The sequence below is a fragment of the Psammomys obesus genome, unplaced genomic scaffold (assembly GCF_907164565.1).
Source record: "Psammomys obesus unplaced genomic scaffold, mPsaObe1.curated_primary_1811, whole genome shotgun sequence".
NCBI lineage: Eukaryota > Metazoa > Chordata > Mammalia > Rodentia > Muridae > Psammomys > Psammomys obesus.
The window spans coordinates 1,531,955-1,647,788 of NW_026585691.1; the positions used below are offsets into that span (position 1 = coordinate 1,531,955).

Here is a 115,834-nt window from a genome sequence, read left to right on the forward strand (position 1 = left end):
GTAATGCCACTGAAGCCTCAATGTGTGCTGGTTCTGAGTGCCACCAGCACAAATTCCCGTCCCCTCACCGTTCCCAGGACTAGCCAAGTCCACCTCTACAGATGAGGGAACCAAACTAGATGCTAAGTCACTTGCCCCAAGGTCACTTAGCATAAGGCAGCTACAGCCAGAGGCAGCTGGAGTTTAGGCCCTTGCCATGTGTAGGAAGACTGTAGGGTGGAGGGGAGCTGGGTCAGGGACTAACAGGTTTATAGCCCTGGCAACTCTGTAGAGATGAATTAAGTGTGCACATGATGTGTGACCTCAGGCCCCTCATACTCCCTCTCTGAACCTCACACTGATTCACTTGAGACAAGGACACAAGGTACTAACAACTGCCACCGCTCCCCACACCCCTAGACCTCCTATATACCCAAAGATAGGGGCAGAGCAAGAGCAGAGATAGGGGCGATGTGCTCCATGAAAAGAACCCAATGGAGGTGCTAACCCTTCTTCAAAAACCTAGTCCATTTCAGGTGTCCCCTCAGGGCGCAGGCTGCCTGAGCTTCTGTTTGGGGACAGTAAATCCTACCTCATTTCCTAGGGCCAGCAGGGACCAGGTTCCCAGCCTTCTCCAAGGCTTTGTTTACAAGTGTCTCCCTAGAGCATGAGTCACCATACCGTGGGTGGTCTGGGGGCTAACCAGGCTGTCACTGCTGGACGCTGGGTTGGAGGCAGCTGCTGCCCAAGAAGGCCAACTCAGCAACTCAAGCAGTTCCAGGAAGCCAGCGTCCTCACTGGAACCTGAGGGGCTGGAGCAGAGCTCAGACCCTCAGGAAAACAGGCAGTCACAGGGCAGGTGAGATAACACAGCAGCCAACCTGATGACCCTGAGCCCACATGGTGAAAGGACCACATACACGGAATAAAGAAACAAGCAAAGAAATAATGCAATTTAAAAGAAAAAGGGAAAGGCAGCTGTAGGACTTCCTTAGCACGGAGAGCCACGAAGGACTTAGGCACAGTGCGCCTCAGTTTCCTCAGCCATTGTAGAGGGGTGACAGTTAGTGAGCCTTTTGCTTCCTGAGGATGGAGAACATTGGCCATCATGTCCATTTCTTGGCATTCGAAATGACCAACCTCTATTTTCTATGAAGGCCTGGATGGGCTAAAGGGGCTCAGTTCTGTCCTGCAGCTGGGTCCCTAACAGTGATCTTTAAGAAAGCCCGGCTCAGGGCCAACAAAATGGCTCAGTGGGTAAAGGCACTTGCTACCAGGCCTGGCGACTCAAGTTTGATCCCTGGGATCCACATGACGGAAGTTGTCCTCTGACCTCTACCTGCATGCCATGCTATCCAGAGACATACACACACAGGTAATACATAAACACACATAAGGAAGCCCAGTGCGGATCATCTCGTGGGTCTATTTGGAGCCCAGCCCACCTTCCAACTGCCTGTGGAGTAGCAGCCTGCTGCCTTATCCCAATGGTGAGGGTCCCACACTCCCTTTCCAGGTTGGCTGTTTTAGTTACACTGGCCTCTCTCCAGAGCACGAGCCTATGAAAATGTCCCTGCCCTGTTTCCTGATCTCACCCATCCTAAGACATTGGCTTCAGCCCCCATTGCTATCTCTGCATTTGTCCCATTATGGAGGGAGAGAGAGAATGTTGTCCAATTTTACCTTGACACCCCACAGAACTTATTCCTGCACTCACTAAAGGCCTACACTAAGAAATCAAGTCTTGGCAGCACATAAGAGGGAGGCTGGAGTCTTTAAGATGGGCCTCAGTGGGGAGTCCAGGAAGGATCAACTGTGGTCAGCCCAGGGACATCAGTGACCTTTGGCATGGAGACAGGATTACCAGAGATAAAACAAGTTTACCAGAGGTGGGGGCAGTCCATGGGCAAATATCTCCGTGGGAGACAAAATGGAACCATCTTTAAGAAAGCCCAGCTCTGTGCCACCACACTTGCCGACAGAAAGGGCGGGTGTCAACAGTAGACGGTAGCAGAGGCAATGTGGAAGCCAGCTCCGGCTTGGTCAGTACTGCCAATGACTTGCTCCAGGAAAGCCTTGACCTGAGAACTCTGAGGGGTGGACCCTGTGAGTGAGCAAAAATCAGAGCCTCGGTCCAGCTGGCCAGAGGCAGCCACAGCTGGAAGCCTAGCTTGACCATAAGCTCTGCAGAACCACCTGGCTCCAGCCACAGCGATAGGAGAACAGCAGCGACATAAAACTGCTGGGGGAGGGGCATTCTATAGAGTTCTCAGGGCCCTTTGTGTCCAGGGAAGTCTCCAAGAGAAATCCCAAAAGTCCTTCTGAGGCACCTTCCAGAAAACTGCTCTCACACACTTCAGGTCCTACACTGTGATGGACCATCTGACCACCATGTCTGTCAGGAGCTAGTCATTCATGCACCCGGAACTGCGACATGCTGGTGAATCAGAACTGGACCCTCTGCCTTTCCCATCCCCTTCACACAGCTCCGGGGGCAGATTCTGAGGGGGTGTGTTTGCATCCTGTCAAGCTAAGAGAAGCCTCACTCCGGGGTTCAAGACTGGGAGCAGGCCTCCATCTTTCTTCCTCAGACTGTGGCGAGAGATGGAAGTTTTTCAGTTTGCTCAGGGCTCTGAGATGAGAGGCAGGGACCCGAGCCTCTCCTATCAAACTAGGATGGGGCAGGAGCCTCCCTACTCAGACAGGCATGAACGCTCTCACCCCTCCCCCGTCCCGTGGACACACCCCAGCCATGGGCAAGGAAGAACAAACCCTGCATAAATATATTCTCCCCACCCCCACCCCACTTCTTTTCTTTGTTTTGTAGCCCAGAACTCCTGCATGGCTGGGGACAGCCTTGAACTACTACTGATCCTCCTGTCTCTACCACCCAAGTACAGAGACTCCCTTCAGTAAGTCCTGAAACGAAGTCCCCTAACGGCTCGAAAGCCCACTGAAGTCCTGAAGGATTCCCTTTGTAAGAAAGACAACTTAAAAAAAAAAAAAAAGCTACAATGCAAACACTTTATTATCAAGAGTGATGGTATTAGTTTTTTGTCTGGGCATTAATATTTAAAAAAAAAAAAAACCATACACCAAACCCAGGCCTTCCACCTAGTTCTGCTGTATAATTCTCTTTAAAAAAGGAGAGAGGGAAAGAAAGAAAAAAATATATCTGTATTGAAAGAATTACAAGCCAAAGTGCGTCTTTCTTGTTTCTCCATATACACACATTGCACCATATATAAATAATTACGTTGTAAAAATGACTCCATACAAGTATAATATATATTTCCATATAATATATAAAACTTTATATTAAATCTAGGTAGATGATATCTGGGGGAGGGCGAGGTTGTCCCTGGGGTGGCGTCCCTGGGAGCTGACCGCCGGAGGTTGGGGGACGCTGCGGCGCGGTGGCAGCCGCGATGCTATCTGTGGTTGTTGAGGAGGATCTCCAGCCAACAGGGGCAGGAAGTGATGAACTGTCGGGAGTAGCAGGGTCCCCAGCCCTTGGCGAAGCTGATGCGCACGCTGTGCGGGTCGTAGGGGCCGTGGGCAGCGTCCGCGTGCTGCAGCAGCCCTGAGCGCTCAAAGTCGAACACTTTGATGGAGTAGCCCGGTGGCACCTTGCGCACGACCAAGGCGCGGCCTCCGGGGGCATCCAGCGTCGGCGAGTTGACGAAGATGGGGTGCTCGCCCCGGTTGTAGGCCCACACGCCGTCCGGCTCCTTGCTGAGCAGGATGCCAAAGCCAATCTTGCTGCGCGTGCGCCGCACCGACTCGCTGCGCTGCTCCAGGTTGAGCTGGCCCAGGCAGAAGCCGCTGCCCTGAGGTAGGTCGTAGAAGATGCTGACAGCTTGGTCGTACACCGCATAGAGGCGGCCCACGCGCGTCCGGTGCTCCCAGTACGCCACGCTGCACCAGTGGCTTGGCTTGGTGGCATCCGGAGACATGCTGGCATCTGCAGGCGAGCACAGGAAATGGCAAAGTTACTGCAGGTGCGGAGGGGAGGCTGGGAACGCTTTCAAGGTCGACCAGTATTTGAGCACCCACTGTGTGCCAGGCCGTCCAATAACTTAGTACACAGTGGGGATTTATCTCTCTCAAAAAGAAATTGTGTGTGTGCGCGCGAGAGCTGAGGATCAAACTCAGGTCTTCAAGCCTGGCAGCAGGCATTTTTACCATCTCACTGTGCCCCAAATAAGGAGATGAACTACGGTATGCAAACCAGGATGCCCGCTATGTGCTAGACCCTGGGATACACAGAGATGAGCCACATCCAGCTCTGGCCCACCACAGTTTCACACCTGGGAAAGATAAACACCAACAAACAAAAAGAACCTACACTCGACCAAGCTAGTGTATAAGACCCTGTCTACAAGGTCTTATAAGACCCGGCTTCTGTGTGCCACGCCTTGCTCAAGGTGGCATTCACTTGCTGCCTAGGTACCCAGGAGGCAAAAGATGCAGGGTGGCTTAAAGCAGCCGGGCAGTCGAGAATGCTGCTGACACTCCCTGCCCCGGCCTTCCTGCGTTCCTTACCAGGATGACTTTCCGGTCCCCCGAGACCCACAACCACCACAGAGCAGTGTTATCTGGCAGCTGCTAAGCACTTTTTTTTTTTTTTTTTTTAGGAAGTGGGGTTTCTCCACAAAGGCTGTGGATGCCCTGTTCTGAAATGTGTGCCTGCTCCTCTCTGGGCCTCAGTTTCCCCACTGTATGGCCTTGAGACACTGACCCACTCACTTCGGGGGGTGGTCATGTGTGGGGCCTGACACAGGCAGGTCTGACTTAGAAGGCAGCCCCAGAGCTCTTGCTCTTGGGTCCACTTCTCACATGCTGAGGCCTCTGACATCCTGTCTTTGCTAGGCTCAGAGCTCTGAGAGACAGGTGGGCAGTGTGACTTCCCACTGAGGTTACACGACCTGTCATGCCCACTTCTGGCTGGAGCCTTCTGAACTGAACCAAACGCTCACCCAGTTCCTCCCAGGGAAACTGACCAATGACCAACCTAACTCCAGGTAACAGCCATTGCGGGGGCCATGAGGCCTAAGTCTCAGCCCTGGCCCTGAGACACCTTTCCACACAGAGATGGCTGCAAGAACCTTTCCAAGGACCCTATGAACAGGCTCTTTGTCATTTGTCATTCAGGAGCCAGACGTAGGGCCCTCAGTCTCCTGAGGATAGTCAAATCTTCACACCAGCCGCAAGCTAGCCAAAAGTGAGGAGGGCAGTCAGGGAGAGCCTGGCTATCCTCTGCTAACTGACCTTGGCCAGTGGACATAGATAGCTCAGGCACACAGCAGGAGACCAGGATCAGCGAGATCCTGAACTCCATCCTGCCAAGCCACTTTCCCTCTCTGTACCCATCCACCTGGCACAGGCCTCGGAAACTCGAGGGCCAGAAAAACGGCCCACTGGCCATGAGCTTCCGGTACTGCTCACAGCCAGCAGGACTTCCTCTAGCGAGCCGGGCCAAGTGAGGTCAGGAAGCTGAGGGCAGGAGCCTGAGTATTCCAGGAGCAGAGCCAAGGTACTAGGCATTGCTGGGTACCTCCTATGAGCTAGGCACTGCCTTCGTAGGTGAGGAAACTGAATCCCAGGTTGCACACCCCAGAATTCTGGAGCCAGCATCATGGAGAGGGCACGCCTTTGTGTGTGCTGTGCCAGTGATGAAAGGCAGGGCAGCCCTGCACTCGCCAAGCAGGACCTCTCCTGCTGAGCTACACCCAGGCCCCAAGCCAGCTACGCTAGAGGGCGCTCCTCTCCATCCACTGAGCGGTTCTCAACCTTCCTAATGCTGCGAGGCTACAATATAGATCCTCCTGTTGCGGCCACCCTCCGACAACACATCTTCATTGCTGAGCCAAGTGTGGTGCACGCCCTTAATCCCAGCACTGGGAAGGCAGAGGCAGGCAGATACAGAGTTCAACGCTGCACAGGGAAACACCGTCTCAAAGAAACAAAGCAAAACAAAAACCCCAAAACACCAACCCCCTTCCAAAATTTTTTTCATTGCTACTTCATAACTGTAACTTTGCTACTGTTAGGAAACGTAATGTAAACATTTTTGAAAATAGAGGTTTACCAAAGGGGTCGACCCAGAGGTGGAGAACTCTAGACAAAAAGTCAGGCAGGCTCTTCCTTAAAACTCCGTACTTTCCTTCTCCAAGCCTCAGTTTCCCTTTCTGTAATGACAACTGCTCTAAGGGCCTGTGAGCACTGTAGGTGCTTACCTCACTCTCTGATTGAGGAAAGGGATTATCGGCTATCAAGTAGCACCCTGTTCAGGTTACAGTAGCAGGGGGCATGCCAGGGGCCACAGGCAAGGAAGGGTAGTTCTTGACAGCTTCTAGAAAGTCTTGCAACTTAAGTCCAGCTGGGACTTACTGTTTCTCTCAGCATCTGATCCCCAGACAGGACATAGGGTTCTTCACAGAGATGGTACCTTATGACTGGGGTGAACAGCTCCAGCTGCCTGGCCCTGGGTGACCATCTCCACCTCCTATGGCAATTAAGCTGACTAGCTTCCATATTCCAGCAGGCAGCCAGCCTGCTGCCCCATAAGATCCTCTTTGACCATCGTCCTGGGCTGCAGCATCATCTCTGAGCCTGGACCAGGTGCCTGCTGTGGGTCAGTGACTCTGGGGTGGCCTGCTCCCCACATACGAACAAAGGACTCTCAGTCCTCTCTGCCCCCCCAAATATCCTTAGCACACTGTGAACACACTAAAGCAGAGAAAGGAAATAGGTAAAGCACATCTTAGGCATCCGTGGACCTCACACACAGGGAGGTGGGCAAGGACTTAACGACTCTGCGAGCAACCCTTTCCTCAGCTTCAGCACTCCCCAGGACCATCTCATCTATCGGGGAAACCACGGGAATGGATGGGTAGTGATGGCTCAGAGCTCTCTCTGTTTTAGTTTGTCCTATGGCTGATTATTTTCTAACCTTTTTTTTTCGACCATGAACTAAGAGAAACTTGGTCCAGGAACCTGTGTGTTCCATGAATGCAGTCAGATGGCCTTACACCTGGGAAGTGGCATCCCAGGTTGATGGGGTGGCATGGAGTGACTTGCCCGAGGACACCAGGCAGAGGGTGGCAAAGCTGGGGCCAGGACTTAGAACCTTGACTGAGTCAAACACTGTGAGTGACGTAGGGCAAAGATTTCAGCCACTTGGCTGGCAAGCTGCTCCATGTACGTCACTCCTCCCCCTTCGTGAGAGGCTTATCAGGCCAGCTCTGAGGCTCTGCTCACAGGAGGCCGCCGCGGATTTGCTAGAAACTCAGGCAGTGAACTAAGCAGGTGCAGAAAGCCAGTCATCTTGCTTATTGGCCCCAGGTCTGTTGGAACAGCCCAGGCAAGGGTTCTCACGCCCAGAGGCGCTTCAGGAGGGCAGCGGACGGGAGAGCCCTTTCCGCACTCCATGAAACACCTCAGTTAGTTCCTGGCCTGGCACCTGTGGGGGCCAACCTGTCCTGCTAGGAAAGGAATGGAAGGCGCACTGAAGGTCCAGAGTGAGCCCAGCTGTGGCTCCATGCTCACAGCCTCCAAGAGCTCAGTTTTGGGGAGACATGTTGGCCATAAGGCAAATCACTGATGTGCCTCAGTAATAGTGATCAGGGAGGCTGTACCCACAAGTCCACAAGGCCCTACTCTACTCATCAGGGATAGTGTCTTGTAGAAAGAGCCTTTTCTCTTTGGGGTTCCAAAGCTCTGGTCCTGTCATCTCCCACAGCCACCAGCCTAATTAGGAACCATCTCTTTAATTGCAAATAAATACCGGGGCAGTCAGACCAGAGCAACATCAAAGGTGACCGAGGTCTGACCGAAACTCCAGCTCACCCCCATTTCCCCCCTCTGAATCCCTGGCCTGCTCAGGGCCTGGCCTAGTTCCCAGCCAGCTATGGTCCCGCTGGGAGGGGTGGGTGGGAGGAGGAGAAATGCCAGGAGCCCTGCCTTCTAGCCAGGATCAGTTAACTGCCTCCTTTCTCCGCCTCGGCCCTGAACTTCTATTCCCAGCAAGCTCTAGCTGCTCTCTGCTCGGCCATGCTCTAACCCGGGGATGGGTCAGCCCTCTCAGAGACGCTGTTAGCAATGAGAGGAGCCAGCTCCGCGAACACACGGTAGTACGACCACCCTCAGTGCGCCTGCTTGGTGAAGGCGGTCACATAAGAAACCCCCTGGAGGCCAGGGGCAGGGAGTGCTGGCAGGTAGAACAGCTGATGGGAAGTGTAATGGCAAAGTTGGGCTTGTGGCACCCAGTGAGGAGCACTAGTCTACATGATCAGTTCCATCCCCCAACACTGCAATAAATAAATGAAAATAAAGGAGACAGAGAGAGAAATCAGGGCAAGAGACTGGGGTGAGCAGGAAGGGGCTGAACTTCCAAGGCAGGGACCACGGGAACTGGGGTACAGCCGGCCGAGCGTCCTTGTAACTCATGCACTAGGCTAAGCAGGATGTAGTTATGACACCCATGGTGGGCCTGGAAGGTCCCCAGGTGACCCATGGGATGGCCCCCTGTTGTCTCCTAGAGGCAGCCACATTCCTGCCACCAGAGGGCGGTGGTTGCCAGCTCAGAGCACCAGGCAGCAGCCCCAACAAAGGCAGGCTCCCTTGCGCAGAGGGGCCCAGCCACAGGCTGGCATGCCCTTCCTCCAGACTTCTCTGCCCAGCCAGGGTGCCTAGAGACCAACATGTAATTTGTGTGTGGGGGAGGTGAGGGGAGTGTGCTGGACCTCAGGGGGGCTGGCGGAGTCTGGAGGAGGCGGGAAGGCTGAAATCCCAAGAAATGCCTTTAGCTTCTTCAAATCAGCAATTTTCTGTCCAAACAAAGGGCAGGAGCACGTTCCTGTGTGCTCCCCCACAGGACCCAGCTAAAGCCTGAGCACAGTGAAGCTTCTTTTCCTGCCCACAATACTAGGGCGGGCCATCCCAAGAAGGAACCAAAATATGCCCCAGTTAGACGGGAAGACAGTACTCTCAGGATGCCGGTGGGGTGGTCTGTGCCCACCATACTCCTAATCTTTGCTGGGCATCCATCTGGGTCACAATCAAATAAACAGAGAAAGACTGTTCAGCAGCATGCTTCAGGCAAGAACCAACAAATTCAATTCTTGTGGAGTGCTGAGGAGACCAGCTCTCCAAAAACCAGAAAGGTGAAGCAACTAGCTCAGGGTCACACAGCAAGTTGGTGGCAGAACTGCAAATAAGCCCGGAGCTTCCTCTCAGCCCTTGCATGGGGGCTGAGTCCACCCTCCTGGAAAACTACTTTCTTCTGTCTCATGTCATGCCTGTGGCTTCAAGTTCCCTTCCTTCATCCACCCAGCAGCTTTTCATCTGTGGCTCCGGGGCCTGGGAGCAATTACCCAGGCCCTGCATCTGGTTAACCTAACACCCCTTTTAAAGCCTTGTTTGCCCATTAGATAAGTAGTTTGTTATCAAACTCAGAGGAAGAAAAGAGTTTCCAATGAACTCTCCTTTGTCCTTTGGAGCCACAGAAATGGCTTCAGGTTTTGTAGCCAGTTCAGCAAGCAGCATTCATTAATGGTCTGATTTCCTCGCAGGAGAGGGAGGGCGCGTCCTTGCGCCTGGCTGCTGCAGCAAAGCAGGGAAAGAATGCGCACAGGGCCATATTAATGGTCAGCAGCTCAGAGCCAGCCGGGCTTCTGCTGAACTCCGTCCAGAAGCTGGCCCGGCTGACAGGAGTTTCCTCCTCCCAGCTCCCACCCACCACCCCAGCCCCCAGCTCAGAGCCAGCACCTCTGGCTCCCAGAGGAAGCCCGGCTTCCAAGAGGAAGTTCCTAATCGGTCATTACATCACGAATGATCTGGCCACTGCTGCTGCCTGCACAGGGCCCACCGCAGGGGTTCTTTCCATTCTGGGTCTCCAGTCTGGGACTAGTGCAGTCCTCCCTCCCCAAGCTACGTGGTTGCTCTGCTGGCACGGGTGTGATGGGTGCAGGAAGGGAGGATGCCATCAAGAAGGAGGCCCAGAGACATACAGTCCACGTGACTGATGACTAAGGAGCTCACTCGAGGTCCAAAGAGGTGAAAAGAGTCTTGCCAAGGTAACAGTGGAGCGGAGACCAGTGTAGTATCTGCCCTGTGGGGCTGGGTTTTAAACCCCGGGTCAGGAGCAGGGCAGGCGGTGTGCAAACACCGGCTCAGCCACTCACCAGCAACTGGAACCATCCCTATGGAAAATATACTAGAGATACTTGTGCCCCTCCCTTTGACTATCAGACAACTGTCCCCAAGGAATTGGAATTTTCCCAGGAATCTTTACGCTGGGAGCAGGAAAAGGCTGAAGGCTGGTGTCAGCAAGAGGACGGACAGTTCCGACAAGTTGTCAGACCACCTTGCAGGAGGGACTGGATTCTACACAACGATGGATCAGTGATGGGCAAGATCACCAGGACAGTTTAGCTTTGTGCACCTCTTTCTATCCACTTAAACCTGAGCCACATGTCAGGACCCTAAAGATGGCCTTGGGGGCACTGGCACTGGACCTATTTATTTGTTCCTAGTGCCACTGTGGCCACCCGAAAGTAAATCGCCTTCCTCTACTTTTCGCTACTCCTCATCTCTTGAATTGGCTTATTGAGGATGGGTAGTGGAGCCCAGAGTGTACCCTATGCTCTCTGCTCCTCTGGGCCTCAGTTTCCTAAACTGTAAAATGGGGGTGCAATCAGTGGTTACTTCATAGGGCACTGGGATCGACTGTGATGGCACCAGTGGACAAACTGCTAATCCTCTCAGCGCCTCTTGTGTTTTGGGGTGTTGTGTGACGTCTGTGTGAACATATGTGAGGAGGCCAGAGGTCAACCTCAGGTGCTGTCTCTCGAGGGCCATCCACTTTTCTTTTCTTTTCTTTTTTTTTTTTTTTTTTTTTTGGCGGCAGGATCTGGGGCTTTCCAATTAGGCTAGACTAGCTGACCCCAGGGATCCTGTCTCTGCCTCCCTGGCACTGGGATTACAGGTGTGAGCCACCCAGGTCAGCTTTGATGCAGGTGCCGGTATAGGAACTCAGGTCCTAATGCCTGGGCGACAGGTTTTTATTTTCCCAACCCCTCCTACTTTATGATAAAGGAGCCGTGTCGATCTAGAAAGGCTGTGTCCAAAGTCAGCAGCCAGGAAGTTGCAAGATTACGATCTCCTCTCTTGTCTCTCTAGGCTTAGAGATGGGGGAGGGGGTCTTGCTATTACTCCCATGTGTGCAGCCAGGATAACATCACAGGCGCTATGCCCGAACTCCTAGCTCCACTGGTGCTAAGATGTTTTGCTGGGCCGAGCAAAGATGGGGTGTTAAACGGGGTCCTCCAGTCTGCGATGTGACTTCGTGGTGGACAGTACAGGTTGACCGCCTTCCTGGGAGCAGAGAAAGGCTTCTCCCGTGCAGCCTCTGCGCACCGTAGATGGAGGCCCGGCGCTGCTGCCAAAACACGCGTCCCATTTGTTTCTCCCTCATGTCCAAATGCCCCATTGTCACGGAGGGAGTGTTTGCTGGGGGGGGGGGGGGGCGCACAACAGTGGGTGTTGCCCAAGGGAGGACTGCATCCAGCCTACATTCCGCTGCCATGAGCAAGTTGTAAGTGCTCTATCTAGCACTCCATTCTCAGGGCAGGCCCCAGGCCAGAGAGAGGGGACCCTGCCCGAGTGACCTCCCTGCTGGGAGCTCCCTGCAGCTCCGCAGTACGGTGGTCTGGGTGATCCTTAGAGGTGACATCCAGGAAAGGTCCTGGATCTTTCCGGCATCTGGTGGCCAGCTCCTGAGAGGCCCAGCAGACCTGCAGAAAGGCCTTCACGCCAGCCTCTTTCTGGGCCACAACGTTGGCTGCTCAGCCTCTGGGCTCTGTGGAACAGCATGGTAGTCCAGGCTGTGCTGGGCAAGGTTCCATCTCCTGCAGTATTTAAACAGATTCTGAAAAGAGGCATTCCCCTAGCAGTCCTGATCCACAATAAGCTTCTCCAGGGTTTGACTTTTCGATTGCTTCTGGGAGGGCAGTCTCCCCAGGAACCCAGACTCAACCCCAGTGGGCAGAGGGACCAGTCAGAGGGCCCACATCCATCGGACCTTCTACTCCAACATCTCAGTCTTTCGCTGCCAGAGACCACGTCCTGCCCAGGGGGCTTGACAGCACACTGTCAGCCACCCCGAGGAGCGATAGGGACAGCAACCTGTGTAAGAGCAAGCTCTTCCACGTTGGCAAGAGAGGATGGGCAAATGGGGCCAGAGACAGAATGAATTCCAACAACTTCAGGGTAAGAAAAGACCACCAAGCCCCAGGGAGCAGGGGAAGGCCAGCTCCTGAGCAGGTGAAGGAGGCAGAGAGGGAAGGACTGAAAAAAAAAGTGTGTGAGATAGAGGGAGGGGCAGACAGGAAGGAGGGAGGAAGAGAGAGACAGAGACAGACAGAGAGAATGGAATCCACCACAGTTAGGAAAAGAACCAGCACAGAAGACACTGACCTTTGCTCCCATTCCAAGGCTTCTTTTGTTTTATCCCAAAGTCGGATGCTGAACCTCTAGGGACCATGTAGGGTGGGAAAACCTCACTTTTCCTATTGTCCTGGAGAGTCTAGTTAAGAATGGGAAGCTGAGGGCCTCCACCAAAAAAAGGGCAGTTGCTCTTCAGGGCATGTACTGTCCTTGAGGGATGGATCTGCCAGATGCTAGATTCCTATCCACCCAGGCCCATTTTATTTTATTTTATTTATTTTATTTTATTTTTTGAGACAGAGTCTCATGTAGCCCAGGCTCCTCTTCCTCTGTAGCCACGGATGGTCTTGAACTTCTGACCTTCCTGCCTCCACCTCCCAAGTGCAGAATCGCAGGTAGACGCAGTGCCGAGACTGACCTCAGGGCCTTGTGTGTGGCAGGCAAGCGCTCTACCAACTGGGCCATACCCCCAGCCCATCACCTCAGGTTTCCCATGGTTACCCTCTGACCCAAGCCCGACTTCCCTAGTGAACCTGAGACCACACCAGACACCATCTACCCTCTAGGGGCTCAGGTGGGGGCAGACGGGGCATGTGGCAGTTGGCCCTGTGCTCCAAGTCCCAGCTCTTCAGGTCCCTGCAGAGAGGGAACTGGGGTAATCTCCATTTTCTCTCATTTCCTAAAAGCAGCCTGAGGTCTCCTGGCACACTTCTTTCTAGCTCAGACTTATACTTAGACCCACAATAAAGTCCTCAGAACCAAGTACCGAAAGCTCGCCGCCCGTCCCCGACGGCAGCTCGCAGAGGCCCATCCCTCAGACCTCCGCTGTCGGCTTGATTCTCTGCATTTTGAACCCACCCCTCAGTGTACCTCTGCCATCCCACATCTTGATCCCTATGGCTCCAAGGCCACAGGCAGTGAAAAGTGAAGAGGTGCCAATCTGAATAGGTGTGTTTCCTTGAGCCAGTGACTGCACATCTGAGGGCCGAGGCCACCGATCTAACTGGGATGGGCAATGCAAAATAAAAATGCAAGGCTTTGTTTTGTTTTTTATTTGGTTTTTGGGGACAGGGTTTCTTGGTGTGTCCCTGGCTGTCCTAGAACTCACTCTGTAGACCAGGCTGTCCTCAAACTCACAGATCCACCTGCCTCAAAGCAAATATTTAAAATTAAGCATGGACACCTTTGGGGGGGGGGTTGCGGTGGAGGTGCCCTGTGATGGAGCACTTGGAACAGCCCTGGGGAGTGCTGGCTTATTCCCGGGGACGTCCCATTCTGAGGTGGAGTAGGGCATAGTGGTGCTTGCCTGAAATCCCAGCACTCCGAAGGCACAGGAGGGGCGCCACAAGCACACTCAAGCTCACAGGCACTCGAGCTGCCAGTGACAAGCTTTGACTTCTCTGCAGCGTCAAATGGACAGGTGTGGAGGGGTAACAGGGACACAGCTGTGGGTGGTGGAGCTGATTTCCTACTAGACGTGACACGTGACATTACAGGTGAGTTGCACCTACCTTGGTTGTCACTGAACGTTGAGAAAAGAGAAACGCCTCCAAACTTATGTACCAGACACAGAACAACTTTAAGATCCAACATGGCTCTGTGGGTAAAGTTGGCCTGAGTTTGATCCCCAGAGTCCAGAAGGTGCACCTCCACTTTGACGGAGCTAGACAACTCCATAAAGCTGTGGTGGTCACACCCACACCCACACCCACACCCACACACAACACATAAACAAGCCGCCCTGTTACCAGATCTGTCCCTTTCACCTTTCTTGAACGCATTCACCTACTCAGCCAGACTCCGAAAAGCTGCTCACAGCCACAGAGGGCATGTGTGCTAGGCTGGAGGAATGGGTTTTTTGAGGCAGGGTTTCTCTGTGTGGCCTTGGCTGTCCTAGACCAGGCTGGTCTCAAACTCAGAAACCAGCCTGCCTCTGCCTTCCTGAGTGCTGGGGTTACCCTGGCCATGAAAGCCCCCAACCCCAAGCCCGGCTAACACCGAGTGTGGACTCTGGTCATTCTTACAGCCTGGTCTTCAATTACTTCAGCTACGCGTCCGATGCTCACACAACCCATCTAATTTATTTTTTAACTTAGTACATTCCTATGTTTACTTGTGCACATGTGCGGGCATGCGTGTCCCATGGTACACAGTTAGGGGCCAGAGAACAACAACCTGGAGAGATTAGTTTTCTTCTTCTTCATTGTGGGTCCCAGACATTAAGCTCAGGTTGTCAGGCTTGACGCCAGGCACCCTTACTGCCGAGCCATCTTACTGGCTCCAACCCATCTAACTAACACCCAGTACAACCCCAGAGGGCAGGAGGAGAAGAAATGGAGGCTGGGGAAGTTACTGCCCCCACCCTACCCCAGGCCCCATCGTCCCAGCTGGAGGCCAGCACAGGCCCTCTCCCCGAGGTCCCCCATGGATCTGATCTGCACTCCCTCCACAAGAGGGTGCCTGCCAAGCCACCATCAGCCCTTCCTCCTCTCTCTGCAGACGCTAGTGGCCTGTGGGTTGCTGGCGTCCACATTCCTAGAACCTCAAGCCCAGCCAGCCACTGAGGAGGCTTCCACTTAATCCAGCCTATAAATCATTGCCATTGTGTTTTACCTTCTTAGCCACAGGCAAGAGGAACAGCTCCTTGCCCCTCTGCAGTTAGCTACCCCTGGACTCACCGGGTATTTCCAACTCTGCCTGGGTAGAGGCCAGCTCTCCATTATTAATTAATCTGTAGGTGTAAGGCTGCATTCCTGGTCACCTAGCCACTTCTTCCTTAGTTGGCAACTCACGGGCCTTTGAGTGACATCAAGCCTTTCATAACACCCCGGCCATGTCTTGTGGAAAGGGTGTTTGCAAAAAGCAAAGATGACAGTGGAACACCCAAACACCCTGACATCTCCCTTCAGCACCTGGGTGCTACTGCAAGGTGCTTCAGTTTCTAGGGCTGGAGAGATGGCTTAGTGGCTAAGAGCACATGCTGCTCTTCCAAAGGTCCTGAGTTCAATTCCCAGCAACATGGTGACTCACAACCATCTATCATAAGATTTGGTGCCCTCTTCTGGCATGCAGGCAGAATACTGTATACATACAAATAAATAAGTCTTAAAAAAAAAAAAAAGATGCTTCAGTTCTCTGTCTGTGAAATGGATCTGTGTTTTTGTAGAGGTGGGAGTTAACGCAAAGGCCTCACATTTAGTCATTCCTTTTTTTCTTTTCTTTTATAATATTTTATTTTTATTAATTAGTTTATTCCCTTTGTATCCCACTGTAGCTCCCTCCCTCTTCCCCTCCCAATCCCACCCTCCCTCCCTCTCCTCCACCCATGCCTCTCCCCCACTCCACTGATAGGGAAGGTCCTCCTCCCCTTCCATCTTGACCCTAGCCTATCAGGTCTCATCAGGACTGGCTGCATTGTCTTCCTCTGTGACCTGGTAAGGCTGCTACCCCCTCAGGGGGAGGTGATCAAAGAGCAGGCCAATCAGTTAATGCAGACACAGCCCCCTATTCCCATCACTAGGGAACCCAGTTGGACACTGAGCTGCTATGGGCTACATCTGTGCAGGGGTTCTAGGTTATCTCCATGAATGGTCCTTGGCTGGAGTATCAGTCTCAGAAAGCACCCCTGGGCCCAGATTTTTTGGTTCTGTGGCTCTCCTTGTGGAGCTCCTGACCCCTCCAGGTATTTCTATCTCCCCCTTCTTTCATAAGATTCCCTGCACTTTGCCCAAAGTTTGGCTATGTTGGTAGAGTGCTTGCCCAGCCATGGTGGCACACACCTTACTCCCAGCACTTCGGAGATAAAGGCAGAAGGCTAAGAAGTTCAAGGTGGCCTTAGCTACACAGCTAATTCCAGGGTAGCCCAGGCTGTGCAATGCTTCTCAGTTCATCTGATTACTTCACCTTTTACTAGATGATGGAGGGAGGGTCAGCAAGGTGGACATAGAGGCAAAAAACAAAACAAAACAAAACAAAACTGCACCTGTATGTGACCCAAACTTCCGTCCACATTAAAAGAAGCGAAGCCTGGGCCAGGAATGGTAGTGCATACTTTTAATCCCAGCCCTCAGGAGGCAAAGGCAGGTGGATCTCTGTGAGTTCAAGGCCATCCTGGTCTACGTAGTGATTTCCACCCATGTCAGGGCTACACAGTGAGACCCTGTTTCAAAAACAAAACAAAACAAAACAAAACAAAACAAAACAAAACAAGTGACCAGCCGTAGTATGAAATCCAAACTGATGAGGGTAAAATCCAGTTGGGAGATCAGAGTACCGCCGACCCAGTGCACAAACCTAGGGCCACACAGTGTCTTTAATTCCTAACCACGAGAAGGGTCTCCCTCTCCATTAAGCTGCAAGTTCAAATGGGAACTCCATGCCACCAGGAAAGTTGCTGCTAGTTGTGTGATGTGAAAATTAGGCCAGAATCCAGGTCCCAGATCCTCAGGAGACTGAGACAGGAGGACAGGAGGACTGCCAGTTTTTTTTTTGTTAGAAAACCTAACAAACAAAATACATGGGGTCACTGGTGAGGATAATTCGCTGCTGGTGTTAACTGAAAGAGTGGCTGTGGCCACCTTCCTCCTTTAGCCCCTACCCCATGGGGGTGCCTTGATCTCACTCCTAGCTGGTTAGTCTCTGGGTGCCAGAGACTTGGCACCTTGGGTGGAGGACAGTCTAGAGGAGGTTTCTATGTCCCCTGCTCTACCTACTGTGCCTCATGTTCTGGAGGGTGAGCCTAGGAACCCTGAAAGCTCTCTACCACTGCGCTATGTCCTGGGACCTCCTGTCTCAGACGTTGAGACAGGTCGTCACTGAAGTAGCCCAGGCTGACCTGAACTTGTGATCCTCCTGCCTCAACCTCCAGAGTGGCTGGGATTACAGGCGAATGTCCCCACACCCAGCTCATGACTGAGCTTCCTGTAACTTAGGCTTCTGGATAAAAAGCACTCACTTTGCCAAAATAAATTATTACGTATGTAAGATAAAGCATCAGTAATTAGGACCCATAAATCCAGGCTTTGTAATAATTTTGAAAGTAGCAGGGTCGAAGTTGAGAAGAAGTTTTGATAAACAAATGCAAAATATAAATACGATTTAGAACAACTGTTTATCTTACTATCACTGTATAAACAGTGCATTGAAGTTACACAATGTGCTCATCTGTCCATAACGCAGTTTGCAAGGGATCTCTCCCAGGAAACATTCCCAGCCAGCAGCAGTCTAGGAAGGCTGAAAAACCACAAAACCTGGGTTCTTAGTGTCTTTTCCCATCACCCCTCAACTCATCATCCTGAGCTGGTGAAGAGGTCCTGAGTTGTCAGAGGTCTATATTTGGAGGAGAAGCCGCTGGGTTGGTTAAACTTCCCTGGCCCTCCTCTGGTAGCCAGTGGCCACCAAGGAAACAGTGGGAACTCTTGGCTTAACATGCCATCCAGTTCTCTGTGCCCAGCTTCAAGAAGCAGCACTTCCTAGGGTCTTTGGCCAGGGGACCTTGCCAGCTCAGGCACTCCCACTGAGAGTGGGCAAAGAAACACTCAGGCATCTGCTGCAGCTAACAACTGAGCCGCCCTGTTGGTGGCCCCCTCCTGGGTAATTCACAAATTAGATCTGCCTTTCTAAGCCATGAGTGGACTAGGTGGTAAACAAGAAGGCAGAAGGGGGCTAGGGAGACAGCTCAGTCAGTAGGAGTGGCTGCTGTGCAAGCAGGAGGGCGTGAGTTCAATCCTCAGCACCCATGTGAAAAACCAGATTGGTAGTATGCACTTGTAGGCCCAGCACTGGGGAGGCAGAAACAGAAGGATCTCAGAGACTTTATTTCCAAGTCAGCCTAACCCCCTAACCAGCAAGCCTATGCCAGTGAAAGACTCTGCCTCAAAAAACAAAAACAATAAAACAGGGTGGGCATCTCCTGAGGAACAAGGCTGACCTCTAAGCCTACACATATTCCCCCTGCCACATCTGCAAATATGTCACACACACACACACACACACACACACACACACACACACACACACACTCGAGGAAGTCAGGGGAGCACAGGTGCCCAGGGGCAAACAGGGTGTGGGATGGCAGGAAGAGGCCCTGTGAGCCTGTGAAGCAGTCAGCTGATAGGGTGCCTTGGACCTGGCTCGAGAGGGACAGACTGCACGGCCCCAGAGATGTGGGCAAAGGGCCAAGCTGGAAATACCGAGGGCTGTTCCAGCTTGGAGAGGTGGCCTTGCCAAGTCGGGAAGGCAGTGCTGACAGGGATGGTGTGTGTGTGTGTGTGTGTGTGTGTTGTAGTGGCAGGTTCCGGACAAACAGGTCCCTAAGGGCACAGAGTCAGGAGCAACCTCTTGTGTCTCAGGCACACGGGGGCTGGAGCCCTGCCAGGGAGACCCAGAGCCGCCAGTCTTCCCAGGGCACCTCTGTCCTGGTGCTATCTCACACGGCACCCTGCTTAGAGACACTGGTCAGACTGTAGGACACAGAACCATCCTTTTCTCACTTTCTGGCTTCTGATTCCAGAGATGCTCGACAGAGCCCACCAAGACTACCTCCCATTGCGGGCTCTGTAGCTGGCTCCCTCGCAGGCATTTTGGAAACTCCCAGCTCTCTAATACCAGCATGCAGGGTGAAGGAGCCAGCCTTGCGGTGGATCACAGAGCTGGCCAGGGCCTCTCTGGGGAGGAGTAGTCCTTTGGGGCAGGAAGCCTGCCGTATTGAGGATGCCTGTTTTTCTGCTTACAACACCAACTCCTCTGCCCCTTTCTGGTGGGCTTTACACATTGCTATCAAGAGGCCTGTGCTGAGTGCTCCCTTAGCAGGCACAAGGTCCTGGCTTCCATCTCAGCACTGAAATATATATGTATCAGCCAGGCGTGGTGGCACACGCCTTTAATCCCAGCACAGCCAGAGGCAGGTGGATCTTTGTGATTTCGAGGCCAGCCTGGTCTACAAAGTGAGTCCAGGACAGCCAAGGGAGAAACCCTGTCTCAAAAAAAAAAAAAAAAAAAAAAAAAAAAAAAAGGAAAAAGAAAAAAATATATATATATATACATATATATATATATATATCAAATGTATCAATAAGATGGTGAAAGCCCAGCTTGTCATGTGCACATGCCCTGCCATTGATGAACACTGTCCACAGACACCATGGGGACTGTGACCTTCATTAGTTAAGCAGCCTGACTGCAATGCCTCTTCCTCCCCTTGACATTTATTCCAAAACTCTCAAACCAACTCACTTCATTGTAAACATGCCATTAGTGCATCATTCTTGCCAGAGTCCAGCCTCCTCCACCTTGCAAGGAGCCCGCCCCGCTGGCTCACAAAAAAGCCAGCAGAGAACCACCCTAACCAGGTCTTGAACATGTGGAGCCCTACTCGGAAACCATGGAAGCGCACTCCCGGAAGGGAAAGCGTGAGTACAGTGTTTTCAAGAACCACGAGCTGTGGTTTGGGTTCCGGCCAGCAGAATGGCCACTGAGGTGCAAGGGGAGAGATTTTGCTTAGGAGCTTGGGCTCCGATCACCCCAGACAAATGCCTATTGCGTGCAGGGGCAGGAGACTGAAGGGGGAAGGTGGCGGGGTTGTCAAAGGAAACTGGGGAGACTCTTGCTTATTCCTTCCTGTCAGCTCTGAGTTATTTAGGGGTTATACACATTTTGTTGTTTTCACCCAACCAAAACAATGCGAGCAATCCTAGCTCCTGCTCCAGAGCTGCCTGCAAGCCCACAGAAAGTCCCACTCAAAGGCACTGTGTCACCTTCGTACTTGTGCCTGGGACTGGGTTCTTTGCACTGGCCACCACTCGAGTGGGTCAGGAGATGTTCTCAGGGTAAGGGGGTCTGCCCATTAGATGGGTAGAGCTCTGAAACCTCTAGCGGAGCCTGGCAAGCTACTGTCAAAAAGCAATGTCACACTGTCTCGAGGAGGACCCTGGGAGGAGTTAGAGGTTCTCATCATGGATTTGTGGAGAGCTGCTGAACTTCAGGGCTGGAGGATACTGGGATCAACCTCCTCCATCTAGAGAAGAGGAAACTGAGGCGTGGAAGCAGAAATGTCTTGGCCTGACAGGTAGCACCCTGCCCTGGGTACCAATGAGCCTGAGAAACCGAGACAAGTACTACCAATGAGTCTGTTTGTCTGTTCTCTCGGGCTGCAGGGAGAACCTCGCTCCCCGGCGGGCCAGCGAGCAGCTCCCTGCCCGTGCCTGAGAAACGACCCGCCCCAGCACCGCCATGGACTCTCAGGCAGAGGATGTGCGTTGCAAAAATGGGGCAAAGTTTCCTATTCTGAAGATAACATTGTAAGACACAGGAAGTCGAGCAAGGCCTGTGTTTCCAGAAAGCCTCTCTCTGCTCACCCGTTCACAGCCGTTCACAGCTACCTCCACTGCACAAGACAATCTGAGGCTTGAGGGGATGCGTGCCGTGCAGGACAGGGACGGTGTCGTGAATGACAGTAGCCAGGGCCCAGAAAGAGACCAGACAGTGGCTTTACAGGCCACAGGCTCACCGGGCCTCCCAGCAGCAAAGCCAGAGCCTCCTCTCCAAGTCCTGACTTCCCCAACCACAAAAGAAAAGGGTTAAGAGAGCCCTCAAGTCAGGATTCCCAGGCCCCACCCCTGGAGACTCTGATTCATGGGTCCTGGGTGGAGTCGAGATTCTGTGTGTTTTGCACAAGATTAGGAGGCCCCTGTACTGGACCTGACAGGTCATGATGGGAGGAGTGTGAACGGTCAGCAGCCTGGTACAGAGGGGGGAGAGATGGCTTTCTCAACAGCCAACAAGGGCAAGGGGACCAAACCAAATCAACCTCCTTGCACGAGGCGGAGGCAGCTGCCCTGGCGCCGGGGCAAAGACTGGCTGGGAAAGCCACACTCTGGGGCCAGCACGAAGGCTCTGACTTGGGCCAGAGCGGATTTGAGGACAGGCCCCCGTGAGACTGTAGCCCTTTTTCTATGGGTCTCCGAATCCAGGATCAGGGTTCAAAATCCTGCCTCTACCAGTGTCCAGATGAATACCTGGGATGCATGGTCTTAGCGTCCCTGGGCCTCCATGTCCGAAGCTGGGTAACGGGTCAAGAATGCCTGCCACCAAGAACTGCTGGAGGGTGAGCGCATGTTCTGTGTGCTCACCACGTGCCAGGCACACCCGTTCTCAGAAGGACCCTGAGGGTCTGGAGGTGACTAACTGTCCTGCTTTCCTAGTGCCTCCTGATCTTTCAAGGTAACGACCAGAGGGCGGCTGGGGATTCACAGATCCAGTCTGAGGCTGTACCCTTGCAGGAAGGCTCCCCACTGAACTGCCTTCCTTCCTCCGCCCTGAAATACACAAGACTGGCCTAGCACGCCTCTGTCTATAAGGACATGACCTGAACATTATAAATGAGGGACAGCAAGACCAGGGTGAGCAGAGGTTTGGAGGTGTCAAGAGCGTGAAGTATGGGGAGCCACAGAGGGGAACGAGACAAAGCAGGGCACACAGGTGGAAGACAAGGCTACAATGGCTTTCTCTGACCCGATCCCAGAACCACAAAAGGCCCAGTAAGGATGTGGCTGCAGAGGCTGGCTGGGAGCCCAGCATAGGAGACCTGGAATCTCTGACTGGGGGAATCCTGTCGCCATGTGTGGGCACAGCAAGCCATGGCAGGGTGCTGAGCAGGGAGTGCGGGGGGAGGGGAGCTAGTCCCTCCTCCTGTGCCCACTGTCCACGTGTGCATATCCTGTGGACCACAAAAGGCAGGGACCCAGGCCCTTACTGCCACTGGATCCTAGAACTAACAACCGAATACTACAAGGTGGGGTCTCTGCCGGTGCTGAGAGGACAACAGCGGCCTGCACTGAAGAAACGTCTTCTTGGTTCCAGGCTCCACTCAGAGGTACGGCACACTACTTGAGTTTAGAAATCAAGGAGGGGCTGGGGAGATGGCTCAGTTGGTAAAGCCGGTACTGCACAACCCTGAGGACCTGGAGCCTCAGAGTCAGGATAAAAGCTAGGCACTGTAGCCAGGTGTGGTGGCACACACCTTTGATCCCAGCACTGGGGAGGCAGAGACAGGCGGATTTCTGAGTTCGAGGACACGGATACACAGAGAAACCCTGCCTTGAACAAACAAACAAATGAAGCTGGGTAACCGCAGTGCTCAGCAGTGGGAGGATTGGCAGGGAAATTGGCGGGGTGGAATGACAGCCAGATCCCTGGCTCTCCGGCCAACAGGCCTACCCAATTAGTGATTGCCTTCAATCCTACTTCTCTTCAGTCATAAGAGCCAAAGGTGTTTTTAGATGTTTACGTTTTTTTGTTGTTTTTGTCTTTTAAAAAACACATTTACCCTGTGGTGTGTGTGTCTGTATGTCTGTCTGTGTGTGTGTGTGTGTGTGTCTGTGTGTATATGTCTGTGTGTGTGTGTATGTGGCTGTGTGTCTGTATGTGTGTGTCTGTATGTGTGTGTGTGTCTCTGTGTATGTGTGTGTGTGTGTGTGTGTGTGTGTGTGTGTGTCTGTCTGTCTGTCTGTGTGTCTGTCTGTTGTAGAAGGCTTTGGATTCCCTGGCTGGTTGCGGTTGTGACCTATCAGACATGTTTTCTAGGAACTGAACTTGGGTCATTTGGAAGAACAAAGTGCTCTTAACCACTGAGCAAGGCTCCAGCCCCAGGAGTTAATTCTTAGGAGCGACATGAGAGAGACACCTGCTTAATCTGTTTGTTTTATATTTTTTCGAAGACCATGTGGTTATACTATTTGTGTGCTATCACATTGGTACAGATCTAATAACAAAGCAGGCATTCTGAGGAGCCAAGACAGTGGAGATGCAGTTCATTTGGTAGGGTGCTTGCCTGCCACACCCCTCGCACTACATTCAATCTCCAACACGACATTAACCAGCCATGGCAGCACACACCAACAATTTCAGCATTCCAGAGGTAGAGACAGAAGGATCAGCAGCCCAAGGTGGTCCTTGGCTGTATAGTGAGCCCTGAGCCAGTCAGGAACACAGGAGCGTGAGGAAGAAGAAAAAAAGGAGAAAAGAGGAGGAAGAGGCTGAGGCAGAGACAAGATACACACGGCAAGTCCAGGTGTGGTGGCGTACTCCTGTAAGTTCACCATTAGGGAGGCAGATTACTGGCCAGGGCTACCTATGAGACCCTGTGTCAAAAAAAAAAAAAAAAAAAAAAAAAAGGAAAAGGACCAGGCCTGATGTCATATCCCTTTAATTCTGGGACTTGGGAAACATAGGCAAGCAGATTTCTATGAGTTTGAGGCCAGTCAGGTATACACAGAAATTCAAGACCCGACAGGGTTATGGAGTAAGCTCCTGTCTTTTAAAACTTCTGATCAGCTGGGTGGTGGAGGTGCACGCCTTTAATCTCAGCACTTGGGAGGCAGAAGAAGGCAAATCTCTTGAGTTTGAGGCCAGCCCAGTCTACGAATGAGTTCCAGGATAGCCCGGGCTACACAGAGAAACCCTGTCTCGAAAAACCAACCAACCAACCAACCAACCAACCAACCAACCAACCAACCAACCAACCAACCAACCACAAAAACAAAAAACCTTTTGATTAGCAAAATTCCACGTGCTTTTCTACAAAGAGCCTCAGTTCTGGATAGTTTTATGACGTCGTGATACCAGCTAGAGTCATTTGGGAAGAAGGAATCTCAATTTAGAAGATGCCCTCAACCAGACTGGCCTGTGAGGCACATTTTCTTGACTAATGACTAGTGTGGGAGGGCCCAGCCAACTGTGGGTGGTGCCAGCCCTGGGCAGGTGGTTCTGGGTGCCACAGGAAAGCAGGCTGGCAGGTCAAGGAGAGCAAGCCAATAAGCAGCACTGCCCCATGACTTTGGCTTCTATCCCTGCCTCAGGTTCCTGCCTTGAGTTCCTGCCCTGACTTCCCACATTGCTTTTGATCCTGGGCTTTATCACAGCAATAGAAACTCTGACTAAGATGGCCTCATCCCTCAGACAAAGCAACTTGGTATAAAGGGAGTCGGGTGGAGTTTGCTTCATGGAGGGCCCCCAACCTGTCAGTCAAACCAGTCACACTAGTGTATCTGTCCCTGTCTAGTTCTACATTTGCAGAGAGTCTGAAGCCTACCATCCGGGCCCTGGACTGGGCCTCCTATTCTGTCACCCTGCCAGTACTTCCTTCCTGTCCTCTGGGCACCTAAGCATGCACGGCAGAATTCCTGCTCAGGGCAGAACAGGCCCTTCAGGGCCCCTAGCTACTACTGCCTGCTTGCTCTCCAGCCATGTGGGCACAGCCTCCTACAGTTGAGGGACAAGGCCAGGGCCCAGAGGCCAGAGACCCAGCCTTGGGGAAGAGAAGTCCCGATGGCATCCCCAGGAGCAACAGGAGGGAGACAGCAGCTCCAGGAAATCCCTCTGTCTCCAGGCCTCTGCCTGCTTCACAGGCCAGTCTGTCCACTCCCTTAGGGCCCAAGGCCTCTGCCCTTCTTGCAGCTTCTAACTAGACCAAGGGTAGCTAAAGGAGTCTCCAATCCCAAAGAAAAGGCATTTCCCACTGTGTGTACCAGGTATACCAGGGCTTTGGGGAACTCCCTGACCCAGATTTGCTCCTTCTGAGGCAGGTCTAGGGCACACACCTCACTTCCTCCTGGGCTCCAACACGCCATCAGGGACCAGTGGTTTATGTGTTTACAAAGGCATTCCACAGCCATCTGCTGGGGCTCAGCAGCCTCTCCATTGGATCTTTATGTTGCTGGAAGACAAGGCCTAAACCTCAAGACCAGTTAACAGCAGGGGCCCCAGGCTCTACCTACGAATTGGGCCTTTTTTTTTTCCACCACAGTACAGCTGCTTCAAAGACATGTGGGTGGATCTTTTCTTTCTTCTGATTTTTAATTTTTGGGGTTTGTTTGTTTTTGAGACAGGGTCTCTTTATGTAGCCTTGGCTCTCCCGGAACTCACTATGTAGACCAGGTTGGCCATAATAGGGACAGAGGAAGGTGCCTTCCTAGGGAGAAGAAACAGCCCTCTCCCCATGCCAACCACTCCTGATTTACTGTCTTACTCTAGACAAGCTACTTCCCTCATTTCTTCAAACCATAGGGGCTACAGACTAACAGTGACTCCTCTGCCCTCAATGGAACCACTGGGGCAGATGGCTTTTGAGTGGAAGGTTCTGCTATGTAGGGGGGACTCTCCCCTTTGTGGGTACGTGGGGAGGGAGGGAGGAGGGCAGGCAGGACAATGGAAACAGGCGTTTCAGAGCCGGGGTAAACAGCCCTGTTGGCATGGTGGAGCAGGCAGAGCCCATGAACCAGAATCCTGAAACCGTTAAAAATAGGAAAAGAAATGGCACAGTTCACATATTTTTGCAAAGCTAAGTCAAACCAACATCTGCAAAAAATATCCCTGTTAAACAGAATCGCAGGATTTCATTAAGTAAATTGCAAGTTGGCAAAAATTCTGAAAGAAAGGGGAAAAGCCACGGGCTGGCCTGTAATTTAAACCTTATTTTAACTGTGACAGTATGACTGCAAAAGGGTTCCTTTTCCAAACGAAAGGAAAAATAAAATAAAATAAAATCTAAGGGAAAAAAAATAAAAATGTTTTTTTTTTTCCAAGAGGGCCTCCCGCACACTGCCCCTCCCCCGAGCCTCCAAGCAGGCAGCATTTTCTGTAATTGCAGTGTTACCTAGTTTCCCAGTTTTCCCACGGATACAACAAATGGGGGGGGGGCGGAAGGGGGGATGTGGAGGAGAGGGAGGAAAAAGTGAACACACAGAGTCACCACTGTCACCTCTAATTAGTGTGTGTGTGTGTGTGTGTGTGTGTGTGTGTGTATGTATGTGTTTTCCCTTACCAAAATGGCCAGAAGCACAGACCCCTGGGACTCTCCTTCCCTCCCCAGGCCTTGAAGTGCAGCCCTCCTGTGGCTTCCCCTGGCTAGACTCCCTTGTGAAGTGGAGGCTGGGCTCAAAGTGGGGGTGGGGGTGGTCCCTGCTCCTCTCCAGCCTGGTCTATCATGCATCTTTAAAGAACAGTACAGACAGTAACTACTGCCCACAATCTGGGGGGCTGGGGGGTCAGTGAGTGGCAAAGAGGAAAGCGCCTTGTAATGTCTCAGGGGCCGGGGGGGGGGGGTGGGGGGCAGGGAGAGCGCTGCTGCCAGGCTTCTTCGGGGCTGGGATACAGCCTTGTGGTAAAGCCATGTCTTGAGACTTGGTTCTGCAGTGTGGGGCAGGGGGTGGAGAGCATAAGACTGGGGCTTGGTCCACACTGGGCACATGTTTTAGGAGAGCTACCCAAGGGCTCCTGGACCTCAGTCTGTGTGGGCATGTAACAGTGAAAGACATGCTGCCCTCCACCCCCATCCCATAGAAACCTCTGGAGGAATCTTCCAGTCACCAACCTAAAAGAGATAAATGACAGCTGCCCACCTCACCCCATCCTGCCTGAGAGAATCGGAACATCCTGGAACACAGGGGAAACTGAGGCCAGGCAATGGATAGTGAGCTGGTCTTGCCACGTATGGGGAATACAGTACGGTTCCCACACTAACAAAGCCTGGAAGCCCAGAAAGACCAACCTGGGGACTTCCCGTGTGCTAGCAGAGAACCTGCTGGGTGACTCTTTGAGCTGTAACCTGCCCTAAACACCTTTAGGAAGGAAGCCTTTGAAGGGTACAGAGAGCTCTGGAGCCAACAGGCAGCTCCTTTCTTCAACCACCTGACCCACTGTTGAAGTTCCAAACAAGATTTACTTTAGAAAGATGAACAAGGGCAGAAAGGGAAAGACACCCAAGGACACACAGCAAATGAACAAGACCAGACGGACTGCAAGCAAAGCAACCCGAGTGCCTGACCACCCTCATCTTCATCCCAGCCCATCTTGTAGCTGCCAAGACTCTCATCAGGACCCTTTCACTAGTGTCTGCAGTGAACTTCTGAGCACAGTTGCCTAGTTCAATGGTTCTCAATCTTCCTAATGCTGTGACCCTTTAGTATAGCGCCTCACAACTGGTGATCCCCAATCATAAAGTTATTTCATTGCTACTTCCTAACTGTAATTTTGCTACTGTTATGAATCATAATGTAAATATTGGGTCTTAGGTGACCTCTGTGAAAGGGTCACTCAACTCCCCCAAAGGGGTCACGACTCACAGGTTGAGAACCATTGATCTAGAGTAAAAATGTGCTTTTATTCTCTGAGCCTCAGAGAATCCATTTGTAAAATCAGGATGGTTACTAACTGGACTCCACTCTCGAGACAGGTATCAGGGCTCTGGGAGACAACTAAAAGGGCCTTGGGATCAGCTAGCAGGCTCTCATTCCACACGGCCCCAGCTGCCGGCACAGAGATGCCCTGTGGAATTCGTATCATGTACACACACCACGGAGGGTACATAGGCCCCTCCACCGGGCACGGAGAGCCTGAGGCTGGAGAAGGCGCTCAGCCCTGCTCTTACAGGATGAGAGTTCAACTCACAACCACCTGGAACTCCGGCTCTGGGGGATCCAACACCCTTCTGTGGCAACAGCTCTCCTGCACACACAACCCCACCCTTCCCCACGCCCCTCCCAAGCTCCTCCCGCCTAGGAGAGTTAACAGGGCTGCACATAGGGCTATGGATGAAGTGTGTGCCCATATACAAGCTGGCAAACATTATCTGGATAGAGGAATGTGTCTTGAGTGTGCCAAGCCAGAACAATCCTTCATCACAGAACAAGCCCGCCCCCTCCTAGGTAGCCACCTGGCTACAGATGTGGGAAGGTCCGAACCAGGCAAGGCAAAGAGAAAGGTGTGGATCTCAGGAACCATCCTACCATGGGTGGGGCCAGGGGAAGCCACACTAATCACTCTAAATCAGGGTCACCGTGCATCTGGCCCAGTCTCTGATCCACAGGACTGTGGCACAAGTCTCTGCCTATCTCAGCGCCCAGTTTGCCCAGGTGTGGGATGGAATCTTTAATTTATATTTTCTTTGTGTGTGTGCGAGTAAATGCCTGCATATGTGTTCCTGTATATGCTTATGTGTGCACAGGTATGTGTGGGTTTGTGTAGAGGCTGGGGGTCAGCCACCATGTGTCTTACTCACTTGCTCTCTTCATCATCATCATCATCATCATCATCATCATCATCATCATCATCATCATCATCATCATCATTTTGAGACAGGGTCTCTCACTGAACTAGGACTGCATTCATTTGGCTAGACTGGCTATCCAGAAATCCTCCCATCTCTACCTCTCCAGCACTGGGATTAAAAACATGTGTCACTATCCCTGGCTATTCACACAGCCTCTGGAGTTTCAAACTCAAGCTCCCATGCTTGTGTGGCAAGCGGTTCACTAACTGAGCCATTGCCCCAGTCCTGGAATGGACTCTTGGGCTGAATGACCTCTACCATCTCTTACAAAGGGCCACAGAGGGATTTGGAAGAGGAGCTCCAAGCCAGCATTGCCCTCCTGCTTGGGTATGTCCAAGGTCACCCAAGGGAGCCAGACTGCAGGAGGGACTGGGAAGTCATGGAGCTCAGAGCAGTAGTGGTGGAGTTGGGGAGCTAGGGAGGAGCCACGGGACTCGCCAGAGATGGCCTGACTCATACAAAGCCCATAGACACTGCCCACGACCATGGTGAACCAGGGCAAGCTACAGACTCTTCCCACCCATTCTTTGCACACCTTATCACCTTCCCCTCATCCCCAATCCTAAAAGTAGTGTGATGGTCCCTGTGTGGGGGCTGTGGAGAAGTAGGACCAGAGATGCATGTTCCTTGGTACCCAGGCTCATCAACATACTGGCAGCAATTAGGCACACTCTGTGTTTTCTGTCATGCTGTCCACATCTAATGAGCAATCCCTGTCACATCTCATGTCTCTGCCCCCTGGATGCCACTAACCATATATACCCTCCTCCAGGAAGCCTTTCCATACCCACCCACCTGGGCCACTCCCACTACAGCATACAGAGGGCTGTATTGGTTTCTACTCCAGCTGTGAGCATTCCGAGGGGAGAACTAGGTGCATTGCAATGAGAAACATCTATCTCGAAAAAGGACTCCAAAGTATCCCCACGTTAGCCACAAGCCAGGATCTGTCCTGGCACTCTGGGCTCTGGCTGGGGGTGCCTTTACAGAAACAATGCCAATGGCCGGGTCCCTGGCTCACCAGAAAATGAAGAGGGTTCCTTTGGACCACACCATCTAACACCAACCCATCTCGCCACCCTGACACACCTACCCCAGGATAACCAGAAAGGATTCTCTCCTGAGGAGCAGGGACAACACCAGCTTCCTGGGCCTCAGTGACATCAGGTGTGCAAAAAAGTGAACAATGCCCTCAATGGCTTTCCAGAGCAGTGAGTGAAAGCTTGTGTCAAGTGCTTAATAATAGTCCCTTAGCAGAAGGCTTCTAAGTGCTGTGCTGAAGTGTTTCACACAGCTCATTCCTACAGAAGGGACAGAGGAAAGGCAAGGCGGCTGTCAAGCTCCCAGTGACACCAGGTCTCCACGTGACATGAGAAAGCCCTAGTGTGTCTGGGACTTTTTCCTCTCCTCCTGTGTTCTCCCTGGGCCTGGGCAAGTGCTGTGTGCATGCTGTGATTGTCAGAAGCCAAAGTCCCATGAGTCATAGCATCTGCCACAGTGATCCACTAAGATAGGAAAGGAAAGACCACCCAGCCAGGGTGGTCAACTGTCCTCCTCCATGAAAGGACACCTCCCCGCCAATCAACTTTACAATGTGTTGGCCTTGACACAAGAAAAGAGAGACTCAGGAGATGCCTGGACTCAGTTTCCTGTTGTGAAGCGTACTGTGCGGCTTGGAAGGCAACAGGTAGAGTGGGAAGAGGATTCCCATTTGGTGGGTTTCTTTAGGTACCACGAAGGCTGCCATCTGAGGCTAACAATCAGCAGGTGAGGAGATCCTAAGAAGATGAGCTTGGACTAGCCCCCCTTTTTCTGATTCTTCCCTAAGGAGAGAAATAAATGGCTGCAGCTCTGAGTCATCAACATGTCCCCAGCTTCCCACAGAATGGGCAGACTCAGCTGGCAGAATTCTTTCTCCAGGGCCTCTCACAAATACACACACTCACAGACCTGTCTATACACACATACACACAAACACACTTCACCAGGCTTCCCCACAAGGGCAAGGTCTCTCTAAGCCACAGAGCCACAGGGCCTGGTACATGGCACCACAGAGGACGTGAGCTGAGTCAATTAAACCAATACTACCACTGAGTGTTGAGTCTTCACCAACTCAGGGCAGATGACTACACCTGGACTGCTAGCAGCTCACTCTGGTGCCAGGAATGCAAGCCCGGGAGTGTAGTAGGGTAACAACCCAGTTCCATCACCCCAGGGAAGACAGAGTGCCCATTGTCTGAGCAGGACAGTGTCAGCCACCCACAGAGACAAGGGGCTCCAAGATGTCACCAGCCCCACCCCAGGCTGCTAATCCCTACTCGCAGGCCTTTCCTGGGTCAACCCCTCTCCTGTCTCAGGCTCTACCCTTGGTAACACCCATGTTAGGAAAACCTGCCTTGGCATTGATCATATCGAGTGGTAGCCAAGCCCTAGTTCCTCGAGAGCTGGGGAGGGCTGAAGGACCAAGGACCAAAGCTTATCTCTCTGCTCAGTGCCCTGCTGCTCTTCATGGGCAAGCTCCTAGGAGGTGCCCACAAGTGGAGCCAGTCAGGTTTGGTGAGTCACTCTGGGAACATCTGCTGGCCACAGGGATGTCTCAATCTTCTGAGCATACAGAGGAGAGCCTGTCCTTGTCCTCAGGGAACCTCCAATCTAGGTGGAGGATAAGAGGAAAGCAGAGAAAAGGGCATGTGCTACCCCAAGGCCTGGCTGGGCAGCACCTAGGGCAGACCTTTGTTGCCCTGAGAGGTGACTAGCCCAAGGTGACAGCTTTGCTCTCTCTATTGAAAACTGACTTTAAGTCGGGTAGTGGTGGTGGAGCCTGCCTTTAATCCTAGTACAAGCAGGAGGGTCACTGAGTTCAAGGCCATCCTGGTCTACCGTGAGTTCCAGCACAGCCAGGGATACACACAGAAACCTTGTCTGGAAAAAATAAGCAAGGGAAGGAAGGAAGGAAGGAAGGAAGGAAGGAAGGGAGGGAGGGAGGGAGGGAGGGAGGGAGGGAGGGAGGGAGGGAAGGAGAGAGAGAAAAAGAAAGAAAAGAAAGAAAGAAAGAAGGAAGGAAGGAAGGAAGGAAGAGAGAGAGAAAAGGAAAAGGAACTGTAAGCCCCTCCATGGTCAGGCTGTGATTAGCCCTTCTGTGGAGCCCTGGCAGTGAAGAGGGAGTTCTGCCCACCTCAGGTTATCAACAAAGGGTCGTTGGTTCATCTTTGAGAGAGAACACACTCACAGGGCCATATGTGCTCTCAGGTGGCACACAGTAACTCTGAAGGACAAAAGCTGACACTGGTGACGCCCGGAGCACACCAGTTGGCTAGCAAGCCCCAGGGATGCGCTCGTTCTCTGCCCCAGCACTGGGGTTACAGGCACATTCATGCCTGGCCTTCCTCCTATGGGTCTGGTCTTCACGCATGCGTGCCAAGCACCTCTCCCTGTGAGCCACCACTCTTACATTAGGAGTTGAAATGTTCTGCTAAATCTTTGTTGAATTAAGACCTCAGGCTTTCCAACCCCTTAAAAAAAATTGTCTGTCTGTCTGTCTATCAGCCATAGCATGTACATGAAGGTCAGAGGACAACTTGCAAGAGTCGGTGCTCTCCTACTGTGTGTGTTTCTGGGGTTGAATTCAGGTGTCGGGCTTGAATTCGGGTGTCCTTACCTTTGCACCTTGCTGCAAACACAGGCCCTCACTGGCTCCAAGTCCCGGTAACCTGGCACTTCCTACTAAGTACCAAGCACTTGGGCAAGCCAGTGGGTGCCCAGGGATACTGTCTGCATCCCTTCCTTTTCTAGATCTTCAGAGGGCCTGCAGGATTTCTACTCATTTTTAAAACCAAGTCCAGACAACAGAGGCAGATAGACACAGAGCCACGAACTCAGCGTCGGCATCGGGTCCGAGGACCGGCAAAGTTGGAAATGGAGTTGGTACAATGGGAACCCTGGGTTTGGTTCTTGTACTGCCTAAAACAGGTGTGTGCAACGGGATGCCAACACTGGAAGCAGGTCACAGTCTAGGGCATCCTTAGCCAGGTAGCCAGTCTAGGCTGGCCTGGCTACATAGCAGGGAAAGGGTGGAAAGAGAGGGGAGGGAAAGAAACTGAGTCTCAGAGAGGGTCAGGGACTACCCAGGACTGCAGGGTTCACACCCAGCAAGGAAAACACTGGGGACATTTGGAAAAGCAAACCTCTTCCAAATCTCTCCCTGTGGCTTTACAAGGAAACTCCCGTGGAGTCTCCTTTTCCCGATAATCCTGGGCAAAGGCAAGCTAAGGAGCTGAGCGGCCGGGAGGGGAAGAGCGAGGGAGGGGCGGGAGAGTGAGCCCCCTCCCCGGAAAGGGCCCTGAGAGCTAGTGCAGAGTCGGGGCAGTTTCCAACGCTAACCTTCAGATGAAAGTATACCCTTCAATTAAATGTTGAAACCGTGTTTTCTCATACTAAATCACTGAAGCGTTTGCGCATTCCTTGAATATCTCGGGGCACTGTTCATTTTTATTTATTGTTGTAACCCAATGCCCTTAGCAGTGTGAATGGTGCTATTCGAGGGAAACTTGTTTTGCAAAGGGGAAAGCTGTCCCAGGTCTCTTAAAAGGTTCATTATGTGCAGGGTAACTCGGCTCTATTAATAATCCGGACTGTATGGGCAGGGCTTGCTTCCCAGCGAGCATTATATTTTCCGCCCCTCTGTAAACAGGTCCTCTGCACAAACGCTTTGATATTCAATTCCTCCCTGGCTCCCCTACCAACACCACCAGCACCACCAGCACTCTTCTCTAGGCCTACCCCTAACAGAGGAGGGGGAGTGGTGGAAAGAAAGAAATCACCATGCACACATACTTTTTCAATTAAGCCATGCTTGGTGCCAAAATATATGGATCCCACTAATAGCCATAAGTAATCTGAAGGTCTTTCCCCCAAATATTTTGATTATTTTACAAATCCCCCAAGGAATGTACTCTTGGGGTGATTTATGGTGCCCAGGGAGGTTTGTGATTAGAGGGAGGGATCTGGCTGCAGTCGGCTGGGTTAGGATGTAGGCTGGCTGGGTGCCAGGGTCAGTAGAAGGGGCCTCTCAGGGAGATGGCAGGTCACCTCCGTAAGGGTGAATAGGGTGGGGCAGTGGGTCTGAATGGGACGGATGGCTGTAATCAGTAGCCAAGGAAATGATGGCTGAGGCGGAAGGGACCATCACAGACAGTCCCTGACATCGACCAAGTTTCTTTGTTCATCTTCAATTTGAGACAGGGTCTCACTAAGTGCGGCCCAGGCTGGCCTCAAACTGGGTATGCCACAAAGTGAGGCAGGTGCCGCCATGCTTGCTTGCACTGTGCCTTCTTTGTGTGTGTGTGTATGTTTGTGCGTGCACACGTGCACACACACATATACATTGGTGTGTAGAGAAGCCAGAGACCAACTTCAGTGTGTGTGTGTCATCCTGTCTTGTGCGTGTGTGTACGTGGACCAGAGGTCAACTGTGTCTTCATTTGCTGTCTGTCTTACTTTTGAGAAAATGGTCTCTCTGGTGATGCCCGGAGCGCACCAGTTGGCTAGCAAGCCCCAGGGATGCGCTCGTTCTCTGCCCCAGCACTGGGGTTACAGGCACATTCATGCCTGTAACCCCAGGCATGTCTGTCCTGTCTGTCTGTCTGTCTATCAGCCATAGCATGTACATGAAGGTCCGAGGACAACTTGCAAGAGTCGGTGCTCTCCTACTGCGTGTGTTTCTGGGGTTGAATTCAGGTGTCGGGCTTGGTGTCCTTACTGGGCACCCCTTTGCTAGAAGACCCACCCCTCCCGCCCATTTTTCAGTTTTTAATCAACGGCTGTGACTCAGGGGAAACACAGAGGTTGGGAAAGCTGACTCAGAGCTCAAGCTCCCATGCCTGATCTCCGTGTGAACAGCAATGCTGGCACCAGAGGGCGGAGTGCCACAGCCGGGGGGCTCTGCTCACAGCACCTCTCAGCTCCCAAGGATCCCACCACCTAAGCCCCAGTGACTCCCAAAGAGGTCAGTCTGGACAAGGGGTTCCCACTATGAACACCTTGTCAGCCGGGGGCACACAGCCGCCCACAGTGCTTCAGAGAGGGCTCACCCTGCGGCCCCTCACACCAGAGGGCCATCCTCTCCCCACTTGCCAGAGAGAGAAAAGAATCTCTGTTCTGTCCTCTCGGCTGAGGGCTATCCCTGCAGAGCAATGGGTCTGGTTATATTAACTGCATTACTCTATAAAATGAAAATCAGCCAGAAGGAATTTCACATATTAGTTCTCTTACCCCAGTGACTGACGTGCTTAATGTTCCAATGCACAACATCCTGGTAAGTGGCTTAAATATATCCGTCCCTTACTTAGACTCCAAAATAATGTTGGCTCTTTGCAGCCCTGGGTCCACACGGCAACGTGAGGGAGTCGATTCTGATTTGAAGTTCAGGGAGTCCATGTGGGAGGAGGGGCTGCAGCCAGAGGTGCAGATTCACAAGCAAGCCTCCAGTCAAGCTACTGTCCAACTGAAACTCTTCCACTGACCCCTGAGCCAGAAGTCAGTCATGTGGCCAGGCCTCTGTGACAAAACCCAAGATACGAAAACCAAGGTAGTTACTGTATCTCCCTCCCACACTCAAAGGATATCCCAAAATGGCACCCTCCCCGAAGAAAATGGCTCTTTTGTAGGTCTCTCTGGGGCTCTGGCTACTCCTAACTTCACTATGTATACCAGGCTGGTCTGAACACACAGAAATCCCCTACTGCTTCCCAAGTGCTGGGACTAACGTTGGCTCTGTTCTATTTGTTTGTTTGTTTCTTGAGGCAGGGTCTCATGTAGGCTAGCCTGGGAATGACTGTCAACTTCTGACCCTCCTGTCTCCATGTGCCCAGTGCTGAGATTACAGGTATATACCACCATGCTCATCTTATCTGTTCTGGGGACTGGACGTAGGGCTTTGTGCATGCTAGCCAAGCACTCCACCAACTGAGCTGTGTCTCCAGTCCCACAGAGGATTTAAAAAACTATTTATTTTCATGTGTATGAGTTTTTTGCCTGCTGTATCTGTGCACAACGTCCATGCAGTGCTTATGGTGGCCAGAAGAGGGCATCTGATCGCCTGGACCTGGAATCACAGTAGTGAGCAACCACGCTGGTGCTGGGAACGGAACCTGGGTCCTCTGGAGAAAGCCAGTGCTCTTAAGCACTGAGATGTCATCCAGGTGACTTTTACTAAGTCTGTATGCAGACAGCCCTGTTCCAGCCCATGAACCATCCCATCCCAGGGCTAAGCCAGAGGGGAACAATAGGCAGGGACCTTGAGGATGTAGAACAAAGGGCCAGCTTGCAGGGAGGGGAGACCGTATTTCCAGAAACTCACGTGTCAACCTAGTGGCATCCTACATGTAGCCCCACGTGCCTTTTGGAAGATCCCAAGTTTGTGGGGACAGGAAGTCCCCAGCTTGCCAGCATGTAATAGGACAGGAGTCATTGGCTGCATGGCTGCCTCGCCCCTCTCTCCTCTTACCAGGTGTAGCCTGCTCCATTGCTCCTGCCTCAATGCCCTCCAGCAGATCACAGGAGCTGCCAGCCAGGCACCAGCAAAACCCCTGAAGGCCACACCTCCCTGCTCAGAGTGGGCCACTGACTCTGGCTCCAAATTGGCTGCAGGAAGTGGTATGAAAGACGGGTGCCTCAGGGCTTCGGAGGGACTTCAGGGGGGCTTTCCCACCAGATATAAGATCGTCACTACAAATAAAAGCTGATGTTGGAAGAGCTCAGACAGCATTTGCTACCAAATACTCCCTGTGCTTGAACATCTAGGGCCCAGAAAAGGAAATGGACATGTCCAAGGTCACACAAGAAGCTAGAGGCAGAGGCTGTTGGAGAGTGTGCTCTCCCAGCCTTCACCCTGTGCTAGGCCACTCTGGGTCAAATACCCTGAGGAAGGACAGATGAAACTTAGGCAAAGCGGGTAGGGCCAGGGGAGAAGGGAGCCACTGAGAGGCCACATGGGTGTGACAGGGATCTTCTGGTAGAGTTGGGAGGGGAGGCAAAAGGCACTGCCGCCTGGAGGCTACAGCAGTGGGTTTGGGGGGATGGGGAGAGACCTCAAAAGCAGGAGGCTTGGCTGGGGCCTTTCTTCCTGAAAATAAACAGCACACAATCTTATTCAAAACAGAGGGACGGGAGGGGGGGGGCGCTGTCGTGCTCTCCGGAGGTGGGGGGGAGAGGCAGCAGGAACCAGGGCTGGACAGCAAATGACCCTCACCCCCAGGTCACCTGGGGAGCTGGAGTCTTGCCAAATCAACTATTTCCCTGCCACCTCCTGACCACAGGCATCCAGACTCTTGGCCCAAAAACAAAGAACAACAAAAAACAAAAGGCCCCCTTATTCCAGAACCAAGACTAAACCCCTTAAAAACAAAACAACAAACAAACAAACAAATAAACAACTAATGCTTCGTTAACCCTGGGCTCAGTGCTCAGGTCCTGCCGTGACCTAGAACGAGGACAGGGAAATGTAGCGTGCAAGCAGCCCAACACAGTGGCCCATCCTGCGCTCCTTCCCAGCCCACACCACTTCATGCCTTTCTTGGGCTATGGACACTCACTCACTCAGTCAACAACTGTGGACAGTGACTGGATGTCTGGCTCAGCCAAGCAATGAACAAGACAGCCTCTGTGGCTAGGAGCTCACCACTGCTACTGACAGCACTCCCTGTGAGCCCTCGCAGGATGCCTGGACGGAGGTTGCAAGGGGGACGTCTGTCGTTTGGCAGTGGCTCCTGCTCCTGCAGGCAGGTGGAAGCCACCTGAGGACACAGGCTGGGTCTGAGCCCTGTGGTATGTCCCCCAGGGGCCTGGCCTCGAAGGCTGCAGGGCATTCACTCAAAAACTGGGAGCGGACTATTTACCTAATGCCTCCCTTCCTCTGGCAGGAAGTTGCTCCCAGAGCACTGGTTTTTATTTTTTAATTTTTTTCCACAACTCTTTCTGGGCTTTAGGTTTGGAAATTGCAAAGGAGTTGGGATCTGGATCCTCCATCTCTGCTGGGAGGAAAAAAGAAAATGGATGAGGCTTTTCCAGAGGGCACGTTGACCTTCAATGTGCATGGCCTTTGATGGGGCAATCCCATTTCTAGGAACTTATCCTAAGGAAATTGCTAGTGATTGGATTTAAGCACAAGCATATTTGACGAGGGGCTATGTTCCTGGTTGGAAAAAAAAATACTGCCACCTCAGTGGCTGTGATTATAGTCGGGAAGAAAGGAAGGAAGGAAGGAAGGAAGGAAGGAAGGAAGGAAGGAAGGAAGGAAGGAAGGAAGGAAGGAAGGAAGGAAGGAAGGAAAGGAGAGAGAGAATCTCTGCCACCTCTAAAGGCCCAGAGTTGAGGGGCGGCTGAGCAAACACGCAGGGCCCATGAGAATACTAAGCAGCCATTGAAGGCCACAGGGAATATGTGTTGACTTAAGGAAATGTCCTCAATATGGCTGAAAGGAAAGGCGCATCAACTGTGTGGGCTTCTACTCACACGTTACACGTATGGAAAATAACATACCTCCCCATCTCATGCTTTAACTTCCCCTTTTAACCCCTTTATTCGCTGAGAACTGAGATGACAAGAAAAAGAATAATACTCCAAATGCTTATAATAACAACAGGATTATTTGCTTCCAGCGTAACAAGAGTTGAGGGTAGTTTGTTTTTCCCTTAGGCTTTTCTTGCTTTCTAAATGTTCTGTATTAATAATGAATTACAAGAAAAGAAAGAGGATGGGGGAGAGGGAGGGAGGGAAACCAAGGAATGGGGGGTTGGAGGAATACATGTATGACCCCAGCACTTAGGTCAGAGGAGCAAAGTTCAAGGTCATAGCCAGCTATATAGTAAATTTGAGGCTAGTCTGAGCTACATGTGACTTTGCCTTTAAAATAATGTATACACACATACATAAATATCTATTATTATTTGGTTTGTTTGGTTTTATTTATTTAGGTTTTCCAAGACAGGGTTTCTCTATGTAACCCTGGCTATCCTGGACTCACTTTGTAGACCAGGCTGGCCTCAAACTCACAGAGATCTGCCTGCCTCTGCCTCCCAAGCGCTGGGACTTAGAGGCGTGTGCCACCAAGCCTGGCTAAAAATGTATTTCCTTAAAAAGGATTAAGGAGGCTGCAGACGGCTAGCTCGTAAGAGCTCTTCCTGCTCAGGCAGGGAACTCAGGCTGGATTCCCAGCACCCACCTAGGGATCATGCCCGCCATCTGTAAATCCAGTTCCAGAGGACCCGACATCCTCTTCTGACTTCCTTGGGTTAGTGTGTGCACATGCCCTGGGACACACAAACATGCCCATAAAAATAAATAGGGCCAGGGCGATGGTTCAGGGTTCAAAAACACTTGCTGTGAGGAACAGAGTTCGATACCCAGGACTAACAACAGGAAGCCTAAAAGCTGACTGAGTGAGTATGCACTCCTGGAACTTGGAAGACAAAGACAGGGGATCCTTGGGGCACATTGTCCAGACTAGCCATATTGGGAGCTCTTGGTTCAGTAGAGACCCTGCCTCAGTAAGTATGATAGAGAGTGACTGAGGAAGACTCAGGCCTCTGCACACATGGACACACACCTACGCACACACTATGCACCCACATGTGAATATACATATACACACATACAGTAACAGGGGAAAACTACTGGTTCATCTGTTAACTGGAAGTATAGCAAGGGCCTCAGAGACAATGACAGCCAAGAAGGCAATTCTTGGGCAAGGCCTGTCCTATGTCATCACATTTCATTCTCACAAAAGCCTTTCCAAGTGCACACCCAGTTAACAGATGACTCGGTGTAGCTAGCTAGCTCCAAGGTCACCTGTTCACCACCTGAACCCTGACACCCGCTGCTCCAACAGACCTGTGGTATTGAGTGTGTGTGTGTGTGTGTGTGTGTGTTAAGGGGTGGAAGGGAGTATTAGGATAAAAGTACCCTATCCGGGGTACTAATTCTAGGAAGAAAACTGCCCACCGCCATTCTCCCCTGAAGGGAGATACTGCTGGCTAGGCAGCTGTCACTCCATCTTCCCTGGGCAACTTCTACCCCACAGGCGTCAATGACTCACAGAAGGACAGAGGAGAAAGGATCTGTTATGACTCAGATGTGGCAACGGAGTCCCACAGAGGAAAAGGTCACACAGCCAAGGTGTGGGCTGAGGGCACCAGTGCTCACCAAAGCTGAGGGCAGAAGGCAGGAAATAGAATTTGGGTGAAGCCAGAGGCTGACAGAGCACTCTAAAACAACGTCTAACTACAAATCGGGGAGGGAGAGATGCCAAGAGGACCCCAGAGCTGTGAGGCCAGGCCAATCCTCCAGCTCTTTCTAGCAACAGGGCCTGATGATGAGCATAACAAGCTGGGCCCCACTCTGGGAGCTACTATTTTCCACAGAGAGGACTACAGCACTACTAGGTACATCTTAATCAGGTCATGCTGCTCAAGAGGGACTGTCCTGGTTAAGAGCACTGCACACCTAGGCAGGACAGGGCTTGCTATATCATCTGCTGGATGCTGAGAGAGGATGAGGGAAGACCTTATCTCTTTCACTGACAAGCTGGGAGCTGAAGTAACTTGACTCACCAGGTGGTGGTGGTGCTCACAATCAGGAGGCAGAGGCAGGCAAATCTCTGAGCTCGAGACCAGCCTGGTCTACAAAAGACTTCCTGGACAGCCGGGCTGCCTCAAAAAACGAGAGAATAAAAGAAAGCATCATGTCTGTCCTCTCCAAGGTTGTGACCCTTGTGGAGTCCCTGCCTGCCAGGGGGCAAAGTTCCTAGGCATCCTATGCTGTTCCAAGGGGCATTTTTGGAAGATGTGATATGGCAGGTTATGAAGACAAAGCCTAGGCCCTTGTGCCTATTCATGGCAGCGAGGGAGACGCTGACATGGGAGCCTGAAGCAGAGAAAAGGAGTGGCTTGAAGGTGAGGGCTCCCCATGACCTCTGACATTGCCACGAGCTGCTTGGGCTCGAGGTTGGGGTCAGACTCACCCCTTAGGGGCCTCAGTTCCCTGGAAAGTGGTAGGAAGGCAAGTTACTGATTTGTTTGTTTAGTGATTATCTATATGTTTTTGAGATAGACTCTCACATAGTCCAGATCGGCCTCAAACTTCCTGTGTTGCCAAGGACGAGCGCAAACCTCCGATCCTTCCACATCTCCCTCCCAAGGGCTGGTATCACAGGTTCAGGACAGCAGCCCCCGTTTATGCAGTGCTGGGGACAGAGCCCAGTCGTTAGGCAGACTCTCTACCGACAGAGTTATCTCCATTCAGGAAGACTGCGAAATGTAGACTCTCTCAGCAAGATAATCCAACCAGGAGAGCAGCCTGGTGCCCAGCCCCTCACAGCCAGGCGCTTGCAGGGGTCCCCATAAGGACACAGAAGTCCCCAGAGCAAAGGGGCCTTTGTTCAGGTCTTTCCTATCTTCATGTGGATTCCTGGGATAGAGCTCAGTTGTCAGGCTCCGATGAACTTAACACACAGAGCCATCTCACCCACCCCTCAGTTTTTTAAATTGTCCCCAACTGCACACTCCCGCCCCGGAGATCTAAGACCTCGGCCTGGAAATCTTCATGGAACATGGGCTTTCTGGCCAGGATGAAACCTTACAACCTGAGGGCCAGGACCATAATCTCTATACGAAGTTGTATACAACTGAGTCTGAGTGTGACTGGTCCTCCCATTCAGCCTCCTTCCTCGTGTTACAGATTGGGAAACTGAGGCCTGGAGCATCAGAAGGACCCAAAGCTCTTAGAGGTCCCTACTGTGATGTAACGTAAGTAATGGCAGGGCTGAAGCAGGGCAGAAGGGAAGCTCTGCAGTAGGTCCAGATGGCAGCAGTGTGGGACCTAGGCTGCCACAGATGAGCCAGCGCTGGCAGGAGTGAAGAGTGTGTGTGGAGGGGTGCTTTCGCATCCACCTGCCTCTACAGGGAAATGACATACACCCCCATCCCCCCACCTGGTCCTGAAGAAGCCAGAAATCTAAAGGAGATGAAGATTGTTGTTATTGTCGTTATTTTTCAAACACAAATTACTTCCATCCGGAAGGCAGAGAGACGAGGACCTGGAGTCCTCCGGCCACCGGCACTCGGCCAGCCTCATAAATGCCTGGCAGCTGGGGAGGGATGCAGCTAAGGCCCACCGCTAATATTACCGCTGTCCCCCGGCTCAGCCATGGAGCCTTCCCCACCATCTCTGCCACTCCACCCTCCGGGGGCCTGGAGAACCAAACACTGGGTGGTTTTAGCAAGTGTGAGCAGGAGGAAAAGGGCAAAGACTGGCTCGCTCTAGTTTAGGTCAACCATTACCTACAGGGCCATTTGCTCCTGTGAGTAAAAGGGAGACGACCAAAAGCCAGGGCCAACCTACCGAGGCGCTCACACATCCCTGGCACAGGACTCGGCACCAAGGGACTACTTCAATTACTTTCCCCTCCCCAAAAAGACCACCTAAAGAAAGGTGGTCTTTATTCTTTAAAGAATAAAGATAAATCTTTAGATTTTATGTGTTTGTGCTCACTGATTTGTGTGTGTGTGTGCCAGGCAGGTGCCAAGAAGGCCAGATGAGTGTGTTAGATCCCCTGAAACTGGAGTTATGGGCTGCTGTGAGCCACCATTTGGGTGCTGGGAACCAAACTGGGGTCATCATGATCATCCTCGTTTTACAGAAGAGAAGTTAAGAGTCAGAAACAGTAAGGAACCTGACAAAGGACAGAGCCAGTGAATGGCAAAGCCTAATTTCAAAGCCAGAACTCTGCAAAAGAGAAAGGAAAGGGCAAGAAAAACAGCAAGCCTGGCAGGCACAATGAGCAGCAGGCCACCCCACCATTCTAGCTGTCTGAATTGAGGCTCTGACGTTCCCTCCTGGGGTTCAGAAGGGTGGCGAACCGCACACCCAACTGTATCCCAGTGATCTTCCTGGAAGGGCCACAGTTCAGGAGAGGGACTGCGGGGGCCTGAGGAAAAAAGTGCTGCCAAGGTAGATGCCTGTCTGAGAACCAGGCCTGAGCAGGGTGGGGCTCAGCTGGTAGAACAGATCACCAGCAGTGCAAAGGCCACCTCACACACCCTGCACGGGTCAGCCCCAACCAGGGCTCCTCTGCCTGCCTGGAAGATGGTGTGAGTCTCAGGCTAGGCGTGCCTTTAGAGCCCTGGGCGCACAAAACTGCATGTGTGTGCGAGTGTTTTGTGGGGGTACTTAGGGCTTTGTTTACTTTGTGGCTAATGATCAATCCCAGGGCCTCATGCATTCTAGGCAAGTACCAATACCCCTGAACTATACCCCCAGCACCAAAACTGTATTTTTTTAAAACAGGGGAGGAAAGTTAAGCAGAATAAGTCAAAATACTGTAAGAACAATGATGCTATTTCCAGGGTCTGATTCTGGGAGCACTGACATCTCCCCACTCCAGTCGTTCCCCCTCCTTGCATCTCCCAGCACCTTCCAGGTTTCCCAACTTTCTGTCATGAAAACAGAAGCGTGTGAAAATGGCACCGCACACACGCCTAATCTGAGTGGGCCCTGCCTGCACTCTCCACCCACCACACACCCGTGTAGACAGAAGGCCAGAGTACGACTCCCTCCAGGAACTTCAGGAAGACGGACACTGACTGTGGCTGTGAGACCTGCTCCTGGGCCACACCTGCAGCCAGATGCTTGGCTTTCCCAGAGCAACTCTAAAGAAGGATGACTTCGAATACACTGCAGTAACTCCAGAGTCATCTCGGCTCCCTCTGCTCCTGAGCCTGCTCCAAGCACCGCTCAAGCTGCCAAGCACCTGACCAACGGATCTGCACACCCAGTTCACCCCTGACCTCTTCCCAGCCCCTGGTGGTCACCACCAATTTTTACAGTGATGCAAACAGACATCATCGTGTCAATCTGTTTGGAGTCTGATCATGTCCTGAGTTCTGTGTGAACTCATCACTCTTTCACCTTGCCCTCCTGGGCAACATGGTCCTATTTGCCCCAGGACTGTCTGCCCCTGCCCCCATAATAGGAGCTCTCCAAGGACAGAGGCTCACTTCTTTTTTTTATTTTTAAATTTGGGAAGGGCAAGAGAGACAGAGAGAGAACACACACATTTGTGTGGAGGCAGGGATGGGGTAGGAGGTTCAGAGGACAACTTTTTTTTTTTTCTTTTTTTCCTCTTTTGCTTGTTTCTTGAGCTAGGGTCTCACTATATAGCCCTGGCTGACCTGGAACTTGCTATGTCTGGTCTACAGAGATCCACCTGCCTCTGCCTCCCAAGAGCTTGGACTGCCAGGATAACTTGCAGTGTTTTGTTTTGTTTTTTTCCTTTAACCTGTTCCCGGCCATGTATATAAAACTACATTCTCTCACTCTCTCTTTTGCAACAAGATAACATAGGATGGGCTGGCAGAATGACAATAGCCTAGCAGGGCACTCAAGCAGTGGAACTGGATAGACTGGGGGATGGTGGGGAGCCAGATGTCCTGGCAGTTTGAGGCAAAGTCCATGTGCAGGGAACCCTGCTGAACTTTTCCCTTCTCTTCTTGTGGGCTGTTGGGATGATGCTTCAGTTGTGGAGGGAGTGTGAGTTCCCAAGGGCCTGGAGCTCCAGCCTGTCCCCAGCATATTCCTGGACAAAAACCAGGGCAAGGGCTTTAGGAAATTTCTAGAGATTCCATCTCCACCTCTGGTTTTCCTTTCCACATTCCTACACAATGGAATCCGAATCCTCAGGCCAGGAATCCTTAGCCTAGGTCATTCTTGGTCTAGGTCACCCTTTAGAGCCCTTAGAGGCACCTGTGGAACTTACAGCCACCTGAGGGGACGAGGCAGGGAGGTATGCCGGGGTGCTCTGCTTTCCAAGGTGTCTGGGGTGAGGCTCGGCCATGCCAGAGGACCTCTGTGGGCTCTGCCGAGAGGCAGTGCGTCCTTAGCAGACAGTAGAAGATGACAGCCCATAAACCACGTGTGGGGGCTGCTGGGCCAGGGCCAAGAGAGGCTCTCAAACAACCATAGGGTACACAGGCAAACTGTGAGGCTCCCACATAAAGAATGCTCTAGCGTGGCAGTCCCACAAACCGTTGGGGCATTCCTATGCAAATTATCTTCATGGATTATCTCAGATTCAAAAGCCAGTGGGAGTGGGTTGGGATGGTCCATGCCTGTAATCCCAGCATTCAGGAGGTAGAGGAAGGAGGATCAGGAGTTCAAAGCAAGCCTGGGCTACATGAGAAACTGTCTTGGAAGAGTGGGGCTGGTGGTAGAGAGAGTCCCTGGAGAGATGCTCAGTTATAGTGGACGTTCTGCCTTCTTTTAAAACTCAGTTATGTTATGTAAATATGTTTTTTTGTTTCAATCCTGAGTGTGGGATATGGGACTGCTATAGCTCCCCCCTCCCCCAGCTGGTAATAGCTTCATTCAGCTCAGAGAGGGGTGTGGGCTTTGCCAGCTGGAGGATTCTGGAAGAGTCCAGAGCCCAGAAAGAGAGAGAAAAGGGGGCTCAGAGGAGATGGACAGAGGAAGAAGAAGGCTGAGACTGGTATTTTCCCAAAGAACCTGACGACCCTACCCAACCGGATAAGTCTAAAGAGGTCTACACCCTCCTGCCCTTCTAACCTTCTCTCTCCTACCTAGGGTTGAGGAGTGGGGAGGGAGGTAGAAACATAAGGAACCCCAAATAGAGGAGAATTTAAAAATTAGTGTCTACGCTCAGTGGGTAAAGTGCTTGCTGTACAAGTATGAGAACCTGAAGTTGCATCCCCATAACCAAAATGAAATCCTGCAATCCCAGCACTGAGGAACCAGTCTGGCAAAAATGGCCAGCTTTGGGTTCAGTGAGAATCTGCCATAATAAATAAATTAAACAAACAAACAAATTGGATTGTGACTAAGGAAGACACCTGACTATCAGCTTCCTAACCTGCAAGCATATATAACCCCTCACCACACATGAATACACACTTAGGATGCACAGGGGTCTTTTCTGAGACTGATACCCCATCCAAACACTATGCATGGAGATAACCTAGAACCCCTGCACAGATGTAGTCCATGGCAGCTCAGTCTCCAAGTGAGTTCCCCCAGTAAGGGGAACAGGGACTGTCTTTGACATGAACTCAGTAGTTGGCTCTTTGATCACCTCCCCCTGAGGGGGGAGCAGCCTTACTCCCCCCTCAGAGGAAGACAAAGAAGCCAGTCCTGGTGAGACCTGATTGACTATGGTCAGATGGAAGGGGAAGAGGACCTCCCCTATCACTGGACTGGGGGAGGGGCATAGAAGAAGGAGGGAGGGTGGGGTTGGGAGGGGGAGGGGGCTACAGCTAGGATACAAAGTGAACAAACTGTAACTAATAAAAAAATGAAAAAAAAAAAAAGATGCAAGAGGGAAGCCTGCATTTGTATGCTAATTCTACGCCCATGGCTGTCTTCTCAGGTCTCCTTTAGTGGAAGGAGGAGGAAGAAACTCCCTGGAGCTCCCCCACTGCCTTCTCCATCTTAGAAGTTTGCTTCAGGAGAGAATTTTGTGTTTTCAGGCAGGGTTCCTTATAGCCAAGGCTGGCTTTGAACTTACATCCTCTTGCCTCAACTTCCCAAGAGCTGGTTTTACCAGTGTGAACACCAAGCCCAAAAGGGAATGAGGTTTAGATGTCCTTCCTGATCTTGTTCCAGCATAGGGTCAATAGGCCCAAGCCATGCCATCTGCCCTTGCTCCAGTCCAGTACTAGATGACATGGACTGACAGTACATGGCTGTGCTGTCCAGCGGGCTGCAGTCACCCCAGGCCCCGCCTTTCTTATATGAATCAAAAGCTCTGGAACTGTCCTGGTTTCCTCCCCTAGTTTTCAGTTCCGGAGAGGCCACACCAGCAGCTAGCCTGCTAGTTAAAGCCCCGTGGCCCTCTGTCTGCACTTGGAGGCAGGATCTACCCCGGGCCACACAGTGGACCTCTAACATCAAGAGGCAGCCTGGGTGCTACAGGCAATTAGGAAACAAACAAACCCACCAGGGCCTGGAGAGATGCCTTGGAGTTGCGAGCACTTGTGCTCCTACAGAGGGCTAGGGCCCAATTCCCAACATCCCCTGGTGGCACAACCACCTGCAACTCTAGTTCCCCAGGATCAGATGCCCTCTTCTGACCTCTGTGAGCACCTGGCATGCACACAGCGCACACACTACATGTCATCACTCCTACACCTAAAACCTAAAAATCACACCAAAAACAGCTGCTGAGGTAACTCAGTGGGCAAGCATTTGCTACCCAGCCTGACAACTTGAGCTCCATTCCTGGGGTCCACATGGTAGAAGGAGAGAGACGATTCCCACAGGTTGTCTTCTGACTTCCACACGCACGCCACGGCACGTATGCATGTTCACCTGCACACACGCAATTAACAAATGTAGACTAGAGAAAGCTCACCATTGATGCCCTTTGGAGTTTCAGTCCTGCGGCAGTAGGCATGTAAACAAAACTGTACAGCCAGCACCACTGTCTGGCTCCAGAATCCCTCACCTGTAAGCAGTCACACTGCATTTCGCAGTTTTGGAGTTCTGATAAAAACCGGTTTGCTGACAGTCCAGGTTCAAGAACCCATTCGAAAGCCGGGTATGGTGGCACACACCTGTAATCCCAGCACTCTGGGAGGCAGAGGCGGGCTGATCTCTGTGAGTTCCAGGCCAGCCTGGTCTTCAAAGTGGGTCGAGGACAGCCATGACTACACAGAGAAACCCTGTTCTCAAAAAACAAACAATGACAACAAACCATGGAAAAAGCTCGAGACGATGGCACACAGAGCACGCACTTACACGTTACACACCTGCATGCCCAGTGGTAAGGCGTGAAATAGAGACAGGCAGATCCGGGAGGACGCAGGGGGGTTCACGGAATTCTCCAGACAGCTGGCCTAACCTACTGGGCAAAGTTCCAAGCCAATGAGCAACCTAATCTAGAGCAACAGATGGAAACCTCTAACTCCATACGCATGTTCGCCCTCCCACACACAAACACACACATAGGGACATACACACACACAATTGGGGGTTGAGCCACAGCTCCTTCATTTGCTCTTGGAGTGATTGATAGGTGAGTGAAAGCTTTCTGGGTTTCCAGCTCTTCACCTGTAACAGGCAGTGACAGGCAGTGAGTGAGTGAGTGCTCAGAGCCACCTTCCTTACTAGGGCCCTCCCCAGCCCTCCTCCCCCTCTCTGCATCCTGTCTGTCAGGTTCCTGGGACTTCTCTGGTAACAAAGGAAGGGACAGCTGCCTCCCCTCCAGAGGTGGAGCAACTGAGGCCAGTTCAAACAGGGCTCCAGTGTTTTCCCCTGCCCTGTCCAGAGCTCCATTCCAAACCAGAGTTACAAAGGCCTATAAACTCCACACTCAGCACCTCAGGGTGAGGTCAGCCAAAATCTGCTCTTCCAAGCCCGGGGCTTTTAGATTTTGAAAACAGTCAAACATGAGCTGGCCACCTCTGAGTGTCAGCAATCCTGGAAGGGCCTCAGGCCTTCTGGGCTGCCGCCTCAGGCCTTGGAGTCTCCTCCTGGCCCTATGTAATTGAAAGCAGGGGTTCAGAGCCTGAAGGTAAAGAGACAGGCCCCTCCCATCAGCCACTATGCAAACCCAGGCTAAGACCCTGCCACTTTCTGATTGTGAGAAAAGGAGAAAAATCCTAAAAGGCTTTAGCCAATCTCCAGACCTGAGCAGGTAATGGCGCCCGCCTCCAAGCCTGACAACCTGAACTCCATCCGTAAACCCACACAGTAGAAGAACCAAGAGTCCTCTGACCTCCACGTGCACACTATGGCATGTGCACACTCACATATACTCACAAAATAAATAAATATAATTTTAAAACGTTTAAGCTAACTGTACTTCTAACAACATTTTGTTTGTGGACTTTTGGGGGGTAGGATGGGTTTGGGAGGGTTTTATTTGTTTGAGGGGGTGGGATTGGCTTGGGAGGTTTTATTTGTTTGGGAACAAGGTATCATGCAGCCCAGGCTGCCTTTGAATTTGCTATGTACGAAAAAACAACCTTGAACTTCTGAACCACCTGCCTTCACCATCCTACTTTTGGGATTATATATGTAAGGTACGTCTCCTATTTCTGCAGTTCTGGGGACTGAACATCAGGCTTTGTGTGTGCCGGCAAGCACCCTGAGGGACATTCTGTGGAAAATACGAAATACCACTTTATGACTCTAAGAAATATGAAGCAAAGTCAGGTGCTACGCTATTAATCCCACCACTCAGAATGCAGAGGCAGGCAAATCTCTGAGTTCCAGGACGGCCACAGAGAAACCACAGAGAGAGGAAGGAAGGAAGAAAGGAAGGAAGGAAGGAAGGAGAAAAATGGGACACCTAGGCACACAGTTAATAATGTACAAATCTGTATGCTGAAACGCTGATGGAAGATATCAGGAAAGAGCGTATTCATTGGCTAGAAGAGTCAAAAGTCAAATACAGGTTTTTTTCCACAGTTATCTTCAGACTCCAGACAATTCCAATCCAAATCCCCACTAGCCTTTCTGTGGCCATCAACAGGCTGATTTAAAATTCATAGGGAAATGGAAATAACCTGTAAGAGACAACACTTCGTGAACAAGGTTGGATAACTCACACTACCTGGTTTCCAACCCATCACAAAACCCCACAGTAATCCATACTCCAAGGTACTGGAAGAGGCATACACATGGAAATACATTAAAGAACCCAGAAGAGGATCCACACATGTGTCAGAATCACTACCTATTCTTTTAAGGCAGGGGCTCGCCTTGAATTCACTAAGTAGCCAAAGACAGTCTTGAACTTCTGAATCTTCTGCCTTCACCTCCTCAGTGCTAGGATTGGCAGGCCTGTGAGCCATACTTGGTGGATACAATCACCAAGGTTTCCTGTATGCTAGCGAAGCACTGAGCCACATACCCAGTCTTGTCAATACTTCTGACAAAAGTATCAACCAGTGTAATTCCCAAGAAGGAATTATTTGAATCAATGCTAGGAAACCTTCACTTAAAAAAAAAAAAATTGAGAGCCAGACAGTGGTGGTATATGCCTTTAATCCCAGCACTCAGGGACAGGAGACTCTCTGAGTTTGAGGCCAGCCTGGTCTACAAAGAGAGTTCCAGGACAGTCAGGGATACATAGAAAAACCCTCAAACAAACAAACAAACAAACAAACAAAAACAAAACAAAACCTAAACCTATATATATTCACTCTTTTTACAAAAATTAATTCATCATAGATTTTTAAGCCCAAACACAGGCCTGGAGAGATGGCCACTGATTGCTCCTGAACCCGAGGTTCAACTCCCAGCACCCAGTTGTGGTGGCTCATAACTGTCTATAACTCCAGTTCCAGGGAACCCAACACCCCACACAGGCATACATGCAAGCAGAACACAAATGCACGTAAAATAAAAGTTAAACACAAAACCCAAAACAATAAAATCTTCAGAAGAAAATCTGGTGACCTTGGAGTTTGGAAGAGTCCTTCAGAAGGCAGGAAAAGCATGAAATGGAACAACTGATAAAACAGACTTTAACAAAATTAAAACCTTCTGTCCTTCAAAAGACTCCATGAAGAAAATGGAAAGTCAAGCCATAAGCAGAGAGAAAATATTTGCAAATGTAGAAACATGACTGGTGGCTAGGATATATAAAGAACAGTCTAAAGTCAATAAGCATACAACACAATATAAAAGTCATATAAAAGCCAGCAGTCACGGCAAATGCCTTTAATCCTAGTACTCAGGAGGCAGAGTCAGGTGAATCTCTGAGTTTGAGGCCAGCCTGGGCTACAGAGTGAGATCTAGGACAGCCAGGGCTACACAGAGAAACCCTGTCTCAAAACAACAACAACAAAGTCCTATAAAGATCTGAATAGATACATCATCCAAGAAGAATCACAGGAGGTAAGCTGGGCAGAGAAATGCTCAGTATCTTTTGACAATAGGAAAATGTGAACTGAAACCCAGCAATCATACTGGACACTTATACAAGTGCAATGAACACCAGATTCATGAGGACACCCAAAGACAATGTTTGTTTTGCTTCTCCGAGACAGTCTCAGGCAGCCCAGGCTAGCCTGAACCTGAGGCAGCAGAGGATGAGCTGGCCCAGATTCTCGGGCCTCCATCTCCAGGGCTGGGGTTATGGGCAGGCCTGTCAGGCCCGGTCTTATGAAGTGTTTTGAGATGCCTGGATATCAAACTCATAGTGTCATATAAGCTGGGCAAGCACACAGAAAAGCACCCTACTGCTGGGCTGCCACCCGGCGGCCCCCGCCCTCTTCTCTACCTTGTGTGGTAATAGTTACAAAGGGGCAAACTTCATGCAACAGGATATTTCCAAACAAAATTTCAAGACTATACACCGTATCTTACCTGGGCCAAACAATAAATCCTGTTGGCTCCGGAGGGTTTGTCTAATTTTCTAGCTTCTGGTGAAGGGACCGACAGAGCCCGGGGCCATGGCACCTAGAGAGGCAACTTTCCAGCACTGCAGGCTCTGCACTCAGGCTGACCTGGGTGCAGGGCCCAGGGAGTCTATGTACTTGTCAACCTCCATTTCTGAGCCTTGGTTTTCTCATTCGTAAAATGGACAGAAACAACAGCAGGACCTACCTTATCAGGAATGAATAAGCACACAGAATAAGAAACACAGCACAATGTCTGCCCTTCATCCTGTACTTGGCCACTATGATACACCTGCTGTGACGGTCATGTGATGCCAAAGGGCAGAAGCAAACCCAGGTCCTGCCCAAAAGTCATGCATTGGCTGACAAGGGACAGGTCTATACAAAGTCAGACCTCTTCATGAGAGCAGTAGAGAGAAGACAGCTACTAAAAGGACAGAAAAGAGAAGCCACTGAGGGCTGCAGTCTCCGAACCCTTCCTGGAAAAGGAAGGCTTTTCGTAAACCTCAAAAACAAATTAGGGGTTGTGGCAATCTCTCAGCGGGTAAAGTGCTGACTGTTCAAGTAAAGCACAAGGTTCTGAGTTCAAATCTTCACATGGCGGATTACAATCTGGGGGCGGGGCATTCTGTAACCCCCCCTGGAGTAAGGGAAGAGAGCAAAGCCAGGCAGATTCCAGAGGCTTGAAAGCCAGCCCAACAAAATCAGTTAGCTCCAGATTGGTGAGAGGCTGTCTCAAAAACTAAGGTGGGTGGGCAAGCAACAGAGGAAGACGCCCAACCCAGCATCCATCGCTGGCCCCAAGTACATCACTGCACACACACATGAATGAATACCACACACATATACATACAGAGGTAAAATAATAATAACAACAACAACAACAACAACAATAATAATAATAATAATATAGGGTCTGGGGATGTGGCTCAGTCAGCAGAGTACAACAACAACAACAACAATAATAATAATAATATAGGGTCTGGGGATGTGGCTCAGTCAGCAGAGTACTTGCCTAGCATTGCCTGGGTTTGATCCGCAAGTAAAACTGGGCCTAGCGGCACAAACCTATATTCCCCACCCTCAGCAAGTGGAGGTAGGTAGGAGGATCAGAAGTTCAAGGCCACCCTCAACTACATAGCAAGTCCAAAGCTATCCTGGGCTACAAGAGACTGTCTCAAAGCAAGCATGCAAACAAGCAAAGCCAGATAGGATGTTGACTCAAAGGATCCAACACCTGAGGAGGAAAGGCCTAAAAGATCCCTCTCCTGAGCCTCTCTCCCCAACCAGATGGCTCTGCCCATCCTCCTAGGGCTGGTGCCCAGCACTGTGCATCCTAGGAATTTCCTCCCCCAAACAGCCCTGTGCCAAGGGGCATGACAGCAGAGCTCAGGCACCGCATGTGTGTCCCCATTCCTGGTGGGTGGGGTTGGTCTGGGACCTTGGGCCTTCCCCACCCCACCCCCACCCAAACACACATCCCAGCACACTGTTCTTTCCAATAGCTTGAATTTCAGTTTGTTTGAGTTGTTTTCTTAAGCCTAAGTGTTTTCTCCGCAGCCCAGCCACCCCCCGCCTGTCCCTCAGAGGCCTGGCCCTCGCCCCCAGCCCTGGACCCCTTGCAGCTCTGACTGCTGGCCCCAGTGCTGCCTTTGATGCACGGCGCCCTCTTCAATGTTGCTGTGCGTGGCCCCTTTAATAAGTTATTTCCGTGGAAAACCCTGGTAACTGGGTTGTGAATCAAGCCTATAAACACCTCTTACCCATCAAAGCACCCCAGAAAGGGAGGGTGAGCAGGCAGAGGAGTCCCTTGGGGTAAAGAAGCATACCGCCCCTCCTGAGACTGAGAGAAGCCCCTGGCACCTGGGCCACAGCAACTGCACTGAAAAAACGATGAAGTAGCCCAAAGGCAGGCATCATCAAACGGCAGTGGGAGGATGACCCGCGGACGATCTCAGCCCAGCTGCTGGCATGATTTACGGCTCAGAGAGGCCATGCTGGCTGTGGTTCCCGGGGCACAGGAATGTCGTGTTTTGGCTACCGGTGAAAGGCCTGGCTTATTGGAGACACACTTCTTTTCCAGTGCTGAGTTTCCTTCCACTCCTTTCTCCTTTTGGTTTTTTCCCAGAGCGCACTGCCCAGGGCAGTGAGCTCTGGTTGAGAAGATGGAGGCCCAGGACTCAGATCTATTTGCCTGACAGGCTGGTCACTGCTGCCATGTGGACAGGGGTCCTGGACCCAGAAGAGACCCCAGGTCCAGGCCCAGCTCTGCACTTAGAATAAACAAGACTCCCCTCCAAATGCCCTGAAAGAAACGCTGTGGCCTTGGCAGGAGGATGTGTGAGAGATCATCTGTAAAATGCTTCCCTTGTGGGCATGAAGAGCTGAGTTCAATCCCCAGGAGCCACATTAAAGGGAGGGGAAAGAAGAAAAGAAGCTAGGCATGGCAGCGTGTGCTTGTAATCCCAGTGCTGGGAGGATGGAGACGCTGGGAGCTCAGTGCCTGGGCTCACCAGACAGCCAACCTTGCTTTCTTGCTTTCATACCAATGGAGAGATTGTCTCAAAAGACCAGGTGTATGGCATCTCAAGGAATGACATGTAAGGCTGGCCTCAGCCTTCAAATGCACCTGTACATGCATAAACATATGTGTGAACACACGTACACACGTACACCAAGCTTTAGAAGCAATCCCTAGATCCTTTTGTAAAAGGCAACAGGCTAATAATGGCTAGGCAGCGTCTCCCCTCCCAGGCATGCCTCTGTGTCTATGAGAAGGCTGGCTCAGGAATGTTTACTGTTGTGTCACGGGTCCGCAGCCTGCTGGAACTGTGATTGGATGAGCTAGAAGCACAGTGTTCACAGAGTCCCACAAAACTCCACTTAGAAATGAGAAGGGCAGGCAGTTACATACTGCAGCAGCAGCAGCACAGAGGGCTCACCCACACGGAGCTCGCTGCGGGGACTGGAGAGATGGCTCAGTGGTGAGGGCACTGCTCTGCAGCCATGCAGACCAAAGTTCAGGGCCCCCACCTAAGTGGTCGGTGTGGTCCTGAACACAACTGTAACCCCACTCCGAGTGGGGCGGAGGCAGGAGGATCGCCAGGGCCTCCACTCTCTCCTCTGGTCCGGAACAGACCACCTCTAGGGTTCTGCTGTAGTCTGAGCCTTTGAATACTGAATGGAGAGGGCCCTGGCTCTGCCCGAATGCTGTGTGGTTGCCCACCTGGGGCTAGCTGCCACCTTCTCCCTCACTGAACAGAGAACTCAGTCAGCCCCAGGGGCTTCTGAAGTATAAAAGCAGCACCACGCAGCCAAGGGTCCGGCAGGCCCAGGCCTTCCATCTTTTGATCATCTCAAACTGCCACCAAATAGCCTTCCCATCTGTAAAATGGGTCTATCCACTGATAGACCCATAGAAATTCTTGATTTCTAGTCCTCTTTGCACACAGCCCAGCCAAACCAGTCCTTCCCAATGTCATGCTGAGTGACTTCCCTACCACCTCACCAACCTGACACCACCCCAACCGGACACTGACAGTGGTGTGGTTTCACCAATCTTATCCACTTTAGCCTGATCCCAGATGACTGAGGGAAAAAAAATCACTTCCAGGTTTTTAAAGACAAGGTCTCATGTAGCCCAGTTCATTACGCGGCTGAAGGTGATCTTGAACGTCAGATCCTCTTGCCTCCACCTTTCAGGTGCTGGCGTTATGGATATGGCCACCATGCCCAGCGTAGGTATGCTGAGGATTGGACCCAGGGCTTTGTGCGTGCTAAGCAAGTTCTGTCCTAAGCTGTATCTCCAGCCCCCTGCTCTTCTTTTAAAGGGCACCAACGTGCTGGCGGTGATTCACCTCACAGTCTGGGCTGGTGGCTTTGAGGCCAGCTCTGGACGTGAGACCTCCTTCTCTGCCGTACAGTGAGTGGGGCCTTCTAACACGAGTCTCAAGGTAAGGTGGGTGATGGACGACTTTGTGTTGCCAGTCCCTCAGGCTTTACCCTCTCAGCCTGGGGTCCATAGGAACAGGCCATGATCTCAGGTATTCTTTCACAAAATGGGAACAGGGAGCCAAAGACCACGGAAGAAAAATATTTCATATGAAACATCTCGTCAGGTATCCTCAGGAGATATTTTCTGCATGAAAGAAATGCCACTCAACCCAGACAAAGAAACTTCTGAGTACAGCCCCTGAGTGCTGCTGATGCCCAGAGAGGCTAGGCTAGAGGGACAGTGTGTGGGAAGGCCCAGGGCCCACAGGGCCCCGCAGAAAACCTGCTGCTTTCACAGTGCCAGAGATCAGCACCTGCCTGAGTGAAGGGATCCCAAGATGTCCTGAGAGTGGCTCAGAGTCAGAGCACCAGAGGACACCCAGCAGCCACTTCTCAGCCCCCCCCCTCCCCGATTCCCTACTTTTTCACTCACCACCGGCCATGGAGCAGAGATGCCCTGTTGCTTATGATAACATGCTCATTCTATCGCTATCCTTGGGCGGATACACCTCCGCCTGGTCGCCACGACAACCAGTTCAGCAGAACAATTCAGTGACAGCTAGGTCTATAGTAATAGTCAAGGAGCTGTTGACTCCCTAGTTAGAGGAAGGTGAGGAACACAAACTCCTCACTTGGGAGTCCAGTCACTCCTTCCCCTTTTCCCTAGCCATAGTGCTCTCGAAGGGTGCTAGGGTATGTAAAAGAAAAGAGGACTCCGTGATACAGCTTCCGTGGCCATTTATGACAGGGTGGAGCTGGCAATGGTTGCTCTGGAGCACAAAGGCTCCTGAAGTACCCCCTCGCCCATGCTCTGCAAGTAAACCAGCGCACTCACGGATTCCCCAAGCTTGACTTCGATAGAAATCCTGTTGTTGGTCACCGATGCCCTACCTGGGGTGAACAGACATTTGTTCATGCTGAATCTTGGTTCCCTGAGGGCAAAGAAAGCCCAGACGCTCAAAGACCACATTTGAATCCTGTACCTTCCAGGGGGCAGAGTACCCGAGAGACCCCACTGGGTCAGGCCAGACAAGCCTTCCACCTGAGTGAGCTTAGACCGGCAACTCAACCTCTCCGAGCCTCCGTCATCTCTTCCTTTAATTTGGTTAATAAAGTGGCTGCCTCACAGAGATGCTGGAAAATTCCATGAACTCATAGATGTATGGCACTTGAGAGAGCGCCTGGCACAGAGCTCTGTGCTCCCAGGGTCATTAAATGTGCTGTGTGGTGATTGCTCTGTCATGATCTCCATGAACTCTCTCAGAATTGCTCTGCTCACAGGAAGGAGCCCCTGCTGTGGGGCTAGCCTGACGCTAGGCAATGTCCGTTAGGACCAACGATGTCCTAGGGTTCCCTGGCCGAGGTGGCCACAATCCTTCTGTTCTAACCCTTCTTCCAGCACTCAGGACAATGGCTCAGGATTCGTCTTTCCACACCCTCCAGTCCCTCCCACGTCTACCTTCAGCTGTTTCTGCACAAGCTGTTCCCTCTACTAAGAGAACACTTAACAGTCTGTTCTTAGCGAGCGCTTAGTCAGCCTACAAGACCCAACCCAGAATGGCCTGCTCTGTGAAGCTTTACCTAACACCCACATTCCCAACAGAGTCCAGGCATGTGGGACACCAGCCCTCTCCCTCGTTGCTTTGTCTCAAGCCGTTGCTGTGCATTAGAAAAATAAAGAGAAGAGCTGCTAAGATGGTGTAGGCCATAACGGCCAGCATTGCACCCATCCACCCCCTAAGGCCTAAGAGCTAGAACCAACATCCAGGGGCACAATGGCACCACGGAGCCTGGGATCTCTGACCCAACGGGCTCCTGTACAGCACCACAACGATGCTGGAGGCAATGGTCATGCTTGCCTAATTGGGGTCACCTGGTGGGAAAGAACAAGCTAAGCTTGGAACCCCCCCTGGCAAACTGCCTTATCCCATGATGCTCCATGGCACACTCCTCTCTGTCTCTCTCTCTCACACACACAGCAGGCACTTGGTTGTTTTTGCAGCAGTCACCTCTATCACTCTGCATGCCCCGTCACCACCAGCAACCAGCCTGGGAGAACGGAGCCTCTGTCAAATGTCAGGAGCATAAAGGAGAGGAAAATGGAGGTTACGAAAGAACACGGGGAAGGGGCTTGCCAGTTGCAGACAGTGTTCTTGTGGGGACAGCACTTGGCCATGCTTCTCCCCGACCCCAAGCTGCCCCTCTAATCCAGGGAGCCTCCAGACCAAAGCATGAGACCCCCCCCCACCCAAGTACCGCATTGCTCTTCCCTCCAAAAGCCAAGGAAACCATCTCCCCTGCAAGCACTTCCTCCTGTCTCCATTTCTCTCCAAACAGCCCAAGTGTGTCTAGGCTAATCCCAAAAACAGCGTTCAGGGCCTGGTAGCATCCAGGGCCTGCTGGCCACCAGGTGCGCCTGCTGCTGAAACTCCCTGAGCTGGCCCTGTATCCCTGCCTGCTGTGGACTTGGTAAAGATGCTGGCTAAACTCGGACCCAGGGCTGCTGGGATGGTTCACTGGGTAAAGGTTCTTGCTGCCAAGCCTGACAACTGAGTTAGCTCCCTAGGACCCACACAAGCGGAAGGAGAGAACTAATGCCCACGTGTTGTCACATAATCTCCTCCCATGTGCTGTGGCGCTCAAGCTCACACGTGTGTGTACATATAAACTAATAAACAATGGCAGACTTCGGGCTATCCTTTAAAACCCCACCTGGATACCCCGTCTTTTGAGACTTCTGGCTGCCTCTCAACAGGAGGCTCCAGGTTGCCCCTGCCACAGCACCTGAGGTGGGCACCTGGAGAGCGGAATTGACACATCTCCAGCCACACCCTCACACAGGACCACACCCTGCTGACCAGAGGCTCAGTTACCTTCTTTAACGGGCATGCTACTATTGTCCCCATTCCACAAGTGGAAAAACTGAAGGGCAGGGTGGCTGAGCAGCAGCCCCCTCTCAACTAACCAGAAGACAGAGCAGGGACTTGAATCCAGAGCTAGATGTTATGAATGAGACCCGGCCTGTCACTTCTCTCTGCTGCAAGGCGAGACATGTGCTGGCTGAAGCTGAGGGGAGCCCTTAAGCACACAGAGATAGAGAGCCTATGCTAGACAAGACCTATGATCCCGGCAATCAGAGAGAGACAGCGACACTGACTCATCTGTGCCTGAAGATGTGAGCAAACAAGCAGTCAGCTGAGGGCCAAGGGCACGGGACAGGTAGCAAGTGACAGGCAACACAGGTCCACCTACTTCTTGACTTAGCCCCAGCCACCAAGGCTTGCTCTGTGGCCCACAGCCAGGCTTCCTGTCTCTCTGAGCCTGTCTCTGAGCTGTTAGCTTGGAGAATGTACGCATGGACAAGAGGGGAGGGCCTGGGTCGCTGAGGAGCTTCTGGTTAGGTAGATACCAGGTCCACCTTAGCCCAACTATTGCAGTGGCACCTCTTCTCCTGAGGAGGGGTATGCCCCCACTGCCTTCCCCTGGGAAAGGGTACACCCCACTGCTTTCCTTCTCCTGGGGAGCGGTACACCCCACTGCCTGCCTTCTCCTGAGGAGGGGCACACCCCACTGGTATAGCTCAGACAGAGAGGCAAGCACACAAACAGCCAAGGCCAACAAAAGGGACTGCCTCGTCCTTGCTACAGGCAGCTTACATGGCATACAGACAATGCTGGACTAAATAAACACCTGGCCAATTACTGATAGGCTCTTGACTACCAAAGGGTGATCATGGGATGTAAAGATACCAGGTGCCCTGGCATGAGATTGGGCAGGCCTAAGTGCTCAGAAGCCCAACACCTTGAGTTCTCACTGACTGACCACAGGGTGCCCAGCCACCAGCCTGGGCTGGCAGAGGCTCCTTCCTTGTTCAGCCACCCAGGGCACTCTCTTCCTCTAGGACGGAGAAGGGAATGACGGGAGAATCTCACCCACACTCCTCAAATCGCCAGTCCTCATTGCCCTCTCATTCTGCAGTTCTCTGACTTAGAGCATATTCTGCCTTCCAAAAGAGGAGAACCTACAGCTGCTCACAACATAGTGTGAGTTTCTTTAGCTCATCACTATTAATCCTCAAGCCGCACTGAAGCCAGGGAACAGAAGAGGAATGTCAGTGCTGTAGAGAAGACACCCAAGGGAACCAGGGGGGTTGGATAACCAGGAGACAGTCGTACCCCAGACCCAAGAGAACCACGCATGCAGGCGTGTGCTCTCGAGCACACACACACACACACACACACACACACACACACACACACACACACAGCCTCCGAGGGTAAGGGCTGATCTGGAGCTACTGTGTGTCCAAATGTTGGTTGCTTGTCACCTATGATTCTTATTGTCGTAGGGGCAGAGACTCAGGGTGACGTAGTGTGAACCTTGCCTCCCAAATTGTCCCTGACTGGATAATAAAAGTTGCTCTACACAGAGAAATCTTGTCTCAAAAAAAAAAAAAATGTTGCTAATAGCCTTTAGCTGAGCAGAGAGAGAAGGGAAGGCAGGACTTCCTGGGAGAGAGAAAGGAACTCTGGGAAGAGGACATTCCCCCCACCCCACCCCTGCTAGGAGACAGGAGAGCAGACAGGCATGACTATGGCCCTGAGAGGTTGCCGGATGGGGCTAGATGAACAGGTTAAATTACATGAGCTAGTTGAGAGTCTGTCCAACCCAAGCCTAAGCTTTGAAATATTATAAAGTTTTGGTGTAATGTTATGGATATAGGGCTGCCAAGGGTCCTTCAACAGCAGGACCCTTGAGAACACCCCCAAAGAGACCTCAAAGACAGTGATTTTACCCAAATCCCTCTGAAGACGCTGAGACTACAGGATCTACCTGCCTGCCTGAGTGACCTTGGTGGAATCACCAGCACCCTTTGACCTTCAGGTTCCTGTGTGGATCACATACTGAGAGTCCATACAGAGACTGAGCCTACAGGGGCTTTGGATAGCCAGAGGACAGTACCACAGGCTCAGGTGAAGCAAAGAAACCACAGCATCTGAGTTCCAAGTGTACCCCAAGATAAACCTCATTCTGTCAAATCAGAACGAAGGAGCTCCCGCTTGCCTGCAGCTTCTCATGTGTCCTTGGCCTGCCTGGGCCAGGAAAGAAAAACACAGACTCCAGACAGGAGCTGCAGAGAAAACAGGAAGTTCAGCCAGCCTGGGATGGACATCGTGCGCAAGCCGTATATGCTGTGATGTGAGAGGGACAAGAGACACCGATCCCTCAGGACACAGAACAGAAGAATGGCGCAGGCGCTTGGTGGGTGGGCCTCTGTGCTCTCCAGATTTGCTCAGCGGCTGCACAGGGAAGCACGGGGTCCCCTGTCAGTGAACCCTCACCCCAGCCCTGGCACTGAGGTTAGCAGTCATTCTGCCCAAACCTACAGGTGCAATGTGAGACCTGGGGCTTCTCACTCAGCAGTGAGAGGAGGTAGTGCAGAGAAGACAGTCTGAGCAGGCCTTGGGGACTCTGTTCCAGAAGGGACCCTGTGAGTACAGTGGGAAGAATGGCAGCGCTCTCCCTGCATGGCCAACAGACTCAAGCAGATCAAGAACAGTACTGACCTGAGGGTGAGGGTCAAGGGCCCCAACATCAGCAGCAGTACCCCCCACCACTGGTCTACGATAGAAGCTTTGGTTTCTTAAAAAAACTCAGTTATAGTATGTAAATAGGCTTTTGTTTTAATCCCAAGTGTGGGATTTTAGTTTGGGCTTTAGTTTGTCCACAGCTGATAACTGTCTCGGGGGTGGGGGGGGCGTGGTCTTTACCAGCTGGTAATGGCTGCCTTGTGCAGCACAGAGAGGGGTGTGGGCTAGGGCTCCGAGGGCTATAAATAGGAGACAGGAGAGGAAAGGGTGGCTTGAGGAAGTTTGGAGAGACACTCAGTGGCACAGCGTCTTTCTTGAAGAAGACGGCCTGCTGCATTTACTGTTGATGGAGACTGGTAAAGCCCCATAAGAACCCATCGACCCTAAAAAGCAGGGTGAAGTAATGGGTCTGCACCCAATCTGCACACTAACCTCCTCTCTCCTACCCAGGGTTGGGGGGTTGGAAGGGAGAGGCTTTAAGGAACCCTAAATAAAACAGAGTTTAAATCGAGCGCAAAACTGGTCCCTGAGCATCAAATGCCCCAGCTTGACCCACTCTGTGCCCACTCTGCCCCCGGCCTTTCTGACTTCAAATCCCTCAGTGCCCTCTTGCATGACATCACTCTATCCCCACAGGATAAAGTGGTCATGACTCTCCTATCCACTAAGGCCTGTCACCCTAGGCTCTTTCCCCACCTGCCAAGAACCCCTTCCCCAAGTCCTCTAGCTAATACTAACACAGCCCAATGCTCAGGAGGACAGAAAAAAAATGTTCCACTTGCTTACTCATTCCATCCTCCCATAGGGGAAACCCCAAACTTTCTTCACACATCTTTTAGCCTCTCAGAATGGCAGCCACTAGACACTTTCCTTTCTTTTTCTTTCCCTTCCTTCCTTCCTTCCTCCCTCCCTTCCTTCCTTCCTTCCTTCCTTCCTTCCTTCCTTCCTTCCTTCCTTCCTTCCTTCTCTCTCTTTCTCTTTTATCCAGCTTCTTTTTTTTTTTTTCTTCCCATGACAGGGTTTCTCTGTCCAGCTCTGGCTGTCCTGGAACTCACTCCGTAGACCAGGCTGGCCTCAAACTCACAGAGATCCTCCTGCCTCTGCCTCCTGAGTGCTGGGGCTAAAGGTGTGCGTCAGAACTGCCCAACCACTTTTTTATTTTTTCATGACAATCAAGACCAGCAGTGTCTTCTTCACTGCCTGCTATTACAGACTCAGCTCAGAGACATCAGAAGGGGTTCCCAGTGCAGTCCAGCCTCCAGTGCTCTCCAGGAGCCACGTGGAGGGGGGCCTCCTGCAGCTGTGCTGAGGCCCATTCCCTCAGCAGGAACCATGCACCAGGCCTCCTCTGGAATCAAGGAAGCTCAGAAAGCAAAAACACTGTGGAAGACACATACACATCCCCACTATTAACAAAAGAAGAGGATGTCAAATCGCCCATCTGTTCTGCAACCCAAGGAACCAAGGCAATTCCCCTAACTTAACAGCCCCGACAACTGGCAAGGACCCAGAATCATAAATTCAAAAACTATCACAGCCCCTCCCTCCAGTCACATGTGGCTTCTGCGCAGACAGAGGAGAAAATGGTCTGTGCTGTAACTTGGCATCACCTGGCTGGATCTTTCACATGCTTTTCGTCATTTTTTTTCCTGACAGGTCTCACTATGTTTCCTCAGCTGGCTGGAACTATAGACCAGGCTAGTCTATTCCACCAACATCTGCCTGCCTCCTGAGCGCTGGGCTTAGAGACGTATGCCACCACACCCAGCTACCTGGGCCGGATCTTTGAGGGAAGGAGTGTATACCAAATAAGAGGAGAAGGTAAGGGGACAGGAGGCCTGGACTCCTCCTTGGCCACTTGAGCACAAGCTCACTGCAGGGTCTTACCTTCTGCCTCCATCTCTTAAGGCAGCCATGGTCCTGTAGTCTCTTCCCAGGACCTTGGGGAGACTGGAGAGTAGACAGGAAGAGCTCTAGGCTAAGGGAATGGACAAGCATCTGGAAGCAGCCACCTTAGAATCACCAGGAGCGGGAGAGTGAGAGAGGAAACTCTGGGAATATATTCATCAGGGCACACTGAACTGTTACAGAACAAAGGAGGGGGTGGCACGGTGGCAGCAAGGAGCTCTGGATCCTGCAGCCATTGGCTGCAGTGTGCCCGAGGAACACAAGGTTGACAGACCAGCTGTGAGACAAGGGAAGGTGCTGGGACGGGTGCCGGCTCACTGTGATCACTCATCCCCACTACCTTGCTTTGATGGCTTGGGTGTGGAGTTGGGAAAAGATGCAGAGGCCCAGCTAGCCACCCCCCCAGGCCACAAGCCCTGCTGCCACACAGCACAGCCTACCGACCATGCTCCGAGAGGCCACACAGACCTCACCACCCCAGTCTCCTGGCCCTCCTGCCCCAGTTCCTCCTACCACCCACCCTCTCACGAGGATTCCCTTGAATGTGAGGGGTCTCAGGGTCAGCAGCTAGGCATGCTGGACAGCTAGGGGACAGCACCACAGCCTGGTTCCTTCCTCCTGCTTCCTGCCTGCCATCCACTGCCAGGTAGCAGACACCACCAGCTGTTAGCAGCCCACCGGTCTCACAATCTGCCCATGCTGTCCCCTCTGCTCACCCACTCTGCCCAGCGACAATGATGGAGGGCACTGTCTAAGCCATGAAGTGGGAGAGACGTGGTGGAGAACTAGGGTTAAACCTGGCAAATGATCACCTTCCAGCCCCCACCCACACGGATCACACAGCTTTGGAGCCCAAGCTGCCCTTGAACTCGCCTCGCCTTGGCCTCCTGAGCACTGACTGACAAGCACTGCAGTCCCACACCCAGTTCTTGCTGCCGAGAACACCAGCAATACACATGTACACCACCCTCCCGTTCACAGGGTGGGCAGACAAGGGCACAAAATCACAAGAAATCAGAATCTTCCCATCAACGCACCCTCGCGTGTCCCCACCGGCCACCCACAGCGACAAGTGAGGAGAAGGAGTAGACCAACCTGAGAATTCACCCGGAGCAGTGATGAGGGAGTTGGTGGCCTCGGTTTCAGTGTAAGACAATGTGGAATCAGACAGATCTGTTCGAGGGAGAAAAAGACAGAGAACTCAGCTGGACGAGAGGCGCCTGTGTGCACCAAGGGCAGATGTCACTGGTGACCACTTATCACTGCTCCTGCCGCCCACGCTGACCTTGTTTCCAGTGCCTGGCCAAAAATGGCTTTGAACTCCTGATCCTCTGGCTCTCTCCTCCTAAATGCTGAGACTGCAGGCCTGAGCCACCACCCCGGGACCGGAACCCCGGACTTCATGTATGTCAGGCAAGCACTCTAGCAACAGAGCTATTCCCTCAGCCCCTCACAAGCTTCTGTTGTCACTCTGGGACCCAGTCTCAGGATCACTCCAGACCAAGCCAACCATCTAATCCCAGAACTCTTCTGGAAAACACAAAGCGCTGTGACCCTGACCGGGGAAAAGTCTCGAGGCCCTGACCACAGAAATAGTCCACATTCAGGGGACTGAGCAAGCACCAACTTGAAGCCTGTTTGGGCAAGGTTAAATTAAGTCCCTGAACAATTCATAGCTGCTAAACTTAATCACAACCATTAAAATTCTTGAAGTTGTTCGTTCTTGCTTCCTTCCTTCTTCCCTTCCTTTCTTCCTCCCGGAGCTGGGGAAGCCTAGGCCAGCCACTTCTGTTCCCACACGCCTCTCATTAAGGCCCAAGTGTTTGCTCACAGATTAACTTTTGCCGGCTCTCTCACCTCTCCCATTCCCCAACATGCAAACGGCCTGTGGAGCTTGAGCTGGGTTCTGCATTCATGCTTGTGTTTTAAAAGCAGGCTTAATTAGGCACTTCATATGGCATGCATCATCGGCCATTCCCTGCCTGCAGTGTGCAGGGATGGAAGAGAACTTTCTGTGCCCCGAGAGTTTCATAAACTGATGCTCCGGGGAACTTGGGAGTTTTCCCCCCTCAGGTCTGAGCCTCTGCTGCCATCAGTCTGTGGTTGTCCCCAGTAAAGGACAAGCCTGTCCAGGAGTTGAGAGGCACAGGTCAGGAAGCCAGCAACCTCTTCATCTTCAGCTTACCCAGCACAGGCCGGGTCTGGCTGGGCTGACTGCAGACAGCCAGCAGCCACCAGTGGCTGGGAATTCCTGGGACAATTCCTTCAGCTTAGGCTCTAGTTACCTAGGATTCCATTTCACCTTGCAGAAACTTTTTCCATTTACCATGGCATAAAATCGGAAAAGATGAAACACTAACAAAGTTGGCTTTTTTTTTTTTTTTCCCACTTGAGAGATGCTGAGTTTTATTTTGGTTCCTGTTCTCATGTGCTCAGAGAGGATAAGAAGTAAATTGATTACATATATGTAAAATACTATATATGTGCATATATATAGTAAAAAAGAGAAACAATGAAAGGTAAAAAAAATCTGTTTTTTTAAATATTGTACTGTATCTTAAGGCACAAAAATACTATCTGCTGGTAACAATATTGAAAATAAAGACACAAGAAAATCATCAAAATCTGGATGGTGTCGGTGCACACTTTTTGTCCCACCACTTGGGAGGCAGAGTCAGACTGATCCCTCTGAGCTGGAGGACAGCCTGGTCTACAGAGCGAGTTCCAGGACAGCCATGGCTATACAAGAAACCGTGTCTCAAAAAACAAAAACAAACTATCAAAACAAACAAACAAGCTGGACCTGGTGGCACACACCTGTAATCCCAGCACTCGGGAGCACTCGGGAGGCAGAGGCAGGTGGATCTCTGTGAGTCTGAGGCCAGCCTGCTCTACAGAGGGAATCCAGGTCAGCCAGGGCTCTATTACACAGAGAAATCCTATCTCAAAAAACCAAAAACAACCAACCAACCAAACAAACAAAAACCTTCAATGCTAAAGTGGAGGATTCAGAATTTTGCACCATATGTATGTGTGTTCGCATGTTTGTGTGTATGAGGGCACACACACTGTGTGTGTGCGCATCAGAGCTCAACTTTGGATGTCACTTCTCACCTTGCCTTTTGCCGCAGGGTCTCTCACTGGCCTAGAGTTCACTGAGTAGGCGAGGCTGGCTAGCCAGTGAGTCCCAGGGAAACCTCCTGTCTCAGCCTTTGCAGTATGCACAACTGTACCTGGGGACTGAACTCATGTCCCGGCAGTTTGCTGATGGAGCCATCTTCCTCACCTTACATTTGCAGTTAATACCTAATGTCCCCAGTGCAGAACGCCTGGAGTCTCGCTGAGGCTGGGCGGGAGAGCCACTGTGAGGGAGACGGCCTAGGCCTGGAAGCTGGTGCACCAGCTCTAGCTTTCTTTTGAAAAGTCGATGAAATGTGGTGTTCTTTAAAATGTCGGATATTGCTAGGACTGAGCGATAGCTTCTGCCACTCATGTAAAGGAGCAGCAGCGGGTCACAGGTTGGGTCCTTAAATTTTCGCTGGCATTATTTTTAATTATGTGTAAGCATGTGTCTCCATGGAGTTATAGAAACACTGGAGCTGGCGTTACAAACAGGTCTGAGTTGGCTGACAGACACATGGGTATCCAACTGCTACCGCTATACAGGTAGCGCCTGTATAGTACCGTCCAGAAAGAGCAGGAAGGGCAAGTAGCTTCTACCTTCTGAAGCTCCTGAGTAGCCTGTCGTGCCCTTGCCAAGCCCACAGAGCTGGACCCTCCACGGAGGGTCAAAGGCAGCCTTCCTGTGGTGGCTGCTGTAGAAAGAGATCTCTCCCAGCCTCTCTCATCACCTGAAGCCACGGAGAGATCCAGAATGAGACACCTGTCTCACCTGCTCGGCTCTGCACCGTACCAAGGAGCAGCGTGGACAGGCTGGAGGAGCATGGCTGTCCCGACACCTACATTTTGAGTGTCCTTGAAACTCTATTTTTTCCACACCATTTACAAAAAATAAAAATAGAGCAAGCCACAGTGTTACATGTCTGTCATTCCAGCACGTAGGAAGCTGAGGCAGGAGGATGGAGGGCTTAAAGGGAAGCCAGCCTAGACTATAGGAGGAGACCCTGTCTCAGTCATCAGTCAAATAAGTAAAAGCTATTCTTAGCTCTTATGCCAAGACGAAGTTCTGTGAGCCTCAGCAAGAGTCATGTCTGCTTTCTGAGACTGAGCTGGCCTACCTCTGAAGTAATGGGACATCTGTAAGCTTTCCCCCCAACCTTGGGTTTGGGGGTTTTGTTTTGTGTTGTGTTTGTTTTTTGAGACAGTGTTTCTCTGTGTAGCCTTGGCTGTCCTGGACCCACTTTGTAGGCCAGGCTAGCCTTGAACTCACAGCAATCTGCCTGCCTCTGCCTCGCTGAGTGCTGTTATTACAGGCATCACTGCTCTAAATGCACAGACGAGAGAGCTCAGGGCCCACAGTATCTCTGCTTTTAAGTAGTTAGTTAGTTGTGTATAACTGTGTGCACCTGAGTGTGTGTATCACACGTGTGCAAGTGCCCTCAGAGGCCAGAAGAGGGCACCGGATTCCCTGGAGCTGGAGGTCCCGGCAATCGGGAACCACCTGGTGTAGGCGCTGGGAACTGAGCCTAGATCCTCTGCATATGCAGCAAGTGTTCCCAGCCCACGGTCCATCTCCTCAGCCCCTCGTCCGCTTTTAAGAATGTATGTGTGCACCCTAAAACATGAGTTGACACTTAGCACCCAGAAAAGAAGCCTGCCACTGCGCACAGCTCTCCACTAACCTCCCTCCGACGACGCAGCTAACCTCTGTCCACCTGTCCAGGTGGGGCACAAGGGCAGATAAAGCTAGACAAAGACCCCATCACACTATCAGTTAACTCACTGGTGGGCGGCAACCCAAGGCTGGGGGAGGAAGAAAGGAAAAGAGACCCAGAAATCCCACCCCACCCCCAAAGAGCGTAAGTCAGAGCCCATTCATCTCCTCAGGCCCATGTTTAAAGGTCACAGAGAGGCTAACGAGGAGCCTGGAATCTGAAGAGGTAAATGGTCTCTCGGCAGCAGCCCGACCATGGGAGTGCTTGTAAAACTTCACCTGTTTGAAAGCCCCCGATTCAGCCCACCCCTCTGCGGAAGGGCACACTTACCCAGTGGCTTGTACTGGTCACGAGGAGACAGCCGAGAATAGGGGGGTGGCGGTGATTCTAGAAGACAGGACACAGCATGTCACACCTGGTGCTCCGTGTGCTTTTTAACTATCGGTTTCCTCAAATTATAACCTCTGACCCCAGGAAGTCCTCCCTGACTCCCACCACCTCTACTGCCCAAATCTATGGACACAGATAGCCTAGGGCTCTCAGTCCCATCTTGTGGCGCCTATGCTTTGTGAGCTCCGGCGAGGTCCCTCGCCTCTCTACGTCCATTTCCTCAACTATAAAACAGCGGTGATAATCACAGACCTCTTGGTTTTGCCAGAAGGGCAAAAGATAGTGAACGCAAAATGCTTAGCACAGCTCCTGGTCACACTCCTATAAACAGCACCTTTATTATCACTGCAACTAGAAAAACACCAATGCAGACACCAGATAATATGCAGGAGGCTCGGCTCTGTTTGCATTTGGGCTAACCTCAGCAACCAGTCTCTTAGTAAGCGCAGGCTTACAATACCTGGGATATACTTATGCTGAAATTTTATGTTGCTTGTGTGAAATGAAAACTTATTTGCTCAGCTCAACAACCCAAATGAAGAGTGCAGAAGGCACACACATGGAAATGTGGTTGGAGAGGGCTGGTGAGACAGCTTAGCATGGAAAGAAGCTTGCTGCCAAGATTAAAGACCTGAGTTTGATCCCCAGAACCCACATGGCGGAGGAGGCTGACAGACAAGTCATCCTCTGACCTTCACATGTGTTTCCTGCCACCTATGCACCCCCACTGCGTGGTAATAACAGATTTTGAATAATTATTTTAACCCACATTAGAACCACCATTCCTGGGTGTGGAGAGGACAGTGGCCCTGGAACCCTCCGCATTTTAGGCCAGTTACTTCCAATTTCTGGTGTCAGGCTCTCCTTTTATAAAGAAAGGCCAGGACTGGGTCCCAGCCTTCCGGCCCAAACTGACTCCTGGCTGTCCATGTTGCTTTCCTTTGCCTAAAATACTCCTCCTTCAGAAACATATACTTTGCCTCCAGAGGAATTTCTTAGGCTCTTGCTTTATGAGGAAGTAACAATTTGCTAAACTAAGTAACAATCTGGGTGAATGAAATGACCCTCCATTTTCTGTAAATGAAACTGAACCCCATCAGATCACAAGCTAAAGCAAACTCGGCAGTAATAAAGGGGTAATAACTGTTATCAGGAGGGTATCAGGAATGACACAGGGGTAATGAGTGTTTTCAAAATTATAATAAGGCACCATTAGTTACAGCAGCATTAGTTATGTATGTTCCACGCACCCAAAGGAGGCTTCCCTCTCCTGCCAATCCCAGCCTCTGCAGACAGAAGCCGCTTCCTCAATGTCAAGGCTCTGCGTCTAGGGCAAGGACTCACTGTGGCCAGGGGTCAGAAAGGATAGGTCAAATAGGGCAAAGCCACTAAAGAGACCGGAATATTCACTGTGTGCCAGGCACTTCCACTTCATGCACTGTCTCTATTTGTTTTGTTGTTTTTTGTTTTTTTGAGACAGGGTTTCTTTGTGTAGTCTTGGTTGTCCCAGAAATTGCTCTGTAGACCAGGTTGGCCTTGAACTCTGCCTCTACCTACAAGTGCTGGGATTGCCTGGCTTCCGTATTTGTTTTTTTAATGATTTATTCTTTTTTGTTTTTTTTGTTTTTTTTCTCAAGACAGGGTTTCTCTGTGTATCCCTGGCTGTCCTGGACTTGCTTTGTAGACCAGGCTGGCCTCGTACTTACAGTGATCCGCCCGCTTCTGGTGCTGGGATCAAAGGTGTGCGCCACCATACCCGGCCGATTTATTTATTCATATTTTATGTGCCTTGGTGTTTTGCCTGCATGTATGTCTGTGTGAGGGTGTCATATCTGCTGGAACTGGAGTTACAGACAGTTGGGAGCTGTCATGTAAGTACTGGGAATTGAACTCGGGGCCTCTGGGAGAGCAGCCAGTGCTCTTAACCATTGTTGTATCTGATTCTTATAGACCTTGAGTACAGGAGTACTCGATGGTTAATCACACTCATCAGACACCGGTTTCAACTTAATCTTGTCTCAAAGATTAAAAAGAAGTATGTAAGATGGTATCGACATTCCTCATTTTGAATATGAGGAAACTGCCTGGCTCCTGCCACCCAAGATAATCACGGCAGAGCTGGTATTTTCACCCAGCTCTGACTTGAGTTTCACTGTTCCAAGAGACAGAGAAGCAAAGGCCCTCACTGCACCCAGTGCTTTCAGGCAAAGACAAGAGTGGGTGGAAGGATCAAGCAAAGAGGACCTACCGGTGACCTCAGACAGGACACAGGAAGATTATGCTCTTTCAGTAAGAGCTACTTTACTTGGTTCATCCTCAGCCCAGAGTCCGGACCTGAGAGAGGTCCAGCTGCCCGGCATGTGAAGGCCTGGGCTCTCAGGGACAAAGGACTGAGCCTGGGTTCCCACGGCAGAGAGGACACTGAGGCCTGCTGAGTGGAAGGGACCCCCAGAAACTGGCTGTGGAGCCAGAAACAGAGCTGTCTGGTGTGCACACTTTTACAACCCCTGAAAACCATGGCCTGGCTAGACGTCTGCCCCCACACCCATCTCCAGCAACAGAGGTGGTAGCTGGAGAACAAGCACCTGTCGACACCCTAGCCTTCTCCAGCCAGCCCCTCTTTCTCTCAGTTTTCTGAAACAGTCGTCCTTATAGCCTAGGCTGGCCCTAAATTCAATATACAACTAAGAACAACCTCAAACTACTGAGCCTCCTGTCTCCACTTCCTGATCATTACAGGCTTACCCCTGGCTACCCCCGGCATCTCTTGCAGGGACTTTACCTGAAAGCAGAAAAGTTCGAGGGAAGAAAGTGCTCATCAGTTTCCCCTTCGGATGCACCCACTACCATGGACACACCTACCCTCGTCCATGAGACAGAGAGAAACTGACAAGCCAGGATTCAGGCACACAGCCAGGGAAAGACAGCTAAGCTTCTGGGAGGAACTTCACCTAACCACAGGTCTCCTGGAAAGAACATGAGGCCACAGTCAGCAGCCTAGAATACAGAGCTCCAGCACATCAGAGACCAAAGGGCCTGGGCTTCTTCACCAAATTCAACTTTTTTATTTAATTTTTTTTTAAAATTTTGGCTCTGAAACAATGTCCCAATGCATAGCTCAAGCTATCCTCAAAAGGATCCTTCCCGCCTCTGCCTCCTAAACACTGGGATTACAGGCACACACCACCACCAAGGGCTCCAAACTCCTTTTTGACAGAGCACCTGGCATCCCTCTAGTGAAGGACTCGCCCAAGGCCATGCTTGAAGGCAGCTGCATAAATTATTAACATGTTGCTGTTGGAGACCAAGACCAGGTAATCCTTCTCTTAAAAAAAAAAAAAAAAAAAAAAGAGTGGTGGTGGCACACTCCTTTAATCCCAGTACTAGCGGAGGCAGAGGCAAGCAGATCTCTGAGTTCCAGGCCAGCCTGGTCTGAGTTCCAGGCCAGAGTGAGTTCCAGGACAGCTAGGGCTACACAGAGAAATGCTGACTCAAGAAACCACACACACACACACACACACACACACACACACACACAAGGTCACAAGACTCATCCTCTTAAAGTATACAATTTAGTGGTCTGGGGTACATTCAAAGACTTGTGACCATCGCCAATGATCTAATTATAGGACATTTTCATGGCAAGAAGAAACTCTATCCCCATTACAGTCACTTCCTATATTCCAACCCAAACCCCAGGCAACCACTAATCTACTTTTTGTCTCTATGGATTTGCCTATTTTGAAAGTTTCACGTACATGAAATCACATAGGCCTTTTGTGTCTGTTTCTTTCACTCAATACAATGTTCTCCAGGTTCATCCATGCCTCAGCATGCGTGAGCACTTCACCCTTTTTTACGGCTGGCTGATATTCCATTGTGTGGCTACATCAGGCTTTGTTTATCCATTCATCAGCTAATGGACATTTGGGCTGGTTCCACATTTTGCTGTTATGAATGATGTGCTGTGAACAATACCAGTAATTCTACCCGTCCTTCCCACTCCCCTCCCACACAGCCTCCAGGATTTAGGAGGATGGGGCCACGGGACACTCAGCTCAGGCTGGCCAGGTGAGCTCTCCACCAGGTGAGACACAGACCCAGGAGACAATCTGCAGTTGGCCCCCAGCTCTGTCTCCTGTTTAGAAGATGTCCTACTTCGTGCTAAGAGTTATATAATTTACGTGTATATTGTAAACTCCAAACTCTAACAGAACTCTCCCAGTCTCTGCAGGTTCCTCCGAGAGAACTCGGCTTGGTCAAGAGAAAAAGAGGAAGACACCAGAAACCCCAGGCCCCTCAGACCTCCAGCCGGAGGCATGGACTGGAGGAATTTCCCCTAACTTCCTCCAGAAGCTGAGTAGTCAGCCAGGAGACCAGAGCTTCAGGAGTGAGTCCAGGCCCTGACCCAGCCCAGCTACCCTCTGGTCAGCCCTCAGGGCCTATTTAGCCTTCTGGGATCTAGACCTACATCTGAGGCCAGAAGAAAGTTCACAGCCTCTCTCTGAGCCTGGCAGGAGTTTCCATTTGACATCACCCATCTTTGCAGGGCAACTCAGACTTTTCTCTCTCCGGTTGGGGGGAGGAGGAGTGTGACAGCCAGGCAGGCCCAGAGGGGTCCTCCTGGGTGCCTGTTTCTTCTTCCCTCAAAGCCTAAGGGCTCCAACCCCAAGCCGAGGATCGGAGGACAGAAAAGGAGCTCCTGGCTCTTTAAGGCCGAAGGAGCCTGACAGCCCAGATTCCCCCAGCAGCCAGATAAACAGCGCAGCCGGCTGGCGCCAGCAAGAGGCAAACTGGGCATTATCACGGCTTCCTCACCTCCAAGAGAGGAGCAGGGAGCAGACAGGCAGGCCGAGGGGCCACGAGGGGGCGGGGCGGGGCCGGGAAGCCGAACTTGAAATTGATCTCATTTCAAAGGGATAATGCCAGGCCAAATAAAAGGAAAAACTTTCTAGCCCATTCTAATTCCTCCAGGCCTGGCCTGGGAACCCTGTGTTTTCCTAGGCAGCCTCCTCCAGCCCTTTAGAAGTTCTCTCTCTTTCCCGGGCACAATTTGGATAATAGTAATTTACTGAATATAATTACAGAAAAAAAAAAAAAAGTAGGGAAGCAAAGAGCAGGAGATTCATTCCAGAGTTAATGGTTACTTGCAGGAGAAAGGAACTCTATAAACAGGTCAGAGCTGTGATTAAAGCATTTCTGCACATTTCCGTCCACATGCGCACCCACCAAGCCCGGAGAAGAAAAGGTGACTCCCAGGGCCTCCAGACTGTGGCATCTACTGAGCCTGGAATTCAGGGTACCAGTTTTGGAATCACCTCAGTCGTTCAGGCCAACCCAGAACTTTACAGATGGGAGGGGGCCAGAGCCGTCAGCTTGCCAGGCTCAGAACACGGCACCACAACTTCCCACATGTCTGCACACTGGGAATCCTGGAGGGTGGGGGCTGGGCATAGATGGCCGGTGCTGGGCGTTCCCGTGCGCTCTACTCTAGTTGTATGCCCGATCAGTCTGTCTGTCTGCCTGTCTGCCTGTCTGCCTGCCCCATGCCCCAGCCCTCTTCCCTGGGCTGGAGAGTTGGGAGGAGCAGTCTCCTTATCAGGACTCGCTCGCTCGCTCGGCTGAACCCCAGCTATGTGCCTGCCCATTCCGAGGAGCCAGGCTGTCGGCCAGCCCCGGGGGCGGGGTGGGCAGCAAAGGGCTTCCCCAGTCCCCAGTCCCAGGCAAGACAAGAGGGTCAGCCAGGCATAGTGGAAACTCTTGCTTCTTTCCCTACAGCAACAGTCCTCAAAGATGCCCCCAGTTGCCTGACTAGAGCCCTCTCAGGTTTGTGGCTAGCAGAGGCAGAGAACAGATTCATACTGCATGCCCCCTTCTGACAGAGGAAGCGGGAATTACGTTCCAATACTCAGCTCAGTTGAAAATGTTTTGGGACCCTCCCACACACACACAGGCTTCCAAAGCCACTAAGCCTAGGTCCAGATTCTATAGTTCAGCAGGGTCCCTCAACTGCTCCCTGGTCCAAGAGGGCCAAGGCTGCAGGCAAAGCGTAGAAACTGAGTGGCTCCTCAAGCCTCCGGCTTCTCACCCTCCTTTTCCGGTCCACCAACCTGAGCAAGGCCTCTCTACGTCCAACCCCACCTCTGAGGCACTCCCAAAGGTGATCCAGTTACAAGCCCACCCATTGCCCTCCTGGTGGCTCAGACCACTGACCTAGCCCCACCCCTCACCTCCCTCCCCATGTCTTCCCACCTCCCAGGAAGATTTCTTGACAGCACCAATCCTCCTCTTTTCTCTCCCCACCACACACACACACACAGACACACACATGCACAATCTGATACAGAGTAATGCTAAACAAACTTGTTAGCACTATGTCTTGGTGAAAAAAAATTCACTCGGGCCTCATGGAAGAGTGTAGTGGGTCTCCATCATCCATCTCCCACTAGAAAAAAATTATGAGTGGAAGCAATACAACCACAAAAAGAATCCTCCCCAGAGACAGAGATAGCAGACAGTTTCTCCAGGGGAAGCTGGCAGTTAGCCTCCAGGCAAAGAAAGCCCAGTGTGGGCACAGGCCAGCGACTACCCTGAGCCTGGAGGGACCAAGAGGGAAGCACATCGGGAACCATAATAATGCGAGGGAAACTTTCTTTCTCTTCACACCGCTAGGCCCTCATCTGTACAGAGGGAAGAAGTCAAGCTGAGAAAGGAGAGCTGAGAGCTGACCAGACAGGTAGCCTGTGCTTACCTGTTCCATTCTTTCCTGCAAAGCCCCCAGTGCCTCGAATAATGTATTCACCTACACCATAGTGTGTGTGTGTGTGTGTGTGTGTGTGTGTGTACACGCTCTGGCCTGTCAGGGGCCTTCATCTGTCCTCACCTCTACATCACCTGAGCCGGCCTAGGTAAGCAAGGCTGAGGTAGGGTGTGTGCAAAAGATCCCAGGAGAACAAAGGGGCCAGTTCTCGGGGTAACAAAAGAGCTAGCAGCCTGTGACGCCAAGATGCCTCAGGTCCCTCAGAGGTAAACTGAAGGCCAGAATGAAGAGCCTCGATGGTGGAGGAGCCCGGCATTCCACCCCAAAGGATGCTGGAAACAGGAGGGACTGCTCTGCAGAATCAGGGCTCAAACCACAGAAAGGAACAAGTGGAACATTTTGCAAACTCTTGCCTACAGATAGTTTCACAGCCATAGCTACCCGGGTGCAGAAGGGTACAGCAGGGGTGAAGGGATGTGCATGCAAATGCTAGAAGCTGGGTACCAACTGAGGTGAATCTCCAAAGGAGAGGTGGCACCCACTCCCCTGGCCTCTCCACGGCTTGCTATCCCACAAAGCTGCAACCTACTTTAAGTCTCGGAGGCTGCACACTGAAAGCCGGGACGTGCCCCCTTCGAAATCCGGTGGGGCCACAAAATGAAGCTGCAGACACCTCCTCCCTCAGCTTCACCTCAGCCCTCCCTGCAGACCCTCGGTGCTGAGGAGAGGTGGCCACAGGAGGGGACCAGAAGGTCGGGGCGGAGGTCGAGGCGACCCCGCGCGCGCTCACCTGGCCCGCAGAGCCGGCTGAAGTGGTAGGGGTTGCAGCACACCGTGGGTCCGTCGGCGGCGGCGGCGAAGCTGTGGCAGCCGCACAGGGGCTTGAGCTCCACCGCGTGCTGCAGGTCTGGCCAGCGGAAGAGGCGGCCGAGCAGCAGCTGCGGCGGCGCGGGCTGGCCGCCGAGGCGGAGGTCGGCGCGCGGCACCAGCACGCAGCCGCCCGGCACGCCGCCGCGGGACTCCACCGCCTCCAGCAGCGTGTCGAGCGACCGCTCCTTGAGCCGCTTGAGCAGCGAGTACGTGACCGTCTTGAGCTCCTGCTCCAGGAGCAGCAGCCGAGAGCGGGCTTCGCGACCCCGGGGCCCGCCGCCCTCCTCGGGCTCCGGGGACCGCCGCGCTGGGGGCTCGCCGGGGTCCCGCGGCGCGCCCGCGGCGTCCCGCTCGGAGAAGAGGCAGCAGGTCACCGTCTCGCAGTCGCTCTCGGGCAGCCGGCCCGGGCCTCCTTCCGCCCCCGCACCCAGTGGAGGACCCCCGGCTCCGGCCCCCGGCTCCGGCCTCGGGGGGCCGCCCGCGCGCCGCCGCCGGCCCGCGCTCGGGGCGCCTCGCGGTCCCACCGCGTCCCGGGGCCGCCGCGGGACTACCGAGCGGACCTCGGAGCGGCCGCAGCCTCCGCCCTCTCGTGCCCGCGGGGCAGGCTCAGCTCGGGTGCCCAGGCTCCCATCCTCGTCGCCACCGCCGCCTCCGCCGCCGCCTTCCTCCCGGTCGGGAACCACACGACTTCGCCAAAGTCGCCGCACCAGCCCCGAGCGTTTAGACCTGAACATACGATATCCTTTGGCGCCTGGGGTGGAGGGAGGGGAGGCGGTCTCCGGTTACCGGGGGTCCGTTCCCTCAGCGAGGCGCCGGCTGCGCGGGCCGCAGCCCCACATGAAGCTCCGCCGCGGGGCGCCGTGCAGAGCGCGCACAGCCTGTCGTCGAAGGGACACCGCAGGGCTGCAACATGGGGGAGCTCGCGCCGGGCCGGGCCGGGCACACGCGCGCGCCGGGTCGGGGTCCGCGCGGGACCGGCGGGCTACATGGACCGCGGTGGGCCGAGGCTGCTCAGCTCCAGCGGCTCGGGGGCCTGAGGGGGGCCGCGGGCGACGCGAGGCCAGCGGCACCCTGCATGGGCCGGCGAGCCTTCAAAAGTTGCGCGGCTGGTACACGAGCACAAAGCGCCTGCGTCGTACCCCCAAAGGCGTCCGCACCGCTCTGCCTTCAAAAGTCAAGCGCTAACGCTACATGGGCTCTCTCTGCAGGATCCGAAACTCGGGCTTGCGGATAGCTCCCAGATCCCTGCAATAAAATACAAAATAAAAATAAAAGCAAAGCAAGGAAAAGATCCCCAAACAAAACCCAAAATGCTTGGATTTGCACGCACGAAGAGCAAGTCCGTCTCAGGTCCCGGGAGCTCGGTGCATTTGGGGCAGGTCTCTCCTGAACGCGGGTGTCAACACATGAGAGTGGAAGCCGAAAAAAAAAAAAAATCCCAAAGAGCTGCTGGGAATCCTTAATTAAAAATGCAGTCCACCGAGGCAGAGGTCGCAGCCCGCCCCACGCTGCGCTGGGTCGCTCCGGGCGCCGCGGCCGCCGAGGTCGCCCCCTCCCCCCTCCACCGAAGTGCCTCCCGGTGGCCCCGCGGTCCCCGCGAGGTTTGGCTAGGCAGCGCCCGGCGGCTCTTTCTCTGGGCTCGGCTCCCTCGCTCGCTCCCCCGATCGGCGCTCTCTCTCTTTTTTGTTCTCCTCAAACGCACACTGAGGGCCCCCGGAGGAGCGCCGCGGAGTCATTGGCTGCCTCCCATCATATGCCAGTCTAGACACTTTGGCGGCTCCGCGGCGCTGATTGTTGCGCAAACAAGGTTTCAAGTTTCTTAACTCTTAAAGGAGAACACGTCCCATGGCTGAGCCCGAGGCTCCGAGGGGGCTGGTTTCTGGGGCGGGCCGAACCCGAACCCCCGCCCCTCGCCCGCCCCGGCACCCCCGCCCCGAGGCTGACAGAGCCTGAGACTCACTCTCTAGCTCACGTCGCGCCTTGGGCACGGATACGAGCGACCATGCACACGCGCGAACAAACACACACCCTGCTACCCAGGCTCTGCTTGGTGAACCCACCGCGACCAGGACTCCAAGGCGGCCTTCGGCCTCTCTCTGGCTTGTGCACAAACTTGCAAACTCTCATTGCACTCAGAGTCGCTCCAAACCCCCGGCCTCAGCGCGGGCTAATAAAAATGGGCGTGCGTGCGCGCCTTCCTGCCCCGCGTCTCCGAGGCGGCCGAGAAGTTGGGGTAGCGGGACCTTCCGTGATCTAACGACGCACCCCCTGCCCAGAAGCGGGGGTCGCTCTGCCTGGGCTACACCAGGGGGCGTGAGCTGCCTCGGTCAGGGGAGGTCCAGTGTAGCCCGAGCCGGGGAGTGGGGCAGAGCAGGAGTGCTCTCGGACGGCTCCTCTCGGCCGCCGCGGCTCTCCCGCCAGACTGTCTGACGTCCTGGGCCCCCTCAAGGCCAGGCGCGTCCTTTTCCTTTCGTGGATTTACTTACTGCCCCTTCGAGGGGTATGTGGATGGAGGGGCGCGCTCTCCCCGGCCGTGTTTCACTATGAAAACGGAGCAAACTGGGGCCAGATTAGGGGGCCCGGCACGGGAAGGGTTAAGGCCGCTCCTGCCCTGGAGCCGGCGCGGCGGGGTACCTCCTCGGGCGTGCTTGCTAGTCCGAGGGTGGCAAAAGTTCAAGCTTGTAAAGTCGGGATTGGTCCCGCTCAGAGAGGAAAAAAGGCTTGGTTCCCCCTCCCCCTCCCGGGCGTGGCGCCGATTGGCCCAGCAGCAGGGCCGGCTCCGCCCTCCCCTGGCGCGCCGCGGCCCCACCCCCGGCGCAGCGCCACGCCCCCTTCCGGGCAAGCGTGGGGCCCCGAGCTCAATGAAAGGAATTCCGCTACTCTCATTGGCCTGGGGCTGGACGCCGCTCCCCCGCGGGAGGCGGGGTGCGGAGGATGGGGCGCAGACCTGGGATCCCCACCACCAGCCCTAGGACACCCGTGCTCTGGGCTGCTGTCGTGAGGGCGACGTGCAAGCCTAGGGACTAGGTCTCCGTGTGCGCTGGGGGAAGGGCCGTGTGTGCAGCAAAGAGCCAGAACCCTTTCCTATGCCTTACCTGAGTCTGGTACCGATTGTCACACCCACCCCTTACTATTTTGGCCAAGGTGAAATAGGAGTAGTTGTCTTGGCCTCAGTTTCTCCTTTGAACACGCTGGGATGGGTGATGCCCGCCTCACAGAATGAAGATTCTGGGAATTAGTAAGTGTACACGTTGAGAATGGGCAAGCAGCACCCATGCAAACTTGTTTTCTAGCCTCTGTCTTGCCCGGGAAGAAGTTGATGATCCTAAAACACAAGGAGCCCTTGTGCACACCCATTAGCTGCAGCGCTTGGGAGGTGGAGAGAGGAGGATCAGGAGTTCAAGGCTATCCTGGGCTACACATTGAACTGGAAACCAGCCTAGGGCTGCATAAGACCCTGTCTCCAAAAGTTTCCCAAAATTAAAATAAAAAAAAAAACATACAAAGGGGAGCCAATTATGTTTTCTTTTATGAAGATAAAGACTGTTTCCTTGCCTCTGCATTTCAATAATAAGAGCAGACGCTTTGCTTTCTTTACCGTGATAGAAGAGATGTCAAGCCTAAATAGTGTGTATTCACGCAAGTCTCACACCCTAATCAGTTTTATTTTCTCTGTGTACAGATGAGGAAACTGAGGTAAAGAAACTTGCACATTTAATTTGCCATTGAAACCTATTGGGAGCGCTAAGACACCAAAACCAGAAAGTCCCACACCAGCTCTGCTCTGACCCCCAACAGCTAGAAGAGGTGAGTACCCTGTGTTTTCACAACATACATTCCAGGGGAGTGCTTTCCAAAATGTGATGTAGGTACTGCCTCTATGAGACCTACCTAGTCAGCATTTGGTAGAAGGAGGACACACTCCCCATTATAACTCCCTGGGGATGAGGGTGGCTGATAACTAGCATTATGTAGAATACTAAGGCACAAGGTTGTAGAGGAATTTTAATTCAGAACATGGCTACTCTGGGAAGAGATCATATCCAAGACCTTCTAGGTCCGTGTGATCTGACTGGAATACAGACACATTTTAATCCCAGGAAACAGATGCTAGCAGGTCTCTGAGCTCAAGGCTATCCTGGTGCAGAAAAAGGTCCAGGCCCATGCCTTTAATCCCAGCACTCAGAAGACAGAAGCATGCAGATCTCTGAGTTCCAGTTAATGCTGTTCAGGCAGTTCGGTTGAGTCAGTGAGTTCAGAGGCAGTATAGTGGAGTTGAGTTTGTGGCAGTTCAGTTCATGGAATTCAGAGGCAGTTTTTACCAAAAGAGTTTTACAGAGTGAGGTTGAAGAGAGAGCATGCTAGGCACAGGTGAAGACAAAACAAGCCAGAGAATGAGAAGGAGCCAGAAGATTGGAACAGTTAGTTCTAATTGCTACAGTTAGTTTGAGGCCAAGCAGAACAATTCAGTCAGAAGTGGGAGAATACAGTTTTGAAACAGTCAGCTTGGAGAGGAGTTTGAGCCAGAACAGCTGAGTTAAAACAGCCATGCAGAGTTCAGAAAGAGCTAGAAAGGATGAGCCTATTCACCAGTAAGACTCAGGCTGAAAACATGGTAGGCCTAGATTAGATTGTACGGAGGCTAGAAACTTCCAGCACTAGGTTGGCATACAGAGACTATAAGCATCTGAGAAGACAATTAAAGAGATGAAGAAAAGTTACTTTGCCAGGTAGTGTTGGTGGTGGCACACACCTTTAATGCCAGTGCTCAGAAGGCAGAGGCAGGTGGATCTCTGTAAGTCCAGCCTGGTCTACAAAGCGAGTCCCGCACAGCCAAGGCTACATAGAGAAACCCTGTCTCTAAAAGCAAAAACAAAAACTTACTTTTACACAGAACTTTGGACACACAATAGCCTGCACAAGATTGTCATTACTGGCAGGGGTGGGACTTGAACCCAGGCAGTTTGGCTAAGAAAGAAGTATGATTGCCATGGAAGCAAGACTCCTGGAAGAGGGTTCCCTGCCTGTAGACAGTCTGCACGGTGCCCCTCGTGGCAGGGATTGATAGTTACAGAAGTGTTTCTCCATCCTAGCCCTAACCCAGCACATCAGTTGCAGCTCTATCCCCTCTGCCCCTTACTCCTAGTGCAAGCGTCCCTTCCTGCAGAGCCCCTGGCGTGTACCAGAGGAGACTAAAGCAGGCCTTTGAGAAGCCTGCTACCTTAAGCTAGAGAGATGGCTTGTCGCTGAAGTGTTTGCCCTGATAACCTGATCTGGATGCCAGGCCCAGCAATGCTGAGCTGCAACCCCAGAACTGGGGAGATGGGTGCAGAGAGAAGCAGATCCCTGGAGCTCTCTGATCAGCCAGCCTGGCTAAATGATGAGCTCTAGGTTCAGCGAGAGAGAGAGAGCCCCCCCATCTCAAATAAATAAACAAAAACGTGGAGAGTGACCAAGCAGACAACCATAAACCTCATACATGTACACACCGGCAAACATATGCCATAAACACATATTAAATAAAGGAATAAAGAAGAGGGTTGCAAATCTAAGCAAAATTTAGCCTCTTTGCTCTTGCTCACTGGGAGAGGGGCGGGGCAGGATAGGATGTAGCCTAGGAAGGATGGCCCCTGCACTACAGCAAGAGCCGGCTGGGGCCCCTGGGGCAGATTGTGCACTGTAAATTGGGAATAGGAATCATACTAGGGGCAGCTGCCAACACTACATGGCATAGAAGCCTTCGAATCAGGCCTCCGTGCTAAAGGACTGCTTCTCCTTCCCAGACCCCTCTGACTTAGCGCCTGTAGCCACTAGAGGGTGTGTGCAGTGGTGCCCAGCTGTGCAGGCCTGTGGAACAACAGCTCTGACCTCCACCCTATGAGACTGCTAAGCTCGGGTTCCCTGGGATGAAGGGAAAAGAGAGGAGAAGAGGAAGGCAGGATCCCCGTTGCCCATTCACAGAAAGTCACCAGGAAGAACTGAGCTGTCCGCTCCATTCTTCCTCCATCTCCTGGAAGCGCTCCACCTGCAATGGCAAAGCACCACTCTCTCCCTGTGAAACACAGGCCTGCAAGGGCAGAGATGGGGAACCAGTCAGGCTAGCCACACACAGCAGCGTGATCAGAATAAGGCTGCTGGACACCCTCCTGTCTGAGACAGTACTTGCCTTCTCGCCTTCTTCTCCTGGCCCCAGGACACTCAGCATCTGCAGGGTGGCTGAGTTAAAATTCCCGCTTCCTCAGCCAAACCTCCTCGGCACCCTCTTCTCCAACCCTCTGGCACCCTCTTCTCCAACCCTCCTGGTGACGCAGGGAAGGTTTCCTTCTTTCTTGCTAGACTTTTTTTAATCAGAGGTTGGGCTATTTGTTTCTGCTCATACAGCCAGCAGGTGGCAGAGCTGAGACCAGGTGAGTAGTAAACATCTCCTTAACACCTGGTTCTACCAAAAAAAAAAAAAAAAAAAAAAAAAAAAAAAGGTGGTGTTTTGCCCTTGGGAAGTTTCCACACTACATGGTAAGGAATGAGGCATGAGACAGCAGAAATCACTAGAGCTAGAGCTTGCTTCTGGGTGCGGGAAGGAACACAATTCACAAATAAGTCATACAGGAAGCCTGGCCAGGTCTTTCCACGACCTAATGGATTGACAAGAGGACTCGTCATAACCCACAGCAGACAGATGCAAATGCCCAAGTCCTGCCTGCCAACTCTATGGAGAACCATTATACATTCAGTATTACAGGCCAACCATAGGGCCAGCTGGCTAAGTGGTATTGTCTGTGCCTTCAGATGGCAAACCTATTTGGCCAACATGATCCCAAGTGGAAGAGTTGGGGTGCACTTGAGAGTGATAGCCCTTCTGAAAACCTGATGCTTTCCTGGGAGGGGCAGGGGAGGATGTGGCGTGGCCATATGCTCTAATGGGGTTCTGAGTTCACTGGTATTTACTGAGTGCCTGCTGGGTGCTCTCAGACCTGGGGAGCCAGCAGGCCAAGCCCAGTAATCCCAGAGCTCAAGGAATCTGGTGGGAAGGAGACAGACCAAAACAAAATGAGCAGGTGACACACCAAGGCCAAAGCAAAACAAGGAAGAGGAAGCCAGGGCATGGTGGCACACTCCTTCAGCCCCAGCACTGTAGAGGCCGAGGCAGGTGGATCTCTGTGAGTTCAAGGCCACCTTGGTCTACAAAGTAGTCCAAGACAGCCAGGGATACACAGAGAAATGCTGTCTCCAAAAAACCAACCAAACAAAGAGGAAAGATGGATGTTGAGAGAGAAGAGGTATGTCAGGGGAGGCTTCCCTGGGAAGTTGAATTGGAGTGAAGGGATGAGGTTTTATTCTGTGACATAACTGGATTGAGATCTTTGTAGTGACATTGAAGTCATAGTGGTGGTTGGGGCAGGGGCTTTCTGTCACACTGCCTGCTTGCAAAAAGCTGCAGGAATGGATAGCCAGAAGCACAAAGGCCCTGGGGCAGGACCATGCCTGGGATGCATGTATTTAGAACATTCCAGGGCTTCACAGAGGTGAAGAAGTCAGAGACATCCTGGGGGCAGATGTGGGCTCATGCAGGCCATTGCTGGGTTTTTGGCTTGTGTTCTAAGTCAGTTGGAAGCCACTGAAGGTTCTGAGCACGGGAGAGGCAGAGCCTGCTTTCTAGGTTATAGCATTGGTTTGCAGTGTTGGGGATCAAACCCTGGGCTATGTGCATGCTAGGCTGGCTTTCTGTTTTAATAGCCCCCCCCCCCGACTGTATGTAGAGAAATACATACAGTCTTACTGCTGACCAGGTAAGAACAGGAGCTAGTAGGAGGCCTTGCAGGTAGCTAGGAGAGTCAGAGGTGGCCTGGACCAGGATGGGAGCAGGGGAGGAAGGGGAGCATCAGGAAAGCTAAGAAACACGTATCCAGCATCCACTGTCATGTTTGAGTGTAAAGCAACATCTGAAGAGGAAGCTCATGTTATTTGGCATTTATTTATGTTTTGAGTCTCATGTAACCTAGGCTGGCCTCTAACTTGATGTATAGTCAAGGGTGACTTTGAACTTCTGATTCTCCACCCTTAACTTTTTTTTTTTTTTTTTCTGAGACAGCCTTGGCTATCCTGGACTCTCTCCTCCCTTACATCTTAACTGCTGGGTGTGCCAGTGTACACCACTGTACTGTTTGTTTATGAAGTGTTGGAGATAGAGATATTATTTACCATAGGTGGTGCTGGTTCAAGCCTATAATCCCAGCACTCAGGAGGCAGAGGCAGGTGGATCTCTGTGAGTTCAAGGGCAGCCTGGTCTACAGAGTGAGTCCAGGACAGCCAAAACTATATGCAGAGAAACCCTGTCTCAAAAAACCAAAAGACAAACAAAAAGATACTTAAATCCATTGATTGCCTGCACATATGTCTGTGTATCATGTATATACCTGGTACCCTAAAGGCCAGCAGAAAGGGTATCAGATCCCCTGGAACTGGAGTTTCAGATGGTTGTAGGCTGACATCTGGGTTCTGGGGTCGAGCACAGGTGCTCTGCAGGAGGAGCAAACTATGGCTGTAGCTCTCAACAAACGTGACACTTTCAAATGAAGACCTACTTTGACTTGTGTAGCAGGGAAGTCTGTTTATCTGTGTATCACCCCAGATGACCCTGGGATCACCAGTGGATACGTGACACCCAGCACGTTGGTTTAATCAATTTCTAACTTCGCCCTCTTTGGTTTTGTTTCATTTGTTTGTTTTTCACGATTGTCTCTCGGAAAGGATGATTCCTCCTGGTTGTGTCTCTAAATGAGGGGGACGTTCCCAGAGCCCTCCTGAGCTAGTTGCTGGTATTATTCTGGCCATCTGAGGTCATGTGCATGGAGGACAGCCTCAGGCACGATAGACTAATATTTCAGAGCCTGGACCACCGGTCCAGCTGACCTAGACTGGGATCCCATTTCGCTAGATGACTGGCCTCAGTCCTCCGGAGTCCTCCCCCACTCCTCTTCCTCCTTTTTTTTTTTTTTTTTTTAATGGGGGCGATTACTTTGTAATGGGTTGATAGTTACAATGGTAGAGGTTGAATCTAGGGCCTCATGCTTCTGAGGGGAACATACCACAGCTGAGCTACCTCCCAGATGTTTCTTCAGCACTGTGTAAATCTCTTTTCTTTTCCTTCTCCATTTCTTTTCTTCTTTTTTTTTTCCTCCCTGAGAAAGGGTCTTGCTACAAAGCCCAGATTGGCCTGGAACTCAGTATATAGCCCAGGTTATCATAAAACTTGCAGTCCTCCTGCCTCCACCTCCCCAGTACTGGGGTTATAGGCTTGTGTTACCACTTCTGGTTCATAAAAAAATCTGAGTGTTAAATGGTTGTGACACTAGAAGGCTGTTTGGAAGATCGAAGTTCAGTGTCTAGAGGCTATAGAGGGCTCAGTCTGAAAACAGACTCACCTTGCAAGCAGGTGTGGTGACCAAAATACAAACTAAAAAAAGCCAGCTCTGGCAGTCGGATAGATGGTTCAGTGCTCAAAAGTGATTGCTGTTCTTCCAGAGGACCTGAGTTCAGGCGTCACAACCACTTGTCACTCCAACTCCCGGAGATCCAGTGTCTGTGACTGCCTCAGAAGCCTGCATTCGTGTGCACATAACCATAAGACATAAATGCATATACATAATTAGAATTAATAAAAATTTAAAACACAGGTATAGTGGTGCGTGCTTGTAATGCTAGCAATGTGGAGGCAGAGACGGGTGGAGCCCTAGGGTGCTCTGGCCAGCCAGCCTAGCTTTAACTGGCAAGTTCCAGGCCAGTGAGTGATCCTGCACACAAAAAACAAAACTGACAGTACCCGAGGAAGGACATTCAAACACTCAAGGTTGAACTCCGGCTTCAGCATACACGGACACACATTTACACGCACGCACATGCACACAGATAAACAGTGTCTGACAAGGAGCAAGGGCTTGGTGAGCCATATTAGTGAAGTGAGAACGGAGCCAGTCATTACCAAGAGGGACCACTAAATTAGTAGCAATGCTGAAAGCTCGTAATCTCTGGGGCAGGCCATCTCTCACTGTAAAGTGGCTGACTGGCGATTGTAGGAGTTTTGAGTCAGACAGGTCAGGGCTCACAGAGGGATTCATGGAGGGACTCCTGGAAGGACTACCTGCTTAACAAGCTGATACATGACCTTCAGAACCACTAGGACCCGCTCCCAGGCCACAGAGGGAAGTACAGTTGGAGTGTGGCTGTTCTGCTCCTAGGGTAGTCCCAGGACAGGACAGTGCCCATACCCCTGGGGCGACTGGGACGTCTGCCGTGTAGAGGACCCCAGCACCTGCAGGCAGGTGAGGTTAAGGGGTTTTTCCTGGGCAGGTGACCCGACTCATAGGTGTTGGGGAAATACTTTTTCTTCCTTTAAAGCAGCGTGTCTCATGGAGCCCAGGCTGGCCTTGAACTTGTTGTATAACCAAGAATTAACTTGAATTCTCGAGCCTCCTGCCTCCACCTGTATCTGGATTACAGGAGTGCACCATGGCAGATTTATAAGGTGCCAGAAATCAAACCCAGGACTTCGCACCAGCCAAGCAACACTCTACCAACTGAGCCAGATCCCCAGCACCAGGAAATGTATTTTTTTAATTTAATTTTTATTTTATGTGCATTAGTGTAAAGGTGTCGGATCCCTTTAGAATTGGCATTACAGACAGTTGTGAGCTGCCAGGTGGGTGCTGAGAATCGAACCTGAGTCCTTTGGAAAAGCAGACAGTGTTCTTAACTGAGCCAGCTCTCCAGCCCCAGGAAATGTATTTTTACTTGATATATTTTCCTTTAATATATACAAATGTTATATAAATATATAGACAAATAAATATATATTTAAATTTTATTTGCTTGAAATTTACGTAATGATTCTTGTTTCACTCTCTATTCTCTTCCCTCAATTCCCTCCTCTATGTTATACGTTTATTTACAACATATTCCATTTTGAATATTAAAACTAATCCAGATATACCAGGGAGTAGCATGAAAACGTCCATGAATATTTGGTCAGAGATGAGAGACCACTCAAGACTGTCTTACTCCCTGTGAATGCTGCCTTCAGGCCAGACCCCAGAGCGGGACCCTCAGTCTCCCAGCCTTCAGAGAAACACAGAAATCCTCATGTGAGAACGTATCCAAGGATGGCTCCTTCGTGCATGGCTGAGTTCAAGAGCACATTTCCACTGAGCACAGGCTAGACTATCTGAAGACATGCACAACCAGGCATGGTCAATCACTCCTCCACACCATGGGCAGAGAACCTCCTTCCTGCCTCCCTCTCTGACCAGGCTGCCGGCTGGAGACCCCTTCAGTCAGTCCCCAGAGCTTGAAGGGTGGCCTCCTAGCTGCCATGCCCTCAGAGGGCTTACCTGCCTCTCTCCTCTTCTGTGACTCCTGACATCAGAGAGATCCCCACATGCTCTCTAATGGCCCAGGCTTTGCCGTGGGGACCATCAGCCGTTCCCTCTGAACCCCAACTTCCCTTCTCTACAGGACCCTGCCATTGGTGTGCCCCTCTTCCTGAGGACTGGAGATAACTTGCCACATCCCTAGCCTAGCACCCTGGGAACAGTAGAGAAATGTTGGGAGGAGGGAGGCAGATTGGAATTTCTGACAGATTTAGCCAAATTGGCCTCCACTCTGCAGCAAGGCCTATGCCTGTCAGTCCTCCCTGAAGCCTGTGCACACGCCACACACATGCACTTGTGGGGGCGGGTATGTGTGCTACTCTTGAAAAGTGGAAAGTTTCATCCATAAACATTATTTTATAATAAAAGACAGTGCATAAAGACAACCTCAGCTGAGGCTACAGCGTTGGCTCAGCAGTTAAGAGCACTGGCTGCTCTTGTAGAGGTCCGAGGTTCGCTTTCCAGCACTTACACGGTGACTCAAACTATCTGTAACTTCAATCCCAGGGAACCAGATGCCTTCTCAGACTTCAGCAGACACAGTAAAAAACACTCACACACTAAAAAGGCAATGATAAGTATTTTTCAGTCTGGTGGTGGTGGCACGTCTTTAATCCCAGCACTCAGGAGGTAGAGGCAGGCAGATCTCTGTGAGTTTGAGGCCAGCCTGGTCTACAAAGTGAGTCCAGGACAGCCAGGACTACCCAGAGAAGCCCTGTCTTGAAAAACAAGCAAAAAAAAAAAAAAAAAAAAAAAAAAGCGATGTTCACTCTCCAGCTGTTGAACAAGAAGGAGGCACTCTGAACATAAAAGGTCAAGGTAGGAAGCAAATGAAAAAGTAGTTTTTTTGGAGTGATGGCGGCAAGGATGAGTGAATAAGGCTACGTTTTCTTGTTTTGTTTTTGAGAAAGTGTCTTTCTATTCTATATCTCTGGCTGCACTGGAACTTGCTGTATAGGTCAAGCTGTTTTGAACTCAAGTGCTGGGATCAAAGGTGTGTGCCACAGCATAGGCCTCTGCTGCCCCAAAGACTCCAGTTTAAATTCCAGCACTCACATGGCAGCTCACAATCCTCAGTAACTGTAGTTCCAAGGATCCATTGCCATCTTCTGACCTCCACAGGCGCTGCACGAACATAGTACACAGATGTACTGACAGACAAAATATCCACACCCAGAAAATATAAAGTAAAACAGATCTTTTGTTCTTGTTGTTGTTGTTGAGACAGAGTTTCTCTGTATAACCCTGGCTATCCTGGAACCCAGTCCGTAGACCAGGCTAGCCTCTGCCTCCTGAGTGCTGGGATTAAAAGCACCTGTCAACGCCGCCTTTATAAATCTATAAAGATAAAATAAAAATAAAAATCTATAAAGATGTTTAAAAAAAAGAAAAGAGAAGAAAATTAAGGGTTGACTGTGTGGACATTTTGCTACAGGTCTAGTCCCTCTGTACTAGGGACTGACTACATGTCTCCCAAGTCCTAGGGGATTCTCCACCTTTGAGCAGGGTATCTAGCTCCACTGTGCTATGCTTCACGTTCATTTTTATTTTTGTTTCATTCTGGAACAGGGTTTAATGTGGTCCTGTCTGGCCATTAGCTCACTGTGCAGCTGAGGATGCTTGTCCCCTTGTCTCCGCATCCTGGGTGCCAAGACTACAGGTATGTACCACTACCTGGCTGACCTCAGTTAAAAAAATTATGTTTACAGATACACAGACTGTCTTTGAAAAGATGTAAAATAAAGCCAGGCCTTGGTAGTAACTGCCTATCATGAGACAGGAGGATTGCTGTGACTTCCAGGCTACCCTGTGGTAGCTTCCATGGGAGACCTGGTAAAGATATATGCATGCCTCTAGAGGAAGACACAGGTAGATAAAAGCTGGACCCGCTCTTCAACACAGAGCCATTCAGTGTTTTCCTCAGTTGCTTGTTTTGTTTGTTTGTTTGGTTGGTTGGTTGGTTGGTTCAGCCTGGTTGTATTGTGTTGTTGTTGTATTTTGAGACAGAGTCTCATTGTGTAGCCCAGGCTGGTCTCAAACTTTCCATCCTCCTGCTTCAGCCTCCCAAGTTCTAGAATTACAGGCAGTGTCCTCCACCACTCCCAACGTTTTTATTTTTATTTTAATTTTTAGCTCTAATTAATTAATTTTGTGGGTCATGTGTGCCCTGGAGCCAGTGTGGAGGTCAGAATATAGCTTGCAGGATTTGGTTCTCTCCTTCTCCCGTGTGTATTCCAAGGATCAAACTTAGAACACGAAGCTTGGTGGCAAGTGCCTTTCCTTAAAGCCACCTGACAGTAAATCACTAATACTTGCACCTGTCACAAAATCTAGACATCTCTATTCAGTACCAAAGCCACAGCCCAGTCTCTGTCTCCCAACCCTGGCCTGTAGTCCCAGGTGGACACCTGCCGGTCCCCTCTGAGTGTTCCATCAGAGGATGGATCCTTGGAGACAGTGAAACCAAACACTCAGGAATGACAAATTTGTCATCCGAATTGTAAACGTTGGTTGCAGAAAGGAAAAGAATCAACAGAAGAATTGTTTATTAAAGGATTCTGATCTCTGAAACAGTCCATTGACCTGCAGAACAGGACATGACTCAAGTGACAAATGAAATGAGGAGACCAAGTGGAGACAGAGGTGAGAGCTGACGACGGTGGGACGGCACATCCTGTCTGGCCTGGCTTGGGACTTCCTGTGCGTACATCTTCCAGCCAGGCCAGGGCTGGCTTCGTGCCTTTGTTTGCTCCAGAGCCTGCGGTGCAGAAGGCCATCAGAAACACTCACTCCCTGCCCTCATTCCCTCTGGCATGAGCCACGTTCAGGGAAGGGGCAGAGAACAGAGTCACCAGCATCCTCTAAGGCCTAGTGCTGTACATAGGTGACATTATGACCCCTGCAGACCCTGACACTTCCATCTTTCCACACTTCTGTAATGAATTTAAAACATATTTGACAACTAGATAGACATAGGAGCCATGTTCCCCAGGCTAGATTTGTTGGTATCTATGTCTTTTTTATCATGATATCGACCCAGTGGCCCTGGCGCTAGCCTGATGAGTCCTGGTCCTCCAGCTCTGGCCTCTGGAGTAACTGGGATTACAGTGCTGTGTGCCTATAAGATGCTGGCCCTACCTTATAGGATTCCAAGGATTCAGCCCAGGTCCTCTGGTACTCTAGACTGGCATTCTAGCCATCAAGGCACACCCCTAACCCTAGTTTCTTTTTTATTTTAAGCAAAACTAAAACACATTGTAAAGGATCATGGGCTCCAGGCACTGCATACACAGTGCCTAATGGGTAAGTAGGGCCTGGCCTGGCTTGTATTTACTAACCAGTAATTGCTTCTTAAGAACAGCTGAGTTCTGGGAAAACCACCTTGGCTTTGCATCCCTGAAGATCCAGGCTGGATTCTAGCCCAAGCACTTAACCTACTGGGCCACAGTCAGGAAACCACTAAGGCTACAGAGTTCAGTAACCCCGGATAACGTGCGCCTGGCTGGTCACTGAGTTGTCTCCACAAAAGAACAGACGGGTCTTATCGGGATAGGTCCACAAGTCTAGATCTCCTGTGAGAAAAAGGCAAAGGGCAGAAGTGGGAGGCCCAGGAAAGAAAACATTTGCCTCATTCTGCCCAGGCTCTGGGCCTTGCCTATGTATCCCAGTCATCTGCATGTTTTAAAAACCATTGGGTCAGTCATCACCTAGACTGACTTCAGGAGCACTGGGACTTCAGGTGGGAGCCGCCATGCCTGGTTAAGGAGCACCAAGCAAATTCTCTGCCAGATGAGCTATATCCTCATCCCTTAGTGTGGTTGGCCTTTGTCTGGGCTTTTCATAGTTCCCCTGGGAATTCTAATACACGGCACCGTTACTTTTCTGTTGCCATCATCAATCACATGACTAAGGCAACTTAGTTGGAAGTTTGTTTGGACTTACAGTTGCACAGGAGTGAGTCTACCCTGCTGGATAGGCATGGTAGGCAGCGTGGCCCTGGGAACAGATTGCTGAAAGCTAGCATCTTAAACCACAAGCACAAAGAACATCAGGCAAATTGGAAAGAAGCAGAGCTTTGTTTTACTCTCAAAGCCACCTGTGGTGACACACTTCCTTCAGCAAGGCTGCAGCACCTAAACCTTCCCAAACAGCTCCACCAACAGAGGCCAAGTGTTCAAATGCTATGGGGGCTATGGGGGACACTTCACATCCAAACCAACACGCAGGCTAAGTGCCCCACCCCAACCCCCACATTACAAAGTCCTTGCTATAGCTGGAAGGAGAACACTAGGGTAGGGGCCTCTCACCTGGGCAAGCTCTGAGACCATCAGGCCTCTCAGTGCTGCCAGAGGCAGAGCAGAGCTGGCGTCCCTTGCCTGAGCCCTTCTGAAGGCCTGTGTTTACCACCCTATCCTTTTCAAAAACATTTTTGAGATTACAATATAATTACATTTATCTCTTCCCTTTCTTCCCTCCAAATGCTCCCACATACCCGCCCCTCAAATATCCTTCAAATTTTTGGTCTCCTTTGTCACTAATTGTTATTGTGTGCATATATGTATATGTCCATTTCAGCACATCCATTGGTGTTACACTTATTCAGCTTGCATTTGGGCATCATGTTGGTGCGATCCTTTGGGTACAGCCTCTGACATTACTAGGAGACACAATCTCACAGCAAACTCACATAATCTCACACCCTGATCCTCTGGTTCCTGTAAGAACCACTCCTTCTTTCCACTCCTTCTGCAAAGTTCCCTGAGCCTGAAGTGTGTGAGTGCTCTGTAGATGTATCTGTTAGGATGAGGCTCCATAGCTCTGCAGTTTGGTTAGCTGTGGTTGTTTTCTGTTTTTGTTTTTGTTTTTTTGTTTTTGAAGTGGTCTCTGTCTGTTGCAAAGAGAAGTTTCCTTGATGAGAGGTAAAGACTACCCTTATCTGTGGGTTGAAGGATGAGTGGTTACAGTTTGCTGTCAGGGGTTATGCTGGTTTAGTCAATTATGACTTCACTAACACTGAGAAGTTAGGTCGGTTTCTAGTGCCAGACTTGGGGGGCCCTAAGTCTATAGAGCTGTTGGTTACTACCAAGGTGTTGGTGTCACTGCCGCACGCTTAGGGCTATCAGGCCATGCTGCTCGTGAATGTGCCCATTTGTGCATACAGGTGTTTTGCCTGCATGTATATCTGTACACCACATGCATGTCTTGTTCCTTCAGAGGCCAGAGAAGGATGTCAGATCCCCAGAGACTGGAGTAACAGACAGCTGTAAGCTACCGTGTGGGTGCTGAGAATTGAACCTGGGTCCTCTGGAAGAGCTGCCACTGCTCTTAAGCACTAAACCATCTCTCTAGCTTTCCCAACCCTTGTATTCTTTTTCCTGAAGACTGACTCTTTCAGGCAGGGGATATAGTTCAATTGGTAGAGTACCTACCTAGCATGCACGAAGCCATGAGTTCAGTTCTCCAGCACCAAATAAACAGGGTGGCACACCCCTGTAATCCTAGTTTTCAAGAGATGGAAGTTCAAGGCCACCCTAGGCTACATAGCAAGTTCAAAGCCAACCTGGGGTATATGAGAGCCAGTTGGAAAGAAGGAAGCAAGGGAAGGAAGGAAGGGAAGGAAGGAAGGAAGGAAGGAAGGAAGGAAGAAAGGAAGGAAGGAAGGAAGGAAAGAAGGGAGGGAAGGAAGAGAGGGAGGAGAGAGGGAGAGAGAGAAGAATGAAAGAAAGAAGGAAAGGAGGGAAGGAGAAAGGGAGGGAGGGAGGAAGGGAGCGAGGGAGAGCCTTGGCTCTACCCTGGGTGTCACAGTCAGCACAGAGCCATCTTGGACCCCAGGATGGAGGGGATAGGGAACACTCTGCATAGCTGGAAAGCTAATTTGAGGGACTCAGTAGTTTTTCAGGCTTGGTTTTGTCCCCCCACACAGCTGAAGTCCTGGGTACAGTCATCTTCAGAGTGCAGAGCCTTCTCAGACCTGCTGAGTCTGCTCTGCCTGGGTTAGCCCCAGTCTGTGCCTTTCACATACACCCCCACGAGATGCTCCAGTTCACTGACCCCACGTTTTTTTCTTGCATTTTTTGAGACAGGGTCTTGCTTTGTAGCTAAGGCTTGTCTTGAACTTTTACTCTTTCTGCCTCTACTGCCCAAGTGTTGGGATGACAAAAATGTCATCCCATGGCCAGCTCATAATAACATTCCTGAGTTAGGGAAGACTGTGTTCTCTATCTCACCTTTTAGTCTGGAAGGAATTCCATAGCATACATGTAAATAAAACAAAAAACAAAGCAAAATCAAAGTTTCCCCTTACTTTACCTAACTGACAGCAACTAAAAACAGAAGGACATTCATGGGGCACAGATCTGGAGCTTCAGGAAGGGTAAATGAGGGAGGGTGCCTGCAGGGCTTCTTTCAGCTGGAAGCAGGAGAGAGAAGAGCGAGGTCCAGGGGAGAGGTAGTTGGAGGCCTTGTGGGAAAGTTGCCTGTAGCCACAGCAGTGGGGAAGATGGTGCGCCACAACACAAGCTTGGTTCTTAGGCTCCACTAGTCCACTGCCTCACCTCTCCCAGAAGCAGAGTGTCCTCAGAGGTCCATAGCCCCTGTGGTCAGCAAAGGTAGCCCACGGAAACTGCCAGCTCGCCTCCAAGTACATTGAGGTCATTCTCCCCAACAAGACGGTACTGTTCGGGGCTCCAGTGCTGGGCAGGAAAAACAGAGTTCAATTGTTCCTGTCATAATGGGTATATAATTTATAATAATGTTGGCTATTAAGGGATTTTTCATAATTAACTGGCAGTAGTGTGCTATTTCACTGTGGTTTTGCCTGTCATAATGATCTTGAACTCTGCAAGGCGGTTTTGAACTTGTTCAAATTAAGCCCTGAATACAAAGAAGGGCAAGATCCTTCCAAATAAGGGGAAGTGGGGTAGGATGACCCCAGCTGGCCTCCTCCCAGAAATAGGGCTAGGCTGTGCATAGCCAGCCAGGCTGAGGCTGCTGACTTCCTGGGAGAAAGGTATCCAGTAGGCTCAGGCTAGGCCTGTGTGGTGAACTCTAAGGCAGCTGCTGTGTACCCCTAGGGAAGATGGCTTTTCCAGCACACCTTGAGTGTATATCACACAGCACTTCACAGAAATAGGCTTGCAGGGCTGGAGAGATGCCTCATTGGTTAAGAGCACTGGCTGCTCTTCCAGAGGTCCTGAGTTCAATTCCAAGAAACCACATGGTGGCTCATGACCAGCTATAATAGGATCTGATGCCCTTTTCTGTCATACAGGCATACATGCAGGCAGAACACTCATGTGTATAAATAAATGAATCTCTTAAAAAAAAAAGTTGACTTTGCACAGGAAGTCATTCAATAGTGAAGGAAGGAAGGAAGGAAGGAAGGAAGGAAGGAAGGAAGGAAGGAAGGAAGGAAGGAAGGAAAGAGGGAAGGAAGGGGGAAGGAAGGGGGGAAGGAAGGAAGGAGGGAAGGAAGGAGAGAGGGAAGGAGGGAGGGAGGGAAGGAAGGGAGGAAGGAGGGAAGGAAGGAAGGGAGGAAGGAGGGAAGGAAGGAAGGAGGGAAAGGAAGGAAGGGAGGAAGGAAAGGAGGAAGGAGGGAAGGAAGGAAGGAAGGAAGGGAGGAAGGAGGGAAGGAAGGAGGGAAAGGAAGGAAGGGAAGAAGGAAAGGAGGAAGGAGGGAAAGAAGGAAGGAAGGGAGGAAGGAGGGAAGGAAGGAAGGGAGGAAGGAGGGAAGGAAGGAAGGAGGGAAAGGAAGGAAGGGAGGAAGGAAAGGAGGAAGGAGGGAAGGAAGGAAGGAAGGAAGGGAGGAAGGAGGGAAGGAAGGAGGGAAAGGAAGGAAGGGAAGAAGGAAAGGAGGAAGGAGGGAAAGAAGGAAGGAAGGGAGGAAGGAGGGAAGGAAGGAAGGGAGGAAAGAGGGAAGGAAGGAGGGAAGGAAGGAAGGAAGGAGGGAAGGAAGGGAGGGAGAAAGGAGGGAAGGAAGGAAGGAGGGAAGGGAGGGAGGAAGGAAGGGAGGGAAGGAGGGAAGGGAGGAAGGAGGGAAGGAAGGAAGGAGGGAAGGAAGGGAGGAAGGAAGGGAGGGAAGGAGGGAAGGGAGGAAGGAGGGAAGGAAGGAAGGAGGGAAGGAAGGGAGGGAGGGAGGAAGGAATAGGCTGTGTTTAAAGGAAATCTCGTGTGTGCACACACTCGTGTGTGTGCAGGCGCACATGCCGTGTGTGGCAACCGGAGGTCGCCACAGAGTGCCTTCCTCAGTTGCTCTCCATCTTTGTTTTTTAATCAGGGTCTCTCACTAACCTGGAGCTCCCAGCTTGAGCTAGGCTGGCTGTTGCATTCCAGGGATCTTCCTGTCTCCGTCTCCCTGGCCCTAGGTCACTGCACGTGGGCTTTTTGTGCTTTTCCGTGGGTGCTGAGGCTAGAACTCAGGTCCTTATGCTTGCACAGCAAGAACCTTACCAACTGAGCCATCTCCCCATTTTTTTTCTTGAAATGTGAATTTCTCACTAAATCTCTTAATCTTTTTCATAAATATGTCAGAGTAGGAACTATTTCTTTCTCATTCTGGAGAACAAAATCTAAGGGCTGGCAAGATGGCTCAGTGGTTCAGAGCATTTGCTGCTCTTGCAGAGGATCCAGGTGTTGTTCCCGGCACCTGCGTGGTGCTTTCCGACGACCGTCTGGAACCCCGGGAGATGCAACGCTGCCCCTCCCCATGACCTCTGCAGGTACTGCACACATGTAGCCCACTGTGCCCACAGAGGTCAGAAGAGGGTCTTCTGGGCCTGGAGCTAAAGATGTTTGTGAACTGCCGTGTGGCTGCAGAGAAGCAAACCCCAGCCTTCGGCCAGAGCAGCAAGTGCTCTAAACATAGAACCATCTAGTCTTAAATACATAGTTTTAGCCAGGTATGGTGGTATACACCTTTAATCCCAGCACTCAGTTCAAGGCCAGCCTGGTCTACCAAGTACGTTCAAGACAGCCAAGGCTGCACAGAGAAACCCTGTCTCACAAAACAAAAAGAAAGAAAGAAAAAAGAAAAACAAACAATGATCGCCTTCTGACCAAGTCTGCCTGGTGCGTATGGCAGCTTCAGTACACTCTGTGGTGGTTTGAATGAGAATGGGATCCATAAGCTGATATATTTGAATACTTAGTCTCCAGGGAGTGGAACTGTTTGAGAAGGATTGGGAGGTGTGCCCTTGTTGGAGAAAGTATGTTGCTGGGAGTGTGCTTTGAGATTTCAAATGCTCAAACCAGTCCCAGTCCCAGTCTCTCTCTCTCTCTCTCTCTCTCTCTCTCTCTCTCTCTCTCGCTCACTTGCTCTCTCTCACTCACTTGCTCTCTCTCTCTCTCTCTTCCCACTGCTGTAGACTAAGTCTCTAAAACAGTAAGCAAGTCCCCAGTTAAATGCTTCCTTTTATAAACTGCTTTGGTCATGGTGTCTTCTTACAGCACTAGAAGAGTAACTAAGACACCTTTTCATCCTGGGAGGCAGTCGCAGCTTGTTCAGGAGGCAGAAGCAGCTGGATCTCTGAGTTTGAGGTCAGCCTGTTCTACAGAGAGAGCTCCAAGGCAGCTGTGGCTACACAGAGAAACCCTGTCTCAACCAAAACAAAGCAAAAGCAAAAAAAACGAAAACAAAAAAGACAAACCTTTTCTCTAATAACAAAACAATGATTTCTGTTTATCTGGACAGATTCTATACTGCGGGGGCTGGGGGGGGCTGTACAGGCCTGAGCATGTTCACACTCCTGTACTCAGCTGAGCCGCATAACTGTTTTTGTTCAAGGTGAGTAGGAGCACTATGTAAGGCTCCTAGGGATATTGTGTGATGGAAGTTGATCCAGTGAGAAGGACCCTTTCTTCGCCTCCCACTCTTTCCCCCGCTGTGGCCTGCAGTGTGGTTGTGATGACTGGATCTCTGGAAACCATTGCGGAACATGAAGCAATGCTGCATGTAGGGGCCATGCACTAGAGATGGCAGAGCAGAAAGAGAGGGCAGTTTAGGTCTTGAAACTTCTTGGGTAACCTTACCAAGCTTGGCTTGCCTCTTCATCTCTTCGCTTTTCTTGCATAAGTAGGAAACATCTGACATAATTGTTGTTTTGAGTTTTTCAGTTATAATCTATCCAACTGAATTCATTTTAATTTACTAGGATTACCACAATGGACAGAATGCATGTGCTGGGATTTCAGTCTCGGCACTGGGGGACCCATTCTTCCTTCCGTGGGCTTAAGTTTTGCTAATACCCGTGAAGACTTTTCTTTCTCTGTCCTTGGACTCACTTTGTAGACCAGGCTGGCCTACAAACTCACAGAGATCCACCTGCCTCTGCCTCCCTGAGTGCTGAGATTACAGGTGTGCGCCACTGCACCCAGCACCTGTGAGGACTCTTTTCTAACCTCTTTACCTCTCCAGAGGAAGGGGGTGAGAAGAAGAAAAGGAAGGAGGGAAGAAGCCATCCTTTGAAAGATTACCTCTCAGGGCCAGAATTTTGAGTTGGACTTGGGTTTTTTAACTTACTCAACCTTCATCATGTCTAGTGAGAAAGCAAGGCTCAGAGAGAGGAAGCAGCATGCCTAGAGTCTCACAGTCATGAAATAGCAAACCTGCCCTTGAGCCTGGTCTGATAAAGTGGCAATCCTGTCCCACCTGCCTCCATAGAGATCTCCCTGCTGGGACAACACTGTTCTCATCACCAGAGATCTTTCCTTTCCTTTCCTTTCCTTTCCTTTCCTTTCCTTTCCTTTCCTTTCCTTTCCTTTCCTTTCCTTTCCTTTCCTTTCCTTTCCTTTCCTTCTTTCCTTCTTTCCTTCCCTTCCCTTTCCTTCTTTCCTTCTTTCCTTCTTCCCTTCCCTTCCCTTCCCTTTCCTTTCCTTTCCTTTCCTTTCCTTCTTTCCTTCTTTCCTTCTTTCCTTCTTTCCTTCCCTTCCCTTTCCTTCTTTCCTTCTTCCCTTCCCTTCCCTTTCCTTTCCTTTCCTTCTTTCCTTCCCTTCCCTTCCCTTCCCTTTCCTTCTTTCCTTCTTTCCTTCTTCCCTTCTTCCCTTCCCTTCCCTTCCATTCCCTTCCCTTCCCTTTCCTTTCCTTTCCTTTTCTTTCTTCTTTCCTTTCCTTTTTGTTTTTTTCTAGACAGGGTTTCTATGTGTTAGTTATAGCTTTTCTAAAACCCACTCTGTAGACCAGGCTGGCCTCAAACTGAGAGATCCACCTGCCTCTGCTTCCTGAGTGCTGGGACTAAAAGCGTATGCCACCAGTGCCCAGCTGTTTTGTTTGTTTGTTTGTTGTTTTGTTTTCGTCAATTTGACATAAACTTGGGTCCTCTAGGAAGAGGGACCCTCAACTGAGAAAATTCCCCCAAAAGATTGTCCTGCAGACAAGTCTATGAGACATTATTATTATTATTATTATTATTATTATTATTATTATTATTAATGATTGATGTGGGAAGTGCTACCACTGAGCAGGCTGACACAAGGAGAGAGTGGAGAAAAAAGGGCAGTCACTAAGTCGTTTGGATGCATAGGGTAGTGTTGCTAACAAGAGCTAAGGTAAAGCTGGAGTTGGGGTAGGCTGTGGACACCCTTGGATGTACGTTTAAAGATGCTAGGCTTTCCACAGTGTGCATTCAGTTGTGGGTGTGACCAGAGTCTGTGAAGGGCTAAATTGGCACTTGCTTTCTTTTGATCTTCTTCCATCTCTCTTTGAAGGTTAATGTCTTACAGAAATATTTGCATACATGCATAAGCCAAAAAGAAGGAAATAAGAACCTGCTCCTTAATCTCACTCCGAGGTTCCTACTTATCATATCTCTCCACATATTTCATATTTATGTGTGTGTGCTTTAAAAATAAAAGATAATATTCTACAAAAAAGAAAGAAAGAAAGAAAGAAAGAAAGAAAGAAAGAAAGAAAGAAAGAAAGAAAGCATGCTGAGCAAGCCATGAGGAGCAAGCTAGTAAGCAGCATTCTTCTGTGGTCTCTACTTTTGTTTCTGCCTCGAGTTCCTTCCCTGACTTCTCTCAAAGATGGACTGTATAGCCAAATAAACCCTTTTCTCCCCAGTTGCTTATATTTATCATAGCAATACAATGCAAGCTACAGCTGGCAAGCCGGCAGGACAGGAACTTAGATGTCTAGGCCCCAGCTCAGCCCTCCTACCTGCATGACTTCAGTATACCAAGCTTTGCCCTCATCTGTGAAAGGGAATGATGCGTATAGTAACACAAGCCAAGTGCTTATAATGGCACCAGGCACACAGACAGGTCCAAATGCTTCAGCTCTGAATACGCCTTCTTCTCTCTGCTCGTCGTGACAGGATCCCTCTAGTGGAGGGAAGGGTATTGAAAGAACAGGACACCGAGTGGGTGATCTCATTTGAAAAGTCACGCACTAGCTGAGCATGGTGGCACACACCTGTAATCCCAGCACTCTGGGAGGCAGAGGCAGGCGGATCTCTGTGAGTTCAAGGCCAGCCTGGTCTACAAAGTGAGTCCAGGACAACAAGGCTACACAGAGAAACCCTATCTCAGAAAACCCAAAACAACAACAAACCCAGAAAGTCACACACTAAGCCAAGCAAGGTAGCTCAGGCTTTTAGTGCTGCCTCTCAGCACTCAGGAAGCAGAGGCAGGAGGATCTCTGAGTTTGAGACAAGCCTGGTCTACAGAGTAAATTCCAGGACAGCCAGGGCTACACAGAGAAACCTGTATAGAAAAGAAAAAAGAAAAGTCGCACTCTGACTTACGTTACTCATATTAGATTCTCTCTCTGTCTCCATCTCTCTGTGTCTCTCTCTCTTTCTGTCTCCCTCTCCGTATGTGTGTGTGTGCATGCATGTGGAGGCCAAGGCTTGGACCTCAAGTGTCATCTCTCAGATGTCTCCACCTTGTTTTCTGAGACAAGATCCCTCATGAACTGGGGTTGGCTAATGAGGCATGACTGGGTGGCCAGGCAAGTCCAGAGATCTTCCTGTCTCTGCCTCCCCAGGTCTGGGATTACTACTTGGGCCACAACACGGAGAAGTGGGGATCAAACTCAGATTCTTGCGCTAGTGCAGCAATTCCGTTACCAGCTGAGCCATCTTCCCAGCTCCTAGGTCCATCTAATAGGAAATGACTCTCAGATGCTAAGACTTCCTGAGCCACATCTGAGAGGTGACTGCAGTGGTGCTCAGTCAGGTTGTCACGCGACCTGGGTGGAGAAGACTCTAATGGAAACAAATGTGGTGTGTCTAGAGAAGAGTGGAGCCCTGAAGATCGGGGTGTCAACAATCCAGGGGGCCTCTTCATGGACTTCAGGGATGCCAGCTGGCGTTGCAGGCCTGTGAACGGTTGTGCTCTTACTTTTGAACTTCAGACGAGCCTCAGCCACCTGGAGCCATCAGCACATGCTCAGAGGAAGAACCTGAGGTCGAGGTGTCTGTTCCCACATCCTCCCTGCTGGATGTCAAGGTCCTCTGCATCTTCTCCCAGGGGCGAGAGGCTCTGTTTACTCTGGTACCCTCTTCTGACTCCACTCTCTCCGGGTGAGCTTCCTCCCTTCCCCCTTCGCCGCCAGAGGAGGTAACAGCCTGGGTTAGAGCCAGCCCGGGCTACTTTTGCACCAGCACGCCTCTCTCAGGTCCTCTCCACACTTGCCTCAAGCTCCCCACCTGGGCCTTCCGATTGAGCTGTTTTCTGCCCTTCCCTGGTCCTACCCATCTGCTAGCTGGGATAAAGCTCCCTTTACTCCTTTAATCAAGCCTCCTGGGTCTCTTCTTAGCAGGTTTCTTCCAAGTTCCAAACAGCACAACCCCAACCCCATCCCGGCTTTCTCCCCAAGAGCACCACAAAGCATGCTGTCCCCTAGGCTCAGAGCCTGGTGGCCACATCGATTTGCCTTCTGCCCTGCCCTAGCCTGCTGGAACTGCTTCCATGAGCCCCACCCCAACAACTTCTCCCATCGCCAGCCCTCCATCCCTGTCTATTGGACTGCTAGAAGTTTCTTATTTTTATATTTTTAAAATATTAGTTACAGTTTATTAACTTTGTATCCCAGCTGTAGCCCCCACCCTTAGAAGTTTCTTGATATACAAGCTGTATATACAGGGGGCTCCACAGCTCAAACATGTTTCTTTGTCAGCAAATCAAACTCCATATTGCCTGAATCAGCATGATCCATGTTCTCAGCGTGTCCCATCACTTCCTGTCTCAGCTTCTGCTACATCTTCTAGCTAATACGGGTTAGCCGTGGATGAGTAAACATCACTCCAGACTCAGTGGCTTGACACAATGCCTTAGATTATTTGATAATTGTGGGGTCAAGTACTGTTTAACCATTCTGGCCTAGGAGTGGCTTATTCCGTTCCTGAAGACCATCTGACCACCACTAGATGAAAAAGAATGACCAGGCCACATGTCATTCAGCATCGTAAAGATTAGCCTGGAGGTGTGTCGGCCATCTGCTTGCTGCTTCATAACAAATTACACAACTGGAAAACAAATGTAGATGTTCATATTTTCGAAGGTCTGAGAGGTGGGAACTTGGCTCAGTTGGTAGACCACTAGCCCAGCATGCACAAGGACCAGGCATAGAGGCATGTGTCTGTAATCCTAGAACCCCTGAGGCAGAGACCAGATGATCAGAAGTTTAAGGTCATCCTCAGCTACATAATGAATTTGTGAGCAGCTACCTGAAACCATGTCTTTCAAAGCAGACAAACAAAACACCGAAAACCCCTCAAAGGACAGTAATCAACCTCTGAGTCCCTCACTTTGCTTTGGTTTAGGACTGAGCTTTCTTGGTTGGCTGGTTGGTTGGCTGCTTGGCCTCCTCCTCCACGTCCCCTCTCCTCTTGTTCCTCTTCTTGCTCTTCTTTCCTTCTCCTCTTCTTCCCTCTCCTCTTTCTTCCCTTAGACAGGATCTCACTATGCATCCAAGGCTAGCCAAAAATCCATGGTGCTCCTGCCCACCCTCCTGGCTGTTAGAATTACACATATGCCACCACACCCAGCTCCTTCAGGTGGTTTGGGCTTTTCCTGGCTTCAGCTGGAAGCATTTTTCCTCATCACATGAGGAAAATGCAGCTTACAACACAGAAGCCATGCTCCTCCAGGAAAAGCCAGCAAGGGAATGGGGGAGGGAGGAGAGAGAGTTCTGCAGCCCTTTCAATACCTAAGCACCAGCCAACAGTGGCCCATGCAGCAAACTGTTTGTTAGAAACCATGTGTACAGCCATACCCAGTGGAGGACAGTAGCTGTGGACAGTGAAGCTAGACACTGTTACACCTGAACCTAATCCTAGACTGAAGCGGGGAGAAGGAAACCCCAGCTCTTGCCAGGAAGTGGCCCAGCCTTTTCTAAGGACACGGACCCTGCAGCCTGGAGAAATCTGGCCATATCTTTATTTCTGTAAAGAGACAGACAGGTCTTCCTTGTCCCTGATAGCTCTGCCTCAGAGTCTCAGGGTATGGAGGCCCCTTCGATCCTCCCCAGCTGCCCTGCCAACCTCTGCCTGTCACCAGACTACTGGTGTTCAAGGTTCGACACCCCTGGTTTCTTTCCTTTCACTGTGGTGACAAATTACACAGTGTATTTCTTCTTCTTCTTCTTCTTCTTCTTCTTCTTCTTCTTCTTCTTCTTCTTCTTCTTCTTCTTCTTCTTCTTCTTCTTCTTCTTCTTCTTCGTTTGGTTTTTGTTTGTTTTTGTTTTTCAAGACAGTACTTTTCTGTGTAACAGCCCTGGCTGTCCTGGACTCACTTTGTAGACCAGGCTGGCCTCCAACCCACAGAGATTCTCCTGCCTCTGCCTCCCACGTGCTAGGATTAAAGGCGTGTGCAACCGTACCCAGCTTGCACGGTGTCTTAATGTGATCCCAACTCGTTCTTTCACAGTTCTAAAAGTCCGAAATATGAATGGGATCCTTGAGCTAAAATCTAAGTGTTGGCAGAGATTCCCGCCTTCTCTTTGAAATTGCATTTTATCTACCTTTTGGAGTGACACAGCCATAATAGAACATGCACGTGCAGGTCAAAGGGCAACTTGCCAGAGTCAGTTGTCTTCTTTCATCATGTGGGTCAAGGGACTTGAACTATGGTCATCAGCCCAGGCTGCAAGTGCCTTCACCTGCTGATCCATAGCAAACCATAGCAGTCCAGCTCTGTGACTTTGAGGGAGCTCAAGGGAAGAAAGAATTCACCCACTTGCCCTGACCTGCTTGTCTTGGCTCATGGGGCCTCCTCCATGTCATAGTCACAGCGGCTGGTAGAGTGTCATTCACACTCCTCATCCTGGTTCTTCTGTCTGTGTTTCCACTTAGGAGGGCTCTTGTGATTACAGGCCTCTCTGTGACTCAGGACACTCTCTCTGTGACAGAGTCAGCTGATTAGCACCCAAGGTCCACCCAAACCTTCATTTTTCCTTATTGTGCTCCCTAACATATTCCCAGGTTCCAGGGACACCTACCACCATTCAACCAACCACACCCCTATCTCCTTGTCAGCCCTGGGTCCTTGTGAGCAATGTTAATGGGCATGTTTATAGGGCATTCACTGTGTGCCTTGCCAGAACCCCCAACCCAACTTCTGTCTAAAGTTCTCTAAGTGATGACATCTGCTCTGTGCATGTCTGTGGGGAAGCTTTCCTCAAAAGATCTCATTTCATAAACTCAGAGGCAGTAAGCTGCTCGCCAAGGCTACACAGAAAGAAAGTTCTGGGTACTGAGCTGGGCCTAGCAGCATAGGCCTGCCGCCTCAGCTACTCAAGAGGCTCAGACAGTAGGATGGCAAGTTCAAAGCCAGTCTGCACAATTTGGTGAGACTAGTCAATGCTGGCTGTCAATGGGACAGAATCTAGAGCAGTGGTTCTGAGCCTTCCAAGTACAGTTCCTCCTGTTGTGGTGACCGTCTCCCTAACATAAGGTTATTTTCATTGCTGCTTCATGACTGTGATTCTGCTAGTTATGTGATTATCTGATTTGAAGAACACCTGATCCTTGAAGCCCACAGGCTGAGGGCCGCTGCTCTAGAATCATGTGGTTAAACCTCTAGGTCTGACTGTGAGGAAGTTTCTCGCTTGGGTTCATTGAGGTGGGGAGCCTCATACTAAGCTGAATCGTTCCATGTGCTGGAGTCCCTGAACTCAATAAAACAGAGAAATGTAGCTGAGCGCCAGCGTTCATCTCTCTCTGCTCCTGACTGTGGTTTCCATGGGAACAGCTGCCTCTGCTGTCAGACCTTCCCTGCCACAATGGACCGCACCCTCAGACTGAGCCAAAACGAGCCCTTCTTCCTGATGTTGCTGATGTCAGGTGTTTAGTCTCAGCAACAAGAGCAGCAGCTAATGCAACCAAGATGCTGTCCCCAAATAACAAATGAAATGAAAGCTGGATGTAGCTCAGTGGTAGAGCCAACAGCTAACCAGTGAAAGCCCCTAGGTTCATCAGTCAGTCCCTAGGTTCATTTAAAAGGATATGGGGTAGGAACTGTATATTGAGTTTAAACCCAGATCTACCCAACTCAAAAGAGCCATGGTCTCAACCACTCACCCTTGATGCTTCTTTTGCAGTCACAGCTCCTCTGTGCTCCATCACTGAGTGATGGGGTCGCTCTCTTTTTCTTTTGTATCGGGGGAGAGTTCAAAACAGGATTTCTTTGTGTAGCCTTGGCTGCCCTGGGCTCACTTTGTAGATGAGGCTGGCCTTGAACTCACAGAGATCTGCCTGCCCGCGCCTCCCTAAGCGCTGCGGTTACAGGTATGTGGCACCACACCTGACCAGTGGGGTCTCTCTTAACAGATGCCTTTCTGAAGTTTCCATTCTCTGCCAAGACCACCTGTCTGCTCTTTACCAGATAGATTCTCACCCGGCACACAAACCCTCCAACCGTATGTTGCTGAGAATTTTTACTGCAGCTGGAGACAACCAGGCAACATCTACCTGTGTCTCCTCATGAGGTCCCAGTCACAAACCAAAGTTCCATTCTACCAGTGTTCACCGTGGGGAGCCAGTGAGTTTATTGGGCTTACTTACAGAGCAATGGTCAGGAGCTTAGGTGACCTTGAAATGGCCACATTGGAGGGCCAGCACTCAGCTGGGTTGATGGCTTCACCAAGGCTGTATAGATAGCTGGAGCCTTTCCTAGTCTTAGGCCCTGCCCAGAGACGCTTAGGCTACAGGCAGTTAGGACAGAATTGCCTACTACTGGTTGGGAGGGATGGCTAGACACTCGGGCGAGGCTACCACTCCTTCTCTGAGGAAACATCTGCAGTCCTGCTGTAGCGATCTTTGATGAGCAGTCCCAGACAAACTCCTGAAGACGTTGGCAGTTTAGCTAAGAGGATAATGGTGAACAACACCACTGTATAGCACTGTATGGGGAAACTGAGGCTCAGTGAGTTCAGACTCCACTGCAGGATTCCCTAGCTTTGTTCCAAGCAATAGCTCTAAAGCCAGTTCTCCTTGAAGCTGGCCATCACTGCCGCTGCAGACACCTTGCTAAGCACTGTGGGATTGTTACCATTCACCTTTGGAGCTGGCAGGACAGCTCAAAGTAACTAGGGGTCGGGGAGTGTCTGCAGCCTAGGTGTTCTAAATCCCAACCCCACTTTCTTCCTGCCTGTGTGGGATTTTACCCAAATGGCTTACCCTGGCTTTGACTCCACATCCTCAACTACATAATAAGATGGTGACTGCTTCAAAATGGCTGTCACGGTCATAAACCTATGTTTGTGTGTGGTCTGTGGTGTATGTATGGGTGTGTTTGTGTGTGGAGACTAGAGGCTGAGGTTGTGTGAGGTGTAGGGGTCTTGCTCAGATTCATTTTATTTTCCTGCCAGTTAAAGAATTAAAAGGCAAGACTCTGGAAGCTGAAGGCCAGATGGCTGGAGGTTTTAAGTGGTTTTGAGGGGTCTTCCTTCCTAAATTTAGGGTTGGTCAATTTGAGCAAAGAGGGGAAGGTTGATGGGCTCACACCTTTGGGACAAACAAGTCTGAGTCAGCCTTGAACTTGTCTAACTGGTGTATTGTCAAGGAGACCCTACTGGAGAGAGAAAAGGCCTGCCAGGCCTTTGTTTGCAGCTGGTGGGCTTTTGTCTCAGGTCAGCAGGGAGAGGAAGCCTGCTATGTTGGAAGTTGAAAGTTGACCATCTTTCTTATCTACTCTGTCTGCCTCTCAGGGAACCTAACTTCTAATTCCTCAACTAGTGTCTCCCCTATCACTCTCCACTTTTGTTTTTTGAGGCAGCGTCTCTCACTGACCCAGAAGCTTACTGTTTCAGTGAGACTTGGTGGCTGCTGAGCCCAGGCTCCTCCTGTCTCCACCTCTTTTGCACATGCACACCGCAACGGGCAGCTTTTCACATGGGTGCTGGGGACTGAACTCAGTCCTCACGCCTGGACAGCAAGCACTTTATACACTGATTCATCTCCCTACCCTGCCCCAGAGTGCTCTTGGCAGTACCCAGCAAACACCATTTTAGTGTTGGCCATGAATGTCAACTGACCAGGCCAGCGGAGAGTCAATGGGCGCTACGTTCTCCCCATATTAACAGCATCTCCCTTCTGCAAAGCCTTGTATGATCCCTGGCCAGCTAAATGAAATGCTGTTTGGAAACATAGACATCGATTTTGACCAAATGTTTTGGAGGTTGTGCAAGTATGTCCAACCTTTTGACATTGTGACATGATATTGTCATTTAGAAAGTTCATGGTCAAGAAACACATAATAGAGGCTGAAGAGATGGCTCAGAGGTTAAGAGCACTAGTTGGTCTTCCAAAGGTTTTGAGTTCAATTCCCAGCAACCACATGGGGGCTCACAACCATCTATAATGTGTTCTGATGCTCTTTTCTGGCATGCAGGTAGAACACTATATAAATAATAAATAAATCTCTTTTTTTAAAGAAACATAATAGAGTTACAAAAAAAAATTAGTACCCTTGTGATAGTAAATAACTTTATGACTTTGTGTTGGGCAATATTCCTAAGTAGCCTCAGTGGCATGCAGCTCATGGACTTTGGGTTGGACACAACCACCAGTGGACATTCTACAGAGTGATGAGCCCAGTGTTGGCTGTGCATGCCCCTTTGCAAGGCTTTGCAATGCTCTTAGCAGTTAGGCTGAAAACTGAGAATCCCCCCAATGTACCTCCTCAGAGCTGGCCTCAGGGGAACAGAGCCTGCAGCTGTCCTATTTCCTTCTCCTCTGTCCAACCCACCCCCACCCATCCTGGGGTGGCCTCTGGCTGCAGGAATGTGATGGTATCTTGGCAAACAGACAGCCTGTTCCCAGAGGAGACAGGGCCGCCTCTGGGAGGCCTGCCTCTCCGCAGACCAAGCCACAGTAAACACAAGGGTCTGTCCTCTTTATCAGTTTCTCTCAGCAGTGGAGACAGTCTGCCTGCTGGGGAGCCAGGAGGTGATAAGCCCGAGGCGGCACCCAGCTCCCCGGCAGTGGGAATCCAGAGGCTGCCCTGGCTCAGGGCCCCTGAACACTTAGTACAGGGTGGTTAGTTGGCTGCCTGTTCACTGAAGAAGCCAAGGCCGCAGTGGTGTCATAGCCTGCAAAGCCCTGATTGCTCTCAAAGACTCCGGGATCTGAACCTCATGGTTTTGCAAGACATCATTATCACCAGCGTCATCTCTACAACCAGAGGATGCTCTTCCCTCCAGAATGTTCCAGTCCACACCCCATTAAATGAATGCAGTAAAGGACTTCCGGAAGGGCCTGTCGAGCTCATGAAAGCCACTGCAGTAAGGGCTGGAGAACAGCCTTCTTGTCCTTAGCCCACTGTGGCTCACAGCGACGCCTCCTTCTAGGTCACAGCCAACATAAAATGTTTACATTCTCTTTATTTTGGAGGGGGATGCGTGTCATGGTGTTTGCGTGGGGTCAGAGGACAACTTAAGGGACTCAGTTCTCGCCTTCCTCCATGTGGTTCCAGGGAACCAACCTCCAGTGCTAGGATCGGCAGTGCATGCCTTTATCCACTGAGCTGTCCTCAATCCACAGCCAACCTCCGTGCCATGCCCACTGGCAGCCTCAGTCCTGCAGCTCCCTAGAGATACTAGACCAAAACTGGAGACAAGGGAAGTGTACAGACCAAGATTACAAAGCCAGGGTAGGGGAGCCCTGAGATCAGCCCAAGACTTGGCACTCAAAGCCTAACAAATCCTCTTCTGTGCTGGGCTTCATCTGCCTTACAACAAACAGTCAGGAGCCCGAAGCATATCTCTAGGCCAAGTCCTGGATCCTCTCTGGAGTCTTGAGGTAGATTATTATTTAGGAAGGGGGTGCTGGGGAGATAGCTCAGTGGGTAAAGTACTTGCTACACAAGCGTGAGTTTGACTCCCAGTAGCCATGTAAAATCAAAGGTGGTGGGAAGTGCCTGTAGCCCCAGTACTGGGAAGGCCTCTAGAGTCAGGAGGAATCCTGGAGCTAGCTGGAGGGTCAGTATAGCTCAAGCAGCAAGTTCCAGGTTCACTGAGAAATCCTGACTCAGAATCTGAGGTGGAGGGAAGCTGAAAGATGGTTCAGCTGTAAAGAGCACTTGGCTGCGCTTCTGGAGAACCTGAGTTCAGAACTCAACCCCCATGTGAAATAGTTCATGACCTCCTGTAACTCCAGCTCTCAGGGAACCTGTAAGGATCAGGAGTGGAGGAAGGGGGATAAGTGGAGACGGAGCTCATGCAGAATCCCGGGAATCAGACTCTGGAGACTAATTCAAGGTGCAGATCTAACTTTACTGTGCAGTGTGTAAGCATTCATACAACGGAAGGGCCACCAGACCCTCCCATCTTTGTTCCAACAGCTTGGGGCAAATAGATGTGACGCAAGTTCCAGAGTTTGGTTGTCTTGAATATGTACACATCGTCATTGACACCTTTTCCTCATTCCTCTTTGTCAAATGCCAAAATGGTCGTTGCTGCCATTAAAATGGCCATATTAGTTATGGGCATGCCATATTCAATTAAGACTGACAATAGGCCATCATATACTAGCTTTGTTTTTACAGCTCTGAATTTAATATAACACATACCTTTGGGATTCCTTATACTCCTTACTGGTGGAATCCAATGGACAATATGTGGAAGGGTTCTGGCCCCCTCTTAATCCTGGGACAAGGGTTTGTGTATTTTTTCCCAGAAGGAACAGATGAACCAGTTTGGGTTCCTTAAAGCCATACACCTGCTCTGAGGGAAATGACAGAACTGACGGCTCTGCAGAATCTACCAAATGAAGGACAGGATGGAGGTCACGAGCTCCTGGTTCCAGAAGCCAGACCATCCGGAGGAGGATGGCAGAGGGGGCAAAGGTGGTGAGGGTGGCTCAGCAGACAGCTCCAGTTACCTGGGGAAGCCTCAAGGCCCTTGTGAGTCCGACCCAAAAACTGTTCCCCAAAGGGCCTGGGACAGGGCCACACAGCCTCTTTCTGCTTGTGTGCCATTCTAACTGCTAATTCTGCAGCACATGCTCACCCACTCTTGTGGGCTGCTTTTAGAAATCCTCCTATTTTACATCCCATAAGCCGAGATTCCCGCTTCCAATCACAGATACTGACAACCCACAGATGAATGAACACCAATTTCCAGTGAATTCCACTCTGTATTCCTCATTCAACGGTTCCTTCACCCCCGGGACTGATGGGTCTCCGCCTAGATGAGTCTGCCTGCCCAGTGGACTTTGTCTTTTTGGCTAAAGTATCTCTCAGGCATTTCTCTAATTGGGTCAAAGTTACATGGAAAGATGAGTGGTTTTCTCTCTCTGCACCTTTCTTCCTGGAGGGAGGTAGTCAGACACTTATCAGTGGCTCTATGGCAGGAACTAATAGGATGTTTCCACCTCAGAATACTTGGTTTCTGAACAATTCCACCTTCCCTGCCCATCCAGGAATTTGTGACTCTTGGAATTTATGTGGAGAATGGGACCTCCCTGACTGGAGCTCCAGTATTTGGGAACCCAGTCAGCCTTTCAGTGAGCGCTGTTGGTTGCTCAACAGGACCTCCCATGGGACACTCAAACTAAATTTGACCTATATTGGTCACCCCTGTGTCAGGGCCCCTTCCTTTTTCTCTTTTGGGTTCCCTCTTCTCACACCTCCACCTTAAATGGTTCTATAGAACCTTGAACGCTTCCCCCTGGCTTGGATTCCAGTGACCGTCACTGAGGGTTGGACAGGGGACTGTCTTTGTCAGGACAGACCTCGTATCGGTTTTGTACCGAGAGAGATTTAGGTCTATCTGCTGTTGTCACTGCTATTGTAGTGGGCCTTACTGCAGCCGAGGCTACCGCTACAGCTGTGATTGCCTTGAAAAAACTCTGTTCAGGCAGCAGACAACCTAAATGACATGTCTAGATTTAGAGCCTCTGCTCTTGATAAACAGTTACAAGTTAATCAGCCTCTTCAGCTGGGGGTCCTTAACCTTTACCATCCACTGGGTCAGCTGCAAGATGATGTCAATAATTTATGGGCTCTTGCACACATAGCCAGAAATCCTAGGTATATTGCTATTTGCTCGATATCAAACACGCCATAATAAGAGTAGCACCGTACAGCTCCAGCACCAATATATAGAAGGGGCCTGGAATACTTCCTTCCTTTCTCTCCTTCATAAGCTCCATTGGGAGATAATGGCTACAAATGCCACCAGAGTGGATGTAGTTACCCTATCTCATCTGGGACATTTCTTCCAGGATGTGGCTTCCAAACTCACCTCTTTGTTTTCACCCAGTAGTGTATTTGTTTATGCCATAGTAATTGTAGTTTTACTTATTATATTTTTCCTGATACGGCTTAAAAAATATACACCTCCAAAATCAGCGCATTAAACTCTCCTACTGAAGTTTTTAACCTTGAAATTAAAGCAGACGGGGAACCTGTGGGGAGTGTCGAGATAAGCTTTATGGAGGCCCATGGGGAAGGGCGGTGAAGTGTCAGCAGCTCCTACGGCTCCTCAACTATTCTGATCCCCTGCACACAGCGTTGATCCACTAGGAGATCCTCGCACACTAGTGAAGTCTCAAAATGGATCTGAGGCCAGGGTGGTGACAGCTTCCCCTTCTTTAAGAAATCTCCTGAGGTGACCTGGCCCTGCCCTACACATTTCCTTACAGTTACACCAACCTGGCTGATTGTTGTTGGTTCTTGAGGCTAGCGTGGGGTGGTCTGATTGGCTTACACACTGCACAATAAAGTTAGGTCTGCACCGTGAGTCAGGGCTCTGGAGTCCGATGTCCTGGATTCTGTATGGGCTCTGTAGCCACTCATCCGCCTCCCCCTGGTTTCTGATCCCCACAGAAACCAATTCCCGCTTGTGACCTCCACAGGCAGCTACACACATGTGATACACACTCACACAGATGCAAACACATACACATACGTAAAAATAAAATTAAGAAATAAAATAAAATAGAGAAATTATGGGAAAAGATATCTGATGTTGACCTCTGGCATCCAGATGCACAGTGAACACAGAAAGAGAGAGAGAGAGAGAGAGAGAGAGAGAGAGAGAGAGAGATCCTGGGATTAGCTGATGGGAAATATCCATGTGTGAAATTCTGAATGGCCCAGCTGCTCTGAGCTCCAGTCCTAGCCTGGCTGCTCTCAGGGACAGATACCCCCTCTCTCTGGATTTAGTCACAATGTCTTTATTTCCTTTGCTGTTCAGTAGGTTACCTTCTCTACCCACAATGCCTTTAGAGCTCACTGGTGAGCTAAAGCACAGTAGTCCCTCTGGTATTCAGTTTCTGCATCCAGAGCCTCTCTGTGATCAGCTAGCTTTCAAACTCCAAGCTCCTCTTCCTGGAAGCTTCTCTGGCCTTCAGCTGGGCATAACCACAATCCAAAGAATTGACACACCTCTCCGGTGCACCTTTTCCTTGTCTGAGATTATAATTCAGGACTGATTCCCAAGAGGTTCCTAAATCCCTGAGTAGAGTCAGGACTGGGCCAGTGAGAGAAGGAACCAAATAACCAACGTGACCCAGTGTCTCTGCCCTGTGTCTGCAAGAAAGGATGGGGACACCTGCTCCTCCTGCTGTCCAAGTACTTGGTATAGTTATAACCCCAAGAGACAGGCTCTTCTGAGGTACAAGTTTTTTTTTTAATATTTCTATTTATTTATTTTTATGTGCGTTAGTGTGAAGGTGTCAGATTGCTTGGAATGGGCATTACAGACAGTTGTGAGCTGCCATGTGGGTGCTGGGAATTGAACCCGGGTCCTTTGGAAGAGCAGGCAGTGCTCTTAACCACTGAGCCATCTCTCCAGCCCGAGGTACAAGTTTTTTTGCCACCTTTAATTACCATTACATGCTGTCTAGGGCCCCAGAATTCTACCCCAACTCCTTGAGGTCTTTGGAACCATGTAGACAGGCTCTTCTCTGACCTCTGGACCTGGACCATTCTCTCTTCTTTGATGCTTAAACTGTTCTGGTCCCATCCCAGGGACTTCTGGTGCCTTGCCTCTTCAAAACATCAACATGCTGGCTGCTTTCTCCTAGCCACTGAGCCTTTAGGTGGCCTTCCATTTTTGCCAACAGGACCACCCCCCACCTCCAAACTCCAAATGTCATCATGGCACACCGGCCTTCCAACAGAGCCACTGGTGTCTCTTCTCCCATTCCCACAGATACTGGGGCTTAGCTATGGAGATCCCAAGGACAGGCTCTGAGCAGAAATTTGGGATACAAATTTCCCTCGCTAAAAGAAAGCATCTCAGATGTTCTCAGGCCGTCCCGCCTCTGATTCATACCCCCAGGTACCCACATCCATCATGGGCACCCCCTAGTCCATGGCTGCAGCATCAGCTCCCTGAGGTCATGTCCACTGGGATTTTCCTCCAACACACACCTGTCACCAGTAGAGCCACAGATATTGAATGCCTGATGGTTTGCTGTCCCTGCCCTAGACACTGGAAACAGTGCAAAGAGCAAAATAGGTGGGGTTCTTCCCCTAAAGAGCTTCCTTTCCAGTGTATGAAAGGAACAAACAGAATCAAAGATGAGATCAGTGTGTAAAGCCTGTGGAGTGGAAGTCAGCTCTAGCCAGGGTGAATTCTCTCTCTCTGAGAGCTGGTGCTTTGGCTAGAAATAAAGCAGAACTATTCTTCCTATTTTACTATTCACAATAGAAGTGCTGATGATGAAGATGATGATGATGATGATGATGATGATGATGATGATGGGCAGTGGTGTGGCACACTTTAATCGTAGCACTCAGGAGGCAGAGGTAATAGGATCTCTGTATTTGAGGCCAGCCCTGTCCAGGACAGCCAAGGCTATACAAAAACTTTGTCTTGAAAAACGAAAAATTAATTAATTAATTAATTAAAGTTAAAAATAAGAAGAAAAAGAATAAAAGGTAGAGCTGGGCCCGGTGGCACACTCCTGTAATCCTAACACTCTGGGAGGCAGAGACAGGTGGATCTCTGTGAGTTCAAAGCCAGCCTGGTCTACAGAGTGAGTCCAGGACAGCCAAGGCTACACACAGAAACTCTGTCTCAAAAAACAGAACAAAAAGAATAAGAGGAAGAAGTAAATGGGTTTGGGGTGTGAGGGAGTGTGATTTGTTTGTTTGTTTAATTGATTACAGACAGGCTTTTGCTCTCTAGCCCAGGCTGGCTTCAAATGTGACCTCCTGTATCTGCGATTACAGACAGGTACCCTCACATCGGAGTGGAAAGAAGTATTTAAATGGGGGTTGAGTTGGTCTTCTTGAGAAAGTGGCATTTTGCTCAAGGCATTGTAAGAGAGGAAGAGTGAGGTTGGTTGGTTGGTTGGTTGGTTTGTTTGTTTTCCAACTTTTGTTTGTTGGTTGGTAGGTTGGCTGGTTTTTAGAGACAGCGTTTCTCTCTCTATAGCCCTGGCTGTCCTGGATATGTTTTCTAGACCAGGCTGGCTTCAAACTCACAGAGATTCACCTACTTCCGCCTCCTGAGCGCTGGGATTGAAGGCCTATGCCACCACCACTGGCTGAGGAGTGGGTCTTAAGATCCTGAGGGCAAGATTTGCACCCAGAGCAAAGGCCCTGCCTGTATTCCTGGGCTGTCCTCTGGGTACCCCAGTTTTCACATCCTTTTATTTGACTCTCAGCTGAGTTCAAGTGATACAGGAGGTTGATCAGTTAGCCATCTGGCCTACTGTAGTAGGAGCTCCTGAGGACACTGATCATGTTATAGACTTCAGAATCACACCATGTGTGTACACACACACACACACACACACACACACACACACACACATCACCAGATTCTCTCAGAGCCCCACCCACTCTGCCCACTAGCATGTACTTCCCTTTAGATCAACCGAAATGAACTGAAGAAAGTCCAGGTCGGAGTTAAAAGGCACTCGGCCCTGTCTAGCCTACACAGGACTCCCATGTCTACTCTGAGTCTACCTAAGAGCTGGAAAGACCCTAATGTGAAGCTCAGAACTCATCTCCTCTGATTACTGCTCAGTGCACATTTTTGAAGGGAAGGCAGAGTCTTGGGCAGCCCGCACTGGCCTTGAACTTGCTATGCAGCTGTCTTACTTTTCTATCACTGATATGACGCTACAACCAAAGCAACTTATGAAAGAAAGCATATATTTGGGGAATTTCAAAGGATTAGAATCCATGACCGTTATGGTGGGGATGAGGCCTGCAGGCAGAGTGCTGAGAGCTTGCATCTTAAGGCACACCATGAGGCAGAGAGCTAACTTGGAATGGAGTGGGCTTTTGAAACCTCAGAGTGACATGCCTCCTCCAGTAAGGCCACACTTCCTAACATTTCCATCAACTGGGGCCAAATATTTAAGCATATGACCCTACGGGAGCCATTCCCATTCACACCACCGCAGTAACCAAGGACTTCTTATCCTTCTGCCTGCTTTTACTGAGTGCTATGATTAGGGGCCATCATGTGTGGCTTACATGATGCTGGGGACTGAACCCCGTGAAGGCCTCAGAGATGCTAGGCAAGTGCTACAGCGACTGAGCTGTATCCTCTGCCCACACATATTAATTTTAAAAATAAGCTGGGGCTGGAGATACAGCTCTGTGGGGAAGAGCTTGTTGCTCTTTCAGAGTACCCGGGTTCAGTGCCCAGCACCTATGGTGGATGGCTCACTATTGTCCCTAAGTCCAGCTCTGGGGCATCCAGTGCCCTCTTCTGACCTCCATGGGGAACCCGCACAGACATGTGGACATACTTATAGACACACACAAATACACATTGAATAAATAAACAACAGGTCAATGAAACAAAGTACACAGTTCAGAACGTCAAGAGGCAAGGATCCTTCGGAGACCCCATTGACCCCATTAGGTAGAGGCTGAGTCCCCTCAAAGAGCCTCCTTCAGAGCAAGATGGGGAAACTGGGCCGCAAAGGGAGCACATGCTCTCAGCTCCTTGAACTAAAGCTGCCTGGAGCCACTAAGTCACTACTTGGCTATCTGCCCCCAAACAGCAAAGGTCACATGTCTCCATCAGAGCTCCCAGGAAGGTCTTTTGCCATACCTCTCTGAACACTCCTGATCTAATCTGACCCCACAAGCTACGCAGGGCCAGGCCTGGCTAGTGTTTGGATGGGCTCTGAAGTCCTTGGGAGAGCCTCTTCTCTTGGGGAGCTCAGTAAGAGTTGGGGACCCAGGAAGAAAAGAGGAGGAGCAGAAAAGAGCTTAAAGAGGCTTCTGGGCATCAAAGGAAATCACACTTACAGGGTGTCTCTTCAGGGAAGACCCATTGGTTACCTCTATAGCGTTCATGGCCTACAGACTGAGTGTTCAGGTGCTTCACACACACACACACACACACACACACACACACACACACACACATACACACACACACTGAAACCCCAGTGGGACACAACAGTCTTGATGGTAACTCTCCTAAAGTGAGAGGGGGAAAAAAAAAGAATGAACACAGAGGATCCGAAGCAGAGAGAAGACATATGTAAAGAGCAAGGGATGGTTAAGAAATTCCAGGAGAGGGCTGGAGAGATGGCTCAGTGGTTAAGAGCACTGTTTGCTCTTCCGGAGGTCCTGAGTTCAATTCCCAGTAACCACATGGTGGCTCACAACCTTCTATAAAGTGATCTGGTGCCCTTGTCTGTCACTCATATACAAGAAAGAAAGAAAGAAAGAAAGAAAGAAAGAAAGAAAGAAAGAAAG

The 115,834-nt window shown here is 51.0% G+C and overlaps 1 protein-coding gene across 1 annotated transcript; it reads right to left on the bottom strand.

The window, feature by feature from the left end:
• Window positions 1–3,137: 3,137 nt before the first annotated feature.
• Smad6 (SMAD family member 6) lies at window positions 3,138–77,035 on the bottom strand. Its single transcript, XM_055596944.1, has 5 exons — window positions 76,624–77,035; window positions 75,214–76,538; window positions 67,604–67,660; window positions 63,534–63,611; window positions 3,138–3,943 (listed from the first exon to the last, which is right to left on the bottom strand). Exons 2-5 carry the CDS (start codon window positions 76,025–76,027, stop codon window positions 3,411–3,413), a joined length of 1,482 nt encoding a protein of 493 aa, XP_055452919.1. The 5' UTR covers window positions 76,028–76,538; window positions 76,624–77,035; the 3' UTR covers window positions 3,138–3,410.
• Window positions 77,036–115,834: the final 38,799 nt, after the last annotated feature.

Bases quoted from the DNA above. Each gene is read 5' to 3' on its own strand.
- Smad6 (XM_055596944.1), bottom strand. From the start codon at position 76,027: ATGTTCAGGTCTAAACGCTCGGGGCTGGTGCGGCGACTTTGGCGAAGT. The intron at 67,661-75,213 runs GTGAGCGCGCGC...CCTGTCTTCTAG, and splicing joins CAGCCGGCTCTGCGGGCCAG to AATCACCGCCACCCCCCTAT. The intron at 63,612-67,603 runs GTAAGTGTGCCC...TCCCTCGAACAG, and splicing joins TGACCAGTACAAGCCACTGG to ATCTGTCTGATTCCACATTG.